Source organism: Mesoplodon bidens (genome assembly GCF_964165515.1).
Source record: "Mesoplodon bidens genome assembly, chromosome: 1".
Taxonomy (NCBI): domain Eukaryota; kingdom Metazoa; phylum Chordata; class Mammalia; order Artiodactyla; family Ziphiidae; genus Mesoplodon; species Mesoplodon bidens.
The window spans coordinates 95,233,072-95,377,250 of NC_138176.1; positions in this window are offsets into that span (position 1 = coordinate 95,233,072).

Consider the following 144,179-nt stretch of genomic DNA (forward strand, 5'->3'; position numbering starts at 1 on the left):
TCACTCTTAGCAACCATACCATACTGCTACAAAAGCAGAAGCTTCATGAAATTGTTTGGGCCACTGACATATATGAAGTTAATATATCACGAAAGTATATTTCTTGGACCTTTGTGTCCAGTCCAACTCACATCCTGTTATAGCTATTAATTTTGTAACCCATTCAAAGAAAGTGGCTAAAGCAATTTAAATTTTTCTTAAATGTCAGATAAATGCCAATGAAGACTTAATTTTGAGAGGAAATGAAAACTGAGTAATACAGCTGAACAGTTGGATTTAATTAATATTCACATAATACCCATTTAAAACTGAGGGACCAAATGGAGTATAATTTCTCAATATAATTAACATTTTTAAATATTTTTTATTTATATATGAATAATTGCAAGATTTTAAAATGTATTCCTTATAGTAAAATCTGTTTTTAAAATGCAGCTATTTACATTACATTATTAGATAAGTGATATTTTGGAGAGGATCAAAGAAAATAAATAAAGATTAAAGGTTAAACAAGAATAAATACAAAAATGATCAGGCAGATGATTTAGAAATATATGTGCATATATGTATTTCAGAAGCCATAAAAATTTGTTTTTAACATCTTTATTGGAGTGTAATTGCTTTACAGTGGTGTGTGGGTTTCTGCTGTATAACAAAGTGAATCAGCTATACATATACATACATCCTCATATCTCCTCCCTCTTGCGTCTCCCGCCCACCCTACCTATCCCACCCCACTAGATTGACACAAAGCACCAAGCTGATCTCCCTGTGCTATGCGGCTGCTTCCCACTAGCTATCTATTTTACATTTGGTAGTGTTTACATGTCCATGACACTCTTTCACTTCGTCCCAGCTTACCCTTGCCCCTCCTGTATCCTCAAGTCCATTCTCTACGTCTGCATCTTTATTCCTGTCTTGCCCCTAGGTTCTTCAGAAACACTTTTCTTTTTTGATTCCTTGTATATGTGTTAGCATACAGTATTTGTTTTTCCCTTTCCAACTTACTTCACTCTGTATGACAGTCTCTAGGACCATCCAGGTCACTACAAGTAACTCAATTTCATTTCTTTTTATGGCTCAGTAATATTCCATTGTATATATGTGCCACATCTTCTTTATCCATTCATCTGTTGATGGACACTTAGGTTGCTTCCATGTCCTGTCTATTGTAAATAGTGCTGCAATGAACATTGTGGTACATGACTCTTTTTGAATTATGGTTTTCTCAGAGTATATGCCCAGTAGTGGGATTGCTGGGTGGTAATGTAGTTCTAGTTTTAGTTTTTTAAGGAAGCTCCATACTGTTCTCCATAGTGGCTGTATCAATTTACATTCCCACCAACAGTTCAAGAGGGTTCCCTATTCTCCACACCCTTTCCAGCATTTAAGTTTACAGATTTTTTGATCATGGCCATTCTGACCGGTGTGAGGTGATACCTCACAGTAGTTTGTTGTTGTTGTTGTTGTTGCGGTATGCGGGCCTCTCACTGTTGTGGCCTCTCTCGTTGCGGAGCACAGGCTCCGGACGTGCAGGCTCAGCAGGCATGGCTCACGGGCCTAGCCGCTCCGAGGCATGTGGGATCTTCCCAGACCGGGGCACGAACTCGTGTGCCCTGCATCGGCAGGCAGACTCTCAACCACTGTGCCACCAGGGAAGCCCTCATTGTAGTTTTGATTTGCATTTCTCTAATGATTAGTGATGTTGAGCATCCTTTCATGTGTTTGTTGCCAACCTGTATATCTTCTTTAGAGAAGTGTCTATTTAGGTCCTCTGCCCATTTTTAGATTGGGTTGTTTGTTTTTTGGATATTGAGCTGCATGAGCTGCTTGTATATTTTGGAGATTAATCCTTTGTCAGTTGCTTCGTTTGCAAATATTTTCTCCCATTCTGAGGGTTGTCTTTTCATCTTGTTTACGGTTTCCTTTGCTATGCAAAAGCTTTTAAGTTTCATTAGATCCCATTTGTTTGTTTTTGTTTTTATTTCCATTTCTCTAGGCGGTGGATCAAAAAGGATCTTGCTGTAATTTATGTCATAGAGTGTTCTGCCTATGTTTTCCTCTAAGAGTTTTATAGTATCTGGCCTTACATTTAGGTCCTTAATCCATTTTGAGTTTATTTTTGTGTATGGTGTTAGGGAGTGTTCTAATTTCACAGTTTTACATGTAGCTGTCCACTTTTCCCAGCATGACTTATGGAAGAGGCTATTTTTCTCCATTGTATATTCTTGCCTCCTTTATCAAAGATAAGGTGACCATATCTGCGTGCATTTATCTCTGGGCTTTCTATCCTATTCCATTGATCTATACTTCTGTTTTTGTGCCAGTACCATACTGTCTTGATTACTGTAACTTTGTGGTATAGTCTGAAGTCAGGGAGCCTGATTCCTCCAGCTCCGTTTTTCTTTCTCAAGACTGCTTTGGCTATTCAGGGTCTTTTGTGTTTCCATGCAAATTTTTTGTTCTAGTTCTGTGAAAAATGCCATTGGTAATTTGATAGGGATTGCACTGATTCTGTAGATTGCTTTGAGTAGTATAGTCATTTTCACAATGTTGATTCTTCCAAACCAAGAACATGGTATATCTCTCCATCTGTTTGTGTCATCTTTAATTTCTTTCATCAGTGTCTTATAGTTATCTGCATACAGGTCTTTTGTCTCCTTAGGTAGGTTTATTCCTAGGTATTTTATTCTTTTTGTTGCAACGGTTAATGGGAGTGTGTCCTCAATTACTCTTACAGATTATTCATCATTAGTGTAGAGAAATGCAAGAGGATTCAGTGCATTAATTTTGTATCCTGCTACTTTACCAAATTCATTGATTAGCTCTAGTAGTTTTCTGGTAGCATCCTTAGGGTTCTCTATTTATAGTATCATGTCATCGGCAAACAGTGACGGTTTTACTTTTTCTCTTCCGATTTGGATTGCTTTAATTTCTTTTTGTCTCTGAATACTGTGGCTAAAACTTCCAAAACTATGTTGAATAACAGTGGTGAGAGTGGGCAACCTTGTCTTGTTCCTGATCTTAGTGGAAATGGTTTCAGTTTTTCACCACTGAGAACGATGTTGGCTGTGGGTTTGCCATATATGGCCTTTATTATGCTGAGGTAAGTTCCCCCTATGCCTACTTTCTGGAGAGTTTTTACATTAATGGGTGTTGAATTTTGTCGAAAGCTTTTTCTCCATCTATTGAGATGATCCTATGGTTATTCTCCTTCAATTTGTTAATATGGTTTACCACATTGATTAATTTGCATATATTGAAGAATCCTTGCATTCCTGGGATAAACCCCACTTGATCATGGTGTATGATCCTTTTAATGTGCTGTTGGATTCTGTTTGCTAGTATTTTGTTGAAGATTTCTGCATCTAACTTTGTCAGTGATATTGGCCTGTAGTTTTCTTTTCTTGTGACATCTTTGTCTGGTTTTGGTATCAGGGTGATGGTGGCCTTGTAGAATGAGTTTAGGAGTGTTCCTTATTCTGCAGTTTTTTGGAAAAGTTTGAGAAGGATGGGTGTTAGCTCTTATCTAAATGTTTGATAGAATTCGCCTGTGAAGCCATCTGGTCCTGGGCTTTTGTTTGTTGGAAGATTTTTAATCACAGTCTCAATTTCAGTGCTTGTGATTGGTCTTTTCATATATTCTATTTCTTCCTGATTCAGTCTTGGCAGGTTGTGCATTTCTAAGAATTTGTCCATTTCTTCCAGGTTGTCCAATTTATTGGCATAGAGTTGCTTGTAGTAATCTCTCATGATCTTTTGTATTTCTGCAGTATCAGCTGTTACTTCCCCTTTTTCATTTCTAAATCTATTGATTTGAGTCTTCTCCCTTTTTTTCTTGATGAGTCTGGCTAATGGTTTATCAATTTTGTTTATCTTCTCAAAGAACGAGCTTTTAGTTTTCTTGATCTTTGCTATCATTTCCTTCATTTCTTTTTCATTTATTTCTGATCTGATCTTTATGATTTCTTTCCTTCTGCTAACATTGGGGTTTTTTTGTTCTTCTTTCTCTAATTGCTTTAGGTGCAAGGTCAGGTTGTTTATTTGAGATGTTTCCTGTTTCTTAAGGTAGGATTGTATTGCTATAAACTTCCCTCTTAGAACTGCTTTTGCTGCATCCCATAGGTTTTGGGTCATCGTGTCTCCATTGTCATTTGTTTCTAGGTATTTTTTTATTTCCTCTTTCATTTCTTCAGTGATCACTTCATTATTAAGTAGTATATTGTTTAGCCTCCATGTATTTGTATTTTTTACAGATTTTTTCCTGTAGTTGATATCTAGTCTCATAGTGTTGTGGTTGGAAAAGATACGTGATACATTTTCAATTTTCTTAAATTTACCAAGGCTTGATTTGTGACCCAAGATATGGTCTATCCTGGAGAATGTTCCATGAGCACTTGAGAAAAATGTGTATTCTGTTGTTTTTGGATGGAATGTCCTATAAATATCAATTAAGTCCATCTTGTTTAATGTATCATTTAAAGCCTGTGTTTCCTTATTTATTTTCATTTTGGATGATCTGTTCATTGGTGAAAGTGGGGTGTTAAAGTCCCCTACTATGAATGTGTTACTGTCAATTTCCCCTTTTATGGCTGTTAGTATTTGCCTTATGTATTGAGGTGCTCCTATGCTGGGTGCATAAATATTTACAATTGTTATATTTTCTTCTTGGATCGATCCCTTGATCATTATGTAGTGTCCTTCTTTGTCTCTTCTAATAGTCATTTTTTAAAGTCTATTTTGTCTGATATGAGAATTGCTACTCCAGCTTTCTTTTAATTTCCATTTGCATGGAATATCTTTTTCCATCCCCTCACTTTCAGTCTGTATGTGTCTCTAGATCTGAAATGGGTCTCTTGTAGACAGCATATATATGGGTCTTGTTTTTGTATCCATTCAGCCAGTCTGTGTCTTTTGGTGGGAGCATTTAATCCATTTACATTTAAGGTAATTATCGATATGTGTGTTCCTATTCCCATTTTCTTAATTGTTTTGGGTTTGTTATTGTAGGCCTTTTCCTTCTGTTGTGTTTCTTGCCTAGAGAAGATCCTTTAGCATTTGTTGTAAAGCTGGTTTGGTGGTGCTGAACCCTCTCAGCTTTTGCTTCTCTGTAATGGTTTTAATTCCTCCATCAAATCTGAATCAGATCCTTGCTGGGTAGAGTAATCTTGGTTGTAGGTTTTTCTCCTACATCACTTTAAATATGTCCTGCCACTCCCTTCTGGCTTGCAGAGTTTCTGCTGAAAGATCAGCTGTTAACCTTATGGGGATTCCCTTGTGTGTTATTTGTTGTTTTTCCCTTGCTGCTTTTAATATGTTTTCTTTGTATTTAATTTTTGACAGTTTGATGAATATATGTCATGGCGTGTTTCTCCTTGGATGTATCCTGTATGGGACTCTCTGTGCTTCCTGGATTTGATTGATTGTTTCCTTTCCCATATTAGGGAAGTTTTCAACTATAATCTCTTCAAATATTTTCTCAGTCCCTTTCTTTTTCTCTTCTTCTTCTGGAACCCCTATAATTCGAATGTTGGTGCTTTTTATGTTGTCCCAGAGGTCTCTGAGACTGTCCTCAGTTCGTTTCATTCTTTTTTCTTTATTCGGCTCTGCAGTAGTTATTTCCACTACTTTATCTTCCAGGTCACTTATCCATTCTTCTGGCTCCATTATTCTGCTATTGATCCCTTCTAGAGTATGTTTAATTTCATTTATTGTGTTGCTCATCGTTGCTTGTTTCCTCTTTAGTTCTTCTAGATCCTTGTTAAATGTTCCTTGCATTTTCTCTATTCTATTTCCAAGATTTTGGATCATCTCTACTATCATTTCTCTGAATCCTTTTGCCCGTAGACTGCCTTTTCTTCTTAATTTGTTTGGTCTGGTGTGTTTTTATCTTGCTCCTTCACCTGCTGAGTGTTTTTCTGTCTTCTCATTTTCCTTATCTTACTGTGTTTGGGGTCTCCTTTTTGCAGTCTGCAGGTTCGTAGTTCCCATTGTTTTGGTGTCTGTTCCCAGTGGCTAAGGGTGGTATAGTGGGTTGTGTAGGTTTCCTGGTGGAGGGGACTAGTTCCTGTGTTCTGGTGGATGAGGCTGGATCTTGTCTTTCTGGTGGGCAGGTCCACATCTGGTGGTGTCTTTTGGTGTGTCTGTGGACTTATGATTTTAGGCAGCCTCTCTGCTAATGGGTGGGGTTGTGTTCCTGTCTTGCTAGTTGTTTGGCATAGGGTGTCCAGCACTGTAGCTTGCTGGTCGTTGAGTGAAGCTGGGTGCTGGTGTTGAGATGGAGATCTCTGGGAGATTTTCACCGTTTGATATTATGTGGAGCTGGGAGGTCTCTTGTGGACCAGTGTCGTGAAGTTGTCTCTCCCACCTCAGAGGCACAGCACTGACTCCTGGCTGCAGCACCAAGAGCCTTTTATCCACACGGCTCAGAGTAAAAGGGAGAAAAAGTAGAAAGGAAGAAAGAAAGAAAGAGGATAAAAGAAAAGAAAATAAAGTAAGGTAAAATAAAATAAAGTTATTAAAATAAAAAAATACTTATTAAGAGAAAAAAAATTTTAAGTAAAAAAAAAAAAAAAAAGGACGGATAGAACCCTAAGACAGATGTTGAAAGCAAAGCTATACAGACAAAATCTCACACAGAAGCATACACATACACACTCACAAAAAGAGGAAAAGGGGAAAAAATAATATATCTTGCTCTCAAAGTCCACCTCCTCAATTTGGGATGATTCGTTGTCTATTCAGGTATTCCACAGATGCAGGGTACATCAAGTTGATTGTGGAGATTTAATCCGCTGCTCCTGAGGCTGCTGGGAGAGATTTCCCTTTCTCTTCTTTGTTCGCACAGTTCCTGGGGTTCAGCTTTGGATTTGGCCCCGCCTCTGCGTGTAGGTCGCCGGAGGGCATCTGGTCTTCGCTCAGACAGGACGGGGTTAAAGGAGCCACTGATTTGGTGGCTCTGGCTCACTCAGGCCGGGGGTAGGGCGGGGTGCGGAGGGAAGGGCGAGCCTGCTGCGGCAGAAGCCGGTGTGACGTTGCACCAGCCTGAGGCACGCTGTGCATTCTCCCGAGTAAGTTGTCCCTAGATCCCAGGACCCTGGCAGTGGTGGGCTGCACAGGCTCCCCGGAAGGGAGGTATGGATAGTGACCTGCGCTCGCATACAGGCTTCTTGGTGGCAGCAGCAGCAGCCTTAGCGTCCCATGCCCGTCTCTGGGGTCAGTGATGATAGCCGTGGCTCGCGCCTGTCTCTGGAGCTCCTTTAAACAGCACTCGTAATCCCGTCTCCTTGCGCACCAGGAAACAAAGAGGGAAGAAAAAGTCTCTTGCCTCTTCGGCAGGTCCAGACTTTTCCCTGGACTCCCTCCCGGCCAGCCATGCTGCACTAACCCCTTCAGGCTGTGTTCACTCCGCCAACCGCAGTCCTCTTCCTTGGATCCGACTGAAGCCCAAGCCTCAGCTCCCAGCCCCCGCCCGCCCCGGCGGCCAAGCAGACAAGCCTCTCGGGCTGGAGAGTGCTGGTCAGCACCGATCCTCTGTGCGGGAATCTCTCCGCTTTGCCCTCCACACCCTGTGGCTGCGCTCTCCTCCGCGGCCCTGAAGCTTTCCCCCTCCGCCACCCGCAGTCTCTGCCCGAGAAGGGGCTTCTAGTGTGTGGAAACCTTTCCTCCTTCACGGCTCCCTCCCACTGGTGCAGGTCCCGTCCCTATCCTTTTGTGTCTGTTTTTTCTTTTTTCTCTTGCCCTACCCAGGTACGTGGGGAGTTTCTTGCCTTTTGGGAGGTCTGAGGTCTTCTGCCAGCGTTCAGTAGGTGTTCTATAGGAGTTGTTCCACATGTAGATGTATATTTCTGATGTATCTGTGGGGAGGAAGGTGATCTCCACGTCTTACTCCTCTGCCATCTTGATGGTCCCCTCAGAAGCCATAAAATTCTAATGTCATTGTTTATTTTCATTACCTATTAAATGACTCATAGTATGTTACTATTTATAATAAGTTATTTTACTATTTCTCATATAAGTATAAATAATACTGTTTTACAATTAACTTTCCATTCATAGTTATACACAATATAATAAATTAAATACCATAATTAAAATGAAGCTAATACATGTATTTCTGAAGTATGTCATATTTAGATTCTTACAAATGTAATTACATTTTTCAGAAAATGATACTGTTTATAGCTGTATAAAGTAATCATCTGAAGGTATTTTAACATTTATAATATTATTGTTAAAGATACAGTATTATAAATTTATACTGCTTCCCTGCAGTATATCTGCTCTGTTTGTTTTGCTTTATATTTATTTTTAGCCCCTTTTATTTTTCATCAGAAAGAGATTTGTGATGAAGCATTATTTATTTCCTTTTGTCTAGCAGCTCAGTTTACAGGTAGAACACTTAGATTGGCACATTTCTTTTTCCTTCCCTTGTTCTCATTAGCAGGGAGTCTTAACCTCTTTCCTTTGCCTCTCTGAATAATCACACTATATCACTATCCTAGTGGGATCTAAACAAAGATTGAGTAGAAAATTAGGATCACAACCAAGTAGGTTTAAGAATAAGGTCATAATAATGAAAAATCAATAGAACATACAAAGAGGCATTTTAAAATCATTTTGATGTTTGTGTGGTGTTTATGTTACAATTTCTGTGATTCTACTACTTTTCAATTAAATCTATGACAGTATAGTTCCTTTTCCCTCCCTAGAAAACATATTATACTGAGCTCTATAGTCCCCCCAAAACTGATTTCCGTTCTCATGGACCCAGTCAGTACTGTGCTGCATGATGACAGGAGTCCTACTATGCTTATAAATGAATCTGTGTACAAGGAACTGTAGTGACCTATTCTGAGTTATGAAATTGCTTTTCATTCTTCTTGTCTTTACTTATATAGACATCGGTAAAATTATAATGTATAGAAGAGGAGTTTTCTTCATCATAGTTAGGCTGACATTAAAGGCCTTGGAGATTCCAGTGCAGCTATGTGGAGAGACAGTGAAATACCTGAGCATCAGCCTCTTGACCTGATGTCAGAGTAGGGATTGCTCCTGTACAGGAGGGGCCCATCTGGGTGTGAGAGCAGGTGCAGACAAGAGCAGAGAGAGTGAGTAATGCAGCATTGTGCAAGCGTTTCACAGATAGTCAAAGCCCAGGAAGGCAAGAGGGTTTTATAACACAAGCTGGATAATGTGAAGCTTTCCTTGAAAATCAAAAACGAAGTTTTAGTTGATAAAGTGACCATTTACCTAGCATTTATGGCTCTAAAGACTGAGAACATTGTAAGAACCTCAATATGGGGACAATAGAAACCAAACAGCCCAGACACTAAGGAAGAAGAACACTGTGGGCTTGCAGAAGAGGCATTACAGAATTTCAAGCAAGAAAACTGCAATTTTGATTATGATCAGGTGTGGCAGCACTGATTATCAGTTGTTTTCATTCTTCCAGATGGATAGTAAAGTATTAACAGATTAAACCGTTACTAAACATTTGTTCATGCCTGAATGACTATTGGCAGTATGGTAAGCAGTGAACTAAGTATTTTACTTGCATTATATCACATTATGTTATTTGATTCTCAAAACAATCGTGTGATAGAATACAGAATCTCTAGTAAAATGAAAAAGGGAAACGTACTCAAAGAAACAAACAAAAAACAAGTGGCTGAGTTATGAGCCTGTTCTCAAAGTCAGAAGATCGTATTGCCTAAAAGTATAGGAGAAGCAAATCAAATCCCTCTCAACTTACTGTATGTGACTTGAGTAGCAAATAATGTATAGTCCTGATTGGAGAGTAAGGATACAGTTGTTCCTTAACAATTGTTCTTAAGAAATTTTTTGTCATGATGATAAAATTCTAAGTTTCAAAAACTCTCAGATGTTGTTTTATATCTATATATCTCTTAATACATACAACATGGCTAGGTTTACTCTACCTGAACCAAAATTCTGTGGCCCAGAGTGGGAAGACCTGACAAATAGGGCTATGCTCTGATATTTCCATTCATTCACTCATTTATTTATGAAACAGGCTGATGATATACGAAATTGTGAACCATAAAAACATGCTTCCTCTTGTCATGGATAGTACAGAATTTTGATTTAATTACACCTGGGTGTCCAGTAGATCTTACTAGCACATTACCATTTTCAGATTGATTGAAAAAAGAATTCCTTCAAAACAAAGGCCTACTCTGTATTTAGCAGATCTATTAATTGCAAGTAAGGGGACCAAATATGCAGAGATTGTAGGGCTCAGACAGAAGCTATCAATATTACTGAAAGGAGAACCCAAAGCTGTAACTTACTACCAGTAAAATACACTGCAGCCTCTGGAGACTACATTACTGCACAGTATTAACTTGAGATGCTGAAAGACAGTGGATTGAAGGCTTGAGTACTTTCCACTGTGGCCCTCTGATGTCTTTATCCTCTGCAGCTATTCTTTTCTACCCACATTTGCTCTTGACACTTGGTCCCTAACTATCACTTGCCATTCCTCTGGTTAAAATCCAGATTGTCCTAACAATAAATGCCACTTACAAGATAATACCTCTATTCTCCAAACTAGCTGAATTTTGGCTGAACTTTAAACCTCCTTCTAAAGCCCTATTCAGTATTCTGCCTTTAGGTCAGAAGTTAGAACATTCCTTCAGAGCCTTCTTATCCCAACATTTTTTAATGCTCTACTTGGTTTCCTTCAATTATACTCATTATGGAGACTTGTACGTTGCCTGAAAGACAAAAAGAAAAACAAATCTAAAATATTCATCGCCGACTATTGTTTATAGATAAGACATAGAGTCAGTCTCTTGTTATGGCAAGTGTTTGTCTCCCCCTCTTTTCTTATCTTTCCCCAGAGCACTTAGGGAAGTCATTCTCAGCCAAGTGGGACTTTCCTCTCTAGGAGACATTTGGCAATGTTGAGAGACATATTTCTTGTCACATGTGAGACGGGGCAGTGCTACTGGCATCTGGGGATAGAGACTAGGGCTGCTGCTAAACAATGCACAGTCCCACATAACAAAGAATTATCCAGTTCGAAATGTCAAAGGTACTGTTGATTTAGAGGAAGGAGTTCAGTTACTATATAAGAAATACAATTATTAGCAAATACTTAAAATGACAAGATTTAAAAATTCTATTTTAGATATAACATTTGTGTAAAGGTGGTTGGATGTTCAAACTTCCTTTCCCCCCCACCCCATAGTAAAACATAGTTGATCTTTATTTATTTTCACCTGTGTTAGGAACAGAATCTTTAGTACGAATCACTGGGAATGACAATGCAGTGAATTTTTTTCATTAGTGATTTTAATTTACAAAATTCCAAGGTTTTTAATGTTTTGGGGTTACATGGGCATGAGCCACTTTAACCGAGCATTTTCCTACCTTTTCAATTCTGGGATCACGTGGCCTTGGAGGAGTTCATCACGGCAGTATGTGTTGGGACTGGTGCCACTGAAGAGTTCCAGACGTTAACGACCGTGTCACTGAGATGCAGGGAGAGACATCTGGTTCCGGCTCTCAGCAGTAGAGAGAGATGCCAAGGCTTCCCAACCAGAGCATGGTAGAAGTGATGAGATTCACAACCTTGAAGCCAACATTGTTAATCACAGAAGATAGGAGTTGCTGATCCTGACACTGGACGGTCCGTAGGAGCTGATGTCCCAGGAGGACAGTGCTAGAAGTCTGCTAGAGAAGAGGCTCACCTATCCTTAGGACTGACTTCAAAAGCCATCGCCAGTGAGCTGTTTAGCGACTTCCCAACATGTTTGAAGGAAACGTCACAGGGAGCTAGGGAGGGCTTGGCTGGGAAAGAGTCGGCTCGGCAAGTCTCAATGTCCACACAGCGTGTGTGCAGACCTCTCTTTCCCAGGTGAGATGGGAACAGAGTTCACACTGAGCAACCCAAACCCACAGAACCCAGTCTCCAAGGACTGCCAAGCCCAGAGCTTACAGACGACTCCATTGAAAAATGAACGCTCAGCTTGAGAGAATCTGGGGTAGAGCATCCCTTTGAAAGGCTTTCTGCATCAAAGCAGTGAAGCCTCTGCCTTCACAAAACAGCTTTGACAGGAGCGATGTGGCATTTTCGGCGTTTTATCTCCTCCATCAGCTGTCCTTTGTCCCTGGCAGCTGGCTGGCGGAGCCTCTTCTGCTCCTAGGGCTTCGCTGCAAAGGACTCATTGTCCAGAAACCTCACTTTATACCTGTATCTCCACGCTTTTACTCTTCTTGGTCATGAATTATGTGCAATTACCTGATGAACTGATAGAAATAGATAAATCTGTAGAGGCAGCCATGGTCCAATGGAAGGACATTTGAAGTTGGTCAATTCTAGCTCCTATCGTACTCTGTACTTTCGGGGGTGTGATTTATTTTAGTTCTTCACTGACTAAAATGCCTATGATATATATAATCAACTCCAAGGAGGAAACGAATGACTAAGAGTCTCCAAGGGTGAAGACAAAAGATACATATATGAAATGATGGTCGTTTCATGCAAAATGAGAGATTATATCATTTGAATGTTTTATACATGTCTCTGCGTGCTTAACTGGTTTGTGATTTGTTGGTATTTGTCGACTACCTTCTTTTTTTTAATTGAGGTATGGTTGATGTACAATATTATATAAGTTACAGGTGTACGATATAGTGCTTCACAATTTTTAAAGGTTATACTCCATTTATAGTTATTATAAAATATTGTCTATATCCCCTGTGTTGTATAAGATATCCTGGCAGCTTATTTTATACACAGTATTTGATCTATCAAACATAGTTGATCTTTAAAAACAGATTTTAAGATAGGTTTCTAGCACTTAAAGAAATTTTAACACCCTCAAAACTCTTAGATATTTCTATTCCACTTAGCACCTTTCCATAATTAGCTCCATTTTTTTGCAAATATATAATGAGATTGACACTAATAGTATGACTTACTTGTGCTGATTAAATTGTCTCCTAATTATAAAAAAGCTAAAAATAGGACTAAAAATTCATTTTGCATAAAGTTTTTTTAACTAACAAAACTGATTTTCTTGTTCAATATAAAAATGATTGCTTTTTCTTCTGATTGCACATGTACATTTAAACTTTTAAAATTGTTTGTATTAATATGTATTAGCATTAGAGCCTTACGAAAATAGTCTTTCATTTCACATATGTAAAATATTAGTCCTACTTTTGGCATCAATATTCATGTTCCTGACTAAAAACATAGTTGACCATTACATATTTTTTAATTGTCAACTTGGGAATGTTTAAAAACTATAATTAGGCACCGTTTAAAAATGTAGGAGTGACGCAGATCTAAAAGTTGTATTAACAAAAAAAGGGAAATTATATTTTGAACTAAAATTTTATATTCAAATTTGAGAAAATTAGCACTAGCTTAAGAACAATATGTATTATACAGAAAATTTTGTCAGTCAAAGTCAAAAATGACAAGGCAAGATGTCTCAAAAATAAGAACTCTTCTGCAGAATATAATCCTTATTCTAGATTTTAATAAAAATGAAATTGTCAGTCATCCCTTTATCTCTATAGTTTTAATGTTTGTCACTAACTGGACCAATCCCACAAACAAATATTTATATAAGAAGCTTCTAGATCAGAATGAATTGAAATCTCTCTAACATCTCAGAACAGTTCCTTAAAAGACTGTGTGTGTGTATGTGTGTGTGTGTGTGTGTATTTTGCCCTCAAATTAGAACAGGCATGTGTATGTGTGTGTATGTATATGCAAGTGTCCTCTTAATGTCCATCATGGTCATATTGTACACTGAACCTATGTCAACCTGAAAAAGGGTGAGATGGAGAAGCAGAGAAGGAACTATTAGGGAAAAGTAGAGTATGAGAAATTAAATAGTCTCAATATCCACATTTAAAATTTGTAGCTCTTCAACTGAATCCCTTTGGTGTGAATAGATGAGTGACATGGATTCTGGCTTTTGACTAACTTCACATGGTTAAGAGTTCTGTAAAAATGTCATTTTATATATAAGTCACTACCTCAGGGACAGTTTTTATCAAGGGCAAGACAGTGATAGTGGCCTACCTATGCTGCAGGCAGTAAATTACCTATTATTTGTGGAAAATGTGGAAGTTTTAAAACAGTAATAAAGCCAACTAAAAGTGTGGTCTACTTTTTATTATCACCATGCACTGACAGTTCTGCATAATGTCTTGATAAATGTTTCTCCCCTGTGGACAGGCTGTTCCCACAGTTAGCCATCCTTCTTGGTAAGCCATTGCTCATGGACGACTTCTTCCATCACCCAGATTAGATGAGATACTCTAATCATCCATTTCCTTACAATGCTAAGCTTTATCTTAGTGCTTCCCACAACTAAAATAATTAATTACATATTTGATTAATCATGTGACACCTTTCACCCTCTACATTATGAGCTTTAAGAAAGCAAAGCCTTTTTCAGGTTTTCCAGTGTAGCCAATGTACTTCATATCCTGAGACTTACATATGTAGTATCCTCAGTGAATACTTAAGAAATGACTGCATGAATGATAAATTGGTGAAGAATGAATAAATGAATGAATGAATAAAACATTCATTAAACATTCCTGAACATTTTCAAGAATTGTGTCTAGATTTTAAAACTCTGAATCATAACTATCATTTATCTAGGCATCTCTAATGGATTAGGTAATTCATTCTCAATCTTTATTTAGCTGAGACACTGTCAAATGAACTTGACTAATGTCAGGGAGGAAGAAGTTTTCCCCTACCCATATCAGTCTTCTGGCTGGTCTAAGAATTAAATTGACATGGGACAGATTAACAGGAGAAAATCTAACAAAAGTTTAATGACATGTATACGTGGGAGAGACCCAGGAGAACTGAGTAACTCGCCAAAATGGCTGAACACCTCACCTTAAATAAATCTTTAGCTAAAGACAAAGGAGGATGTTGTGGGTAGTGGTTTGGGACTTCAGAAAGGAAGAAGGCAATTCACAGGGAGATGGAAAAGCAAATGTTTGGTAAATAAATGTTTACTGGGCCTTACAGAGAGAATGAGATACAGAGTGGACTCTGATCTATAGGCCCTGCCCAGTTTCCCATACCACACCCAGCTTGTATTCTTTGCAGATATTTCTGGTGATAGGTCTATTCCAGGAACAGACCCTCTATCTAAATTAGGCAGCTAAGGAGGAGGTAAAAAGAAAGACTTCCTGAGTCTTCCTTTTTTTAAAAAATAATCAACCTAAGTTAATCCTCATGCCAAAGAGACACATTTTGGAGGGGCAAATTTTACTCACCTACACTAAGCAATGTTAAAATCTGTAGCATTTTTGTGAAACTGAAGGTGAGATAATCTGACCACTGTCGTTTTTTTAAAAAAAATTCTTCTAATGAAGATGTCAAGGTGAAATTACTTTATTAATATTACTTGATAAACACATTGTATATTTTTAAGAATTTCTTTTCCTTATTCTTATTTTATTAACTTTTAAATGATTCATTACTTACACAGTGCTGTTGCATCTGCAACCCTTCCTGTGTAATAAGGGTGGAGCCCACGTGCAGCCCTTAGTGTGAGACCCTTAGCACCGCAGTTAGAGGTCCAGCTCTGCCAACAGTCAACATGGCAGTGGTCTCTATGGCAGAGAGTGCAGGGAGAGGCGGATCGCAGCCTTCTCCCCTGGACCCTCCAGACCCTCTAGCCTCAGGGCCAGCAGGTGAGCTGGGGGGCCCAGGGACAGGCTGAGGGCTGTGTCCTGCAGAGCTCCAGAGCTCTTGCCATGGCCTCCCAGTTGCCGGGCCCAGGCCTTGAAGCAGCAGTGAACCTCTCTCCCATCCTTACCTCTGCCACCTAATGGTGGCGCCAGTCTCTGTGGGTCTCAGTCCATGGAGGCCTCAGCAACTGGAGTCTATGGACACTGCCATTAAGGTAAGAGCTTCAACCAGCTTCAGTCTCTCGGTTCATATTTCAAAACTTGGTGCAACTTAGATCAGTTGTCTACCCCTAGGAGGTGGTTAGAGGTCAGGATTAAGTTGCAAGGGCACTGCACATCATTATTTCAGGTCCACCTCTGTGGTTGGGACTATTCTCAAAGAAGGGCAGTTGTTGTGAGCTGGAAATTCACCTGGTTGGTATTTGCTACAACATGTATTCCTGTTGATTCTATACAGATGATTCTCTTCAGTTTAAATGAAAAACTTGGGAGCCTGCTGAGTCCTGGGTGCCTGGCTCCCTCAGTGATGACAGTCTGGGGACCTGGCCTTGAGGGTGCCACCAGCTGAGATCTGCCTCTTCAGCCGGGCCTGGGCTCTGGCAGGAAGACCCAGACTGGGCGCTGGAAGAACGCTCCAGGGCAGGATAACCGGCCCTCGTAGGGACCCCCTCTGCTTAGCCAGGGCTTGGACCTTGTGGGGCAAAAGTTGAGCCTTGGGACCTTGCCCTTTCTTGTCAAAACAAAGAATAACATTTGTTTTGGTGGAGGTTTACAAGAACATTGTGACCTGACTGTGACCTGACCTCAGGTGTAAAGGATCTGACACCAAGAAGTCTGCAACAACTAATCTAGGCCCTCCCTCACCTTTACTATAAAAGGGCTTTGCTGAAAGCCTTCAGGGAGTTGAGGGTTTTTAAGGCATAAGCCACCTGTCTCCTTGCATGGCCCTGCAATAAACCTTTCTCTGCTCCAAACTCCAATGGTTTGGTGGTGTTTGGACTCACTGTGTTGGGCATATGGACTTGGTGTTCGATAACACTTGTTGAATAACAATCAGCTATATTCTCAGCTTATCAGGTATTATGTCTTCAACCAGAAGTCAAAGATACCAGATATTTAATACATAGTTTTCAAGTAAGTGGAAGTCTTGAGGTATGGGAGGTAGCAAGATTGTTGATATTGTATATAGCATCCAGGTTCTTTTCATTTCTGAGATCAGGCATCTTTTTGGCTTTGCCCCTAGGCTGGCTCTCTGCAGGGTTACAAAATGGCTGTAGCACTTCCCAACACCAGTGCACAGCAGTCTTCACAAGAAAGTCCCCAAGCCTGAAACCAATTTCCCTTTGAGTATTGGCCAGAACTAAGTACACATGTCCATCCCTAAGCCAATCACTAACAAAGAGGAATGCAGTCATTGTGACTGACCTAAGCTCATCAGAGTCTCCTTAGAGTTGGAATTTGAAGTCACCACCCCTAAGTTATGTGTCAAATAAATAAGTTCTTGGGAAAAAAAAAGTTTCTTTTAACAAGATGGGAAGGTTGAGGGCTCTCATAAATAGGCAAAGTTTCTGCCAAACTAAGAATCTTGCAAACCTTTCTTACTAACCAAATTATGTAAAGGGCTTAGGAATCATTATTTGTATGTTATAAATCACTGACATAAATATTTTCAGATTTTGAAATAATGTTCTTATTCCCCCTGTTTAGTTGATATTGTGAGGTTAATATCATCCAGGTTTATCACCAAATATTTTGAAAATATAGAATGTGATTGAAGGACAGAAATAACTTTAAAAGTTTTACATATAAAAAGGAAAGCTATTTGTCATTTAAAAAACGACCGTTGAACAATTTCTTCCCAATTTAATGGACTTTAATCTCTTTTCTGGGAAGTATTTTTAAATGCTTTCAATGCTATTTTATTAATACAATTAAGCTTTGGAAAGATAATGCTTATTTTTTTAGAAATGAATTTTTGGAATAAGGTCACTCTGATAGCCTGATTCACTTTCTGGGCTTTGTTCAGCTGCATAATTCAGTCCCTTCGTGGTAATGTTTCTTAATACTGAATGGTAGTCTTCACATTTCACTAGTGGAGAATTTATTATGCTTTTCTTAAAAGGCCCCGCTTCTGATATTTAAAAGTCATTTCACTTAAAAAATTAAACAAGTATATTTTGTATTTACCAGTTATTAAAATGTTGGATGATGTATAAAATATCTGTTAATTTATAACAATGTAATTCATATCTCTTCAGTGATACTTCTCAGAGCAGAGAAATAGTATCCAATATGAAGCCATTAAACAGGAGGTTTATTGCAAAACATAAAGTGCTATAGAAAATGTACTTCTTTTAGAATATCAAAAGTACCCCAGAAGCCTAAAATATCCCAGGGTTAAAAACAGAACATTATAGTTTGTAAGGGATAGTAGTATAATTATCTTCCTTCTTTCCTATGGGTTCTAACCAATGGAGATAGAGAGGATTTTCAGTGGGTGAGAGGATAATCTGTATTAATAGCTGTAGATAAATGTCCACTAATTCTCCAAATTTGTGGATAACACCTAATGATTTGTTTTACTACCACAACACACTCACTCCACTTGAATAAAGCCAAGGATCCAGTCAGGGACCATGTACTTGACTTACAACCAAACGAACTGGAAAAAGAAGACCTGTTTATAAGGAGAGCCCTCTCCCCCCCACCCCCCCACCCCCCATGCTTATTATAAGAGAAGTCATTGCCAAAATGAATGACCTATAGGAAACCAGGCCCTGACTTAAACAGGGAGATGAGATAAGGGATTGTGTCATGAGTAAAAGGTGATCTTTAAACTGTTCCTTTATTTTAGTAGCTTAATCACTACCAATTTCAAGAGGAAGAAGTAGGAATTGTGAAGAGAGAAGAAGAGCTCTCTCCTAAGTAGTGTTTCCAAATTTTGGCAAATTTTCCTTTTCTGCTCTGTCAGGAACATGAGGAGAGGAGACACAATTCCACATGCCTAGATCATTAGTAAAGAGCATTGTACAGGTTCAAGGTACAGAGAAATGAGAAATAAATTAGATTTAAACACTTAAAACTAGCATTAATTTTTTTGAAGGAATTATGATGTCTTCCTATACAGTGATTTGGAAACAGGGAAATACAGATACTCTTCTGACCTCATAATTTTATTTAGAAAAGCTTAAGCATTGTCCTAGGTAAACGTGCAATAGGATCAAATGTGATTTTGTTTTGTCAGTGGTTTCCTTTGTTGTGAGAAAGCTTTCAAGTTTAATTACTTCCCTTTTGTTTAGTTTCACTTTTGTTTCCTTTGCCTTAAGAGACAGATCCAAAAAAGTATTGCAACTATTTATGTTAAAGAATGTTCTACTTATTTATGTCAAAGAATGTTCTGCCTCCTCTTCTAGGATTTTTATTTTTTCAGGTCTTACATTTACGTCTTTAATCCATTTTGAGGTTTTTTGTATATGGTGTGAGGAAATGTTCTAATCTCATTCTTTTACATGTAGCTCTCCAGTTCCCAGCCCCACTTATTGAAGAGAATGTCTTTTCTTCATTGTATATTCTTGCCTCCCTTGTCATAGATTAATTGAGCATAGGTGCATGGGTTTATTTCTGGGCTCTCTATTCTGTTCCACTGATTTGTCTGTCTGTTTTTGTATCAGTACCATACTGTTTTGATTACTGTAGCTTTGTAGTATGGTCCAAAGTCAGGAAGAATGATAGCTCCAGCTTTGTTCTTTTATCTCAAGCTTGCTTTGGCTATTTGGGGTATTTTGTGGTCCCATACAAATTTTAGGATTATTTGTTCTAGTGCTGTGAAAAATGTCATGGGTATTTTGATTGGGATTACATTAAATCTATAGATTGCTTTGGGTAGTATGGACGTTGTAACAATATTAATGCTTCCAATCCATGAGCATGGGATATCTTTCCATTTATTTGTGTCATCTGCAATTTTCTTCAACAGTGTTACAGTTTTCAGAGTATAAGTCTGTTGCCTCCTTGATTAAATGTATTCTTAGGCATTTTATTCTTTTTGATGCAATTGCTTATTTGAAAGATGCTCAACATCACCAATCATCAGAGAAATGCAAATCCAAACCACAATGAGATAACCACACGGCTGTTAGAATGGCCATCATCTAAAAGTCTATGAATAACAAGTTTTGATGAGGATGTGGAGAAAAGGGAACCGTTGTGCACTGTTGGTGGGAATGTAAATTGGTGCACCCACTGTGGAAAACGATATGGAGTTTCCTCAAAAAACTAAAAATAAAGCTACTATACAATCCAGCATTTCCACCTCTAGATATATATCTGAAGAATACAAAAACAGTAATTCAAAAAGAAATGTGCATCCTAGTGTTCATAGAAGCATTATTTACAGTAACCAAAATATGGAAGCAACTCAAGTGTCCATCAATAGATGAATGAATAAAAGATGTGTGGCATATATATATATGAAATATTACTCAGACATAAAAAAGAAAAAAAAATTGCCATTTTCAACAACATGGACGGAACTGGAAGGTATTATGCTTAGTGAAATAAGTCAAACAGAGAACGACAAATACTGTATGATACTTATATGTGGAATCTCAAAAATAAAACAAACAAATGAATATAACAAAACAGAAACAGGCTTACAGATATAGAGAACAAACAAGTGGTTACCAGTGGGGAGACAGAAGAGGAAAGGAGCAAAGTGGGTAGGGGATTAAGAGGTACAAACTACTATGTATAAAATAAATAAGCTACAAGGATATATTATACAGCACAAGAAATATAGCCAATAGTTTATAATAACATTAAATGAATTATAAGCTATAAATATATTGAATCACACTATGTTATATGCCTGAAATTAATAGAATATTGTAAATCAACTGTACTTCATTTTTTAAAAAAATGATTCAATGTGAATTTTATGACAAAATAAATTTTTTAATTTAGAAATTAAACTTTGTTAACCAGCAACTTTTAAACCCCAACAGAGTTTGAGACATTCTTAATCTGAAATAGTATAATAGATCAATAGAAACTTGAGTCTAGAAGAGATTAGAAATGAGCACAGTTGATTCTCATATACAAAAAGGGGATTGCTTATTCTTAGGAAGTTTAAATGCCTGCCTAATGTCAGGACAGTGGAACAAATGATAACCAAACACTCTGCTCTGGCGTGGTGCCTTTTCCACTACGTTTTCCTGTTTAGCTTAAATTTTTCACTTAAAAAAAAACTGTAGTTGGAAACAATGACTGTTTTAAGAGGGAAATCCTACTAAACACTTTTCTGTTAAGACTTGACATATAGAGATTGGTTCAAGATGGCGGAGTAGAAGGACGAGTGCTCACTCCCTCTTGAGAGAGCACCGGAATCACAACTGACTGCTGAACAATCATCAACAGGAAGACACTGGTACTCACCAGAAATGATACCCCCATCCAAAGACAAAGGAGAAGCCACAATGAGACAGTAGGAGGGGCACAATCACAATAAAATCAAATCCCATAACCACTGGGTGGGTGACTCACAAACTGGAGAACAATTATACCACAGAAGTCCACCAACTGGCATGAAGGTTCTGAGCCCCACATCAGGCTTCCCAACCTGGGGGTCCGGCAATGGGAGGAGGAATTCCCAGAGAATCAGACTTTGAAGGCTAACTGGATTTGACTGTAGGACTTCGACAGGACTGGGGGAAACAGAGATTCCACTCTTGGAGGGCACACACAAAGTAGTGTGCACATCAGGACCCCAGGGAAGGTACAGTGACCCCATAGGAGACTGAACCAGACCTACCTGCTAGTGTTGGAGCGTCTCCTGCACAAGCAGGTGTTGGCTGTGGCTCACTGTGGGGACAAGGACACTGGCAGCAGAAGTTCTGAGAAGAGCTCCTTGGTATGAGCCCTCCCAGAGTTCGCCATTGGCCCCACCAAGGAGCGGGTAGCTTCCAGTGCTAGGTCGCCTCAGGCCAAACAACCAACAGGGAGGGAACCCAGCTCCACCCATCAGCAGACAAGTGGAATAAAGTTTTACTGAGCTCTGTCCACCAGAGCAACACCCAGCTCTACCCACTACCCACCTCCCATCAGGAAGCTTGTACAAGCCTCTTAGATAGCCTCATCCAACAGAGGGCAGACAGCAGAAGCAAGGAGAACTACAGTTCTGCAGCCTGTGGAATGAAAACCACATTCACAGAAAGATAGACAAAACGAAAAGGCAGAGCACTGTGTACCAGATGAAGGAACAAGATAAAACCCCAGAAAAACAACTAAATGAAGTGGAGATAGGCAACCTTCCAGAAAATGAATTCAGAATAATGATAGTGAAGATGATCCAGGAACTTGGAAAAAGAATGGAGGCAAAGATTGAGAAGCTGCAAGAAATATTTAACAAAGACCTAGAAGAACTAAAGGACAAACAAACAGATGAACAATATAATAACTGAAATGGAAAATACACTAGAAGGAATAAATAGCAGAATAACTGCAGCAGAAGAATGGATAAGTGACCTGGAAGACAGAATGGTGGAATTCACTGTCACAGAAAAGAATAAAGAATGAAAAGAAATGAAGACAGCTGAAGAGACCTCTGCAACAACGTTAAATGCACCAACAATCGCATTATAGATGTCCCAGAAGGAGAAGAGAGAGAGAAAGCATCTGAGAAAACATTTGAAGAGATTATAGTTGACAAATTCCCTCCACAGAGGAAAGGAAATAGCCACTCAAATCCAGGAGGAACGGGGAGCCCCAGGCAGGAGAAACCCAAGGAGAAACACACCTAGGCACATAGTAATCAAATTGACAAAAATTAAAGACAAAGAAGTTATTGAAAGCCACAAGGGAAAAAATGACAAATAACATACAAGGGAACTCCCATAAGGTAAACAGCTGCTGATTTCTCAGCAGAAACTCTGCAAGCCAGAAGGGATTGGCACGATATATTTAAAGTGATGAAAGGGAAGAACCTACAACCAAGATTGCTCTACCCAGCAAGGATCTCATTCAGGTTCAACAGAGAAATCAAAGCTTTACAGACAAGCAAAAGCTAAGAGAATTCAGCACCACCAAACCAGCGCTGCAACAAATGCTAAGGGAACTTCTCTAGGTGTGAAACACAAGGGAAGAAATGGGCCTATAAAAACAAACCCAAAACAATTAAGAAAATGGGAACACACATATTCATAATTACCTTAAATGTAAATGGATTAAATGTTCCAACCAAAAGACACAGGCTCACTGAATGGATACAAAAACAAGACCCATATATATGCTGTCTACAAGACACCCACTTCAGACCTAGGGACACATAGAGACTGAAAGTGAGGGGATGGAAAGATACATTCCATGCAAAAGGAAATCAAAAGAAAGCTGGAGTAGCAATACTCATATCAGATAAAATAGACTTTAAAATAAAGAATGTTACAAGAGACAAGGAAGGACACTACATAGTGATCAAGGGATAAATCCAAGAAGAAGATATAACAATTATAAATACATATGCATCGAACACAGGAGCACCTCAATATATAGACATATGCTAACAGCTATAAAAGAGGAAATCGACAGTAACACAGTAATAGTGGGGGACTTTAACACCTCACTTACACCAATGGACAGATCATCCAGACAGAAAATTAATAAGGAAACACAAGCTTTAAATGGCAAAATAGACCAGATAGATTTAATTGATATTCATAGGACATTCGATCAAAAACCAGCAGATTACACTTTCTTCTCAAGTGCACAATGAACATTCTCCAGGATAGATCATTTCTTGGGTCACAGATCAAGCCTTGGTAAATTTAAGAAAATTGAAATCATATCAGGCAAGTTTTCCAACCACAATACTATGAGATTAGAAGTGAATTACAGGGAACAAAACATAAAAAACACAAACACATGGAGGCTAAATAATACGTTACTAAATAACCACGAGATCACTGAAGAAACCAAAGAGGAAATCAAAAAAATACTTAGAAACAAATGACAATGAAAACACTATGACTCAAAACCTATGGGATACAGCAAAAGCAGTTCTAAGAGGGAAGTTTATAGCAATGCAATCCTACCACAAGAAACAAGAAAATACTCAAACAATTTAACCTTACACCTGAAGGAACTAGAGAAAGAAGAACAAACAAAACCCAAAGTTAGCAGAAGGAAAGAAATCATAAAGATCAGGTCAGAAATAAATGAAATAGAAACAAAGAAAGTAATAGTAAAGATAATAAAACTAAAAGCTGGTTTCTTGAGAAGATAAACAAAATTGATAAACCTTTAGCCAGACTCATGAAGAAAAAGAGGGAGAGGACTCCAAACAATAAAATTAGAAATGAAAAAGGAGAAGTTACAATAGACACTGCAGAAATACAAAGCATCCTAAGAGACTACAACAAGCAACTCTATGCCAATAAAATGGACAACCTGGAAGAAATGGACAAATTCTTAGAAATGCACAACCTGCCAAGACTGAATCAGGAAGAAATAGAAAATATGAACCGACCTATCACAAGTAATGAACTTGAAACTGTGATTAAGAATCTTACAACAAACTAAAGTCCAGGACCAGATGGCTTCACAGGTGAATTCTGTCAAACATTTAGAGGAGAGCTAACACCCATCCTTCTCAATCTCTTCCAAAAAATTGCAGAGGAAGGAACACTCCCAAACTCATTCTATGAGGCCACCATCACCCTGATATCAAAACCAGACAGAGATACTACAAAAAAGGAAAATTACAGACCAATATCACTGATGAATATAGATGCAAAAATCCTCAACAAGATATTAGCAAGCAGAATCCTACAACACAGTAAATGGATCATACACCATGATCAAGTGGGATTTATTCCAGGGATGCAAGGATTCTGCAATATATGTAAATCAATGTGATACACCATATTAACAAATTGATGAATAAAAACCATATGATCATCTCAATTGATACAGAAAAAGCTTTTGACAAAATTCAACACCCATTTATGATAAAAACTCTCCAGAAAGTGGACATAGAGGGAACCTACCTCAACATAATAAAGGCCATATATGACAAACCCACAGCCAACATCATTCTCAATGGTGAAAAACTAAAAGGATTTCCTCCAAGATCAGGAACAAGACAAGGATGTCCACTCTCGCCACTATTACTCAACATAGATTTAGAAGTCCTAGTCATGGCAATCAGAGAAGAAAAACAAATAAAAGGAATACAAATTGGAAAAGAAGAAGTAAAGCTGTCACTATTTGCAGATGACATGATACTATACATAGAGAATCTTAAGGATGCCACCAGAAAACTACTAGAACTAATCAGTGAATTTGGTAAAATTGCAGGATACAAAATTAATGCACAGAAATCTATTGCATTCCTATACACTAACAGTGAAAGGTCAGAAGGAAAAATTAAGGAAACAGGCCAAAGAATAAAATACCTAGGAATAAACCTACCTAAGGAGGTAAAAGACCTGTACTCAGAAAACTATAAGACACCAATGAAAGAAACCCAAGATGATACAAACAGATGGAGAGATATACCATGTTCTTGGATTGGAAGAATCAATATTGTGATAATGACTATATTACCCAAAGCAATCTACAGATTCAATGCAATCCTTATCAAATTACCAATGGCATTTTTTACAGAACGAGAACAAAAAATCTTAAAATTTGTATGGAGACACAAAAGACCCCAAATAGCCAAAGCAATCTTGAGAAAGAAAAATGGAGCTGGAAGAATCAGACTCCCTGACTTCTGACTGTACTACAAAGGTAATTGAGACAATATGGTACTGGCACAAAGACAGAGTATAGATTAATGGAACAGGATAGAAAGCCCAAAGATAAACCACCCATTTATGGTCAACTAATCTATGACAAAGGAGGCAAGGAAATACAATGGAGAAAAGACAGCCTCTTCAATAACTGGTGCTGGGAAAACTGGACAGCTACAAGTAAAAGAGTGAAATTAAAACACCATACACAAAAATAAACTCAAAATGGATTAAAGATCTAAATATAAGCCCGAACACTACAAAACTCTTAGAAGAAAACATAGGGCTTCCCTGATGGTGCAGTGGTTGAGAGTCCGCCTGCCGATGCAGGGGACGCGGGTTTGTGCCCCGGTCTGGGAGGATCCCACGTGCCGCGGAGTGGCTGGGTCCGTGAGCCATGGCCGCTGAGCCTGCGCTTCGCAACGGGAGAGGAGACAACATTGAGAGGCCCGCGTACTGCAAAAAAAAAAAAAAAAAGAAAGAAAACATAAGAAGAACTCTCTTTGACATAAATCACAGCAAGATCCTTTTTAACCTACCTCCTAGAGTAATGGAAATAAAAACAAAAATAAACAAATGGGACCTAATGAAACTTAAAATCTTTTGCACAGCAAAGGAAACTATAAACAAGATGAAAAGACAACCCTCAAAATGGGAGAAAATATTTGCAAACAAATCAACGGACAAAGGATTAATCTCCAAAATATATAAACAGCTCATGCAGCTCAATATTAAAACAAAAACAGGGCTTCCCTGGTGGCGCAGTGGTTGCAAAAAATGGGCCAAAGATCTAAATAGACATTTCTCTAAAGAAGATATACAGATGGCCAACAAACACATGAAAAGTTGCTCAACATCACTAATTATTAGATAAATGCAAATCAAAACTACAATGCAGTCTCACCTCACACCAGTTAGAATGGACATCATCAGAAAATCCGCAAACAACAGATGCTGGAGAGAGTGTGGAGAAAAGGGAACCCTCTTGCACTGTTGGTGGGAATATACATTGATACAGCCAATATGGAGAACAGTATGGAAGTTCCTTAAAAAACTAAAAATAGAATTACCATATGATCCAGCAATCCCACTACTGGTCATATACCCAGAATAAAACATAATTCGAAAAGACACATGTACCCCAGTGTTCAGTGCAGCACTATTTACAATAGCCAGGTCATGGAAGCAACCTAAATGCCCATTGACAGATGAATGGATAAAGAAGATGTGGTGCATATATACAAAGGAATATTACTCAGCCATAAAAAGGAATGAAATTCGGTCATTTGTAGAGATGTGGATGGACCTAGAGACTGTCCTACAGAGTGAAGTAAGTCAGAAAGAGAAAAATAATTATTGTGTATTAACCCATATGTGTGGAATCTAGAAAAATGGTACAGATGAACTGGTTTGCAAGGCAGATATAGAGACACAGATGTAGAGAACAAACGTATGGACACCAAGGGGGGAAAATGGGGGTGGTGGTGGTGGTGGGATGAATTGGGAGATTGGGATTGACATGTATACACTAATATGTATAAAATGGATAGCTAATAAGAACCTGCTGTATAAATAAATAAATAAAATGTAAACAAAAAATGGCATATAATGTCTTACAATAGTATAATTTTTCAGGTTTTTTTGTGGCATTCATGCTTTATGATTATTGGCATACTGTTCTTGAACAATGATTTCTAGAGTACTCTGTAACTAGTGTGATTCAGTCTCTGCATTAGATTATATGATGTTTTTAAAATTTTCTAACAATTTTTTCCATGGTATATAATTTTCTCAGTCAGAAATTGCTTATATTATATTCTTTACCAGAATATAACCTCTGACTTTCATCTGGTGTCAGATGAGCTTCTCTTTTTGATGTTTTTTGCATCAAGTGATGTAACAGTAATGACAAAGATCTGGAAATAGCAATAGCAATCTCTTAATAAATCTGTAGGATTTTAAATTGTAGGATAAAGCTGAATTAATGTGTTTTAAGAAAATTTATTTAGAGTTATTCATTCCATGTCAAGTAAAGTTAGTTGCAGGAATGCTAAGTGTTAGGGATGATGTATTGGGTCCCAGAAAGATCCTGTAATTTTGAAAGGCTAAAATCTAAGATGCACTAATCACATTATAATGTCCTCTGGTCAGACTTTATAGGGAGGTCACCATTAGACTGAATTATGTATTTCACATTTTGTAAACATTTTTATTGGAGTATAGTTGATTTATAGTGTTGTATTAGTTTCAGGTGTACAGCAAAGTGAATTAGTTATACATATACATGTATCCATTCTTTTTTAGATTCTATTTCCATTTTATGAAAGACATCAATAAAGGAAATGTGTGTAAAGGAGGAAATGACATCAAATGAGGAATAGTTATGTTGAGAAGAAGATAAATGTGAGCTGCATAGTTGCCTTCAAGTACTTGAAGGGTGAATTTGTGCAGGAGAGATTAGGCTTAGGCTGTGTAGTGCTACAGATCAGAGCTAAGGAAAAGAATGGATGTAGAATATGGCTGATTTTGGTCCTGTTTTAGAAAGTATTTTACAGCAGGTAGAGCTGTCAAAGAAAAAAATTCAGTTCACTTTGCAGGTGACAAACCCATGGTCCTTGCTGGTTTTCCTGAGCTGGAAGACTATGTCAGGTAGAAACGTTGATTCCACAGTCTTCAGCACTTCTCCCAATACGTTTCCATGATGCTATCTTTAGTGGCAGCTTTGGGATGATAAAGAAATGAGAACGTGACAGTATATATTTCATGAAAGATGGAGGGGACATGAAAGCTTACTTTTGTATTTTATTCCTTTGCTCATAATCAACTACATTATACATTCCTGAGGCTTAAAATGATATAATAAAATCAAGCTAAATGTTTATCCCCCTATAGTCTCTAATCATAAACTATGTAATTCTCAATGTAAAATGAAAGAACAAGTTAAGAGCAACAGAGCTTTGAATGCCCTTTGAGCTTGTAATTTCAGAAAGGCAAGATGGGCATTAGAATAACCAAACACACACATGCACACACACACACACAAACCTGAAATGCCACTCTTCAATTTCCACTTCCCATTTTTTCTCCATGCTCTCTTTCCATATTCAACTTAAAACCATGTGACCAGCATCCTTTTAGATAGAAACTATGTGCAATTGTATAGATGCACTCTGAGTAGCGAAGCCAAGAGTAAAAAGAAGAGGTTTTTTTTTTTTTTAATGTTGGACTCAATACACTTATGGAAGCAAACAGAGCTTGCTTCTCTGGCTTTGTAATCAACAAAGAGAGGATGTGGCTTGGCGAGAATAAGGACAATTGCAATTGTATGAGCTGAGTGCTTCTCTTTCAAGGAGCAACTTATTATTTATCCTAAAGCTATATTGGAGAAACAGGCAATGCTGGTGAATTGAACTCTTAGGCCACTAAATCTCCAAAATACTGTTTCCCAAATATTGTAATCTGGAGCTTGTCCTATTTTTTTTTCTTATCTAAGCCATAATTTCTTAACATTAAAAGAAGGTAAACATTATCTTTTGGATAGTGTTGTTGTGAGGACTGAATATGATACTATATATAAAATGTTTAACAAAGAACTTTCCACATAGTTAGCACAAAATAAGTTTTATTTTTATTATGGCTCACTAAAAATATTTTGTTGTCCTCATGAACTAAAATGTTTAAACCCAAATGTATAACTTTACTTTTCTTCCAAATAAATTATACATTTTTGGAGATTATCCCTGCCTGATGGAGGGTATGTAGATCTAGCATACTAGCTATATTATTCAGAACTGCTCTATTGTCCCTATTTGATGGTCCTGCCATGTATATTTTCATCTAAATAACATACAGAAATATTCAAAAGTACATCTACAAAAATGTTCTATGTTATTCTGCTAATGTTTTTCTCCAGGTTGCTATTTTTTTATTGCTCAACACTTTAGGTATGGTTATAAAACTGGCTATGAATTATATCCACATTATAATTCAGCTAATTCACATGTTTTTTTCATCTTTTCCAAAGGGAATAGTGAGATATTTTAGAAAATGCTTTGTTCACTTGTATATTGAGTCTTTATATAGTTTGCCATAGACTTTTTTTTTTGATGAAACTGGGAAAATTTGTTAATTTCTGCTTGTTTCTTGTTACAGATAGTCACAGCAGGTATTTAAAAATTGATCATTTGATCCTATGGCCAGAGAACAAGGACTCTAGTTTCTATAAAATTATATTTATGTATTTTTCAAAACAATTTCTTAGGGGAAAAAAACCTTGTGGAATGTTATTATTAAGTGATTTAACTTTTTTGCCTGGTCTCTTCAAACCTGCTTAGTGGGCTTGTACTTCTCTAGAGAAAATGTAGGCCAATTCCTCCTCATTCTCAAGTGCTAAATATTCCTCTTCAGTGGTAGATAAGGCATGACTTTGCCTGGAACTGCTGATGAGGGAAAGGCTTGCTTGGATTCCTTTTCTTTTCATTTTGGTGGTTTTCCTTTTCCTACCTAAGCTTGTTTAACAAGTTTTTGATCTTTTCTGGAAAAGGGCAGGGAATAGGAAGAAGACGACAAAAGAGGTTGGTGGTTCCTACTTGACTCGTACAGTCTAACTACTGATATATTCTCTGGTCCTGACAGATGATTAAAGCTGCCTTTCTTTCCTCTTTTGCTTTTGAGAGATCTTTAATCAGTATCCTCTGCAGGGTGATCAAATGTCCCAGTTTGCCCAGGACTGAAGGATGTTCCTGGGTCATAAAATTTCATTACTGATACTGGAACACTCCCAGGCACACCAGGGAGATTGTTCACACTAGCCCTCAGAATCCTCTCCACTCAATATGTAAATGGAGAAAGACAAGCAGAGCCGTGCAAGGGAGGTTTTCATAAGCCAATCTGAAAGTGACACATATCACTTCTGTTAACATTTTATTATGCACCTTTTTGTAAGTAAAGCTGAAAAATATAATCTATCAGTGCCTTGTAAGAATAAGGAAATAAGAATATTAGAGAATAGAAGTAGTGTCTGAAAAATCCACTCTTCTGTTCACCAAAATGGATTTCACATATTTCCACACATAGAACACCTCATGAGAGAGATTCAAAGCCCCAACTAATAATGTATCCAGCCCCAAAAATCCAAGATTTGTGGATGATGAGCATCAGGTCCCAATATGGTCCCTTGGCAGCCTGTGAACTAAAAAGACAAGTTATCTGCTTCACTATTAAAAAAAAAATCAAGCAGTGATAGGATAACAGTAATAGAAATTTGCTTTTCATAAAAATAAGGACGGGGCATATAACAATTATTTGTCCATAACAATTTGGTAATTTCTTTGGGTCGGAATCATGTATGTTCCCCACACATGGAACTAAGTGGAGATTCTTGATGATATTTGGATTTATGGTGAACTGAGAGTGTGTTGATTTTTGCTTGCTTTGTTTTGTGTGTGTGCATGTATGTTTAAGGCATCATATTAGTTTGCTAGGGCTGCTATAATAAAATACCACACAAACTGGTTGGTTTAAACAATAGAAATTTATTGTCTCATAGTTCTGGAGGCCAGAGGTCTGAGATAAGGGTGCTGGCAGAGTTGATTCCTTCTGAGAGTGGTAAGGGAGCATCTGTTCCATGCCTTTCCTCTAGCTTTTTCTGGTTTGTTGGCAGTCTTTGGTGTTCATTGGTTGTAGATACCTACCTTCATCTTGACATGGCATTCTCCCTGTTATGTGTGTCTCTGTGTCCACATTTTCCCTAGGACACCAGTTTTATTGGAATAGGCACCCAGTATGACCTCATCTTAACTCCTTGCCTCTGCAATGACCTTAAATGACCTGATTTCTAAATAAGGCCACATTTTGAGGTACTAGGGATTAGGACATATGAATGTTAGGAGGACACAATTCAACCCGTAATAGGCATGAATAGACAATAGACAAAAACTTTGTTTTAAGCATATAGTATCTTTAGAAATAAATTCCTTTGAAAAGTAGTACAGTCCTAATCTTTTTTAACTTCCAGTTAGCTCTGTGTCCCAGTAACCATACCCAAAGTGTCTTCTACACATAATTCTCAAGGCTGATTTATGTCTCTGCTTTTTCACCTCTAGAAATCTCTTTTAACTTAATGAAGCCTACTGTGATATCTTCCAGCTTAGGTGGAGAGGCCACTCTCCATCTGATCTTTGCTGCATCACTTAGTTTTAATAAACCCTGTTGCTCAAAGGCTTTTTTAAACTCTTATTTCATGCTTTTTGGGTATAGAAACTGTCAGCTTTTCAAAACCTTCAGGGCTCCCACTTTCTCAATTCTATTTTATTTCATTTTTGTTTGCAAACCAGCCAGTCCTCTTCCTTGGTTTCTTTCTGATGATACATCACTAAAGTCAGCTAGTCATAAACAACACACACTATAATTATTATGATTCTTTCCAAACATTCCCCCTTGAGCTGGTAGACATGTACTCTGCCTTTCAAATTATCATCAGCTATAGTTTTTTTCAAATATTTGGCTAACAAGTCTCTCCAATGCATCAGTTTCTTTTAACCTGTCATTTCTGTCACCATATGTTTTTGTTTGGTAGTACTGGACTATAAGTCAAAATATCTATACTGGTCAGCGTTGGCTAGATGCTGTAACAATAACCTACTTGGCATTAGGTCTTGCTTTGACCAATAGAATGTTGTGGAGATAACCTTGTGTGAGTGCAAATCCAGACTTTATGAGGCCCTGAGTTTCCTTTCTCACCCTCCTGGGACTCTGAGATAACCCTGCTGTGAAGAAACCCTCTCAAGCCTACTGGGAGATGAGAGGCTGCACTGAGGGAAACTGAGGCACCCTGGCAAAAAGCAAGCACAAAGGCTTCAGACATGTAAGTGGAACCTTGTGAAACTTCTGCCATTGCCCATGTACCAGGTGAGGGAAGCTGAATTAATTAGCCCCAGTGTGACAAGCAGAACCAACCAGTAAATCCACAGAATTTAAGAAATATCACTGCTGTGTTAAACCACTAAGTTTGAGACAGTTTTTTATGCAGTGATAGATAAGTAGAATATATTCAAACCTAATAAATTGAGATTTAGTATTGTACTGTCTAGGCAACCACTAAAGAAGTGATATATCCTTAATATAAAATGTTTAATTTACTACTGTGTGGATTATTTCCAAATTCCAGAATAAGTCACTATCAGAACACTTGGGAAATGATGGAGTTTACACGATTACCCACTAGCCTTAATTTTTCAGGGGACAAATTTTTTGTGATGAGTAACCTATGGACCTTACTGTTTTTTGACAACATCTATTTTGTATAAGTTGTAACTAATAGAAGATCATAAAAATGAGATGATAAAACTTGAAATCTCAGGAAATATAAGGAAGATATGAGTTGGAATTTCAAATTATATGCCATACCTAAGTGCTAATGAATGATGAGATAAAACAGAGAAGTTTAAAGATACTTTCTTAGACATTTTTGTAGAAAAAAGCAAAAAAGACAACTTCATTTAAACTGATTATTGATTATGAAGAAAGTAGAAAATAACAACAACAAAAGAAACTTTAAAGTTGATCACCACTCGTCCTACTTCCCATTTACATTGTGTTGCCTAAAATATTATATCAACTTGTTTAAGGGAGGAGTTGGAAATGTGACAATATTATGTGTAGTTAGCTTTTCTCTACTGGCACCTTCTTGGTGATAGAATATTCTGTCTTGGTGATAGAATATTTTCCCCCCATTAGCTTTTGTCTTTGTTTTTGACAACCTTTGAGAGGTAATAAGTCTTTAGAGCTCTGAATTTGATAAGTTTTGTGTGATTTTTAAAAAAAAAAAGTAATTACAGAAGAATATTTGAAGTTGATGATTAAAGAAATAATATTGAAGAACTCTGACTTTATTTATTGAAAATAAAAGAATTTCAACTTTGACTACTAATCAGAATTTTTTTGTTATAGAGAAAGTAAAGATGAAGTTCTTGGTTTCAAAGTATGGACACATGGTAAAGTGAACTGGAAAATGTGTGCAACTACATATATTAAAATGCCATGCAAATGACTTGGACAAATAATTTTCTTTATTTGCTTTCTGTGTTTAGATGTAATAAAATATTGACAGTATCGATACATTAAAAATGGAAACATATTTACTTTAGTACACTTCCAAAACAGTTGAAATAACTGCTAAAGGAGTCAACTCATTCGAATTTGAGGAAACAATAGAATCTTAGGTTTGGGGATGTATTTTAAATCATGTCCTAAAATTCTTATATTTTAAGTGTAGAATCTGAGGACCAGTTGAAGAGATTATGTCACCTATCCTAGCTAGATCACAGAGTGTTTCTTTAGTGTCCACCAAATATGTAGTTTCATTTTCAGGAATAGCTGGAGGCAGAAGAAGCAATGTACTAGAAGTTCATAAAACAACACATAGATCAAGCTTCCATGTGACAGATTTCCTAACAGCTGTGATATTTGTTAAGGAAATTCTGCTGGGAGCAGATGCTGAATTCAAAATAAGTAACACATCCCATTCAAAAAACAATCTAAATATGAATAATTTGCTCAGGAGAATAAGACCTAGAAGAGAAATTCACTCTTGCCTGCAATTCTCAACAATACATTGATGCATATTCCATTCATGAGGGAAATTTGATTTACTGACTTATGTACCTTGATATTATGTTATTCTTTTAGCAGATAACACTTATGCCCAAGATAATTCTAAAATAAAAATCATTAAGAACCTATTAATTAATTACCCTTGAAATTAAAGAGCTTCATTATCCTTAATTTATGTTCATTTAATCTAGGTTCTGATTTTTTATAGATATGCTGAAAATTAAAACTTAGAGAAGTACGTTTTTCAACGCTTGATTATGTTAAACTCAAAGCTCACTCAATTTGTGATATTTTGTTTAAATGGCGAATCTTGACTTGATTTGAATAAATAACCTCATTCCTTATTAGAGCCTATTTTGGTTTCTTCTACCTTTTATTTTATCAGTTTGGTATGTCCTTCTTTTTATTGTCTATTTTGAGAATCTATAGGAATTGTTCAATCTGGCATTTAGAAGTAATCCGTAAACATTGTATCTCTCAAAGATCCCCATCCAAATATGTGTGTCTTACCTTTCAGGCATGCTGCTTGTATTTTCCCTTTGAAGCCATCTCTTATTTTTATTTTTTTAATAGCAGAGAAAATATATTTTTCATTTCTGTCTCTTGCTGTTATCTGAAATATATTCATTTTTTATCAAGTGTTTACTGGGCAATCAGTATCTTGGCATAGGTGTACATATGAACCATGTATTAATTCATATGGTTGCTTATTTATTTGGGTTGAGATTAAAAAGAATTAATTCATTCTTTTTAATTAAATTAAAAGAATTAATTTCATTCTTCCACATGAAAGAATGAATGTGGAAGAATGAAATAAAGGAATACAGATATATGTTATAATACCTAATGTGATCTGGCCTTTGGTTGGTTCTCAGGAACCATTTTCTACCACTCTTTCTTGCTTATATGAGACACACTGACCTTGTTCCTTGATTTCTCCAAGCATCAAATTCATCTGCTCAGAGAGGCCTCCTATGAGGACTTTAGAACAGCATTCACCTCCATCCTTCTCTATTTCCTTATCCTTTTCTTCAGAGTATGTATCACTGACTTGATTATACATTTATGTATTTATTTCTCCATTTTTGCTAAAATGTAAGTTTCACAAAAGAGAAAATTTCCCTGTTGTGTTTATTTCTGTATAATCAAAAACTTGAATAATGACTGTCATAGAAAACAAAAACATTTGATAAATCATTGTGGAATGAATGAAAGAAAGAAGGGAGTTTCCTATCCTAGTCAGTGGGTCAGGCAACACCTCACACTCATGCTAAGGTAAGGAAAATAAGGAGTTAGCCCAATGATGAGGCAAACGAAGAAGAGAAGGTGTAAAGTGTAGAGGCAGCAAAACTATTAGCTTTTGCTCAAAAAATTGATCTTAACTTAATATTTCTATTTTGTCAATCCTAGAAATGTATGTAAATTAAAGTCAGAGATGAGAAAAGAGTATGTCTTTCCATAATAGTATTTGAATTAAGAATTTTAATAATATAATAATTTAAATATACAATTTAATAATATATATAATAATTTAAATATATATTACCTATTCCTATATGAATTCTCTCAAGAGAAAATTATCATAACACTTTAATGAAATACATATAGCCATATTAAACATTTTTAGGCTTATCAGTAGCATGGAGCTATCATGCAAAGTATGATTTGAAAATTCATGAGGTGACGTAGGTCCACTATTGCTTATCCTCAACTGCAAAATTCAAAAAGGTATGTACGTCTAGAGTTTATTGTTTTTGCTTGTTTATTTGTTTAGGTGACACCAAAACTCATTTGGAGGACCTGACGTGTACAGATAATGTGTGAGTTCATGTGTGAGTAATCATGCTTTTTACTTTAGAAATGCTGTGTTCAATTATCTGGTGCTCTGGGAGGAGGGGTGCTGCACGGGGCATGGTTAAAAGTAGATATTAAGAGGAATGGCTAGTAAATGTATAAAATATTTAATTGCACTAATAAACTAAAATAAGATACTATATTTTACTATTAATATATCAAATTAATATAGATTATTTTAAATATAGGCAGTAGGGAACCTCAAATTTGTACTGAAGACGTGAATAGTGTAGTATTTTTGGAAAACGTTTTGGGAATATATATATATATATATGTATATATATATATATATATATATATATATATATATATATATATCAAAAGCCTTAAAAATGTTCATCCATTTTTATTTGAAGCAGTAACACACTTCCAAAATGAACTAAAATAGTCATCAACAACTCAGGTGAAGACTTACGTACAAAGAAAGATTCTTCAATATTATATATAACAAAAAAATGCATAAGATAAAGGGTGTGTTAAATGTGCCATAGTGTAATCATGTGATCAATCATAAGGCATGTTTAAAATGATTACAAATAATTTTAATAACATTGACATTTTATACTAATTAAAAAATGCAAGCTATAGAACATTATATAGAGAAATAATTTTAAAATATTTGGTTGAAACATAAAACTACCATTTTTATATGTTGAAAATCATTTTATATTGGCAACTTTATATAGTTCACTTTATAGATAAGAAAAGATTGCAAGGAAATATACCCCAAATGCTATTAGTGGTTATCTCCATAGGTAGAATCAGAGTATTTTCATTTATTCATTGTATTTTCAGTAGTTTTAGGTTTATGAAATGAGTATACTATTACTATTTCAAGCCAAATACTATATTAAAAAATTTTTTTTAAAGTGTGATTGTCATATTTAGCTATACTTAATAAGCAAGGTTAGCTGTTAGCAAGTAGCTTATTTCCTCTAAAATACTTTCCAAATAATTAAAATAAATAATCAGTAGACAAAAGGGTGTTTTTTGTTTTATAACTTCATGAGTTTCTTGAAGACAATAGTGAGACAGATTTAATTAAATTTCATTTTATTCATCTTTCATACCAAAGAGTCAGTATTTTATATATAAAACATATATATATATAATATATATAATGTATGTATATATACATACATACATGATGATTTTAAGAAAAAATACACAAAAATTGACTTATTAGTTACTATTTAGATTAATACCTAAGAGTTTTTAGTTATTGTTATATAATCATATAATTTTTAACTGAAAGGGAACTTAGACATAATGTCTAACAGCCTTTTAATATACCTACAATAAATTATTTATATGTAGTGATTAATTATTAATAATAATTTATATGTATATAATAATTCCTTCCATACATCATTATCCAGTGCCTACTCTGTGTCAGGGATTGTCTAAGAACTAAAGATTCAAAGGTTAGCAGGACAGGTTCTTACATTCCTTGAACTGAAATACAGAGGAGGAGACCAATAGAAACCATCAAATAGACAATAAGAAAATTATGAGTATATAGTGAGAGTTATAAAGAAAACAAAGAAGGAATTGAGATAGAAAACAATAGTTGTCACCTTAGCTAGGGTGTGAACAAAGCACTTCTCTTGAGGAGATGACATTTAAGAGAGTTAATTTGAGACACAGAATCAAGAAACAATATTTCAATGTGGACTGTTACTTAGCAGCAAAATCAGGTTTGCAATCCCATTTTCTTGATTTAAATTAATTTATCTTTTAAAATAAATATATGTATTTTTATTCTGTGTTACTGAAACTCAGAATGGATAGTAGCAGAGTGTAATATCTGATGTTCTCTAAGCCTGTTATAAGTTTAGCTGAAGTCAATACAAAAGTATAAAGATTCAGGGAAAGAAAATTTGACTACTTCTAGTTAACCTCTCTTGTGAGTGAATGGAGAACTTAAATCTGTAGAGTGCTATTTGCAGTGCAGTTGCTAAGGTGTTTCAGACTCATGGCTAAAAGAGTTTGATAACTTATTTGATGAAATGAAAATTCCTTTGGTAATTTTATTCTGTCTTTCAGTCTTTCAATTTAGGCTACTTACTTTTTTTTTGATTTCAAATAATATTACCAGGCCCTTAATTTCAGAAATTCTCTTGACATAAAGTTCAAAAAGTTAAACATTTTGTTCCATAATCTTGCAACTAGAAATGTATGACTTTCACTTGGATTTCTATGGACATTTTCTTTTTCCTTTTTTTTTTTAACTATAGAGCAACAAAGAAATTGTGAAAGGAAAGATTATGAAAGGAATATTTCTATTGTCATGCATTTCCCTTTATTGCTCTTCTTTAACAATACCTCTTCCTGCACTCCTTTTGCCTTTTCTTTCTTTATACCAATTATGTTAGAGGCAATTCAGTAGGATGACTTTACACTAGGCAGGTTAGGTGAAAAACTTCTTATTCTCCTGCTAAAGTAGCTGTGCACCCTGTATGGTTTATATTTTTACCATAAATTCTCAAGGATGATATTCCATAATGCCCATCACAACCATTAACACACTAGGTGTAGAATAATTGAGAGAGAAAAATCAGAAAGTTAACAAAAGATTGGATGAAGTACAAAAGTTTCATTTCCTCATATCAGAAAGAAATAGTACCCTCAGGAAATTTAAAGCCATACACCAAGGCAGAGATGTCTACATTTGTTGCATAACTTCTTGTTTTCTGAGAGGGCAGATCAGTTATTTTAATTTTTTCAAAGGAGAAGAGAAATGCAGACTGGAGAATAAGTTTTGGAATATGAATAACAGTACCAAAATAAAGTCATACATATTTAAGATGACATATTAAAAATGCTTGCAATATATTATACATTGTATATAACATTAATTCAAGACAGATTTTTTTTTTCTGCATGAGTCCTACTCTCCCAGAGTGGGATTATTGCTTCATTAAATTTTTTGAAGTTTGTCAAATCCCACATAGAATGACATCATAACCCAAAGTAGTATCTCAGTGCTGGGGAGAAGTGAAGGGTAACATTACTATGATTCATTCGTAGAAGTAGGTTATGCACTGAGATGTATCATGCATAAATCTATTAGAGAGGTAGAATTGCTCCACAGAGAATAAAGAACCTTTTGAAGAGGAGTGTAATGTCGTGCATACTGATCTTTATAGCTTGGTGTCTAGAGTTAAAACTTGGCTGACGTTTCCATTATCAGCTTTGTTTTCCTGGAACTTATAAGTCAGCTCTAACCAATAAACTCAGCAGAAAAATCTGTATCTAGGAGACTTTCGAAATGTTAACAATTTAAATACATTCAGATAAATTGGATTTAAAGACAGGTGCCCAAATGGAAATGAATCCATATTTTTAATTGTTTGCTCATGAGAGTAGGTCAAACCAAAAATGGCAGTTTTGGTTTTAAAACTGAACAGACTGAAGACTCCAACTCCCTTATAATGGCTTTCTAGTTAGTTTACTGGCAGACCAAGAAACAGAGTAAAGGATGTAGCCAAGCATAGGTTGACACAGCTTCCAGAAATCTCTTTATGGCAGTACAGTGAAGTTTGGTGGTCACTGCAAAGTAAGCAGGGTGAAACACCTTCCAGGTCAGAGGATTTCGGGGCCCAATAGGCAGGAGGAGAAAGGAAGCTGGGATTGAACCTTCCATCTTCTAATGCAGCACTGCCCAATACTGTGGGCTCCAGCCAAGAGCCAGGTGTGGCTACTTAAATTCAAATAACTTAAAATGAAGTAAAACTAAGATTCAGTTCCTCAGCTTTACTAACTGCATTTCAAGTGCTCACTCTCTACAGTTGGTTAGTGAATCGTTTGGACAGTATACATAGGACACTTCCATCACCACAGGGAGTTCTTTTGGACAATACTGGTCTAACATGTAAGGCAGTCTTGCTTGGCCACAGTAAGGTATTCCTATGATTTGTTTCTTATTGGGCCATTAGGTCTTCAGTAGGTCTGGCATTGCCTACCATAGACAGTTGTGAAGATATAATGCCAATGAATATATTAAATCTATGCATATTGTTTAAATTTTTTATGGGCAGCACATGCCTTTCTTTTCTTTGTGAAGTAAAGGACAATGCCATTCTACTAATACTCGAGAATAATAAAAAATAGTAAAAGACTTAGGAAAATGGTAAAGGTTAGGAAGAGTCAGCATGGGAAGTGAGAGGGAGGTGACTCAAAAACTTTTAGAAAAAAATTCTGAGTATCACAGAATTTCAAACAGATAGGGGTTTTTTGTTTTTGTTTTTGTTTTTAATTTATTTTTGCAGTACACGGGCCTCTCACTGTTGTGGCCTCTCCCGTTGTGGAGCACAGGCTCTGGATGCGCAGGCTCAGCGGCCATGGCTCACGGGCCCAGCCGCTCTGCGGCATGTGGGATCTTCCCGGACCGGGGCACGAACCCGCATCCCCTGCATCGGCAGGCGGACTCTCAACCACTGCGCCACCAGGGAAGCCCTAGATTGTGTATTTAACATGATTTGGCTCAATTTCTGATATAAAAGGCCATACTTTAGGAGTATTACACTTTCTTTGGCATCAGCCTTCCCACTCTAGGGTTTTTGCAAAAACAAATTCTGCTTATTATCCTGAACCTTACATTTGCAAGAACATGAATTATGTTTATAAATAAGGTTTAGCATTGTAGGACATTAAATATTCAGACTGTAATAGAAAAAATAATAGCCCCTCCAAAAATGTTCACCCTCTAATCCCTGGATCCTGTGAATATGTTATAATACATGACAAAAGGAACTTTACATATGTAATTAATGTTACAGGCCTAAAAATAAGGATTTATCGTGGATTATACGAGTGGGTTCATTCTAATCAGATAAGCCCATAAAAGCAGATAAAAATCTATGGTTGGAGTCAGGAGAGATACAAGAGAAAACTTAAGCAGGAGAGAAGAGACAGAGGTGAGATCAGAGACATTAGAAGTATGAGAAGGACTTGAACCCACGTTGGCTTTGAAGATGGAGAAAGGCAGCCAAGAGCCAAGAATGGAGGGTGGCATCTAAAAGCTGAGGACAACTCCTGGCCAATGTGCAGCAAGGAAATAGACACTTGGGTCCTACAAGCATATGGAATTGAACTCTGTCAACAACTTAAATAGGCTTGGAAGTGGATTCTCCTAGAGAGCCTCCAGATAAGAGCCCAAGCAGGTCAGTATGTTGATTTTAGGTCCATGGGACCATATGCATTATACCTAGAGATGCCTGCTGGACTTCCAGCCTACAGAACTGTGAGGTAATAGGTGCATTTTTTTTTTTTTTTTTTTTTTTTGCGGTACACGGGCCTCTCACTGTTGTGGCCTCTCCCGTTGCAGAGCACAGGCTCCGGACACGCAGGCTCAGTGGCCATGACTCATGGTCCCAGCTGCTCTGCAGCATGTGGGATCCTCCTGGACTGGGGCACGAACCCGTGTCCCCTGCATCGGCAGGCAGACTCTCAACCACTGCGCCACCAGGGAAGCCCTGGTGCATATAGTTTAAGCTGACAAATTTAACTTCTTATGGCAACAAAAGAAAATTAGTACAGATTTATATATGAGAGCATGGAGTCCACCAGTGTTGTTTCTCATGAGTCCCCTCAAGTGTGGCAACATTCTCAGTGCATTAAAGAAGAAGGAGGAAGAAGAGTGTGGAATCCTCCTGTTTTTAGTTGTTCACCTTCTTACTTGTAATTCCTTCATCTTCTATAACCACTTTATATTCTCATCAAACTTGAAGGATTCAATTCTTCAATTTCACCTCTTATCCAAAAACAACCTTCTTCATAGCCATTAGTGAGCAAGTAGAGTTTTCCTAGCATTTTGCAGGGGGGGTGTACTACTACGCGCATCTGAGTAATCAGTTTCTCTCTACACGTGCTGCTTGCCTCCAGCCATACTGCCAACCCCTACTCTCCTTCTTTGAGCTTCAGCATACATCACTCATCCTCTCTGCTTCCAGGACTTCCTGCTCCTATACATTTGCACACATCTCTCCACCTCTTCTTCTTTCTAACTTAGATCTATTCATCTGTTTCACTGTTTATTTTTATTTTTTATTATTTTTTTAAAGTATCATTTTCAGTAATTTTTTAAAAAATAAATTTATTTATTTATTTATTTATTTTTGGCTGCATTGGGTCTTCGTTGCTGCGTGCAGGCTCTCTCTAGTTGCGGTGAGCAGGGGCTACTCTTCATTGCAGTGCGCGGGCCTCTCATTGCGGTGGCTTCTCCTGCTGCGGAGCACGGGCTCTAGGCGCACAGGCTTCAACAGCTGTGGCATGTGGGCCCAGTAGTTGTGGCTCGCGGGCTCCAGAGCGCAGGCTCAGTAGTTGTGGCTCACAGGATTAGCCGCTCTGTGGCATGTGGGATCTTCCCGGACCAGGGCTCGAACCCATGTCCCTTGCATTGGCGGCGGATTCTTAACCACTGTGCCACCAGGGAAGTCCCCACTGTTTATTTTTAGAATAGCATATTGTGAGGGATACTGAAGGACTAGACCCTGAGGAACTGAGAATTTTCTTTTGTGGCCCTCATTTGTCCTTGCCTCCTCAGCTCATTTTCCCCACCCTCTCTTAAACATGACTTTAACACCTAACTATTCCTCTCCACCTTGATAAAACTGAGATTGTCCCCCACTTGGCTGTTAATTCACAAACACATTTCCTTTACTCCCAAATCTTGCTTCACCCTCTGCTGGTAAAACCCTGTAAACCTTCTGTCCTCCTTCCCCACGTTAGAAGTACTGGTTCGGAGAGTTACCATGGCTGGCGTTCATTTCCTCAGTGTACTTTTTCTTCGTATGTGGGTACAAAGCAGGTCCCACAGATCTCTCATGCCTTAATGCCTTAGGTAAGTTGTGGACTGGAAGTGAAATGTATAAGGAACAGGCCTGAGGCAAGGCATTGTGTGGTAGTGTCTGTGTGAAGTTCTTCAGTACCCATACAGATTGCACTGCCTGTGGTGGTGGATATAGAATGTGGCCATGGACCTTGAAGACAGGGAGGCCAAGGGAAGTGGACATGCTGTTTTTATGTTGGCCACAGGTTCATACTGAGGGTAATATCTTAGTGAAGTTTGGTCTCTGTGTATGTTCCAGAGAGCAGGGTTTCTATGCTGTAACTACTTTCTTTATCTGGCCATTTCCTTTATACTTCCAATTATTTTTTAGCTTCTTAAAAGAAACCTATGGGAGGGGCTTCCCTGGTGGTGCAGTGGTTGAGAGTCTGCCTGCCAATGCAGGGGACATGGGTTCGAGCCCTGGTCTGGGAGGATCCCACATGCTGCGGAGCAGCTAGCCCCGTGAGCCACAATTACTGAGCCTGCGCGTCTGGAGCCTGTGCTCTGCAACGGGAGAGGCCGCGATAGTGAGAGGCCCGCGCACTGCGATGAGGAGTGGCCCCCACTTGCCGTAACTAGAGAAAGCCCTCGCACAGAAACGAAGACCCAACACAGCCATAAATAAATAAATAAAATTAAAAAAAAAAAAAAGAAACCTATGGGAAATAACAAGCTTTCTACTTAACAAATTGACTTTGAATACAGCTTAGGTCAGATCTATATAACATTTCAGCACAGCCATCAGAACAATTTTAATGATGTGGGATGCTTGTTGCATAATCGAATTAATTATGACAATTAATATTGAGAATCCATGGACCAAATTGAGATGGTGTGTAATAGTCTCTTCTGATTTAGTGGCCAGATAAAGATCTGACATTTATCATAATAATTTCCTTATTGTGTCCTCTACCTCTCGACTCTGTCCTACTGCATATGACTTGATAATTCCATTGCCTATTTCAAGTTATGTATGTATAAACATAGAACTTATCATTCAAACTGGGAATTTTTTTGAGAATAAAAAGAGGTATTCATTATAATTAGGCTGAGCCATAAATCAGGATGATACCAGGCACACCACAGTGTATGGATACCTGACTGCTTATACATCCATTTAAGAATCATGATCAGAACTCTCTTTTGATTACTGTAATAGGCAGAAACTCCAAGATGGATTTTAACAACTGAAAATGCAATGTCACTAATTTACATTAAAATAGATTGCTTGCTAACATAGGATAAGTGACAAAGACAAATGAATATGTGGGTATGATGTCAAAGGCTCACCTTGCAGTCAAAATATTATTGAAGGCTAGAGTAACATGTTGTTAGTGGTAGTTCAAGCAAGAAACTGGGGTTGAGTGACAGTCTTTACCGGGCAATGCTGTTTCCCTTAAGTTAATGAAACATAAAACGTGTGCTGTAAGTACAGCAATAAACAGGTCTGGCAAACATTGTATATTTCCAAAAGAGGAAGACATATATGGATGACAGTTGAGCATATTATGACCATCACAAACATCAAAGCAATTGAGCGTATCTGATCATCACAAATGTCACATAAGCAACATTTTAAATAATGTGAGAAAAATACAGTCTTGACATTAATAATAGACTAAAGATAAAGGCAGGTGGCACCCACACTATTGTTTGCTCATCGAATCATAGCTGGGACATTTTTTCATAAAAATACTAACACAGACATGATAGAGGACCTCGACTTTCCCGCTTGCCTTCTACCTTTGCCCTCCTTTATTACTATACAAAAATCAGTTGCATTTCTATACACTACCAATGAACTATTGGAAAAAGAAATTAAGAAAACTGCCCCATTTAAAATATCATCACAAAGACTAAAATGCTTAGGAATAAATTTTACCAAGGAAGTATAAGATCTGTACACTGATACTATATATATGTATATAAGTATATATGTACACACACACATATATAATGAAATGCTATTCAGCCTTGAAAAAGAAAGAAACCCTACAATTTGCAAAGTCATGGATTAAGCTGGAGGGCATTATGCTAAGTGAAATAAGCCAGACAGAGAATGACAAACACTGCATGGTATCACTTACAAGTGGAATCTAAAAATAAACACCAAATAGAATGGTGGTTACCAGGGGTTGAGGGGTATGGGAAATAGGAAATAGTTTAAAAAAAGTTACTAACTTTTAGCTATAAAATTAATAAAGTCTCAGGATTTAGTATATAATGTGTTGACTGTAGCTGATATTATTGTATTGCATAATTTGAATTTGCTAAGAGATGAAAATTTAAGTGTTCTTACCAAAAAAAAAAAAAAAAGAGATAAATTCATAAGGTGATGAATGTGTTAATTAATTAACTCAATGGTGGAAATCCTTTTACAATTTATACTTATATCAAATCATCACTTTGTACACATTAAACATAATTTTATTTGTCAATTATAGCTTAATAAAGATGAACAAATATTGAAATGTTGTTAGGTTAGAAATAATCTCTTAATAGCCATTTATAGCAAAATTTCTCCCATTATGATCTTGTCATATGATGAACTCAGGTCATATTTTCAATAACAACTTCTAATGTTTATTTCCTTTGAGAATTTTAACAAAAAATTTTTGTGTATGTATCAAACATTTACATGTCTATAATCTGGAGGAGGATGTTTCTGTTCAGGAAGTTGTTCTCATTTTCTATGTGCATTTCAAAATGAGACTCATACTCCCAGTTATATTCATTCTCAGGAAATGATTTATGAATAAACATTGCTTAAGAGGCAGACAAAGATAGGTGACAGTACAAGACCGGATTCTGTAAAGTTCTTTTATGTCTTCTCTTGTTTACAAGAGATTGGAGCTCTATAATGTTAAAAATTATGCAGTGTATTTTTCTCAGGGGACAAATGGATTAGAGTTCATTTACTCTGATTTTCAATTCTGGGATAAATGTTGCCTCTTATTTTCAGGCTAGCTGAGTGACATGGTGGTTCATTTTTCATGGACATTTTACTTAGTAGAATTAAATACAGTAGATGAAACACATTTACCAAGAATACAGGATTATTCCACTGTAGATTCCATGCACATGGCTTCAATTAGTCCTCACCTCAGTACAAAACATCTTTGGAAACTTAATTTGACTGTGTCCACTATTCCTATTATATGCAGTTAAGGGCTTAAAAATATGAATATTTGAAATTCTGTTTTGTCTTCTAGTATGTACCAATTTAACTCTGAAACTGAAATTTCTACCCCTTTGTGCATACTGGTTATCTCACCCAGAATGCCTGTTTCCCCCATCCCCCCCTTTTTTTTTTACTCCCTAAAGCCTTTGTAAGCCATGTCCATGGCTTAAAAATCATATAATTTAATATCTTTTTTGCCTGTTTAATGGCATTTCTTATGCTTCTAAGTTAACTCCAGGATTTAGTGTTCTCCTTATATTTATATTGATATTTCTACTTAATTTCAAGTCTGTTTTTGTTTGTTTGTTTGCTAGTGCCTATAACTTTTATTTCAGTTTATTCTCCCATAATGATATCTGGCTTGTGCATGCGAACCCTCAGTAAATATTTGTTGATTAATTGATTTTCATCACTTTTTTGATTAAAAAAAAGATAGGGATTTGAATATAAGAAATTCATCAAGTTCAGAATGTGTAAAAAAGGTCGGTTGATTGGGGAATTTACCACAGTCCAGGCTCAAGACTTCAGCTTGCCTGGGTAGAAACTCAATCTTGTCTAGGTCTGAGATTTAACTAGAATCCAGTTGATGGATTCACTTTGACTAAACTGAGAAGAGGCAGGGATATATGAACTAGAATTCAAATTACTAATTTGTATTGAGAAATAAATGTGTTAGATGGATCAGACATCTGACTCTATTTCTTGTGGTGTCTTCTCCTTTAGAGAGTGTTCAGTGCACAATGCTATAGTGTCCTTTTTATGTGCTACAGTTGCTGAATGAACCTCCATATTACTGACACTGTCTATGGCTAAGCCGATATTTTATTTCCTTAGTTCTAAGCTACTTGGATTATAAGAGACACCAAAGCTTTAGTAGTATCTTCATGGGGAAAATAAATAAAGAAAAAAGGAAAAGGAAGAGAGACATGAAATATATGTTCTAATTTAAAAACACATCTAGAGGGCTTCCCTGGTGGCGCAGTGGTTGAGAGTCCGCCTGCTGATGCAAGGGACACGGGTTCGTGCCCCTGTCCGGGAAGATACCACATGCCACGGAGCGGCTGGGCCCGTGAGCCATGGCCGCTGAGCCTGTGCGTCCGGAGCCTGTGCTCCGCAACGGGTGAGGCCACAAGAGTGAGAGGCCCACGTACTGCAAAAAAACAAAAACAAAAAACATATCTAGATTGTAATAAAATTAAAACTTTGGAGAAAAATGTTCTGTTTCAGTCTAAGGCAAACATTGATCATTAATCATGTTTCTCTAAATTCTTGTTGCTCTGGTAATAATACTTTTTTTTTTTAATAACAGAAGCTGCAGGTGTCCCATGGTTAAACTCACATAAGAAAATAGTATTTTCTTTAAACTTTTTGGGGCATGTGATTGTTGAGCCCCATTTTTTTACCTAATATTAGCTGATAATGGCCATAAATATAAGTGTACCTAGTTTTAAATGATAAATTATTATTATCCATTGTTTCCTGTAGTCCTTCTGTGATAGTGAAGTTTCATAATTTTTGAATAAAACATTTTATATTCTCCATATCATGAAAGAGGTTTCATATTGACAGTATGCATTTTTGGATTTGCACAGCAGCCCTTCACATTTAGCCAGTATGTTGTTAAGATTCTGTAAGTCTCCCTTCACTTAACAAGAGAAGGGTATTACTTTACATCAGAATCTAGTTTACCATATTTACCTTAATAAGTATTTTAAAAAATACTTCCTTAAAATTCAATAGAGATTTTTTACTTATAACTACTACATTCTAGGTCAAAGAGAGCACTGAGTTTAGAATTAATTTATTTCAATCTAAATACTATCTCTCCAATAACAATACTGTTATATATAAAGCCTAAGGAAATGACCATCTGGCCCTGATTGCCGAATATAAGAAAAAAATACTCCACTTTGAATTATATTGTAAAAAACTATGTTAAATAACATTAAAAACATTAATTTTTATGCTTTATATAATAATATCAGAAAATAATATACTAGTTTTCAATAAAATTTAAAGAAGTGGATTAATTGCAGAGTTTGACTCTATCATTCTATATGTTCCTCTTGACAACTGTCATTTGCCATTAGATAATTTATTTACTTTTCCACTTCCTTGCACTTTCAGCATTCATGCTTTTGCAGAAGAAAAGGAATTTCTAGAGTCATTTTTTTTTTAGTAGATTTTTGAAATTATAAAAAAGCAAAACAAAAACAAAAACAAAAAATCTTGCTCTCTCAATGTTAAGGAACAGGAGCACACTGATCTGTTATTTATCCAGTCAGGGAGTTTTTAGTCTTCCCATTCCAAATTATGTTATCTACTCTCTATGCTTTTTTCTGTAGTTAAGAAGGATAGGCTGTATATACTTAGTAAGAAGGTTTGATATATATATTGCAAATTTACTAACACTTCTACTTTTGTGTGATTTTTTTGCTTTCTTTTAAATATCATAAAATGATGTGAAAATACTGAAAATCTCAAAAAATTTTCAACTGTTAAATAATAAAACTATGTTTCTCCATCTATATTTCATACTGGTTAAGTAAGTAAAATAGATTTTTTTTCCAAAGAAAAAAACGTGGATGTAGATGCTGTTTCTGGGTCTTTCTAGCTGTTTAAATACAGTAAAATCATGTAACCTTCTTGAGAATGTATAAATTTGGAATAATAATTTACACTCACATTCATAGACAATTGTTGGAATAATTTGTGAAATCTAAAGGTATACACATATTCAAGGTAAAATTTTTGGTTGTAGTTTTATCTTTTCAATAGAGTTGATGTCATTTCTTGTTCTATTAGGAACATTTTCCATCTATATATTTATTTCTCATATGTAAGATTTTTGCAATGACATGTTACTAAAGCTTGTTTCCTGAGAGTGCAAAGAAAGTCTGGTTTTTGATCTTTACCACGTGTGCTCTGAGGATCAATCTAGATTTAAGGCCGTGCTGCAAGAGATAAACAAATGTCCTTTTATCAATGGCTTTATTAACAAAACTGTCCTACAGGTTTGTCTCTAAAACATTTGAATCCCTCTTTAATCAGCAAAACAAAATATCAATAGTTTCGTCATCCGTCATAGGATTCAGTGTTGGATTGACTTTGAATCATCACTTGCCAAGGGCTTAACAGGGTCACCTGATATTTTGCTCCACCACAGATGTTAACTACACATTTATTTAGGCTCTATATTGACTGCAAACAGTGAGTAATGTGAAGGAACCATTTTATTTCAGTTCTATGAGAAGTGCTTTCCTCATCACTACTGTGTAATACATATGCAAGTCAGATTAAAACCTAAGTCACTCCTGAGAAGAAAGTAGGAAAGAGAGGTAATCTGCGCTCTGCAATTGTCTGATGGACTTCCAAAATGTTCCTTTGAGTTAGGTGTTGGTATGCCCATTTTATAAATGAGATATTAAAAAACTTACACACAGTATATGGGCTCTCATGGGCAGAATGGCCCCAAAGAGGTCCATGCCCTCATCCTTGGAACCTGAATATGTTATATTACATGGTAAAAGGGACTTTGCAGATGTAATTAAGGTCACAGACCTTAAAATATGGGGATTATCCTGAATTATCCCGGTGGGCACAATCTAATCATATAAATCCTTAAAAGCAAAAAAAAAAATGTTCTTTAGCTGAAGGCAGGAGAGATGAAACAGAAAGAGAAGTCAGATTTGAAGAATGTATCACTATGTCATGGCACTCATTCTAGTCTTATTAATGGCATTTAGCGTATTCTTTACTGAAATTATTAGTTTCCATAATTTTATCTTTATGTTGAAAATGAAAATGATTTAATGGAAAAGGGAACACCTTATTCAAAACTTCATGATCTACAGCATTAGCTAAATTTTCAGATTCAATACATGCAAATATTTGTTTAAACAATGTTCTACACGCACTTTTGCAAAGAGTCTGCAAAACAAATGTCCATTTGAATATCCTAACCATATTTTGCAATACCTTATTTTAAAATATCACTATCAGTTATATATGTGTGTGTATATATATATATATTATATATATATATAGAGAGAGAGCGAGCATGCTCACATGGGCATAAGTGTGAAGCTTCTGGATCAGAGAAAACAGTTTATTACTCATACAGTAGCATTTTGTGTCAGTTCCCCATATTCCAAATCCTCACAAGGTGACTGACTTAGGATCATATTTCATCTGCATATGTAGTTGGTTTACATTACAGGAGAGCAACCCCCAAACTATGAGACTATGAGCTTATATAGGTGATGCTGGCGCACCTGCCCCTTCCTTCCCCCACCTCTCCAGAGAAGGACTTAATTCCTCTTTAATGTAAACAAACTCTCCAAGGATGGGAGGGGAAAGTTTTTGTCTTTATTTATAGAAGCAAATATCTCTGGGTGGACATCTTTAAACCTCTATCTTCCCAGGCCTTTGCTATTCAAACATTTCCCTTGATTAGAAGTCTTGGACCATGCAAATCATGAAATATTCATAGAAAAATTCTCTTTCAACACACAGTCATCCTGAAAATTAATAAACATTCCCAATTATTGCTTGCAAAACTAATCAGATCACCTTATCTGTTTTACATGTCCCCAAATTGTTTTTCTAGTTCAAATATTCTTCCAAATCTCCATGCTTAAGTTTAATATCTGCTCTAGATTTTTAGCATACTAATTTTATACACTACAACCCCACTCTAATGTGATAACTTATATACAAAAATTAATCACATGAAATATGGCTTTGCATTACTGTTAGGTTTAGGAAAAGATTTCAAACCTCAGTTGCTGGGAATTCTGAGGGCCCTCTTGCATTTTTCAAAACCACCTTAGGTCCACCTACACTTTGGCCCTTTCTGGAAATGGAATCTACTCCAAGTTAAATATTGGCATGGATGATTATGGGTCCTCTGACTGGTCAGAAAGTCTAGGAAGTGATTCCAGGAATCTCCCAGGTGGTGCATACTGTTTTATTGTCACTATCTGACTCTATAGGGCTAAGACTAAACTGGGTTAATGACAAGTAGAATTATCTCCATAATTTCTGAGATAATAAATTTTTTGTCCCTGAAAAAAAATCTCCCTCCCATTCCAAGAACTCTCAAATTTAAAAGAAAGTAAGAACTTCAACCTCCCTGTATCAATCAGGGTAGCCAGAGAAATATAAATTATATTTACAATAACTATACTATTTATTTGGTCAAAACTTTATACTTTTTTAAACATGATTTTTCTTTCATTAAGAAATAATATAAAGATGGAAAGGTCAGACTTTTTAGAGTCACTCAAAAGGTTTGAACATGAAAACCTCCTATCAGAGATGACACAATATTTTTCTAGCATCAATTATTTCATATGATTTACATATTTGAAATACAAGAGAGATCCATTTTATTAGCACATACTCCACTTTTACTTAATATTCTATGTGTACTTGTTCCACAACAGGGTTGATAATGCTTAAATTAATGCTCTATTTAATGTATACTTGTAACCTTCCTTTCTCTTTGCAATGTTACTTTTTTTTTTTTTTTTTTTTTTTTTTTGTGGTGCACGGGCCTCTCCCATTGCAGAGCACAAGCTCCAGACACGCAGGCTCAGCGGCCATGGCTCACGGGCCCAGCCGCTCCGCAGCATGTGGGATCTTCTTGGACCAGGGCACGAACCCGTGTCCCCTGCATCAGCAGGCGGACTCTCAACCACTGCACCACCAGGGAAGCCCAACACTGCTACTTTTAATAATTCAAATATACTCTTCCCATTTATCACAGTCTTTTACTCCCTCAATATTATTAACTGTTAGAAGTAGTCATCTTGCCAAAGATTTAGTAAATTTTTTTATTTTATAATTTTATATAAAGCTTATTAATGATACATTTAAACATATATCACCTCCCAAAAATAGTCCATAGCATGGTTAGAATGTATATATTTAAATAGTGATGCCTTATCACTGTATGAAGGTTGCAGTTTATAATAATGACACAGAAGCCAATAATGTATAAAAACCAATGTTATTTTCATGTATTATATTAGATGAACAAACTTTAACATAAATTTTGAATAAAAAAATAATAATTTTTTTTCTTGTAGAAAAAGTACACCTAGGGATAATACAGGTGAATGAGAATTTAAATATCAATTACCTTTTGATATAGTGCTTCATGGTGAAAAGCTTTACAGCACTGTCTTCTGCCACCCTCCAAATGAGGTTATATTAAAAATGCTGATACAATATGTTTTTTCAAAAACGTTGGTGGACTCCTGTCATAATGCAAGAGATTCCCCGGTGGTGTTTAACTCAGTAAAATAACTGAAACCTCCCCGACCGACTGCAATGATGATATTTCCTCAGTAGGTGCCCCTTCACCCTTCTCTGAGTTCTGAGAATCCTTCTGTCAAGCAACAAATGGCAGGAACGTATACTTGGCTGTTGTGTGTTATGTGAGTGACAGCAAATATCTGAACGCCTGTTTTCTTGATTGCTTTTTCTGTTGTAGATTACAGTACCTGGGAATGCAATAGAAAGAATGTCTGTCCTATAATTAGAATGTATTTTAAATTTCTAGAATTATTAATCTATTGGATTCAAATTATTTTTAGATGGCAAGCATATGGGAATGTTAGCCATTATCTTTGTCACATTAGGGAATAGAGGATTTCAGGTGCACATTGTGACTCATCTTATTCATTGGAAGATGATCAGACCAGAATTCTGTGTCTTTTCCATCTTGTTGAGCACAGTCAGTGATTCCAGAGCTCAGAAAAGAGAGGACACCTAATTTCCCTAGTTTCTGCTTCTGTGCTGCACCGCTCCGACACTCCTTTAGCACCATTTGCTTGGGTTCTTTGGTTTTGTGACTAAGACAAACTTTGGTGATGATTTTCAACTCTGTTTACCTTTCCCCCACCCTGCCCCAACTTCTTTTACAATATTGCATTCTCTTATTTTTTATCAGAAAGTTTAATGCTGAATCCAATGTTTATCATTTTTTACAAACACCAGGTATTATTTTTTCTACCGGTTTTCAGCTAAATTCAGAACTACAAATTAAATTGCACATAACTTGGATCAAAAGACAGATTTCTTCTTGTTAATTCTGCTTTGATTCCTGTTTCACCAAGAAAGGTAGCCCACTAAATTTGCTTTTGATGAGCTTTGGAAACAACTTTACGACCACTCCAGTTGTATCAAAACAAAGAAAGCATTCTGCATACAGTGTGCTCTTTTAAATGAATTTGATCACAGAAAATAAACCTGACAGGAAAACTTCCCAGCTGTTACCTCCAGGCCATCAATTACTATTAGACACCTTAACTGTACAGCAAGTTCCTTTGGCTCCACTAGAAGTGGCTGTTTATGCATAGACTGTTGTTAATAGGTTACTTCTTTTTTAGATTATGGCTTTTCTTCTTACTATTAAAAATCTGTAAACAATAAAAATATATCACTCAAAATATTAATATGATTTCAAATAATTTAAAAATAGCAATGGGCATCACGAATTGAAGTTTACATAACAATATCTTACCTCCTGAACTTTTTATACTTTGAATGTTACATATTTTTGACAGTGAGAGAACTGGGAAAATGTTCTTTATTTCTGTAGAGCCTTCACATTTATCTGCCTATTTTTATGTGGCTTAAAATGGGTAACTCTTGTTGAGAAACCATTGTATTTTTTTCTAGAATGATTTGGGCTATCAAACAAATAACTGGATTTATTTGAAAATATTATATTGTTTCCATAAAACCTGCTTTTAGATATGATAAAAGATAAATTTTTTATTGACTTAAGAAAATCATGTTTTGTAACCAAGAGCTTTGGAGAAATCTTCATAATAACATCCATTGAGGCCGATTTAAAATGTATGACATTTAACTTGTCTTAGGTTCTCACTTAATGGAACAAAGAGGTTTTGCTTATTTAAAAATGTCAATACATTCAAGCAATTTTGAACATAAGATAGATATATAATTTTAATAACCATTCTTATAGTATATAAAAACATTCACATCAGAGTTACTGGAATAATCTTCTAAACCTATACTTTTCCTATTTCTCTAACTAGGGAATAAATGAACAGAAATATAATCCCTAAACATAAATTTTACATCATAAATATTAAAACAAACAGAAATGTAGGACTCAAAAGGACACATTGTAAAAGAAAAATTTTTAAGATATTTGATAAATTAAAATGTTACCGTTAGACAAAAATTATTAAATCATCTAGTCCATGTTGCTTAAAAAAAGTGTAGTAAGTGAAAAAGAGCAAAGAAGTGCCCAGATCCCAGGTTTGAGCTTGTGAAACCGGCAGCCCTCAAAACATTTCTAACCTACACATAAATCAGATTATTCATATTTTCTGGCAAACTAGGCTTAATGCCACCTTTATCTACCATTCCAAAATCATGTTAGAATATAAAGTGATAGTAGTGCCCTCTTAAGGATCACCACAAGTCCATATCAAAAAAATAAACACAAAAAAAACATTATATCTTTTCGGAAACTTACGCTTTCTTATTAGAAATAAATTACTGGTATATGTTACGTGTCATATTGCAAGCTCCATGAAGGCAGGATTTTTTTTGGGGGGAGGGGCGGGTATGTATATTTTGTTGATCGCTGCCTCTCCAGCACCTAGAACAGTACCTAACCAGGAGTGGAGGCGGAGTTGGCAGCTAGATCTTTATATGATCTTCAGGGTTCCTCTCCTGTGTTATGACCCACATACGTTCAAGATTGTCCATCTGGCTCTCATTACATCACCCCAGACCTAGGAAATTTAGGGCAAAGGGAAATGATGTAGTTTTAGCTCTAAGTAATTATTAATCTTTCCCTGTCCCAGAAATCTCAGGTATGCTTTAAGGATAATACAAATAATTATAAATATTAAAAACTTATCAGCTACTGCATTAGCACTGACAGTATAGCTGTGTTTGACATACACATGCAAAAAATCTTTAGGACATTTTAATAGATATCTTCACGATGTAATTCGGCTGATGGATAGTTGGGTAGAGGAAGCCTGACCCCCAGGCTTCCTGCTGATCCATCCCTCCCACCCTCCTGTTTTCCCTCCCTCACACATATTTCACAAGAGTGACCAGGCAAGCAAGTGGAAGGGAATCATTGACACCCGCTACTTATAAATGGAGGGCAAGGGGCAAACCCCACATTTGCATCCTCTCCCTCCTCAGTCTGGATGTATTTTGGTTATCCGTAGAAAGCTCCAGGGTTTGCAACTTGCTAAAGCGTTCCCTTAAACACAGGTACGGACTGGGTAGACATAGTGCTTCCTTTGGTAATTTATTCATTCATTCAGCAAAAAATTGTATCCCTCATGTTTTTATTTTCATAAAAACATATTATGATGTTTGGGCATTGTAACATACTTTAAGAAAGTTTTTTAACTCTCTGGCTGGAGAGAGACAACCCTTCCCAGGGCTAACTGCTTCTAAGAGATGGCAAAGGGCCCAGGCAGGAGGATGTGGATATGCAAACTAACCAGTCCAGAGCTTCTCTCCTCCATCTGGCCATATACCTCAGGAGGCAATATTCCTCTGCCTTAATCATGCCAGTGCCAGATACCAAACAACTAGGGACCATCCCTGTAGCCCAAAGCCCACTTAAATGATTCAAACTAGTCAGTCTTAAACTGTTCACCTTGCTCTGCCTTGTCTTTCCCAAGGAAAACCCAATAAATGTTGCTGGACAGGCTCTCCCCTCGCTGCTGCTTCTGCTTCCTGAATAAAACCCAGTGTTCCTCTTATGGCCCTGCATGGCTAGTCATGCCTCTTGTTTCTAGGGGAGCTGTGAATAACAAACTTCTCCTTCAATGGCATTGACCTCTAAGTGTCATCACTCAGTCACCTTTATAAATTAAGGAAAAGCAGAAATATTTCTATGCTATGGCTTTTATAACTGAAACTACCTGTCCTGTTTTTTTCAGGACATAGGATATTCCTCTGGATATGTAACTGTCTTTTTCTCTCCCATCTGTGGTTTTACTATGGGACCTATTTTCCTCCTTCCTGCCTTCCTCCTTTCCTTCACTTTCTTCCTTCCCCTTACTTTCTTTCTAAATATTGCTTTGGGTTTACTGAGCCATTTGAATCTGAGTATTGGGGTCGCTCTTAAATTACGGAAATTTCTGGTGCCAGACAATATAGTCTCTCCTTTAAGCAATGAAATTTCTCAGACTCTGGAGATGACTAACTTTATAATATTTTTATGGACCAATTTTTTCAGTGGTCTTTTCTAGTTTTGGAAAAGAAACTTCTATTTCATAGTTTTGAATCTTTCTTTGCCATGTATTGTGCAATAGTAACCTAGTATCTAGAAGATCCATTTTGAGTTTTTAAAACAAGGCAAAAGTTCAGAAGCTCAAGCATACTCTTTGCCAAACTTCTTTCAATTCTAAACAAGACTCTAATTGCAAGAATGAAGGTCCACAGATAGTTGGGGAAAAATTCATTTCCAGAATATAATTTTCCTGAAATAGTTTTTGTAAGAGTTCTTCAGTTTAATGAACTCACATAATGTAATGCCTAAATTCCTATCTGAGTCATCTATTCCCATATTATACTTTCCCTTATCTATTGCAATTTTGATCTAATCAATATCTACTATGTCCCTTTGACTTTAAGATGGTATTATTCAAACTCTGATGAATAATGCTCCTAAATTCTTAGTGATTAAAAAAAAATCTGGCTAGGTAACCTTATTACACATGGTTGGATATTTTCCCTGGAATTGCTACCATGGTCATGTGTTTGCTCATTCCTGGAGTGGCTACTTGGCACATACACAGGTTCACTGGGGACAGTGAAAAAAGGGTCCCACATTATTCATATCAGTGGAGTTCTATGAAGAGACACAGGTAGATCTTTGGAGTTAATTATTGGTATGTATCAAAGGGTTTGGAGAAAATTAGTTCATGAAGGAAGCATTTTCCTGATTGATGGAAAAAATAATTCAATTATGCTCATCTACTGTACTAGAAAGTTATGCAGTATATTGTGTAGTTCTTGATAAAAATAAAATGAAAGTAGAATGAAAATAAATCTAGAAGTTTTTCACAAACTTTGAGGAAAATGTTTAAAACCAATACTTCTCTCATCTCAAGTACTCAAGAAATAACTTCTTCAACCTATCTTTGAGTTATCTGCTCAATGATTCATTCATATTATTAAAAAATATCTATGATCTGTACAAGGTAGTATAAGATAGTAATTCAAAACAAATATAAGAACAAGCACAAATTCAAAACAAACATAGGAACAAGCACAAATAGATTCCAAAGCCTGATTTCAGGCTTTCAGACTGCCTGATATTTCCATCTTGGTGCTGGTACTTGGTGACCATATGTCCCTGAATGACTTTTTTTCTTTTCTTTTTTAAATTATAGTTGCCTTAGAGTACTATGTTAGTTTCAGGTGCACAACATAGTAATTCACTATTTTTGTAGGTTATACTCCATATAAAGTTATTATAAGATGTTTATGATATTCCCTGTGCTGTATATAACACCCTTGTAACATTTATTTTATACCTAGTAGTTTGTACCTCTCAATCCCCTTCACCTCTTTTGCCCCTCCCCTCACCCTCCTTCCCTCTGGTAACCACTAGTTTGTTCTATCTGTGAATTACTTTCTGTTTTGTTGTTTGTTTGCCTTTTTAGATTCTGAATGTTTTCTTTAAGCTGTTTGTTCCTCAGTTTCCTGACCTGTAAAATGAGGATGGTGATAATATTTACCTTGTAGGATTGTTAAAAGATTGTGTGTTAATATATGTAGTACTTTTCCTGGCATATTATAAGTCAAAGAATCTGCTTAGTATAATTTAGACAAAATAATTGTCTAATTTTCTAATTGTCTAATTGTGTTGATTTTTGTTAAACTTTTATTTTCTTGATTAACAAAGATTTATTTTAATGAATAGTATATACCACCAGCTAATTATTGCTAATAAAACAATAATCAGGGCTTCCCTGGTGGCACAGTGGTTAAGAATCCACCTGCAATGCAGGGGACACAGGTTCGAGCCCTGGTCTGGGAAGATCCCACATGCCATGGAGCAACTAAGCCTGTGTGCCACAACTACTGAGCCCACATGCCACAACTACTGAAGCCTGCACACCTAGAGCCTGTACTCTGCAACAAGAGAAGCTGCCGCAATGAGAAGCCCACACACCACAAAGAAGAGTAGCCCCAGTGCGCAGCAACAAAGACCCAACGCAGCCAAAAACAAATAAATAAATAAATAAAATATATTTTTTTAAAAAAGCAATAATAATAAAACACCTGTAATTCTAGATGTTTCTACTTTTCTTTTTCCAGAGTGTTTCTACATTTAATAACTAGACTGGATGTTTCCACTGGTACTATTCCGTTTGCTTCCTTAGATTATTTTGCTTCTACATGCATGTTCCTATCTAAACACAACTTTTTATTCAAAATTTCCCAATTTTCATAAATTAGTTAGGCTTTGCTATAAATTTAATTATTCAGAAACAATAAAGAGTGAGATTCTTTATGAACCAGAAATACACACACTCCTTATTAAGTAAAGATAAGTGTGCAGCTTGTGAGAAAATTTGTCTTTACAATGACAGGTAAGGGGAAAAGTTTATCTTAACAGAATTAGGTGAGACTAAGAATATTTACCAGAATGAATCTATGTTTCTCTCAGGTTGATGTCTATACTTTATATTTTCACCACCATTAGATGCATTAAACTTATTTTTACTAAATACCCACCTCAAAATATATATTACTTAAAAGTGGATGAGGAACACATCTAAATTTAAATTTTCAGTTTGAATAAATTAATGACTTCATGTAACAGGGGTAAGCAAACTACCACCTACAGGCCAAATCTGGCCTGCTGCCTGGTTTTTTTTTTGTTTGTTTTTTTGGTTTTTTTTTTAAATGGGATCCTCCTGGACCAGGGAATGAACCCATGTCCTCCTCATCGGCAGGTGGACCCCCAACCACTGTGCCACCAGGGAAGTCCCTGCTGCCTGTTTTTGAAATAAAGTTTTACTGACACATAGAGAAGTTTATGCATTTGAATACTGGCTATGGCTGATTTTGCACTGTAATATCAACAGTGACCATATGGCATGCACAGTGGAAAAAAATTACTGTGTGGCCTTTTGCTGAAAACGTTTGCTAAACCAGGTTATAGAATAGCATATTTATTTTAAAGGAAGAGATTTAGGAATGTATTTTTAACACATTTTCAAATGTCTAAAATGCTATTTTATGTAATAAATACAATTGCCCTTTGAACAGCTTGGGGGTTTGGGGAGCCAACCCCCATGCAGTGGAAAATCGGAGCATAACTTTACAGTCAGCCTCCCTTACCTGAGGTTCCAAATCCTCAGATTCAAGCAGCCATGGACCCTGCAGTATGTATTCATTGAAAAAACTCTGTGTATAAGTGGACCCAGCAGATCAAACTCATGTTGTTCAGGAGTCAACTGTAGTTGGTTTCTATTGTAAAAAAAAAATTATTTTATTTGGTAATACTTCTAGAATGACTGTTGTCATAAGTTCAAAAGAGGCATTAATGGAAATTTTTACTTTATATAAGCATATAAAATGTTATAAACAGTGTACAAAAACATACATTTCAAATGTTAAGAAAAGAATTTGGGGGGGTTCATTCTAATTAATATCAGTGTCAAGCTTTTTAAGTAAACTCTAAGGTTTCAGATATGCATATATGTCTATGATTTTTAAGCAAACATAAATATACATTGTGGTCTTCATGTTGCTTTTGTGTGTATCTCTGTACACACACACACACAAACATACACAGCATGGTTATGTAATGTGTGAAAAGTACCCATGCTGTCCTTTGTGCCATTATGTTAATATGAATCCGGTATCTGTGACTATAATTTCGTTATGAACCCTTGCTCATATTTTTAAATCATGTAATAGCATTTTAAGAAAAATAATTAGGAGCCTTAAGCCATTTTGGGATAGGTTGTATGTAATAGTCTGGTTGTCTTCCCAGCATTCCTTTCAGTGTGTTCATCAGCCATACTATTTGTATGACTCAAACAGAAGCTCATTTTCACCCCCCAGTGGGAGAAACCCAGCTCCTTCTATTTTTTTTTTTTTTTCGGTACGCGGGCCTCTCACTGTTGTGGCCTCTCCTGTTGCGGAGCACAGGCGCCGGACACGCAGGCTCAGAGGCCATGGCTCACGGGCCCAGCCGCTCCGTGGCATGTGGGATCTTCCCGGACCAGGGCACGAACCCGTGTCCCCTGCATCAGCAGGCGGACTCTCAACCACCGCGCCACCAGGGAAGCCCCCCAGCTCCTTCTTGCTGCTGTGATCAGCTCAGATTACCCATGCCTATTCCAGTCAGCACAGGGCATTTTCCAGGATAAAATGATATTATCACAATGTGCATTTGAGTCCGTTTGAATCAACAAAATATGAGGGGAGGCTTTCTAAGTAGATTTCTACTTCATTAAAATAAGTAGAGGGCTTCCCTGGTGGTGCAGTGGTTGAGAATCTGCCTGCTAATTCAGGGGACACTGGTTCGAGCCCTGGTCTGAGAAGATCCCACATGCCGCGGAGCAACTAGGCCCGTGAGCCACAGCTACTGAGCCTGCGCGTCTGGAGCCTGTGCTCCGCAACAAGAGAGGCTGCGATAGTGAGAGGCCCGCTCACCGCGATGAAGAGTGGCCCCCGCTTGCCACAACTAGAGAAAGCCCTAGCACAGAAACGAAGACCCAACACAGCAAAAAATAAATAAATTTTAAAAAAAAGTAGAACCCTTCATTACTCAAAAATTGAAAACTTTTCTGCCTCTTTATCTGAAAGATAAGAGAACCAGCAAATATACGTTTATGTTTGACAGTTTGAGTTTGGTTTCCTGTTACTTCTAAATCAAAGACTCTTAACAGATACAGATGTATTTCTATTCTCCAGCATAATTCAGGACTCATTAGCTTATTCATTCATTTATTTAAAGAGATCTTCACAAACTATATATCATAGACATAAACAAAAATTATTAGAGTTTTAGACATGATTTTCATAACTTCTGTTTTATATTATAACAAAGCAATACCCACATGATGCCCAATGCTGCCATATTATGATGAATAAGAAATATTTGCCAACCACTGTGCTGTAGTTTCCGTTCATAAACTCCCAGAATTTTGATAATAAGATAAATTTAGTCGTCTGTAGGTGTTTTGGCCAAAAATGTAATGTTATGAAATAGAAACTATGCACGTACAAATACTTAAAGAAGCATTTAGTATTTCTTGATTCTTTATTTTAAGCAAATCAGTGCATCACTGAAGGGAGTTCTTCAGAAATAAAATAGGATCCTATTCATCTATGGACTCTGACTAGAACAATTGATCTGTAGCCTGTTTGGGGAGTAGGCATGTCACTTGTAGCTCACACAGGAAGGGGGTTCAATCTTACAGGTTTCATTTTGCTCCCTCCAAAACCTGAGGGGAAAAACTCCACTCTCATGTACTAAAGAAAACATAGGTTAAGTAGAACTGATTAAATACATCAAGAATATAACATATTTAGGCTGTAGAGAGGCAGTATTGACAATTCCAGGCAGCTGCCCCGGCGTCCCCAGCACACTCCCCCGCTTCTCCGGCCCTGACATCAGTGACTACTTACTCCCAGTTAGGGGTCATCATGCCCTTCTACTTCCTAAAGTGTTAAGTAAAGGGCTTTCCAATCCTAGAGTATTTGTATTTTAATAAGGAGCTACTGAAGATTGAAAAACCTTTAGGACTTAAAACAATTCCAATATTTCAAGGTGAGGCACTTGCAATTTAATTCACAGTAAAACAAAATTCACGATGTGGTTAGGTGCATAATTTAACCTTGTGCAATGCCAATCCCATTTGAGCAAAAAGAAAAATGAGGGACTTGATAATACTTCAAGGTTGCTTTTATTTCAGTCTCTGTAAATGGCCTACATCATGTATCAGGAAAAACAAATGTTCTTTCCCAAACCATTTTACTGAAATTTTACTCCAGCTAAGTTTTCTGTACTAAATTATATATTTGTAAGCACAGGGACTAACAATCATGTATCCACACAGAGTATAGCATGCTCTCATTTTCTCTTCTATGTCTGAGAGCGTAGACTGTTTGGTACCCTGTCAGTAATCTGTCCAAACACGACAATAAGTAAACCGGCAATACGCACCTTGGTGCAGACTTGTCTTTCAAATAGAGATTACTAATTGTCTGGAAGGAGCAATACCTGCTATTATCTTCCTTGAAAAAAGATTTCAAGCGCTAAATAATAATTTCAAGCGCCATAAATGTCTTGCTTATGCTTGATCTAGTCTTTAAAAAATGACATGCTCTTATAAGTTCCATTGAGGTTTAGGGGGATGAAACAGATGACAAGTAATGAGGAGAAACTAAAAGCACCATAGAAGGAGAAAGTGAATTCCAAGTGAGTATTGTAAATTAAAGAGAAAGGAATGAAGAAGAATAGCAATAATAAAAATGGTTATATAAGTAGAAAAGACAAACTATATAATGTTTTATAAAGATTACATATAAACTAAAGAGAAAAATAGTGAGGCATAGAATAAAGCACTTCTATTTATGTAAGATACAATTTTATTAATATTTCATTGCTTAAACAATGAAAAATGATACTAGATGTGCTCTGAGGATGATCTAATTGTTGTTTAGACGATGGATCTCATGAAGATAATTTTATACAATATCCAGATCTGATAGCAATGCTGTTAGAAAAACTACTTGATATTTATATGCTCTAAATTCAGGGTTGCTGAAGATTAAGAACAGTTAAGGGTGATGTTGTTTAGAGATATTTAAATAAAAGAATCATCTGGATGTAAAGAAAGGTGAAGTCTTCATTAGTAACTAACCAGGTCCCACCAGGAAACCATGGTAGAGCAGTTATGCTAGGATTGGCCTTATTCAAGTATGAGATGGCTTCAGGTAACTATAAGATACTTTCAGTTCCCTTCCAATGAACTAGGATGAGAGTTTTTTCATGGAAAACTATAAAAATAACTTTGGAGTGACTTTTCATTTTTCTACCTAAAATGATGAGACATCAGAAAATATCTGTATATAATTTTTGGCTCTGATGTACAGCCAAGTTTGTAAAACTGAAAGAGAGATTTCTGGTTGTTTTCCAAACTTAACCCATTTTACATGTATGGCTACTAAAATTGAAGAAACTTATTTTTCTTGCCAAATTGTATGATTTGTGGTCACCAGTTAAGTCAGATGTTTTAAATATAGTTCAGTATTTCTAAGCAATTGCAAACAGTGAAAATAAGTTATTTCAATTAATGTTTATATATGAAACGCTTTTTACTTTTGAAAATATTTTTGATTATGCGAATGAGTTTATAGTTTGATTTTTATTATTTTAAAATTCTAAGGAAAATGACAATGAAAAACAAGTAGCCACCATTTTTGTGCTGGGCATTTATAAACAAACTTTATCATTTCAACCTTTAGAATGCTTTTCTTAGAAAAGCAAGCTAATAGCATTTTCATTTATATATCCCTTCTAGGTATTTCTTATAGCCAATAATAACATCTGCCAACTTTACTAGAAGAACAGTATTGTGTATTACAGGGCATCTATTACTTTACTTAAGTGAAATGTGATAAAAATGAATTCCTCACAGGACATTTGAATTAAAATCCTGCGTCCAATCATATTACTGACCTGATGACAGTGTCCTGAGCCAATCCCATTATTTAATTAATGGTCCATGCTGGCCAGATCCTCTATCAGTGTCTGCAGTGCCCTCAGGTTCTTGAAAATCAGCCAGGTTGAGAACGAGAACTTTGTATTAGTTTTACTATGGCACTTATCTGACTGGATTTTAATTGTTTAGTTGTTTTTCTGAGTTCCTTATAAAACTTGTTCATTGGGCAAGAAATGATTTCATCTTGTTTTCCATTAAACCTGTTCTACTTGCTGTTGAAACTGACACATAATAGGTGTCCAATAAATCTGTTAAATAAATGGAAGTGTTTTTCCCCAACATAATAAAAGATAAAGGAGAAAGGTAATCTATTTGTGAAAACACAAAGGAGTTTTCAACTACATGCATGGGGGCACATCAGGAGCAACAGAGAACCACAGAAATGCTAAGTAAACAGGTAACAAATCTGTAGGGAAAAAGATACATTTTCAGAGTTAAATTTTAAACTTAGATAGGATTGGGCAGGTACACACAGGCAGTTTCAACGTTGTTGATACTGTTTAATTCTTAATTTGGGCAGTGAGTTTATGGTTGTTTAATTTGCTGTTATTTTGTATAATTTACATAAATGCAGCTTAAATTATTTTGTATGTGTGTAATAGTAAAAATATTTTTAAGAAAAATAAAGTATCATAATCTTTTCTGCTTGAGAGCATTAATTATACCAAAAGCCTGTAAGCAGTGTATAGCCAATTTAGACCAGAAAATTTTCTGATCAGGGAGAAAATCACTGTCAGAAGGTGGCAGTGTAGCACTTTCTTTCCTAAATGAAATGAACTAGCTTTAAAAATACCAAAATGTAGCCCTTTCCAGATGCAAGCCTCAGGGCCACATTCAGCCCTGCAACTTACTTCTCATTGTTGGGTATGTCTTATTAGGAGATTAGCTGCTTAAAATGCAATGCTAATGTGAAAGTTTTAATTGGGAAATTTTGTGCATCTTATATTCATCTTAAGTACCTTTATCTAAAATTCCTGTTTCCTTTTTATGATGTCTGGCATTTCCAAATGTTGCACACTATTTCTATCTATAGAAAATAAATTGTATATGGGATAATATTGTGCTTATTATTTTAGATATGTCAAAATGCTGTTCAAATTTCTTATGTAATTATTTAATGCACAGCTTTAACAAAAACAAAATCTACATCCTTAGACATTTATTATGAAGTAAAAACCTTTGGCAAACATTAAAGTATAATTGAGTAAGAAAAATAAATCTACACAGTAGAAACCAAGAATTCAAATCTGGTGCCCTATAAGGTAAGGAATTAGAGGTATCTGGTTGTAATATATATCAGAAAGAAAAATGTATCACACCTTTTTCTAGGACTCAACATTTTATATTAATAGAAAACAATCAGGAAAAAGTAAGACTATAATGGAGTAATATGTCATTTATTAAAACGCTTTGTTCAAAACATATATGAGCACATAGACATGAATATGGATTTCAGTTTTTAACATTTAGTTAAGTCACCTTTTTAATGTAGTTATTTATCATGTATAAACATTTGAAAAACTGATCACTCTTCAACCAGTAGGCACATTTACTTTTAAAACTGTAAAAGCAATTTTCTTTTAAGATGGCTCTAGCCTTTCTGGTCTCAATGATATATATTTTATAATTGTATAATTTTATTGGTGTTAAGAATATACATTTCATTTAAAAACAATAATCATACTCATAGTTATGTTTGTTGAAATTTGTAGTCATAGAAGATTTTCACTTAACTTGCTCTTAATATAAGTCATGAACATTATTTTTAACAGTGTAAACTGCATAGAGCATAAAACTGGACTTATGAAATGTTCATACTGGTCAAATTTTACATATCTTTGTATAACAGAAGAAATTATTTTTGCATTTTGTATTTTGTGTTTTGTGGAGGAATATTCTTTTCATTTAGCTTTGTTTAACTTTATTTCTCATGGTAGTTTTATTAATAGGCCATTTTTATGGATGTGGTCAAAGGTAACACATAGTCCATGCCCTCTAAGAGTAATGTTTATGAGGTAATTAACAGATAGAACAAACAATGAGTAATTGTGCACTGGTCTTAGGTCTACTGACATGAGAGGACAGAAACAAGAAGAACAACAGAAAAATTTATTGGGAGAAGCGTATATGTAAATTATGAATCTTCAATTTCAACGTTAGTAAGGTCTCTCTTATTAATACAAAATAAGCTTCTTATTTAAATTCCTAGAAGTGTATAATCTACTAAGAATGAATCAGAAGAAATAGATAACATGAACAGACCTGTTACAAGTAATGAAGTTGAATCAGTAATTTAAAAAACAAAAAACCAAAGAAACTCCCAACAAACAAAAGTCCAGCACCAGACATTTTCACAGGTGAATTCTACCGAGCATTTAGAAAAGGGCTAACACCTATCCTTCTCAAACTATTACAAAAAACTTCAGAGGAAGGAATGCTTCTGAACTCATTCTATGAACCCAGTATCATCCTGGTACCAAAACCAGACATAAATATCACAGGAAAAGAAAATTATAGGCCAGTATCACTGAGGAACATGGATTCAAGTATCCTCAACAAAATATTAGCAAAATGAGTTCAACAATACATTAAAAAGATCATACACCATGATCGAGTAGGATTTACGCCAGGGATCCATGAATCAATCAAGGTGATAAACCACATTAATGCATTGAAGAATAAAAATCATATGATGATCTCAGTAGAGGCAAAAAATGTTTTTGACGCAATTCAACCTTCATTTATGATAAAAAACTCTCAACAAAGTGGATGTAGAGGCACCATACCTTAAGGTAAAAAAGGACATATATGACAAGGCCGCAGCTAACATCATACTCAAAGGTGAAAAGCTGAAAGCATTTCCTCTAAGTCAGGACCAAGACAAGGATGCCCACTCTCACCACTTATGTTCGACATAGTATTGGAAGTCCTAGTCACAGCAATCAGACAAGAAAAAGAAATTAAAGGAATCCAAATAGGAAAGCAAGATGTAAAACTGTCATTATTTGTAAATGACACTATACTATATGTAGAAAGTCCTAAAGGCACCATGAAAAAATTGCTAGAACTCATAAATGAATTTGGTAAAGTTGCAGCATCCAAATTTTTATATGGAAATCTCATGGGTTTCTGTATACTAACAAACTATCAAAAAGAGAAATTAAAAAACAATTCCATTCACAATTGTGTCAAAACAAATAAAATACCTGGGAATAAATCTAACTTAGTAGGCAAAAGACCTGTACTCATAAAACTATAACACATTGATGAAAGAAATTGAAGATAACACAAACAGATGGAAAGATATAACATGCTCATGCATTAGAAGAATTAATATTGTTAAAATGGCCATACTACCCAAGGCAATTTACAGATTCAGTGCAATCTCTATCAAAATACCAGGGGAATTTTTTACAAAACTGGAACAAATAATTCTAAAATTTGTATAGAAACACAAAAGACCCTGGATAGCCAAAACAATCTTAAGAAAGAAGAACAAAACAGGAGGGATCATGCTCCCTGACTTCTGACTATACTACAAAGCTACAGTCATCAAAATAATATGGTACTGGCACAAAACCAGTCACATAGATGAGTAGAACAGAATAGAAATAAACCTTATCGTCAATTAATCTATGACAAAGGAGGCAAGAATATGCAATGGAGAAAAGACAGCCTCTTCAATAAGTGGTGCTCAGAAAACTGGACAGCTACATGTAAAAGAATGGAATTAGAACACTCCCTAACATCATACACAAAAATAAACTCAAATTGGATTAAAGACCTAAATGTAAGGTCAGACACTATAAAACTCTTTGACATAAATCACAACAAGATCTTTTTTGACCCATCTCCTAGAGTAATGAAAATAAAAACAAAAATAAAAATAAACAAATGGGACCTAATTAAACTTAAAATCTGTTGCAAAACAAAGGAAACCATAAACAAGATGAAAAGACAACCCTCAGAATGGGATTAAATATTTGCAAGTGAAGCAATTTACAAAGGATTAATCTCCAAAATATACAGTTCATGCAGCTCAATATCAAAAAAACTAACAACCCAATCCAAAAATGGGCAGAAGAGCTAAACAGACATTTCTCCACAGAAGATATACAGATTGCCAACAAACACTGAAAGGATGCTCAACATACTAATCATTAGAGAAATGCAAATCAAAACTACAATGAGGTATCACCTCACACCTGTCAGAATGGCCATCATCAAAAAATCTAGAAACAATAAATGCTGGAGAGGGTGTGGAGAAAAGGGAACCCTCTTGCACTGTTGGTGGGAATGTGAATTGGTACAGCCACTATGGAGAACAGTATGGAGGTTCCTTAAGAAACTAAAAATAGAGCTACCATATGATCCAGCAATTCCACTCCTGGGTGTATATCTGGAGAAAACCATAATTTGAAAAGATACATGCACCCCAATGTTCATTGCAGCACTATTTACAATAGCCAGAACATGGAAGAAATCTAAATGCCTATCGACAAATGAATGGATAAAGAAGATGTGGTACATATATACAATGGAATATTAGCCTAAAAGAGAGTGAAATAATGCCATTTGCAGCAACACGGATGGATCTAGAGATTGTCATACTGAGTGAAGTAAGTCAGACAGAGAAAGACAAATATCATATGATATTGCTTATATGTGTAATCTAAAAAAAAATGGTACAAATGAAGTTATTTACAAAACAGAAACAGAGTCACACATGTAGAAAAAAAACTTATGGTTACCAATGGGGACAAGTGGGGGGGAGGGATAAATTAGGAGTTTGGGATTGACATATACACACTACTATATGTAAAATAGATAACTGATTAGGACCTACTGTATAGCACAGGGAACTTTACTCAGTATCCTGTAATGGCCTATATCAGAAAAGACTCTAAAAAAGAGTGGATATATGTATATGTATAACTGATTCACTTCGCTGTACAGCAGAAACTAACACAACATTGTAAATCAACTATACTTCAATAAAAATTAATTAAAAAAAAGAATGAGTATCATCAAAAAGAACACAAACAACAAGTGTTGGCAAAGATGTGGAGAAAAGGGAATTCTCATGCAATTCTGGTGGAAATGTGAAGTGGTGCAGCCACTAGGAATAGGGGGATTCCTCAAAAAATTCAAAATAGAAATATCATACAATCCAGCAATTCCAATTCTGGTATTCATTCAAAGAAAATGAAAACACTAATTTGAAAAGATATATTCAGTCCAGTGGTCATTGTAGCATTTTTTTTTCAATAGCCAAGATATGGAAGCACCCTCAGTGCCCATCAATAGGTGAATAGATAAAGCAGCTGTGGTATATATACATATATACAATGGAATATTAGCCATAAAAAAAGAATGAAATATTGCCATCTGTGGCAATATGGATGTGTTTTGTTTTTGTTTTGATTTTTGTTTCATTTTCCTAACATTTTACTATTTCTAATACAGACATATAAAATGATGTTAGGAATATCACACTGTAAGAATAAACCAGTTTGGATATTACTTCTTGTTTTTCTGACTATTGCTAGTCAGAACTTTCATAGTTATAAATGCTAAACATTATTATGGGAACTATACCCTCCATTATTTTATTTTTTCTTTTCCATTATGGTTTATTGCAAGATATTGAACATAGTTCTCTGTGCTATACAGTAGGACCTTGTTGTTTATTTTATGTATACTAGTTTGTCTCTGCTAATCCCAAACTCCTAATTTATTCCTCTCCCAGCCCCTTTCCCCTGTGGTAGTTATAAGTTTCTTTTCTATGTTAGCCTCAGTTATTTTAACAATTCACCCTTAGGGCCCTGCTGTCTTTGTAAGAATGCCCCTCAACCCCCATAACAACAGAAGCAACCAAAATCTAAAATATACAAGTAAAAAGACAAATCTGCTTGTCACCTCTGGTGGTGTATTCAAACTCTGGAATTTAACTCATGCTATGAGGATGACTTCTAAATCTATAGATATTCCCAGAATGCTTGACCTACTGTTCTATATTCTCAATTGACTTTGATAATACTACTATCATTGTTATTATTTATTGAAATCAGGAATTTAAAAAAAACATATACACAATTTATTAATTCACCTGAAAATTCTACCTTTGCCTTCCAAACACTCTGTTTTAATTTTAATTTTAACTTTCAGTTTTTCTTTATGGTATCTTATATTTTCATATTTATCTTCACAGTACACTCAAACCTATCTAGTCTCTAGATGTGCAACATACATTATTCTTTTGCCTTTAGCAACATACTTTTAATATCTTCTCTCTTGCTTGATTTGTACCCTAGATAATTTTATAAAGTCCCATGTCTTTACATAAATTCTGTATGCTGATAACACCCATATTTTATATCAAGACCCTAGTGTTCTGGTGAACACATGCATCCAACTACCTACTTCTCATGTAGATTTTTACTAAATGTATCAATTAATAAGATAAAGCAGAACATTTGATTTTCCTCTCAGACCTGCTTCTCTCTCACTCTTCACCATCTTGGTAAATGTCACCACTATTCCCTGATTCCTCAGTACAAAGACCTAATATTTATTATTGATTCATCCTCTTCATCACAGGCTACATCCTACATATTAGCAGGTCCTCTTGGGTTAACCTAATAACCTAGTTACTTGTCGTCACCTCCCCACTGTCCCCCTAGTTCATGCCACTACAGTCTCTGACCTAGACTATAATAATAACCTCCCCTCTGGGATCCCGTTTTCCACACTACTCCCACCCAATGATTTGTCAACACAGCAGTGCATATGATATTTTACAAATTTAAATCATGGCATATCACACCTTTGTTTACAACTCTGAAATGAATTCTGATCCCTCAAAATCAAAGGCAAGTGTCTAGCATAGCCCATTGGGCCTATAGCATCTAGCTCCCCTGTACTCCAACATTTCCCGCCTCACTCTCTTTCTTTTAGCTCTGCTCATCCTCCTCCTATTCCTCATTTCCTCTTCTAAGCATTTGTTATGACTGATTCTTCTACTAGCAACCCTCTTCCTAATAATATTTACATGACGTTTCTCACTCCCCAGTTTCGTTTCTTGATTAATGGACTTCTCCTCAGAGAAACCTTCTCTTACTACTCAATCTAAAATATCTACTCTACTTTTACTTAACTTGCAGTGAATTTATATATAATCTGGCTTTCCTGTAAGAATGTAAACACTGTAAGGGCAGGGATATTACAGTTTTACTTCCTCATTTCAGCACCAGGGACAATGCCTAGAACCTGGAAGACACACAGTAATTATTTGATAAAAGATAAGAAAAATGTATATTTAATTTAAGTAACTGAGTAATTAGGTTATAAATTTGTGTAATATTCCTTAATATGTAAATCTAGTTTAATTTTATTCTGAGTTTCTTTCTGACTCGCAAGTATGTCTCTTGAGTAGAATTTTACAGCAGAAGGGAGTACTATGAGCATAACTACTCATTTACCATACTGGAAATATATCCCATTTTGAATAAATGCATGTTTTAAGAATGATGTGAGAGTGTATTTGTTCATAGCTGAACTGTTGAAATTGTGGGTCTGGAATTGCAAAGTTGATGAGTAGACCTAATTCACTACTAAGGGTCAGGTCAAGCCTGAGTAACCAATTATCTTCCAAACACTAGGGGCTTGAATTTAAAAATAGAAATTAAGTGAAGATAGTTCTTACAGTGTAGTTGCACAAATAACAAATGTAATATATTTCAATATTCATATATATAGTTATAAGCTTGACTGTCTTTGATTAAATTTAAGTCACAAGATAAAAGTGTGATCACAGAAAAGTATTTACTTATATTCATCAATATAAAAAAAATCTGGCAGCTATGTCTCTAATATGAAAAAAATTACTTTAGAGAAAACAGTCAAATTAGAGGATTGTATTAGAACTCGCATTTTTAAAATAATTTTTCAACAGCTCTAATTCAATCCAACTTCAAATTCTTAGCTATTTTATATTGATACTTTGTCATTTAATTAAAATAACAAGTGCAGAAAATTGCATTTAGTCTCAAATCAGTGAATGTTAAATTCTCCCAAACTACAAATATTCATAAGTTTAAAGCCTATATTTATGAATAACAAATCAACTTTATACAAAGAAGTTGGACATTAAATTTTTCATGATCATTGGCATACTTTGTGTGCATATCTAATAGTGAACTACTATTAATTAATTAGCTGCCTTACTATGCTTATTAGAACGCTCTAAGGTTAATTCGGACAAGCATGTTTTAACATAAATTATTGATAGGCTATTAGGTCAACTTTCCATTTTATTTTATCCTTTTTCATTAGAAGTATTCTGAAGTTCAGTTCAGAATAGATATTCATTTGATTGTCATGACTTGTTCTCATACAACTCATACTTATGTTCCCTCATTCAAGTACATTCTCTTCCTGGCTTACTTGAAAATATCCAGTTTTAGAGTCATTTAACAACTTAGATAAGCAAAACTTTTGTGTAGCAAGGTGAATTTACTGAGCATCAGAGTGGGGCACTTGGAGAAATATAAAGAGACAAAACAAAATAATCTGCAGTAAAGATGGAGAAAGGAATCTGAGAATTTCCAAAATAAGTCAGATGTAGGACATAATTGGTTAACAAGACATTCTTTCAAATAAAACCAGCATCTATGTCTCTTGCTGCACTGTGTGAAAGGCAGTACAGTCCTCCCTTGGTATCTGCCAGGGTTTGATTCCAGGACCTCACCCCACTTCGGATACCAAATTCCAAGAATGCTCAAGTCCCTTATATAAAATGGCATAGTATTCGCATATAACGAATGTACATCCTCTGGTATTCTTTAACTCATTTCTAGATTACTTATAATACCTAACACAATATAAATGCTGTGGAAATAGTTGCCAGCATGCCAAATTCAAGCTTTTCTTTTTGGAACTTTCTGAAATTTTTTTCTGAACATTTTTGATTTCTGGTTGGCTGGATCTGCAGGTTCGGCATATGTAGAAAGGAGGGCCTATTGTATATTATATTGTTTAAGAGACCAAAGTGTAAAGCCAGTACACCAAAGGTTTAATCCTGACTCTACCAAATAATATCTTGGGCTGATTGATATCCTGTGCTTCAGTTTCCTCATATATAAAATAGGGTTAATGACTGTACCTACCTCACGAAGTTATTATTATTTAATTATATAAGTTAGTATGAAAATATCTAAGAAAAGTGCCTGGTATGTAGTATGTTCCTAATAATTATCTGTAAACAATACATATTGTTTCTGGCATATGTTTAAATATTTTTATTTAAAAAATGTTTATAAAGTTTACCATGACCATGCTTTTTCTTGGCCATCTATATTTTCTGTTTTTTATATTCCTAAGAATTATCCTGAAACTATAGTTGCATAAGGAGTCCCAGATTGGATTCCCAAGGCTAGTACTCACTTGTATACTGTTTTCACTGAAATCTTCTCCTTTTTTGTAGGATCTTGGTTGCTTTCATAAGGGAGAGGACACAGTATTTACTAAACATTGAATGGCCATGTGACAGTGTCAACACTTACATATAGCCCTCTCCAACGTTACCCATGCCCAAGCCTAAGCATATGAAATCCAAGGACCTTCATGTAGACCAAATGCATTGGATCAAGGAAGATATAGGAAAAAAAGACCCTAATTCAAAAAATTATTTCTTCCAGCAATATGAAGCAAAGTATAACCTAGGACTGGATTAAATTCAGCTAAGTGTATAATATATACTCTAAATCAAGTTATTACCTACTTTAATCCTCTTTGGAAATATTATATTTTAAGTACCAGTTAGTTTCATTAATAGTTCCTTCCCAGGTTTCAGATCAACTCTTTCTAGTTAGTTTTCGATTATTCATTTTTTTCTCATTATTTATTAAATGCATGTTCTCTGAGACATAACTGTGTGTTCTGGATTGTTCTAGACTTTGGCCTAGATCTCAAAGAGAAAATCCAGATGTTCTTTTACATTTTTCTCCTTATATCTCTCATTACATTAATGTATACGATCCTCCAGTAGTTTTACATGACTCAGCATTCCTGCATTGATATTTTGTATTGAGTCAAATTAATCACACATGAACAACTTTTAAAAACTATTCCTCAAGAGGTGTCAAGCTATTAAATATTTTTCTATTATAAGGACTGAGAATTGTTCACTTCAGAGAATAAAGCACCACTTTTGCATATATTATACAAACATTTTATGCTTCATGAAACCACAATAAATTTTCTTTCTGATTACTCGTGTAATCTAAGGATCTCCTGCTGTTTTATAGAGTCTTATTAATTTCATTCAAGTAGTAAAATTAGCACCTGTAGAGAAATCTTTGCGATTTCTTAACTTTTATCATATTAGTAATAGCCTACTTTGTTTATCCTAGAACTGTTGCTTTTCTCTGTTTTTCTGTCTGTTTAGCTTCGGAGTTCTTTGCGTTTAAATTTTTTAAAAAGAAAACAGCTTTGGAAACAGAATAGTATAGCAAGAAACCTTAGCCTTCACTCAATCGGATTTAAATAAATCAGGCTCTGAAGTTAGCTAAACATTCCAGATTGAAAAAGAAGAAAATTGACCTTTCCTTTGAAGGGTAGCAGACTTGGATACCACTTAACACAATTATGGAATGATTTACTGAATAGTACAATGCTGGCCTTAGTGAGTTAATAAACTTTCTTTTTGTCATCATGTGAAAGAAACTGAGGCACCACAAAACATTTATTCAGTGTTTCTCTTAAAAGTACTTCATAGTCAATGCATTTATATTTGTTAGGCTGCATGAGTATTTGAAATGAGCCAAACTGTTCTCTGAGACTTCTTTGTTCCTTATTAGATGCTGCATTCTAGCATAGGGAGAGCTGAAGCAAAGGCGTGAGGATGTTTTCTGTGGTGCAGCTTAAGTCATTGGGAAATATTGAAGGAAGTTTCAGAAATAAACTGATTTGGTTGGAGAATAGTTTGAATGATAGAGAAAAAAAAATACCTCTTACTAAATTCCTGTTGCTAGACCATATGCTGGGTGACTTCTATAAAGTTTCTCATTCATCCTGAATATCATGGAGTCTAAGGAGCATGACTTAGTTGGTTCCACTTGTCTTCTTCAAAGGCAGGATTCTAACACAAGGTAGCCTGAAGCCTAAGCTTGCTTAAGCTTTTTCTGATACAAAAGCATGTTGTTTCTGGAGAGGTAAGAAATCCTCTCAGGGAAAACTAATAGGGAGTTACATTTTTTTGTAACCTCCTAAACAAAGAGTTGGATTGATTTCTTGTCTTTCTTTCCTCCTCTTTTCTTCCCATTCTCTCTACCCTCTGTCTTCTTTCTTCACTCGTAGGTTTTATTTGATTTCAGTCAAACTCTCTCATTTCTTTATGCTGAAGTGGAGAAGTGATGTGCACCTAGACTACGCCCAAAATTTTAAGACTGAGAAATGTACAATAAAGCATGGAATCTGGAGTCAGAATGCCTGAGTCTAAATTCCAGCCTTAATGTTTATTACCTTCATGAATTTGGTCAAAGTATAACACCTTGATAAAACAAAACTTTTTTTTTTTTTTTTCAGTACGCAGGCCTCTCACTGTTGTGGCCTCTCCCGTTGTGGAGCACAGGCTCCGGATGCGCAGGCTCAGTGGCCATGGCTCACAGGCCCAGCCGCTTCGCGGCATGTGGGATCTTCCCGGACCAGGACACGAACCCGTGTCCCCTGCATTGGCAGGCAGACTCTCAACCATTGCGCCACCAGGGAAGCCCACAAAACAATTTTTAAGACAGGATAAGAAAAAAAAAATTAAAGTAAAATTTTCTCGGCTGTTTGAGCCACTACTCCCTCCCCTGTAGTGTGCATTGTGCATCTGCATTACACATTAACTAGACCTCCTTAGAAAAAACAGGAATGCCCACTCACCACCACCAACAACAAAAAATTTCCTTCTCGAGCCAGCAAGGTAACACTTTAGGAGGTAACAGTCCTTTCTCAATCCTGTAAGGGGTCACGATGACCCACTACTTGTTTTGTTGGAGTATGTAAACTATCAATATGTTACTTTGTTGTATAACTCTTTGTCTCAAAAACTTATACAACTGGCCTAAAACAGGAGGAAAGACATCTCTTTCACTTCAACTAGAGAAATGGAGTATTAGTTGAATGTACATTATTGTGGTTTCTTGACTTCTATCTACTCTGAGAAGTAGAAGAGAGTTGAAAAGGGAGTAGTTGAAGAGTGGAGAGGGTTTGAAATTCTGATTGAGAAAGTGAGATAATGATTACAGTAACAAGGGAACTAATAGAACTGACTAAACTTCAGTCCAGATTAATAGTTGTGATAAAGGATCATTGATGGTTCTCATCTTTTTGCACATGAATATTTTCTAGTAGTAATCTTCTGTCCAGTCACTGACCAAGAGAAGGTGGAGAGTTTCCTTCATTTAGGGATGAATGGTGCTAGGTTTATGTGATTAAGGTTAATTTGGGAAAAGAAAATTTGGGCATAATTAAATGAAAGCCAATTTAAAATTTTGAATCTTACCTTTTCCTCTTCTAATTATTTGCCTCAAAATAATATTGTTTCCCATATTTTAAATTTATATTTTATTTAAACTATAAGTTACACTGGTAATTTTTGAAGAATAGTTTTTTAGCTACTATTGCTGTGTAATAAAATATCCTAACAACTTAGTGACATAAAATAACTCTTTTATAATGTACATGAACTCTGTAGGTTAAGAATTCAACCAGGGAACTATAAAAGAAAAATTGCACTCAACACTTGTTAAAAGTGGCAAGAAAGACCTCATGCAAGAAGTGCAACAAGAGTTAAGATTATTGCAATAGGGGAGAGAGATTAATCTCAACTCCACTGAAACAAAAGGCAGGAGAATTTTTAAATGCTGGGCTGAGCCAATGGAAAAATATGAGAGAGCATTGGAGGAAGGTTGGTCAGTGTGATTAACCTATCTGTGTTTGCTGATTGTAACTTGCTGGTTAGGCTCCTACCCTCCCGCAAAGAATCAGAGATAGGGGTGATATCTCCTTCAATAATTGCATTTCAAAGGGATAGCTCCCAGGTCTTTGACGAAGACATTTTTTTTTTTTTTTTTTTTTTTTTTTGCGGTACACAGGCCTCTCACTGCTGTGGCCTCTCCCATCGTGGAGCACAGGCTCCGGACGCACAGGCCCAGTGGCCATGGCTCACGGGCCCAGCCGCTCCACGGCACATGGGATCCTCCCAGACCGGGGCACGAACCCGCGTCCCCTGCATCGGCAGGTGGACTCTCAACCACTGCGCCACCAGGGAAGCCCACGAAGACATTTTTAAATTATTGATGATTTGCTTCTGAAGGAGGCAGAGAAAGAATTTCTAATTGACAGTTTTCTAAAGTAAATACTCTAAGAAAAGGGAGGTCAGGGACCTATAGTCAGAAGCCTGTCTAAAGTTTAGTCAAACTGAGGGCATCTTTAATTGCCTTCTTGGTCCACAAGGAGGTGAGCTTAATTATTTGATTTGCAAAAATAATGTGAATTTAAGTATTCAGACATAAGCATGCATTGATAACTGCTTTGGGGAAAGCAGAAAACTAGGTGGTAAACACATATGAGTAGTAGTCAGTAGGCAAAAATCTCAAGTTTCTTTGAGATATGTATAATCCATGGCATAATAGAGATGTCTGCTAAAAACCTATATAATAATAAAGTAACATATAGTAATTCTTTTTCAGTTGTGCAGGTTTTATATATTATGCATTATACCATAGAAGAATCCAGCTCTTGGATCCTAACAAATCTTACTTTTTTAGAAGACATATGAGAAAGTAACATGTGGTGTCCACCCCACAATTATAACAATTCAAATTTTATGTATTTTGATAAAACTTTTCACATATTTGTAAAATGTTCTAAATTTTTAAAAATGACAGTGTTAGGTTTTCAGAAATGTCAGGGAAAGCAACCTTAAGAATATATATATATATATATATATATATATATATATATATATATATACACACACACACATATATAGGAGTTTAAATTTATGCTATTTAGAATTAGATTTATGGTCAGGTTTTGTGTCAGGTTAGATTTAAACACACATTTTCCAATCTCCTATGCAATTATAATGTAAAGAGTGAATTATTGCACAGCATGAATGAGCTGAGAACTTGAACATATTCCCTAGGTTCTGTGGTGTCATGGTGCAAAGGATGCTTGTAATTGCTTCTGATGAAAGTCAGTAATTTGGCAATGGTCAAACCAGAAGTTATGATAGAAAGAATTACTAATAGAAGCTTAAAAATTTTGTAGGTAATTAATATCCTTTTTGTTGTTCAATTTGTTGCATTTTCAGTTTTCCTTTGGTCTGGATAACCTAATGAGCTGCATTTTTTGCTACTGTTGGCAAAAACAGAGTTCAGATGTTGTACTTTAAAAGCTCAAAATAAGAAAAAATAAGAACTTTACATCTGATTAAAATATACTTGAGTAGAAGCTTTCTCCAGACAAATATCAAGGATGTGAGATGCCATGAAATTGTCACCATGGGGGAGAAAATAAATCTTGGTAATTTATCAAGGATACACATTATCTTTCTAGTTATTTTGCAAAGTGATCAGTTTTAATTCCAGATTAAGTCTGAACATCAGGTAGGCTGTCTTTATCATTCTGTAGAATGAAAAGCTGCATGGCACTCACACTATGTCTATATATGTGAAATAATCTTAGTGAATTGGCATCAGTTATTTGAGCATTATCACAAATGTCAGAATGATCTGATTTCCAAGTAAATAATAACAAAAATATCCAGATATCAATATAATTATAGATGTATATGTATGCATAATCTTTCTGCACACAATAAATATGAATATGTTATTTATTACTTCCTACAAAAATTGATATCATGTTATCTCTTTAGTGCCATACACTATAATTTTACAATTATTTGTGACAAATGAAGTCGGGGGAGATTATGAAACTCATTTAAAAATAATATAGCCAAACTGAGCTTTGGAAAGTAACATCGGAGATAAGTTAGCTTAATAATTGACTAGTTTTCCACTTCCACTGCATGCATAAACTATGAATCATTAAAGCAGAATCTATGTACACTAGGTAGAGTAAATATTCACTAGATTAAAAGCAAAACACAAACTAGAAAATCTTAGATATCAAACTAGCTCATTGAGACTTGAATCCAGAATAACCCTCTATACTAAACTAATTAGCTGTCTAATTCTCAATATTAACTTAATGCCATTTTGTATAGATGTAGTTTTAAATGAAGCAATAGTTAAGCGATGTCTTTGAAGTCATCTGGTATCCTTGTCTCTGTTCTTTCTCCTCCACCTGCCCCCCACTACCTTCCTTCATCTCCTTTTCTTCGCTTTCTTCTTCCTTGTCCCATGTCCTCTTTTTCCTCTTCTCATTCAAAAAGGGAACATGACATTAGGTATACACATTGATGAGAAAACCTAGTCACCACAGCAGTGGTGAAATCAAACACAACTGAAATGTTCAATTTTCCTTAAATTTGCCTGAGAAATGATGAACTTATTTCACTTTAATTACTTCAGCATTGCAAATATCAAGATGTAGGAGCATTAAAATAGTTTTTAAATAATTAACTTTAATTCAACCTAAAATAAAGCCTGACCAGTAATAACTCAAACTTTTTTCTATTGTAAAGTAGCAATATGCATACATTTTCAAATTTTAATCAACAGTAAAAAAATAAAACTCAATGTATTCCTAAATACTGTATTGGGTGCCATATCACAATGAGTCTGGCAAGAGTTTGAGCTGATGCCAACTTGTGAATCAACTAGGAGAACAAGAGGACAGAAAGCTCAGGGAGCTCAATATAAGGCATTGCTTATCAAGTATACGGAGTAGTAACTTAGTAGCTGCAAAGAATGCATGCATTTCTTTGCTCCCTGACCTCCCTTTTCTTAGAAATTACTATTGTATGATATAAGGGACCATATATATGTATACATATACATATACCTATATATATACACACACACACAGAAACACATGTGTGTGTGTATTTATTTATTTATATAAATCTGAATTGCATCAGATTTCCAGGAGACCACTGAAAATATATGACCATGTGATCATAAGAAAATAAGAACAAATCAACAGACCTGTTGGTATTAATGCCTTAATTCTAATCCTGTTAACAGTAATGTAAAGGAAGAAAGTTTCATTAACTTAGAATACATATTCTTTGGATCTCACCTTTCCCAGGGTGCCCTACTCCACAAGCACTAACTCTATTTTAAGTCATGATGAGAATGATTTCTTTAGATTTCTTAGCTCCGGTGCTATTGTTCTTATTCTTCTACATAAACTCTATGTTTAATTGAAAAGTGCTGGTAAGCCAGTCCTCCCCAAAGTGCCCCATGGTTCGCTTAGACTGCTAATTGAGAAGGTTCATTTTCTTTCTTGAAGAAAGGATGATCAAAAATAAGTTCGTAATTTACTGAGTTATTTGAGGATTTAAAATGTCACTTTTGTAAAAAGCCCCGGATAAGTTACAGAACTGATGCCAAAAACTCAGCCTCTGTGCTCTGGTGCTGAATCAAATCTCAGAGACAGAGTTTTGGGTGAAGAAGAACAGAATAGCTTTATTGCTTTGCCCGGCAGAGGGGGACACAACAGGCTCATGTCCTGAAAAATTGTCCCAACCCCGGGGGTATTTGGTGAGGAGTTTTATAGCAGTGGTTCAAGAGTGGGGTTGCTGATAAGGATCTGGGTGAGTGCAGGGTGTGTACTCCTTTAATCTGGTCTCAGGTGGTCTCCTGATGAGCTTCTTGAGGTTATCAAACTGTGATCTTCTCTGGAATGAAGAATGGTAACATCTTCAATTTGTTGGGAGGTTTAGTTCTATAAAGAGCTCAAAGATATTGTTATGTGTATCCCTTGAGGCAGAGCCAGGACCCTGCCCCCAGGCTGCACTGTTGTTTCTTGGCTACTTGTCCCTTGTCTCTGCATCCCCACCCTTCCCTGATTAGCAACAGTTTGAAAGGCTTCCATGCCCAGGTGCCCCACAGGGTCCTGCTCGGTTTCAGAATTAAGACAGTGTCTGAGTTCAATATCTCAGGCAATGTTAGAAATCAGAGGTGGGTTTTGATTTTTAACATCCTGTGACACAAGAATGCCCACATCTTCCCTGACAAATACACACTGCTTATAAGGACTCTTGAGGGGGATATAGGCATGAAAGAGAATACAAATGGGAAATGATATTGTTTTATTATCTTTGAGGTATCAACATTTTTGTGGGAAGAATTCTATGTAGGGCTTTTTTAAAGTGAGTTGGGTATGAGTCTTAGGCCAAAGGCTCAAACATGACTTTCAACCACAAAAGCCACAATCTAAACTTTTTTCTTCCAGTTCTATGGAGATGTAATTGACATACAACACTATGTAAATTTAAAGTATAAAGCATAATGGATTAACATCAGTATATATTGCAAAACAATTATAATAAGTTTAGTTAACATTCAACACCTCATAAAGTTACAAGTTTTTTTCTTTATGATGAGAAATTTTAGATCTCTTAGCAACTTTCAAATATAACATACAGCATTGTTAACTATAGTCATCTTGATGTACATTACCTTCCCAGTACTGATTTACCTTATAACTGGAAGTCTGTGTCTTTTGACCACCTTCATCCAATTCCACCACCCCTTAACCCTTGCCTCTGGCAATCAAAAATCTGATGTCTTATTCTGAGTTTTCTCTGAGATTCTGAGAAATTCTGAGATTCCACATATAAGTAAAATTACGCAGTATTCATTTTTCTGAATTATTTTACTTAGCATAATGCCTGAAGGTTCATTTGTGTTGTCACTAATGGCAGAATTTCCTTCCTTCTTATGCCTAAGTAGTATTCATTGTATATATATACCACATCTTCTTTTTCCAGTCATCTGCTGATGGATACTTAGGTTGTTTCCATGCCTTACCTATCGTAAATAATACTGCAGTGAATATGGAAGTACAGATATCTCTTCGACACAGTGATATCATTACCTTCATATATATATCCAGAAGTGGAATTGCTGGATCATATGGTAGTGCTATTTTTAATTTTTTGAGGAACCTCCATACTGTTTTCCATAGCAGCTCTATCAATTTACATTCCCACCAACAGTGCACAAGGGTTACCTTTTCTCCACATCCTTGCAGGCATTTGTTATGCTTTGTCTTTTTTTGTGATAGTCATTCTAACATGTGCGACATGATATCTCATTGTGGTTTTTTGTTTGTTTTTATTTTTTGCGGTACGCGGACCTCTCACTGTTGTGGCCTCTCTTGTTGTGGAGCACAGGCTCCGGATGCACAGACTTAGCGGCCATAGCTCATGGGCCCAGCCACTCCGCGGCATATGGGATCTTCCCGGACCGGGGCATGAACCCATGTCCCCTGAATCGGCAGGCGTACTCTCAACCACTGTGCCACCAGGGAAGCCCTCATTGTGGTTTTGATGTGCATTTCCCTGAGGGTTAGTGATGCTGAGGACGTTTTCCTGGACCTGTTGGCGATCTGAATATCTTTGGAAAAATGTCTGTCCAGATCCTTTGTCTGTTTTTTAATTGGATGTTTTGGTTTTGTGCTCTTGAGTTGTATGAGTTCTTTATACTTTGGATATTAATCCCTTATCAGGTATATGATGGGTAGTAATCCAAATTTAAAGTCAATGATAAAGACACCTTTTAAGCTTTTGTTTTATTGCCCAGCATTACTTTCTTCCTTTACTGATGTTTAAGATCAATTGTACATCAATTTGTAATGTTCCCAGTTTTCAGTAATGCCTCTATCCACGCCATTTGCATGGTGACTTTTCAGCTCCTTCCATCAAATAGGCAAAGTCTATTTCTCCATCCCTGAATCTGGGCTGCCCTGGAGAATAGAATGCAGTAGATCCGACAAGCCAATTTGACCCTCCATCTGAAGAGGCTTTTACACTTTGCACATTCCCCTTTAACCCCCTGCCTCTGCCATGAGAAGAAGTACAGACTCTTCTGGTGGAGAATGAGATACAACATGGGAGCAGAGCCAAGTCATAACACCCAAGACCATCTTTTATGGCCCAGCTCCACTTGACCCAAAAGATAACTGCAGACATAAGAAGAGGCACAGTTTAGACCAGCTGAATCCAGTTGAGATAGTAGAATCTCCCCGATGTCCATAGACTTCTAAGAAATAATAAATGTTTGTTGTTTTAAGCCACTAATTTTTTAAGAGTTTCATTACACAGAAATAACTAAATGACATAACTGGATGCTTAACTCCTCGTTCCTTTGTACTACCTATCCCAGATGATATGCTTGAGGATTCTCTGAATGACCTCTACTCAGATCATAAAATCTAGGCATGGTCAACCAGAGTAGTCCAAGCCCCAGTTTAAGTGTTTGCTTTGGGAATGGACCAAAGCTGGGCCAGCATTTTACCAGAAACTTTTCATCACAGTTTTTAGAAAAGTCTTTCTCTTTTTGATGGGCTGATAAACCAAATTGATAGCAGCAATCTAAGAGACAAAGAGAGAGTGTATCCAGGACAGCTTTCAGAACATCATTGGGACTTTGGATGTGCTGTATCTGAAACCAGTACTTTTTTATTAGATAAGCCAATATATATATATATATATATATATATATATATATATATATATATATATATTTAAGTTTTAACTGAAGCAAGAACTATTTGGGTTTCCAATGCAAAAAAAATGTCTGAGTAATACAGGATTTTATTACCATCTAACTAGTCACATGGGAGAAGGAATGTTAAGAGATTGCCAGAGAGGTACTTAGTCAGCCAGTCCCTCTGTAGCAAGTAGCAGAAAGTGAAAGAGAGAAAAAAGAGCATACAAATGTCTTTTAATACACAGTGCCTCGTTACCAAGCAAACATGTCTGAAGCCATTTCTTTGAATTTAAAGTATATTGTAAATCTCACTTTCCTTTGCAGCAGGAACTGAGAGCATAAGTAGGGGTATAAGAAGAAGTTCTGTTATGACAAAATTAAACAAAGACTGAAAATATTACCTACCCTGTCCACCCAAACTCCCACCCCTATTAATAGATGCTAAGGTTGAAATGATCAAATTTCATAAATCTTTCACTGGCAAAGTATATCTTGGGATTCTATTGTCAATTACAGTACATTCTAGAATGGAATGTCAGACTGATAATTTTCTAGATTGCTTAAAATTATAACTTTACTATTCTGTTTTCACAATTGTCTTTGTTTGGATGTGTATGAGTTCAGAGAGATAGCGTCTTACATTTAGAGCTGCTAGAAGAATCAGGCAACCTCGTCAGTTGTCAAAACGAAGTCTCACTATAAAAGACCCTTTTTATTTTACTGTTATTTGACTACACTTGCCTGTGTAAAGTATCTTTAAAACTCTGATGCTCAACTTTTATGGGCTCCCAAATAGCATATACTGTGCCTTATGTAAAATTTGGGGCAAAAAGATAAGTTAATAGTAATCAAGAAATATGAAACACAGGTAATGTTAATTTTCCAAATGTCTTTGGTTATACTAGCTATTATAAACTCAGGAATGTGACAGTTGAGTTTAGCATGAATGGTGCTATTTGGAAAATGTGATTTGATTACAATAAACCTTTAGTGATCAGAAAGGAAATGCACAGCTAGTAAAAATCAGCTGTGGAGAAATAGGATATGAAGTTGACTGACACTGGGAGGACTTGCTTTAATGTGAGTCTGGAATGCTAGTGATTCACCTAATAAAAACAAATGCTAGGGCTTCCCTGGTGGCTCAGTGGTTGGGAGTCCGCCTGCCGATGCAGGGGACATGGGTTTGTGCCCCAGTCCGGGAAGATGCCACATGCCATGGAGCGGCTGGGCCCCTAAGCCATGGCCACTGAGCCTGCGCGTCCGGAGCCTGTGCTCCGCAACGGGAGAGGCCACAACAGTGAGAGGCCCGTGTACCACAAAAAAAAAAAAAAAAAAAAAAAAAGAAAGAAAAAAGAAAAAAAAATGCTAGAAAGTTTGGCTATTTGTCGATATATAGTTCAATAAAACAAAAAAAAATACCTGCTACTTTTGAATTCAGCCATGCTGAATGTATTTTTTAAAGAACTCGTGATGAAGTTAGTTGATCTCTAAGCTGGTATTGCAGATATCGGTGTCTGAATCTGTCTTTATTTAGCTTTTATTGCCACTACATATCATGTATACAAGAAATTGGAAACCAAGCATAGAGTTGAATTAATTCATGACTGTTGTGAAGTAAACTCTAAGTAACACTAATTTGAAATAATCTCAAAGAGGGTTTATTTCATTTCCTTGCCTCCCTTTAACACCTTCGATATTTAGTGTCCGTCCATTTTTAGGAATGAGTGTAAGTGAATAAAATATGTGAAATCGGGTTAAATGAAGATCCACTATATACACAGTTTTTCATTTGATACTCCTCATTGTAAGCTTTGTTCCAATTTTTACTTTCATTTTCACATCTACTTAAAAACTTATCATTAAGAAGAGAAAGGAACATGCCTTAAAAGGCAAGGGAGGGGGCATTATTTTAAATGGAAATTCGAGTGGTATTGAACATATTTCCATTTTCATTTCAGCACTGATTATTCTCTGATACATAAAGTTGTTGGGTCTGAACAGCAGGGCATGCTGTAGTGTTGGAATTGTAATTGGCAGGAAAAAAATGAATGAAGGAACAAATTCAACAACAACAAAAATAATATAGAAGGAAGGAGGAAGGGAGGAGAGAAGAATAGTTGTGTTGATAATCCAGGCACTCTCCTTAGCCATGGAAATAAATAAAGGGATCATTATTTGCTGAATTAAAATTATTTTGAAGCAATATGTGTTCTTTTCCAATATCTGTGAGATGGTAACTTTTATGGCATGCTAAATTTGGAAATGTTTAATTATAAGAAGAAGATAATGTTGCATAAATTAATATATTTTAACATTTCCAAAATATATTTTCTGAGATTATTATATTTGTTTTATTATAACATGATGAAACATTAATTAGTAGTCATTTTTGGTAGATTTTACAGAAACCCAATGATGAGTCCAAGGAATCGTAACGACAGAGGAAGAACAAGCACCTTCTTATTCCCGTTATATCTCATCATCTTCTTAGCAGTTGTCCAGCTAAAATTCTCACAGAATGTGGTGAAATTTTAAGAAATATGGACCAATGAATGGTTAAAGCAATAAATTTTTTTAAATTAATTAATTAATTTATTTATGGCTGTGTTGGGTCTTCGTTTCTATGCAAGGGCTTTCTCTAGTTGTGGCAAGCGGGGACCACTCTTCATCGCGGTGTGGGCCTCTCACTATCGCGGCCTCTCTTGTTGTGGAGCACAGGCTCCAGAGGCGCAGGCTCAGTAGCTGTGGCTCACAGACCCAGTTGCTCCGCGGCATGTGGGATCCTCCCAGACCAGGGCTCGAACCCGTGTCCCCTGCATTAGTAGGCAGATTCTCAACCACTGTGCCACTAGGGAGCCCTATAAAAATATTTTTAAATAAAATTTTGAGTCAAAAGCAAGTGACTATAATGCCTTCTTCCCTAGTTATATAAGTTCTGTCCAAAATTGCTGTGGAATTTTGGATAATAAGTATACAGATTACCATAGATTATAGTTACCCCAGTCTTCATGAAGTTTCTATAAGCTTTTGTGATAAGGAATAGAATCCATCTATGGAAGTGGTGTTCATGTGCTGTGTGTAGTACAGCCTTTGTTTGTGCTTGCACTGACCTATGTATATGCGTCTGGGGACATATAGTAAATCACAGTTGTCCCTGTGAATGAGTGTAACTGTTGCTCAAAGTGTATTTGCCTTGTTCATACTTATAATATGAAGACATTGTTTACATAGCAATGGGTAGTTATTGGAATAAAAACTAAGATACAAAATGTCAAGCCAGAAAAATATTCTTCTTAATAATGATTTAAACATAATTTGTTACAAAGTTGTAGAAAGAGTTAGCACAGAGGTTTCAAATTTCAGTCATTATAACTCATTCCTGATATGAATCATTTTCTAAATTTAATTTATTAATTACAGCAGTTAAGTGTAATTATTCTACCTATTCATGATTTTTATTGTTACTTTTTAACAGCAAGATAAATTCAGTGGAGGATAATTACCATAACAATAATTCAACACACATTTTCTGACCTGCTTGGTATTACAGTATGTTCTCCAGAGTACTGGCTTCCACATTAATCAGTCATTCACGAACTTACCTCACTGTTCAGTCAGGCCTTCTAGAAGCAATTTAAAGGATAATATTTTTTTTTCCTTGAGGAATTGGCAGAGGAGATGTCCTTGTCCTGATTTCTATTTTGGTTTTAATAAAAAGCATTAAATAAATTAAGGAAAAAAATAAGAAAGCAGAAGAAAAAAAGGTTATCAAATAATCTCAGGTACCAAACATACACAAAAAATGAAAATCAAACATTTATATTAGAAAAGAAAAGACTCAGAAATCATGTGTCTTTCTGAACCAGAAGCCTCAATTCGAAGGCAGATACATTTATTACACACCTTTCCCCGCAAGAAATGCCAGTGCATCACTGAGAACATCACATCCAATTAACACTGCGCTGGGCACCCCGTTATCACATTCAGTGATCCATTAGGTGAGAACTAGAAAAGCACAACATAGTTATGCCTACCTTCTTGCCAGAGGCTTTATCTCTTCATAATTACATATCTGAGTTTCTAGAAAGTTTAGCACAACCCTTCAAAATCACTTTTATCTATTCCACCTCTGCCCCAATTGTATTTCAAATAAAAATGGATTGCACTACCTGTGTTTCAAAAGCAGTGCAAATTAATACATATTCATATTACATAAATGGAATTCTAGAGAGAGATTTTTAAACATTTTTGGGTTATAACTATCCTTGAGTCTGATGAAACAGTAGGCACAAGTCCCATGAAAGTGTCCAAATATTTTTTAAATGCATATTATTTTACAGGATCTTATATATGTACTATAAGTTAAGCCTACATTCTCTGTCATTTTTATAGATCATTTCTTTTTTCCCTATCATATTTTAAAGCAAGCATAATGGTTGTTAAAGACAAATAGAAAATGTTGACTTTTCTATTTTTCTAACAACTGACTTAAAGGTTAATATCTTTTATGACATTAATGATTTTGCTCTTCTATTTAATTCAAAGTCAACAGGAAGAGTACTGCATGCCTAGTTATGCACAACTCTTTTAATCCATCTCCCTGGCCACTGGATTGCAGTATATGAAATAGATGCATAGCATACACTAAATTTTCACAACTTCTGTTCAGACACGCTTGTCCCAAGCCATTCTTTATACTGCATTCTGATGACTTCCTCACACCCAGGATTTGCTCTTGCTGTGCATTGACTTGGATGAAATTTCACCTCTCATGTAAAGGAAATATAAAGACTGTCTCAATCTGAAGATGATACAGGGGATTTGGCATACATGATACTTTCTTGAAATAAATACTTGACTTTTATATAAGTGATGAATAAAAATAAATAATTCAGGATCTGAGTAACTGAGTATCAAAAACCCTTTTCTGATGGGTAGTGAATCCATTTCTGTATAAAACTAAGCCAAATAAATATATTAAATATTAAGAAATTAAAATTATAATTATATTAAAACAAATTGAGAGCTTAGTGAGAAGATGAATGGAGTTGTCAGCACTTAACATCTCTAAAATTTTCCAGCAAAGAGCTATACATAAATCCTGTCTAAAGTTGAAAAAAACCCCAAGAAATAGATATCTAAAGTGAATGTATACATTTACAAAGAAAAGTATCAGAATACCTAAGCATCAAAAGGGACAAAATGATCAATATTAAAATATGAAAGCACTCATAGAGATGATTGTAAAAGAAGTAATATGGAAATAATATGGTTATTAAATATCAAATTTGCATATTTGATATTATTAAATTGAATAAACAAAATCACACAATTAGTACTAAATAGGTCTGATGTAAGTATAAATGTGGTAATTGATCTATTGCAATAAAAGAAGTCTCAATTTGGAATTAAATATTAAATATAATAATATAGTGCAATCGTGAAGAACTGGAAATGGCCTAAATATTTATAAGTCGGAATTGTTCAATCAACTATGGTAAATCATACATTGAATTTGTTTGCATTTAGTAAATGAATTCTTGACCAAAATTATCAGCATCAACCACCAGCAATGTGTATGTTTGGGTATCTTCCTGGACGACTAGCTTAGTCTAGCTCTAAGAGGACAGCAGCTTCAGTTGCCTTTTGATTCCACCCCAAGGCAGAACTGCCTCAGTCAGCCCACAGCATCTTGAAAGGTAATAATAAATTGTTCTTTTAAGCCACTAAGTTTTGTGTTGGTTTGTTTCCTACCAAAAGATAATTGGAAAAAAAGAACATTTTAAAAATTTTCATATGAATTACTGGTATTTAATAAAAAGTGACTAGACATTAAAAACAGCACTCTGAGAAAGGGAGTCAATAGAAAAAGACTTGCAGAATACACAGTTTTTGGCGTTAACAGATAAGGACTTCAAAATAACTATAAGTAAATATATTCAAGACAATACACAGCAAGATGGAAAATTTCACCAATGAGTGCAAAAAAAGAGATCCAAATAGAAATCTTAGAACTTAATGATATAATAACTGAGAATTAAGAGTAGATTGGATACAGCAGAAGGGAGGACTAGTAAATTGAGCTAGATCAACTGATCCCAGCTAAATCATAAAGAGAAAAATGGATTATGAATATTTAACAGGAAATAAGGGGCATTTGACATCTGTCTGAAGGTTCTAACATACATTAACTTGGAATCTTAGGTTGGATGAAATGACAGAACAGTTTAAATACTGCAAGAGCAGTATTTGGACAGATATATCATAGCACTAATATGTTTAAGACTGATGAAATAAAGTAAGCCACATATTCAGGAATATGTGCAGGAACAGGTGTATATTTAGGAATACACACCATTAGCGGTATATATACAAAACGCATACACACAGTAACACACACGACCGCAAACATGTAGCTAAACACATATAGTTTCTTTAAAAACTGAGAAAAGAGTTACAGATAAAAATCTTAAAAAGAGATGAAAAAAACAGAGCCCTAAGCTTCAAACGAGAAATAAAAAATACTAACAGCCTACTTGTCCATAGAGCTAACCAACAATGGAATGAAACTGTTAAAGTGCTGAAATATTGGCATGCATAAAATTCTAAACTCAATAAATATCTTTAAAAGTAAATGCACAGTTATAACATTCTAGGGAAAAATGAGTAAAACAAATAATAAGAAAAAAATGTCTAATTCACAAGAGAAACAAAATATTTCAAATGTATTTCCCTAGCTCATTCCTATTTTGACAATATATCTAGATGGAACAAAATATAAGCACATAACTTGAAACTTTAAGTTTAAATACCAAGTATTATTTGAATGATTTAGAAATATTTCTGAGCAAAACACACAATCCAGAAATAATGTAACACCAAATCCAGAAACCATAGGACACAAAGACATATTTAGGTCAATATATCCTATACAGCAAAATCAATCATAACATATGCATTTAAAGAAGAAAGCTTAATATTCCTAAAGAAAATATTTCTTCACATCAATAAATTAGAAGAAGGAAGTCTTATAAAGTCATAAAAAGCTAAAATGATATTTTATTGATGAAGAATATAAACATATAACAAACCTACATGGGCTAATCAAACTCAGGTGAAAATAAAGACATGCAAATGTTAATACAGAGATGTAATTTTTAGACTTTTAGATTGGCAAAAAATATACTGATGAAAACCATTACTATATTTTATACTTATAAATACATTTATATGTTATTTAGTTTATTCAAATTAACAGCTTCTTTTTGGCATTTTAACAATATATACATATTCTATTATGATAAATGGAAATAAATAAAAAGAGGTAGCTACAAATATATTCATATCAAATTTTTTTCTTCATAATAGCAATTTTGGAAACTTTATATCCATTAAAGAGTATTAACCAAATATGTTATGACAAAATCATATAAAAATGTTTCTAACACAGTATTTGTCTTTATTTACAAGCATTTGACTGTGAATGTTTATGGTTGTGTGAGAGGGGGGCAGGTTTTCTAGCTTGAGGGGATTCATGCAGCTTCTTGAACGAGTGATTTGATATCTTTTGTCAGTTTTTTAATATTCTCAAGTAGTTTCTTCAAATTGCTTCTGTTTCATGGTCTTTCTCTTTTTCTTCTGACTCCAATTATACATTTTTTAAATGTTTCACTGTGTCCCAAATGTCTCTTACATTGTTTTATAATTTTCCACTTATTATCTTTATATTTTAGTCTGGGTATTTTCCTTTTCTCTATCCTTCAGTTTACTAATCACCTTTCCTACTGTGTCTAATGTTTAATCTGCTGTTTGTACTCTCTATTAAGTGTTTATAATTCTTTTATGTGTGTGTATGTGCATATATATACACACACATATATAAGTTATATGTATTTATTCCAAATTTTTATTTGACTCCCTATTTTTTTGACTTCTAATCTCTGATAAATTTCTTCATTTTCTCCCTTTTTTGATCATATTCTTATGGTTATTTTAAATTATATGTCTGATTACACTGATATGTGAGTCAACTTTAGTTGTGTTTCTGTTTAAACTTTGTTTTTGATTATTTAATCATGCATTTAAACATGCCTCAGAAGTTTTAATTGAATGCTAATATGAAAATTTGTGTTGATTGTGGATAATGTTATCATTCTCCACAGACAATTAAATACGTTTTTTTTGGTTTTTTTTTTCTGGCAGGCAGAAAGATTATAGGTGGATCAGTGTGACACTGTCTAAATTTAATTTAGACTTGCTTAGGGCTGATATACATCTTTTTCATCTTTAATAGTGTAGTATTTCCACACACAATGTGGAGCTTCTGGGGTTTCAAAGAAAATCCTGGGCTGTTCATAGGAGCCCTTCTTCTTTGGGAGGCCTAGACCTCAATCCACTGCCTCACTTGTATTGTATAGCAGCAAAAATATCTGCTCAGGTCTTTAGTCTACCAGCATCTGCTCTTTGCTGAGTTTCTTGAAGTTGCACTTTATATGAATAGCTGTGTATTTGACATAAATTTCAAAAATAAATTTGAGATGGATTTTGGGCTCAGTTCTCCATGGTTCCCCCCTTTTCAAGATTTTGCCTGTCAAGTCCCAAGTGTTTTGGCACACACCACAAACACCAACCTCTATTTCTAGCAACTAATGAGGTTCTCACTTAGTACTTTAACTCTATTCTGTTCTGAAGTGAACTGGAAAATGCACTCAGAGAAAAGACCAGGGTGAATGCTAGTTTCACATTGTTATGTGTCCCTTCTTTTAGATATCATAGCCCCTTAAGCCCTGTCTATGGTGCTTTCTCTCACATGATTATCAAATACTTTTATTTCCATAATCATTAAAAGAAGAAGTCTTCTGAAATTCACAAATTTTGGTTTATTTACAGTTTATTTCTTTTGATTTATCAGGCTTACTTCTTTTTTATGTTCTTGATTTTAAAACTTAGTTCATATATTTTACCTTTTGTGTATACTAATAAAATTGGTGAAAGAAATTTTTTTTCTGAACTTAAGTCACAACTAGATATTTACTTATTATTTCTAGTTATGCTTATTTGTTATTCTCTAGACCTTCTGAAATTGGAAATAATGATAAATGGAACAGCCACCTGGGCAAATCAGAGATGAAAGCTACATATGAGGAAAATATGAATTCTCTATCTTTTTAGATTGCTTACCTCTGGAATGTTACAAGAGAGGGAAATAGGCATACCTGGTAGAAGCTTGTGTATTTGAGGATCTCTTTGTTAAAGGAGGTTAACTTTAGCCCAAAGTCTTGCAAGTCTTGCTATATTATTTTATCTGTTCACATGCCTGTCTCCATTACCAGTATATTAGAGGGTCAAGGGCATAAAACTCATTTAATATTCATTCTCTTTTCATCTTCTAGTTAACATCTTACATAAAGAAGTTATATTATGGGGGGATTTACTTTGGCAGAACAATATATTCATATTATTTTGCAGAGATTTGATCAGTCTATTCTTACCTGCTTAGATATTAGTCTTTAGATATTGTTAATAGATAGATGGATAGACAGATTTGATATTTAGGACAAGGTAGATACTTTTAAGCTGGTTGAATTATTTTTGAAAAAGAAGGAAAGCAGAAAATATTATTAGCAGCAATAATACAAAATATTTATTTCTGTAAACTATTTTTTTCTGTAAAGTCGAAAGAGATAAAGCATTACAGATGTAACCGAGGGATCTGTTTTATTCAACAACATGGGTAAATATATAATTGACCTTGCTCAGAAGCTTACAGTATTGTGAAAAATAAACTGCTATATCATATAGAAATCAAGGATTTATTTATCAATCACAATTAGTAATTTCTAACCATTATTCAGATACATTTCTTCATTAGAATATGTATCAGTACATTTGTCAAGATTTTTATAGGTGAATCTGGGTATTTGCTAGTTTTTACATTGCCCTCCACATTGCAACAAAAGAATACGTCTCTGTAAAGTGCTACACAAAAGAAACAAAAATAGGATTAAATTATAGTATTTTACATTCTGAAAGTGTGCACTAACTTTATTTTCATGATACTCAACCCAAGGATATATGCTAATTATAATGCACTAGTCATTTTACCCAAGGAAATGAAGCTGTTGAAATATTCAAAATGACCCAAAATAAGTTTCAATTGCACTGAGTTTTACCTGGAGAAATTTGACAGAAGAACATGTTCTGGGCAATCAATCCTGGTTGTCTACAATGGTATTAATCACCCCGTGGGCCAGGTTGTTTGTCTTCTCATCATCTTTGAGGCTTAGATATTTTAAAATGTTCTGCCAAGATGCTCTTCATGTAAATGAACCATATGCTGGAAGTTTACAGTGTTGCCAAGGTGTTGTTAAGACTTGTTCAAGGTAGAAAGTTTGCTCATTATACTCATATTTATTACTGAAGAAAAACTTAGTCCTTTATAGGGCAGTCCAAACATTCAAAGTTTTGGAAAGTGAAAACAGCATGGATATTTTGCCACTGAAGCAACTTTCTTATGTATTATTTGTCAGAGCATAGATATGACAAATAATTATTTGATTGGGATTTTTCCCTAGTTCTCAGAGAGAACAATTATATATCAAATGCATGTTATCTGTAATGGGTTTTCCTTCTGAAGAAAACTGCTATCTATTCAGTATTTGTCATTAGATTCCTTGATATTTTTATGATTATCAAGTGAATGTTTTCATTCGCAAACTGTTTTTAAATGTTTTATTATTCATTTTTCATTTAAATATTGAAATAGTTTTATATGATTTCCAAAATAATATAGTGGATTCTTTTCTTAGAAAGTAGTTTGATACCACCACTCAGTCTGGTAACATGAACCTCAAAGAGCAGCCTGTGACTGAAAATCAGCAATTACTCATTTATTCAGTATGTTTACAAGTGAGAGACTGTATTAGGTGATATAAAGTTGATAACATAGAAGATGTGGTTCAGTTCATGATAAATAAAGTTAATACAATTGAGAGCTGGTTTCTGAATAAAATTATTGTGAGGCAAAATTAACCTATCAAATATAATTTCTAATAAAAGGAATATACATATAAAACTCCCTAAGTTTCCAACAAAAATTAAAATACTAACTTGAAAAGACGTGTGCACCCACATGTTCATTGCAACACTAGTTACGATAGCCAAGATATAGAAACAACCTAAGGGTCCATGGATGGATGAGTGGATAAAGAAATTGTGATATATATTTATACACACACACATAATAGCATATTATTCAGCCATAAAAAAGAATTAAATCTCATCATAGGCAACAACATAGATGGACCTTGAGGGCAGTATGTTAAGTGAAATAAATCAGACAGAGAAAGACAAATACTGTATGAACTCTCTTACATGTGGAATCTTAAAAAACAAACAAACAAACAAAAAGCTCATAGATACAGAGAGTGCATTTATGCTTACCACAGGTATCAGGTGGGGGGGCTGGTGAGAGAAATGCGTGAAGGGGATCAAAAGGTAAAAAAGTTAAAAAACAAAAAAATTAAAACTCCATTAAAGGTACTTGGTAGAAAAACAGAGTTTCATTTCAAGGGAATGGGGGAGTTAGATAGCGAAAGATAAGTTAAATTTATATTATCTATTTGTGTCTGTGTTCTAGAGGAATATTGGTCTGTAATTTTTTATTTTTATTTTTATTTTTATTTTGCTTGCAATGTCCTTGTCTGGTTTTAGAATCAAGTTTATACTGGCTTCACAGAATAAGTGAAGAATAAGTATTGGTTTTTTTTCTAAATTCTGAAAGAGTTTGTGTAGGATTGATGCAATTTTCTTCTTTAAATGTTTGATGGAGCTAACCAGTGAACACATGTGGGCCGGAATTTTCTTTGTGGGAAGATTTTTTAATTATAAGTATAATTTCTGTAATAATTAATGTAATTAAGATCTAATTTTTCAGTTAAGTTTTATATTTGCATCTACTAAGCAATTTATATTTGTCATCAAGTTTGCAGTATTTATTAGCACAGCATTGTCTGTATATTCCCATATTAGCTTTTTAACATATGTGGAATCAGCAGTTATATTTCTCTTGCATTTCTAATTTTGGTAACTTCTGTTGTCTCTCTTTTATCTTCATTAATCTCCCCATATGTTTAGCAATTTTAAATCTTTTTAAAGAACTAACTTTAGATTTCACTGATTTTCTCTACTATTAATCTATTTCATGTTCTATGGCTCTTTTTATCTTATTTGGTAGATCAAATTTTATCAAATTTGATGAGAGTTTTCTTATTACTTCTCCAAATATTTTCCTTTCTCCTCTGAAACTTATGACACTTAATGTTTGGAAGGTGGGTGATCAGAAGGAATTCAAAGAAAAACTAGTTTTCTGACCATCATAACTGGGAGGAGATGAGTCTGGCTGCTCTTAGAGTAATTTAGGGGGGAATGAATAGTTTTTGACCTAAGGGAATTTCAGTGGGATTAGAGAGCCGTGGAAATATGAAAAGTAATTTAGAAAGCAAACATAATGACACTTTACATTTTTGCTTGTGCAAGTGTCTAGCTTTTGGTATTTTTATTTGTGATTTATATTACTTTTGGAGAGAAACAGTGAATTTTGTGTCTTTGGGTTTTCCTAGTGAATGACCCAGGAAGTAAATCGTATATGCTTGAATGTTAATAATATTTAACACGATGATGAAGTGGATCAAACAAACGATTCCTGAACTGCAGTATGTCTGGCTGGTTGATGAAATTTGATCACAACGTTCCCCTTATATCTGGACTATTTGACTCACATTAATCTTTATTAATATTTGCTATGAATTAGTTTGAATGTCATCCTTATTATTATATGAAAATTTCTAAGAATGAGTGATATTTGGAGCATATGTTTGAATAGTGAAATTATAAGACATGCTTTATGAAAATATAAAATCTCTTCTATCACATAAATACAGTGAAGAAGAAAGAACAAATTGTAACCTAAAATAGATAAGCATGCACATTATAAATGTCACAGCTAAAATCTTTCAAAGAAGTTAATCTTGGAAGTGTAATCTATTTTCTCTCTCTTTTTCTTTGTTGGTTTTATTGTTTTACTGTCGTGTCATTGTCATACTCTATCTTTATTGCTGGCTCTTTCTCTTTCCCTTATATACTCAAACACACTTTATAGTGTGAATAGATTTGTGAAGAATTTGTTTGTTTCCAGTGAGTTTATTGCTTGGAAAAAAGTTGAGATTTTGAAAAGGAAATGTAAACTTTTTCAGCCCAGCTTGACAGGTCTTTTACATTTAGAAGAAATGATTCAGAAGTTTCCTCAGATTCTCAGAACTAGCCTACATGTTTAGCTTAAACTCACCTTCAGGCATCTATTTTTTAGTGGAATTTTTCTCAGTGCAAGTAATATAGATATTTCTGTATAGTGAAATTTTAAGTTATGAAAGCAATAGGCACAATTTACTACTATTATTACTGTTACTGCCACCTTATAATAAAATAATTAACATGTTTTTAGAGCTTATTACTACATAATAAGCAATGTTGTAACCACTTTCTATGTATTCATTTAGTTCTCATATAAGCAATATGAAGTAGATAACATTTTCCTACATATTTTACATATGAAGAAAAGTGAGGTGCCTGATTTGTAAGCAGTTTACCAAGAGTTACACAGTAAGTGACAGTGTTCAGGTTTGAACTCAGGCTGTTGGGCTCTAACATTCAGTCTTAAAAAAAATCATTATGGCCAGTTTTCTCCTCCAATAAGTGCCATTAAAGGCTTAGCGGCTATCTGAATTCTAGTTACTATATAACACATAAAATTTCAAGGCATATTCAGTAGAAGTATTCATTAATATCAGTGATAGTATTTAAAATTTCATTCTATATTTCTGATTAGTTGTCTAAATGAAGCACAATACTAAGCTTTACATAAATTATTTGAACCAGTGATATCTAAGATTTAGTTTGTTGATGACATATATTTTGTAAGGAAACATTGACCTGTTTTTTTGTGGCCAAATAACTGATATTCTGTGGTCATTAGTAAATAATTTGTTTTAAACACAATCCATTTGCTTTATCCACTAAGTGGTTGCAATAAGCAAGTTGGATATATAACTTTACATTATGTCTTCATTGTATTGAACTTTGATATCCAGTGTAAGGACTATGAAGCATTTGCCTTAATTTTATTTTTTTAATTTATTTTTTTAATACATTTATTTATTTTTATTTATTTTTGGCTGTGTTAGGTCTTCATTGCTGTGCACGGGCTTTCTCTAGTTGTGGCGAGCGGGAACTACTCTTCGTTGTGGTGTGCGAGCTTCTCCTTACAGTGGCTTCTCTTGTTGTGGAGTGTGGGCTCTAGGTATGTGGGCTTCAGTAGTTGTGGCTCGTGGGCTCTAGAGTGCGGGCTCAGCAGTTGTGGTGCACAGACTCAGCTGCTCCACAGCATGTGGGATCTTCCTGGACCAGGGCTTGAGCCCATGTCTCCTGCATTGGCAGGCAGATTCTTAACCACTGCGCCACCAGGGAAGCCCCTGACTTAATTTTAAAATCAATGGTTCACCTTGTTTAAAAAGAGTTATTTAGGTACATCCTTACAAATTAGATATATTTAGAAGAAATTATTTTAAGAAATGCAGTATTTTATATTAAGATATTAATTGTTCCAATATGAACAGAACTAAATAAATTATGATTTCCTCTAGGAAATCATAAAAATTATATTAAAGAAATGCACAAAAACTTGTATCCTACAACATCAATTGTTAGTGAGGCTGGAAGATAGGTGTTATCTCAAGACACCAAAATAAATGTGTGTTCATTTCCCAGTTGACATTCAACACCATGTTTGAAAACTCTTATGTGCTCTCCTATCACAAGGGTCAGGCGCCTGTGAACTTTACTGGTGAGAATTCTCTGTTTCAATGTAAACTCCTCCAATGAGAGGCATACACATATGATATGGAAGACAGAGCTGAATTGTTCAGTAGACTGAGAAAGGCAGATCTGTGTGCAAACTTCAGTACATTTTGTGGCTTTGCAATGGCTTCTGAGAACTTCCTGAGGAATTTCGTACCTCAGTGCTAAAGGCAGCTGTGACCATTGTCCAAAAGTTCCCTGAAATGTTGGAAGTAGTAAAAATGAAGTTCAAGATTCTTGACCTTCTCTCTTTTGACATTTCAACTGTTTTGTAAGCACGTAATTCCCTGTATTTAATATTTTTCAGATTGAAATATTGGACTTGTTTCTGATTACTAGATATAATTCTGATAAAGTTATGATAGAAGTTGTTCTAGGAACCATATCTGAAAAAATAGAAATCTGGTATGTGTTATTGTCTTGGTTAATTTTGAAGACAGTGATGAGCATGTCACCAGAGTAAAACTGATTATTAGTTCATATAATTCAGTAAAAACCAGACATGTGAATTATAATGTGTATTTCCCTAGAATGGGTTATTTATTTACTTAATTTATTTTATTCAAGTATAGTTGATTTACAATGTGTTAATTTATACTGTACAGCAAAGTGATTCACTTATACATGTATACACATTCTTTTTCATATTCTTTTCCATTATGGTTTATCACAGGATATTGAATATAGTTCCCTGTGCTATGCAGTAGGACCTTGTTGTTTATCCATTCTATATGTAATAGTTTGCATCTGTTATTCCCAAACTCCCACTCCTTCCCTCCCCCATCCCACCCCCCACCTTGGCAACCACAAGTCTGTTCTCTGTGTCTGTGAGTCTCTTTTGTAGACAAGTTCATTTGTGCCATATTTTAGATTCCACATATAAGTGATATCATATGGCATTTGTCTTTCTCTGTCTGACTTACACCACTTAGTATGATAATCTCTAGGTCCTTTCATGTTGTTGCAAATGGCATTATTTCATTCTTATTTATGGCTGAGTAGTATTCCATTGTATATGTGTATCACATATTTTTTATCCATTTATCTGTCAATGGACATTAAGGTTGCTTCCATGTCTTGGCTATTGTGAATACTGCTTCTATGAACGTAGGGGTGCATGTATCTTTTTGAATTATAGTTTTGTCTAGATAAATACCCAGGAGTGGTATTTATTGCTGGATCATATGGCAACTCTTTTTTTTTTTTTTTTTTTGGTACACGGGCCTCTCACTGCTGTGGCCTCTCCCGCCGCGGAACACAGGCTCCGGACGCGCAGGCCCAACGGCCACAGCCCACGGGCCCAACTGCTTGGTGGCACGTGGGATCCTCCCAGACTGGGACATGAACCCATGTCCCCTGCATCGGCAGGTGGACTCTCAACCACTGCGCCACCAGGGAAGCCCGACAACTCTATTTTTAATTTTTTGAGGAACTTCTATGTTGTTTTCCATAGTGGCTGCACCAATTTACATTTCCACCAACAGTGAGTTCTAGAATGGGATATTTATTTAAAGCAAGTGTATGAGTGATCAAATGGCTGCTGAAATGGAGTATTACATGAGATATTAAGATTCTTAGGATTAAGAGGAGGACTTTCTTTTTTGTACTGCACATAAGAAGGCTTACATCGAATATAGCATGTTTGGGCTTTATATACAGAGCTCAAAGCATGTCCAGAAAAGACAAAGATTTTAGGTTTGCCTTAAAAATAATAGTTTTATCATTTTCAACCTAGGGACTGATTTACCCTACTAAGACACATTTGACCTTTCAGACTGTCAAATTACAACTTAAGTTGGGTTTATAGGCTCACCGAGTCTCTTATTTAGATATTATTGTATTGGTAGAGAAAGAATGGCACCTGGAAAATTGAAAAAGGGTAATTTTCAGGGATTCAGATAAAATCAAGTTCCTAAAAGTTCCAAATTCTGTGAAATGTATCTTCTCAGCATAAATAAGCATCACTGTCTGAGGAAACTAGAATCCCTTGGGGTAAAGATCCTCTAATAATCTTAATTCATACACTGACCTTTATTTGGATGTTGATTCTAATCAAGTCTAACCACACTACCATTTATGAATCCAGACCTAAAACTAGAGTAGATCCTGTCATATTTCAGGATAATGAGTACAACATCTGAATAGGAAGGAAGTAGTTGATACATATAGAAACCTGGGGAAATGAATGGAGATGGCTTCTAAGACCCTATAGGGGGGAATGTCAAGCTGAATGTATCAACATGAGTGTACTTATCAAAGATGGTAAGTTTATGTTTTAACTTACAAATCTGATATTGTCTTTAAGAGTTTTCCTAGCTGGTTGGCTGATTTATGACTCAATAGTAGCCCAAATTAAATAAAGTCTGAATGCCAGAACTGTCTTGGTATAATATAGAAACAGAAATCTAAAAGGTTAGGAAGATAAAAATTTTGGAAGAAATTTTTCTTCTCTGATTTTTTCACTCTCCTCTTTATTATGAATCCTTGTCCCCAAGAAGTGGTGAGGTGAACCACCATCATCAAGGAATGGAAAAATCCATTGATAAGATGGATGCCAGCATTCTTAGAGCACTGTATAGTAGATGTCTTCTACAGCCTGGAAGATGTCACCATAAAATAAATCTCCCGGACTTCCCTGGTGATGCAGTGGTTAAGAATCTGCTGCCAATGCAGGGGACATGGGTTCGATCCCTGGTCCGGGAAGATCCTACATGCCACAGAGCAACTAAGCCCATGCACTACAACTACTGAAGCCCACGCACCTGGAGCCCATGCTCCGCAACAAAGAGAAGCCACAGCAATGAGGAGCCCACGCACTGCAGCTGAAGAGTAGCCCCCGCTCGCCACAACTAGAGAAAGCCCGCACACAGCAATGAAGACCCAAAGCAGCCAAATAAATAAATTAATTAAATAAAATAAATTTTAAAAAAAGAAAATACTCAAAAATATTTTTTAAAAAAAGAATCCCCCTAATTTTTATGATGATGATGAGATCCAGAGTAGCAGTAGTCAAATGCCTGTTCTTAAAACCTGACCCAGGTGAACATGGTACTCAAAAGGTCTACAGAGCCTAAATGAAAATGAGAATGGCTCAACTGGTCAGGATCTTCATGATGACCAAGTATTGAAATACATTGACAGCTTACTAAGGTCTTAATAGATTTTATAATTTAAAAAGAACAAACAGAATAGAAATGAACAAAACACTCTACATCTGGTGAACATTTTATCTTTCCCCACAATAAAATGATACTGCTTCTCTGATTTCCCAGACCTAAGATAACAACCAGACTCAGAGGCTCTGGAACTATAAACCATAGGTAACAAATATGTACCTTAGGTATAAATTTCCTTTCCAAAAAGGATGTCCAGTTCATATTCATAATGAATAAATGCTATGGAAAGGAAAATACACAGAGTTTTCAGGAATTACTGAATACTATCTCTGAAGTGACACTAATTATTTGGGTCCTCATTACCACTGGGTTTTGAAACAAAAAGACTAGGATGAACAAGTGTATGCTTGAAGACACTTTAGTGCCTCCACCTCAGATTTTGACTTTTATCGGAATACTAATTTGCATCAAGATCTACCTATACCAGTCTTCATGCTGAGAAGGGCAGTGTGGCTGAATCTTTGGGGAGGAAAAAAAAAAAACCCATAAAATAGTTTATCCAGTCCATTTAAAAAAAGAATATATTGAGATAAAAGGTGAAAAGATAAGAGGGAAATAGAGGAGTTTATTTAAAAATTAAAATATTAAATATATAATTCGGCTCAATCAATGTAAATAAATTTGAAAACCTTGGGCAAATTGGAAAATTTTCTGGGAAAGAATTATTTAACAAAACAGACCATTGAAGAAATGGCCTAAGATTTATCACAAAAAAAGTAACAGAAAACTTTGTGTAAGAGATGCCTTAAAAAAATAATAAAATGCATAAAGCATAAATTATTTCATAGAATACATCTCCTTAAGAAAAGCTCATTTAAATGCTACTTTAACTGTTCAAAGCAGTGAAAGAAAAAATATACTTGAATTTTCTAAATGCAAGTATATTTTTGAAACCAAAACCTGACAAATATTATCCAAATAAATACAGTTACAATCTTGATTATGAATATTGTAGTGACTTTTAAAACGCTGTTTCTACCCAGAAACTGTGAATGTGACCTTATTTTTTTAAAAAAAGGACCTTTACAAATGTAATTCAGTTAAGGATCTAGATATGAAATCACCTTTGATTATCTGAGTGACCCCTAAATCCTTATAAGGCAAAGCAAGAGGGATTTTTGAGAAACAGAGGTGCAGATCATGTGAAGACAAAGGCAGAGATTAAAGTTATGCTGCCACAAGCCCAGGAACATCTGGAGCCACCTGAAGCTGGAAGAGGCAAGGAATGACGTGTCCCCTGGAGTCTCTGGAAGGTGTGTGGCCAGGTCAACACCTTGATTTCAGAATTCTGGCCCCCAGAACTGTGAAAGAATACATTTGTTATTTGAAGCCACCCTGTTTTTAAGAATTTGTTATAACAGCTTTAAGTAACTAATATAGATATTGATGCAAATATTCTAAGTAAAATATTAACAGCAGAATTCATTACTTGATTAAAAAGGTAATTCATAATAACCAAGTAGTATTTGTTACATAAATGCAAGGATGGTTAACTATTAAAATATATTTATATAGTCATTATTTTTGTATTTGTAAGAAGAACATATAATAATAAACAGAAACATGTACACAGTACTTACCATGTACTTGGCCCTATTTGAGCATTTTCCAGTTAATCATCGTGACAATCCTATAAGGTAGGTCCATATAAGTCTTATTTTATAAAAGAAAACTGAAAGAAACTAAAGTAAAGCAAGGGTAGGTAGCTTTACAAAGATTGTGTAGCCAGTAGATGGTGAAGTTGGATTTTGAATCCCAAGTGACTGGCTCCACAGCCCCTCCACTGTAACATGACAGCACGGTCATCTCCATGGATGCTGAAATGGAATGTGGCCAAATTAAATAATCAATCTTGCTTAAAACACCTAATTTATCAAGATTAGATACATAGTTATTTAACATTAAAAATGTATCAGTTTCAACCCCCAAATCAGGATAATCCTGATGGAAATACTAAGGTCCTTCCTATTACTCTCAGGAGTAAAACAAGGACATGCACTATTCCTAATATTAACATATTATCATTATACTGGATGCGCTAAAAACACAAGGCAAGATAAAGATAGAGAAATGTGAGATATAAACATTTTCTGATATATATATATATATACATATATATATGTGTATATATATATATATATATATATATATATATATATATATATATATATATGAAAAGAGGAGGAGATGTTTCTAATCCCTGTTTCAGTCTAGCCCTCAACAGGTAAAATCAGTACAAGAAGAACACTGCACAAGTGCGGAGAGTTTGCACTGTTGTAATTACAAGAGTGAGATGAGCCATGAACACAGTTTTAGAGTTTAAGTATGACTAAATGGATTACATAATATAAATGAGATTACACTGGCCAGACCCTTCTCCTGGTTGCCATGGAAATGAGACACACTCTTCATGTCAATAAAATTATGGTTAAAATAGTCACATAACAGTGAGTAAGAAACAATAAGGGATCAAAAAATAGATGATTTAATTCCACTTAGGGAAGAAGAACTGGGGAGGCATTTGGAGGTATTTATGTAATGGAATAAAAGATTAAATCAGAGGAAAATGTTGGGATTTGAATAAATGAGTTAAATAAAGAAGAAAAATAAATTGTCTAGTCTCCACAGTAAATAAAATGGAAATGCATTGAACTAGGATGCTCTGGAGTTTTGTGGGTTCTGCAAACCTATCATGGAGCCATGGACTTTAGTTGTGGTATAGGCATAAACAAGTGTGTGTGTGCACATTGCCTCACCTTCTCTGACTGACACAATTACCTGATGGAAGTAAACCCTAAAGCAAACAAGCAGGTGAGAAAAATCTGTTACCTATTCACAACCTGAGTCCTCCACATACGTGCAGAACTCTCCACAGTAATTGCTTATCCACTGATAGTGAGAAGTGAAGGGAGATGTCAGCTATTCTCAGAGTTAGTCCTGACCTTAATTTAGACCCTACTGGAAAGAAGATGTGGTCCCTTGCAGTAGTTTATCTCTAGCTATTATTTTTGCCAGGTTGTTGGGTTATGTTTTGTCCAGTTTATCATAATTGAGAGAAGGTAATTATCACTAGATTTGTGCATTCTAACTTTTAAAAATATTTATTTATTTGGTTGCACCGGGTCTTAGTTGCAGCATGTGGGTTCTAGTTCCCTGACCAGGGATCGAACCCAGGCTGCCTGCATTGGGAGTGCAGAGTATTAACCACTGGACCACCAGGGAAGTCCCTAGATTTGTTCATTCTAAGATAAAGACATAATATTAAAAAAAAGGCCCAGATTATTTCATTTTCTTCATATCCAAATGCAGTGATAAAAATAAACTAATTGGAAGATTGACCAAAATGGGGTTATTTTAAAAATTAAATAACTTTTAATTAGTAAGCAAAATATTTGTATCTTTTCATGTGATGTTGTTTCTTAGGAGGTTATTTCCTCAGACATCAGTCTGTGTGCCATAGATATTCTCCTAGGTGGGTAAAGAATTGTTGTGTCTGTAATAGAGGGTTTTTTTTTCTTTTTTTTGTTAGAAACACAAAAATAGTTTGTTCAATTTCAGCATGAAAGCAGTTCCAGGAGTTTTCCATTGAGACAATTCAATTTCAGTTGAATTTTTTCCTGATTATATTTCCAGAGAAGCCAATGGCATTCTGTAAGTATCCAACTTAACAGGGAGAACTGCATAACTGAAAATATACAATATTTATTGTAGCCTAAGTTACAATAGCAGACACTGTTGATTCTTTACTCTTCTGAATATTTAGGCAATAAAATCAAATACGTTGTTGTGGCCGCCTATGATATCGTAAGTGGATTCTGAATGATTTATCCTCATTGTACAACCTGATTATCATAGCATTGCCCCACATCGTGGGGGGTCTTCTCACAAATTTGTAGTGTCTTCTCACAAATTCCCATTAGGCAGAAAAAGAAGCATGTAATTGATGATTTGTATTATGTGAATGATGTAGAATTGTGTTAAACAATATGCAATATGCAAGATAGAATTCTTTTAAATAATGTGCAATTATTGGAAGACATTTTTAGCATTTTTCATAGCATATTTTAAAAGATCGAGCCTTTTATTGTGTTATTTATTAATTCAGGAGACTTGAAAGAAATCCTGGAATTTATATACAGCATTTCTTTAATGGTATAGTTGGTCATTTAATTATAATAACTCACACTTTCATAGTGTATTAAAACAACTTTGATATCCTTAAGCCTCTGGGGGTGTAAAATATCTATTTATATATTTATTTTGTGCATATATTACAGTATTAATATTGTGTTTATTTTGTTATTGCAATATGGATGAAGGTATCTTAAATTGTGTAGCGGCCACTCAAATTAGTAGAAGCTGCTGTTCGTGTATAAGGGAAGAAAGTTTAGATGAAAGCAGTAAGTGACAACTATCACTGCCACAGTCTTACTTTGGAAAATTAAAATTTAGGCTATATAGCATTACAGATGTATAAATAAATGAGGGACTGAATTGATTTTATTAATCATCTGCTTTATGAAAGGCAGTGCATTAGAGCTACTGGATTGCTTTATTAATTCATTCAAAAATATGTATTTGTGTCTTCTTTGGGCTCAGACTGAGGTAGGTGCTGGGGATACAGTGATATATAAACATGTGTCCTTATAGAGAAAACGCAAAACTGAAAAAGCAAATATAATCAATTCAGTAAGTACAAAGATAAGATACATTCAGGGTGCCATGGGGGGCACCTAGCATTGGAGGAAGATGGTTTCCAATGAGTATGGAGAGAGAAGTTGAGGCATAAGTTCTTAAATTATGGAAAAAAAGCTGGAACTTCTCATAACAGTGTGAAATCTTTTAAATGTTTTAAACAGATGCCTAAGAATATATTTTCATTCCAAAAAATCATTGTGTATGAATTGTTCACAGTGGATTGAAGAAGGAAGAGACTGAGGGCAGAGAAACCATGTAGGGGACTCTGCAGTAATTCATTCAGCATATACATTTTTTGTGCCTTCTTTGTATTTGATACTGTACTTAGCACTGGCATAGAGTTGAAAGCAGTTAGAGTACATTCCCTCGGAAGCTAAGTCAGAGCAACAAACTTTAAGCAAAAATGAAAACAGAAATATATATGCCTGGGTTATATTACTAAGTAGTAACCAACTAATATCCCTGATGTTCCCTTACCTCTCACACTTGTAATACGATGATATTTTCCTTCCGTGCCTCTACACTGGAGGATGGAAAACAAGGTCAGAACTAACTACAAAGTTTCAGACAAAGAAACTGGCTTTTGTTTGTTTGTTTTTGGTTGGAAAGACTAGATAAATCAAGGCCTAGAGGATGAGAAGGAAGAAGAGATGCAAAAACCAAAAAAAACCCGAAAGCAAAGGGAGAGTAGGTAGGTGCTAAAGGTAAAACCATCTCCCACAGAGAAATAAGAGGTGTAGTGAAAAAGACCAGTAGGACAAACTGTCCTCCAGTGCGTTTCCAATTCTCCCCCCACCTCCTCACGAATGATGTAACCTATCACCTATGAACAACCTACATGGAAATGTGTAAATCTCTATGAACAGAGGGTAGCAACTTAAAAACTGTATGTGAAGTTGCTGGACAATAATATCCTCAGACAGAAATGTTCCAAGCATGAACCTGTAGGGGATTTTCTGATTAGCAGAACCCTGGTATATTAAATACATAGTTTTTTTAAAAAGGAAAAGGCACTCTTAAGGGAAAGAACAAAATACTTGGAAAGTTAATATGGCAGATTAATCATGTATATTGGAGAGTCAAGAAATGGTAGGTGAATAAAACAAAAATAGTCAGGTGAAGTTTAGAATGAAGAGATTGTGAGACAGAAGGCACACAGTGATGAACTTCACTGATATTAAAAAACATTTAGTAGGTTCAAGAAGCTAAAGTAAGATTGATGGGGCTGGTGGTGAGTCAGAGGAAGAAACAAATGAAGATTTGAGAATACACAGTCTAAGCGTCAAATTCAAGAACTGGAATTTTACTCTAACTGCAAATGGTCAAGAATTGTGAAGGGGCTGAGATCACCTCCTTCTCTTGAGCTAACATGTGAGCCCACGGCAGTTGCGTGGAAGCTGGCAGAACATCTGAAGCTCCTGGATCTGAGACAGAAAACTGACTTTTAGCACAGCAGACAGCGTTTGCTTCATATTTTCGTGCCTCCCAAGTCCCATGGGGCCATGAGAGAGCAGGCCCAGGTGGATGCTGCCCACACAGTGGGTTTGTGTCACAGCTAAGGATCCCCAAGTTTAGGAAACCCCACCTTTCAAAAGGAGGCTGCTGACAAGCCTGACTCACCTTTGTAGCAGACATTATCTTTTCCATTCTGTGGAGAAAATAAATCTCCCCTGTCCTTTAGAGGAAGACCCTATCGCTGTCTGCCCAGGCTGTTTGCTCTACACACATCCTTGAAAAGATAATCAGGAACAAAAGAAAGTAGAAGACCTGCAGACACATCATGGAGAACGGTCTCTTATCACATTGTGAACTCTTTTAATTAGGTGAGTTTTGAGACAACATACATATATTTTTTTAAGTGAACACTAATATACATACATATTTTTTGAAGTGAACACTTTGTGTCCTGTGTGAAAGGATTAGCTTGTTAGTGATTAAAGTGGTGGTGAAGAGATCAGTTTGGAGGCTGTTGAACCCCATGCGAATAATGATTGTGACTGTTGCATGTAGCCTGGAAAATGATGGTGGTTTATCAAGGTAAGTAGCAGTGAATATTTAGCATTAATAAGACCACTGGTAGTAAAATTGACTAGGAAAGGCATTACAGGAACGAAGGTGTATTTGAAACAGGGTGCGTAGGGGGAATTGACTCATGGATTCAGCTTTAATAGTAAAATAATCAAAAAGTTTTACATGCATATGCTTTCTCTAAATGTCACTGAGCATATGAAAAAAACACAGTCATCTTGTTTTCAAATAGACCATTTTTTTCACTTAAAAATCATCCTCTTTGACTAAGAATTACAATCTGATTAAAACTTCCAAATAATCAATTCTCTTTTCAAAGTTTCCTTTTTATGTGTTTACTTATAACAGATAATCTTTAAAACTATGTAGATGATTTAAAATTTTAAATGGAGAAATAAAACTATGTTGAAATAACTCAAAGAGTAATTAGTATTTGCAGAAGAATATTTGTAGAGATAATGGAAGTTATAATTTCCAAAAATCTGAGTCTTTATCCTATTAGGATTAGTAGGGCTTCCCTGGTGGTGCAGTGGTTGAGAGTCTGCCTGCCTATACAGGGGACACGGGTTCGTGCCCCAGTCTGGGAAGATCCCAAATGCCACGGAGCAGCTGGGCCCGTGAGCCATAGCCACTGAGCCTGCACCTCCGGAGCCTGTGATCTGCAACGGGAGAGGCCACAACAGTGAGAGGCCCGTGTACCGAAAAAAAAAATTAGTAAAAATTAAGGTAGATGTTGATTTTTTTTTTAAGTCAAAGGTATGCCATAAGATATGCTTTAGTGTTTACCTAGAGAGGGAAAATTTTGTCCATAATTCTAATTACCCACTTAAACACTTTGAGCCCACTAAAGTTCCAATACTAGAAGTGTGGAATTAAACAATGTCAAAAGCTTTAAGAGAATTTTTAGCATAGAATGGTGAGCTTGTCACATCCTATTCATAATGTAGCAAGATTAAATTGTATAAAATCATCTAATGGGGAAAAAAAGGAAAAAAAAGAAGAAAGTTTAAAATAGAATAGTCTCTCGTTATTCTTGTATTTCCTTGACACTTGTTCCTCTAGGACATCTGAAGATATTTAGTTTCATTGTTCTCTGAGTAGCTCATGAATATTTCAGTTCCAAATGGTTGAATGTTCTTTTTACTAGTCCATTTAAATTGCAGCACAAATATTTTTTTTATGTGTGTTGCTTGGAGACTTGGTGATTTAGGGAGTTTTTTTTTTTTTTAAGCAATGAAACAAGTCTGTATAGGGACTATAACAGTCATGTTTATTTAAGATTGCAGTAGAATGGAAATATCACATGTTTTTTTAATGTTTATTAATGAAATAGCTCTTTTATTTTAACAATCTTATGGAATAATAGTTTTCAAACATTCAAAGCATTAGTGCACATAAAAGAAGTTTGAATTAGATCATTCTTTACTTCCTTGTATAAGAGATTTCCTTTGTGTCTCTTCACACAAGTCTTTTCAAAGGTTGAAAGGCATATGAAGTGTTCCCTCATTATTGCACTCACATGGACTTTCGTGTGAAATAGATCACAAATAGAGATAGCCTCAAACCTCTGACTCTATGAATATGAACAAATTTGATCTGACTGAAAATAATTTAATCAGTAGTTATAGCACGTTTTTGTATACAAAATCCTGATTCTCATGTCTCTATATAATTAAGATAATCCTGGTGAATAAAAGAAAGCAGTTACTATGTGGTCATGTTAATATGTCTAGCACATTATGGAATTAATAAAAATCCTCTAAGGATTTTTAAAATCCAATCATATTGATGTACATTTTAAGCCCAGTTCCAAAATGCATAGCCAAACCCATCTTACTTTCAAACATGTCTTATTTTTAAATATAAAGAAAAATTAAACACTGAAAAAAATTACATCCAAATTTGGAGTTATTAAATAAATGAAACTAGTGAAACATCACAAGAAACAGAATAGGAAGAATACATTAAAATATCTGGAAATGAGAAAAAATTATAAATGATGAAGTTGGCTGTGATGCTATCAGATTGTCCTCTGAGCATAGTATTTTTTATAATTTATTCACAGGATCATCCACATGGCATTAACATGACATACCCATCAGTTACTTAGGGATCAGAGAAAGAGTGTCATCTTTTGCTATGTAAAGAGAACATGTGAAACGTTTAGCCTCAGGCTATAGGATTAAAAGGAAATAACTTTACAGCAGTTACAAAAGTAATTCAGAGTTTAAAAGTATCATTTCTTTTAAGAATTCAAAGAATATAAATTGCTGATCTACTTTTATGTAATTTATTATATTAGTCAGTTTGCAAGAGAACAGTGGTTCCAAAAGAAAAATCATTTGGGGGAACAAAAAGGAAAACAAGCTTGTTGGCTATATGAGATGCCTCTTGGTACAATGTTCCTAATTTAGGACTTTGGTCAGAGAACACAGAAGTCATATTGGTAGAGACTCATTATCTGCTGATACAATATATACATGAGGCTTATTATTATAGGTATGCCTGTAATATAAACATCTTTTCTCATGTCCTGCGGGTATGTATCTCAAATAAATCAGTTTGTTTGAGTAACAATACTTCAGAACTATTAAAAGGACCAATTTTTAAATCTTGCATAATGTTTAAGCATTCGATAGTTTGTCCTTCCAGGACCTTTCATGTATAAATTTAAAATTTTCATAAATGCTAGATAAAATACAGTATTGCATATTTTAATACCTAATTAATTGTCTACCATTTTTTATAAAGCTCAAAACAGTACAGAAGATGAAAAATAAAAGATATGTGGTGAGTTGATAAAAACACAAGGAACAAGATCACATCTAAGGAGATTGTGGAAGTGTACATCTGACAATATTTACGTAAAATCAATAAATCAGAAGTCCAATATTTAAATATATTAATGTGAAATAAGGTGTTAAAGTTGTAAGGCTGACATGAAAGAATGGCAATAAAGGATATTTAAATGAAAGGTGTAGACCATTTTAGAATCTACTAAAAGAAGTCAAAAGTAAAGATGATGATCTGGCTATGTGAGAGAAATATGAGGATCCACTTAAACCTGCATATTATAATTACAGAAGGATGATGTAGTAGTTTTCAATAGCAAACACTTGTTATCTGATTCTTTTTTATGATTCATGATTCAGAAAAACAACCTGTTGTTTTTCCCCAACTTGGTAACTTTGGTATAATTCAAGTAAGTCTTATGTTACTGAGACCAGTTTCGCAGCCATGATTTCCCAGGTGATGATTTTGTAAGTCCCAGTGACTAGAAAGCCATCTTGATATTGATGCCACATATATAAGTGCTCTTAATTAAAGAGCACTGTTATCTCACCCCACAAAAAACAGTTGGCCTAAAAATTGTGCAATGATTTACATCATCTCTGTTGAGCAGAATAAAGGAACATGCAGTTTTAATAGATGCATCAATAAGCTCATTCTTGCAGGGAGGATAAAAAAATATTAAGGCTTAAACTGTAGCGGTGTAGAGGAGTATCAGTGTAAGATTGTTACTGGCAATCACATCAGATGTCTCTTAAGAGTGTTCCAGGCATGTGAGAAGAAAATAATATTATTCTTTCCTCATTTCCTTTGCTAACATCAACAGCAGGCTGCTGATTTTCAGATAATTATGGATTGCATAATGAAGGACACAGGCATATTCTTTACTATAAAGTAAGATGAAGGTACCAACAAAGTCTGCAAGACTGTAATGTGATGTGACTGCTGTCGGTAGCACAGCTAGCTGAAATTCAATATACTGGCTACCGACAAAACTGGCAAAGTTAAAGAAGCATACATGGAGAGCATAGGAGGGCTTTCTAAAGTGTATGGTTTTGTATATGAATACATGGCTCCAAGGATGTGCTGCCTGTTAACCTGTGTGTTCCTAGCAAGTAATATGTATCTTGTCAGAAGAAGACACCCAATACTCTATGTTTTACAAGTGATTCCAAAGGATACAAATATTTAATATTTATAATAACACCATGCAATAGCCATTATTATTATTATTATTCCCCAGAAGAAGCAGGGATACAGAGTTGAAATGATAATAAGGTGACTTAATGTGAAAGATCCAGGGCCAAATCCAGGTCTTATTCTATCTGAACACTTTAGTGCTTCTTCCAGCTCAATTTTGAATATAAAGTACAGTAATTTTATTTATTAGCGTTTAGAAATATTTACAAAAAAAGTAAATTGTTTTTCAAAATCCCTAGAGTTTATGTAAAAACAGAATTATGGAAGCTAGTATTTTAATAAGGAAGGCAATAGTAAAATTGTATTAAATATAAATAGTTAATAGTAAATTTTGAAGAGAAGAATATAATTTAAGTGAATTGATATTTAAATAATTCTCAGAAAAGTAAACATGTTAAAGGACAAGTTTAAAGAAGTCTGTGTGGTGAGTATAGAGGAACTGCTCAAGTTTGGTTATGGGAGCAATGCTTTTATTAAAAGTTATTATAGCAATCTAGCCTCAAGGTTATAAAAATTGAAGCACTATGGAAAAGTACCAACTGTAAAGTATGCAAAATTATAAATAATATTCCTTAGAGATAACCACTTCAAGCCTTGTTTCTATTTAGCTATTCTATTCTGGTTTTTATAACTCTAAAAAATGCACTTATACTGAAGGGTAATATTCAATATTCTCAACAACCAGCACAGCAAAAGCACATCCGCATCTCAGTGAATGCTCACTAGTCCTGAAGTTATGCCAATATATTTGTCTCCTGAGTACCAATGCTGTTTATATATCTATTGCTTAATTTATCATATGAAAGCATTTTCTAGGAAATCCATGAATAAACATAAGTAATTTAGCTCATTAATGACCTTTTCCCCTTCACCTGTTCCCCCTTCCATTTTATTTACAGTCTTTCTTCAGTTAACTTTGAGATTTTATTGAGTTTTTCTGCATATACTAATATCTTGGAAAATATCTTAAGGGTGCCAGTAAATAAGTATATTCTCTGAATTCTTTCTCTCTCCCTCTCTCTATATAGATACATACATATATATATATATATATATATATATATATATATATATATATATATATAATATAAATATATACATGACTACCTAGAGATTCACTTCCACATCACTGCAGTAAAGCAAATACCTCAAAAAGCAAGTCACATGAATTTTTTGATACCCAGTGCATATAAAATTTGTGTTTACACTATAATGTAGTCCATTAAGTGTGCAATAACATTATGTCTAATAAGACAATGTACATACCTTACTTAAAAAATACAAAACAAAAAGCAATTAAATAGTAACACCAAAGATCACTGATCACGGATTACTGTAACAAATATAATAATAATGAAAAAAATTGAAATATTGTGAGCATTACCAAAATGTGACACACAAACCAAAATTAGCAAATGCTGTTGGAAAAATGGTGCCAGTAGACTTTCTTGACTCAGGGTTGCCGCATATCTTCAATTTGTAAAATAATGAAGTATTTGCAAAGCACAATAAAGCAACATATGTCTCTGCATATATATATTATATATATAATAGTTTCCTTATTAATTACCTTATTTAGGTTTCTTAAGTCATCTTTTTCATTCACCTATCTGTCATGGACTAAATCACCTACCATGTATTTCTAATCTCTTGCCTTTTCTGAGGATTTTATTTCATGAGTGTAGATGCTCTGTTATTTGTTATTTATTTTGCAATCTATATTTCACTCAACATTTGTTTGAACTTTTCTGGATCCTTTGTTTAAAATGCATCTTTAATAATAAGAAATGGGGGCTTCCCTGGTGGCGCAGTGGTTGAGAGTCCGCCTGCCGATGCAGGGGACATGGGTTCGTGCCCCGGTCTGGGAGGATCCCACATGCCGCGGAGCGGCTAGGCCTGTGAGCCATGGCCACTGAGCCTGCGCGTCCGGAGCCTGTGCTCCGCAACGGGAGAGGCCACAGCAGTGAGAGGCCCACATACCAAAAAAAAAAAAAAAAAAAAATAAGAAATGTATTTACCATGCTTCTACTCTCAGAAGACAGAATAGATATACTATTCCCATTCCTCCCACTAAGTATAACTAAAAACCCTTTAAATTATATATAAAATAAACATAAGAACACTGTGAAAGCTGGAGAGAAGGCTGGATAAGGACCCTCGGATGTAAACCCAAGGAACTAGTTGGTGGTGAATTACCTGGTTTTCTTATTGATTCATGTATTGCACACTTGGCACTGAAGAAGCCAGCTAACTGGAAATTTCTAAGGGAACAGACAAAGGAAAAAGCCCCTCCACCCTCAGCCAATAAAATCCAATATTTTCCTGGAGCTACAGTTGTTGCAATATTGTATGTTCTAACTTTATTTTTAGAAATAGGAAACAAATTCTCAGTAAAACAGGCATTTTACAGTTTTAGGTTATTGTGGTTTTTAAATTCATAATGGAGACTTCCCTGGTGGCACAGTGGTTAAGAATCCGCCTGCCAGTGCAAGGGACGCGATTTCGAGCCCTGGTCCAGGAAGATCCAACAGGCCGTGGAACAAATTAAGCCCATGCTCCACAACTACTGAGCCTATGCTCTAGAGCCTGCGAGCCACAACTACTGAGCCCACATGCCACAACTACTGAAGCCCGCGTGCCTAGACCCCATGCACTGCAACAAGAAAAGCCACCGCAATGAGAAGCCTGTGCACCGCAAGGAATAGTAGCCCCCACTTGCCACAACTAGAGAAAACCCACGCACAGTAGCGAAGACCCAATGCAGCCAAAAATAAATAAATAAATAAAATTTTAATAAAGGAAAGAAAGAAATATAAAATAAGTTCATAATGGAAGAAAATCTTAGAGATAGGTTGATTTTCTTCTTAGAAAATGTAAATCCTTTCCAAAGGGTATAGATCAGGAATTCTATTATGAATCAGCATCATGAAAGGAGTGGATTATTTGTTTTTCTAAATAAACATGTGACCCTCATTGTGCATAAATATATTTTTTTCTTTATTCGTTCAGCCTGGTTAAGGTAAAGCAAAAGTTGATTGTTGATAAATTATGACAGTGCTGTTATCAGAAATGCAAACCGTTAAATGTCAGTTATCACCGAAGCACATTCACATTTTGCCTTCTAATGACCATAATCATATATAATATATTTTGACCATCTACTCTATGCAGAACAGAATCCTAGATTTGGTAGGGTAATCAGAAGAAAAATAAGAATAATTTTCATATTATACCAATAGATGTTAAAATAATGGAGAAATATATTTTAAAAGTACAGTTTTATCACTATTTTCCAATTTTTTGTGTAACCTTATAAAACTACTTAGCATGCATATGTATATATATATATATTTATAAGGTCTGTATGTGTACAATTGTATTAACACATATGGGTTTCATAAAATACATAGAAATTAGAAATTGAAGATATAAAAATACAATAACTTAATGGTAAAAAATGTATATTTAGGTTGTTAATGTACTTTATGAAGTAGATCTTAATTGCATATAATCCTCCTGATTATTTTGAATTTGGAGGCCATATTTCAACTAGGCTTGATAATTTTCTGTCAGTCTTCTTATCAGATCTCATTTTTTAATCTTTAAATATGATTAAAGTACAACAAGTATATGTTCTAGTGGCTGTTTTTGTATTTCTTATTGGTGTGATCTTCAACATTATGTACTTACACTACATATTAACTGTAATAGGTTTCAAAACACTGAAAGAAAATAAGCTTTGGAGGAAGCTGCATTCAACCCCTCCATATGGTAGAGCTCCCATTCCTTTCTTGCAATTTTCCATGTACCATATTAGATGCACAGAAACTGAGCATCTGACATGTGGAATCCTTGTATGTATAAGCAAATGTAGAATTTTATTTATTTTACCTTTAATAAGAAACATACATGTAAGTTAAACCTCTAATAGTTCTTTTCTGTATCTAATAAGTTACTTTTGCAACCGATTTTTAGTCACCATTTTGGAAACCAGTGACATACATTACAGATAAAATAGGAGCATATAGAAAGGAGAGAGAAATTCTGACGTAACTGGGAAAATCTTTGCAAAGGAAAGGATAATAGAACTGGAAATAAATGGATTTTTTTAACTTAAAGAACATTTAGCAATAAACACTGCAGATATATACTGAAGGCATGGAACAGAATGGCCTGAGTAGAGAAGAGGTTCTTGTTATGAGAATGTATCACTTAGAATCACAATTGGCTCAGTGGCTTTCTTTGTTTGCTCATTATTTTTTGCTAAGACTTTTTTTCTTTTTTTACAGCACTTTTAGGTTCACAGCAAAATTGAGGAAAAGATGCAGAGATTTCCCATCTATCCCCTACTGCCACACATGCATAGCCTCCTCCATTATCAGCATCCCCCACCAGAGTGGTACATTTGTTACAATTCATGAACCTACATTGACACATCATAATCACCCAAAGGTCATAGATTACATTATGGTTCACTCTTGGTGTTATACATAGGTGTTATGAACCTACACTGACACATCATAATTACCCAAAGGTCATAGATTACATTATGGTTCACTCTTGGTATTATATGTTTGAACACACGAATAATCACATATATTCATCATTATGGTAACATATTTTTCAAGCTCTGAAAGTTTCTGTACTCTGCTTATTCATCCCTTCCCATTTCTTCCAAATCCCTGGCAACCCGTGATCTTTATATTGCCTTCATAATTTTGCCTTTTGCATATGTGATATTGTTGGAATAATTTGCTATGTAGCCTTTTTAAATTGGCTTCTTTCATTTAGTAATATGCATTTAAGTTTCCTCCATGTCTTTTTATGGCTTGATAGCTTTTTTTTAGTTTTAATTTAAAAAATTTTTTTAGTGCTGAATAATATTCCATTGTCTGGATGTACCACAGGTTGTTTATCCATTCACCTACTGAAGAACATCTTTATTATTTCTAAGTTTTGGCAATTATGAGTAAAGTTGCTTCTGAAGATCCGTGCACACATTTTTGTGTGGACATATTTTCAATCCTTTGGGTAAATACCAAAAGAGTGTGATTGATTGTGATTGATGGATCACGTGGTAAGATGTGTTTAGTTTTATAAGAAACTGCCAAACTGTTTTCCAAAATTCTGTATCATTTTGCATTTCTACCAGCAATGATTGAGAACTCCTTTGCTCTACATCCTTATCAGTGTTTGGTGTTGTCAGTGTTCTGAATTTTAACCATTTTGGTGGTATCTCATTTTTTCTTAATTTGCATTTCCCTGATAATATATAATGTAGAGCATCTTTTTATATGCTTATTAACTCTGTGTATATCTTCTTTCATGGGGTGTCTGTTTAAAGTCTTTGGCCCAGTTTTTAATAGGATCTCTTATTTTCTTATCATTGAGTTTTCAGAGTTCTTTGTATATTTTGGATAAAAGTTCTCTATCAGAGGTGTCTTTGCAAATATTTTCTCTTGTGACTTGTCTTCTTATTCTCATGACATTGTCTTTCACAGATCAGAAGTTTAAAATTTTAATGAAATCCAGTTTATCAATTATTTCTTTCATGAACTGTGCCTTTTTTCTTGTAGGTAAAAAAGCAATTGCCATATGCAAGGTCATATAGGATTTTTCCTATGTTATCTTCTAGTAGTTTTAGTTTTATGTTTTACATTTAGGACTGTGATCCATTTTGAGTCAATTTTTGCAAAGGGTGTAAGGCCTGTGTCTAGGTTCATTTTATTTCCTGTGAATATCCAATTTTTCCAGCACTATTTGTTAAAAAGACTATATTTGTGCCATTGTATTGCCTTTGCTCTTTGCCAAACAAATGTTAGTTGACTATATGTATGTAGGCCCATTTCTGGGCTCTCTATTCCACTTCATTGATCTATTTGTCTATTATTTCACCAATACCACATTTTCTTGATTACTGCAGCTTTATAATAAGTCTAGAATTTGGGTAGTGTCACTTTTCCAACTTTGTTCTTTTCCTTCAGTATTGTTTTGGGCTATTGTGTATCTTTTGCCTCTCCTCATAAACTTTAGAATCAGTTGGTCAATATCCATAAAATAACTTTTGAGATTTTGATCAGGACTGGATTGAATCTGTAGATCAAGTTGGGAAGAACTAATATTTTTGCAGTAGTGTCTTCTTATCTGTGAACATGGAGTATCATTCCAGTTAGTTCTTCTTTGATTCCATTTGAGTTTTGTAGTTTTCCTCATATAGATGTTGTATATATTTTCTTTTTTTTTTTTTTTTTCTTGCGGTACGCGGGCCTCTCACTGCTGTGGCCCCTCCCGCCGCGGAGCACAGGCTCTGGACGCGCAGGCCCAGCGGCCATGACTCACGGGCCCAGCCGCTCCGCGGCATGCGGGACCCCCCCAGACCGGGGCAGGAACCCGCGTCCCCCGCATCGGCAGGCGGACTCCCAACCACCGCGCCACCAGGGAAGCCCGATGTTGTATATATTTTGTTAGATTTATACCTATTTCATATCTTGAGTACTAATGTAAGTGGTATTGTGTTTTTAATTTCAAATTCCACTGTTTATCATTGGTATGTAGGAAAGGAATTGGCTTTTGAATATTAATTTTGTATCCTTCAACCTTGCTATCATCACATATTAATTCCAGTGTGTTGGGTCCATTATTTTGGATTTTCTGCAGAAATGATTATATCATCTTTGAACAAAGATAGTTTTATTTCCTCCTTCTCTATCTGTATGCCTTTTATTTCTTTTTTTGGTCTTATTTCATTAGCTAGAACTTCCAGTACAATCTTGAAAAGGAGTGGTGGGAAGGGATATTCTTGCCTCTGCCTGATCTTAGTGGGAAGCTTCAAGTTTCTCACCATTAAGTATGATATTAGCTGTAGGTTTTGTGTAGATATTCTTTTTCAAGTTGAGGAAGTGCCCCCTCTGTTCCTAATTTACTAAGAGATTCTGTCATGAATGGGTGTTGCTCAGTGGCTTTTCAAAACAAAACTTATTTCTCACTCACATAAAACCCATTCCAGGTTCAGGTGTCTCTCCAATGTATCTGTCCTAAGAATTTAGTTTTATTTTTGTACAACCTCAAAATCAACAAATATTATGATAATACCCCCTTGAGGCAAAGGAGTGTGAGGAACTGAATGCTTCTTCTTAAATATATATTTCTGAAAATTATGTTTAAATTAAAGAAAGTTACTTGGTCATACTTATCTTCAAGAGCACAAAGGAGTATAAGAATTCATATTTCCAAATAATGAGAAAATCCAGATATGTTGGTGAATAATAGTAATGTCTGAAGTAAAACTTTAATTAAAATATGGTAGATTCAGTTTGAGAACTTCATAAAAATAGATAAGGATGAATAAAAATATGGCAACAAAAAACAACTGATAATAATGGAGCAGAGATGCATAATTCTCCCCACCGAGGTAGGGAAACACTGCAGTTGACGTTGCAGTTGAGAAGGATATAGGGATCTTTTACAGGAATGGAAAAAGATAACTATATTCACCATTTGAAACTATTAGCTTTCATAATTTCAAAGATTATTCTATACTTTTTGAAGAGTAGTCTTTAGTTAGAATTTAGTTATGGGGAAGGTACTGAGCAAGTTTAGATTCTGGAGAAAAAAAATTGAAAACATTGAACATAAGCAATCTAATACTTATACTTAGGGCAGTCATTTTAACTGGAGAATGTTTGCAATTTTTTAGAATTAACTAATACAGTTCTTACATTCATTATTCATTTAAAAATTGTTATGTTTTGATGAAACAATAACCACAGTAAATCTTATGCAGAATAATCCCTACATATTTATAGTAGTGCTCTAATTTGCAAAGAGAAAGGGACCATCCTGAGGCCATTATGTTAGTATTATTTGCAGATGTTTGACCTGAAGATGAACACTGAAGATAAATCTTTATGAATTAGAAATGAATCAAATAAGGTTTTTAAAAGATTTTTAATAACTGTCAGTTAAAATGACATATGATTTTAAAAAATTCAATCCCACAAAAATGACATCAGCTGACAGCTGAGAACGTAACACTACAAGGAAGTAAAAAGGTTCAACACCTACAGATACATTTAACAGAAGGTATTTCAACCTGGAGCATTTTTTAGTGTGTACTGTGCAACTAGACAGGACTGTTATTTGCTGTGAGAAGTATGATGCTTCAAATAAATTTGAGCTCATAAGCATCATCTGAATATATTACTTAGGAACTACACCTGTTATTTAATATCAGTACTAAAAGCTGTGAAAATCTGACATGCTTATTCCTATTTTCACATTAGAAACCAGCTCAACAGAACTTATATCCTTTTTGGAACTTTATAGCCTTCAACTGTCTGTTCCAAAATCAACAAACACTGGTGAAACATTTTCAAAATGCATATATACATTATGTAATTCAGCAACCATTATCATATTTAAACAGGATTCATCTCTCAAATTATTAAAAGTCACAGGGACATCTATCTATCTATTAAAATAAATATTTATTAATTAGAGATTTATCATCCCATATTTTTTCAACAATTTAAATTAAAAACTGTTATACTTTCTCATTGGAATGACAAATAACAAAATAAATATGATGCCAAAGAAATCCTTGTATATAATTGATGTATAAGTCCAAATAGTAGTATTCAAGACAGCCACCTAGGTCAGTTTGGTTTGAATTTGAAGCATTTCTATGTAAAGTGTTAACACTGGTGGTTAATTAATTAGTCTGACCCACAGAGTAATTTCTGACCTAGGCATATTTATTTCTATGTTCCTTTTTGGCTCTTGGTGGGTGGATCTTCTTCTATTTGATTTTTTTTAAATGTTATGTAAGTTTATTGAACATATTTTGGGAAATTTGAAGAAAGACAGAACTAAAAGCAATCAACAGTTCCACTACCCAAAAAAGAAGACCACAAATAACATTTTGGAGTATACTTTTCCAGTTTTCAATCAATCGCATAGTTAACTTTGCCTTTTTTTCTTTTTGTATTGCCAGTCATTCTGAGTATAACATTTAAGCCCTACTTTTTACTGAATTATAACATATTAGTTTCAGGTATACAACATAATGATTCTATATTTGCATATATCGGGAAATGATCACCGCAATAAATCTAGTTAACATTTATCACCATACAGATTTACAATTTTTTATTTTTCCTGTCACAAGGACATATAAGATATACTGGAAAATCCTTTAAAACTTTCATGGAAACCAAAAAGAAAGTCAATTTGACAGAAATTGAACCTTGAAGGTCTTCCTTGATTTTCAAACACAAATTCTGGTCTAGATTATGTTTTCGAGAGGTCTGTCTCTTGGTTCTCAGGATTTTTTATACTTCTAGCTATCTCTCTGCCTGGGGACTTTAATAGTTGAATCTACTTATTTATCATTTTTATTTGTCTCAAGTACAATATCTGAATTATTTGAATTATTTTATTTTCCTTCACTCAGACCTGTATAATAAGAGGCATAACAGATTACGTGTGTGTATGCATATATACATAAATATATGTGTGTATATATATATTAAACAGGAAACAAACAAAAATGATATTTGAGAAGGATAAAGAAAAGAATGAGTACATTGAGAAAATACATTCTAGTAAAGAACAAAATATAGAATAGTTTTTACTGCCATGGCAAAATACATACATGTGAAAAATAAGCCAATAAATCATACAACTGGAGGAGAGCTTTAGGTTTATCTATTTCACAAATTCATTTTACAGATGATGAGAGTGAGACTTAGGTATTTTTTCCTGAGCTATTCATGCAACCATCTGGTGGTGGACTTGGGACTCTAGTGCTAGGCTTTTAGCTTGAATGTTTGTTGTTGTTGTTGTTTTCTTCTCAGATATCAAGTAGAATCAAGTTGTTTACAGAAGCAATATGATTGAAACATAATTTTTAAAACATTTTCCTGAGGTCATACTTTTAAGTTCTTACTTGGTACATCATGATGTAAAAAAATTTTATCCTTGACATTGGCAGTTTTAGACAATAATAATGTGATAATATAGAGGAAACAGCACTTTCTGCCCCATTTGATAGACCAAGGTAGATTTTATAATTAAATGTCTCAAAAATTAGGTCAGTCATTTCAGAACTAAACCACATTTTTAAGAAAGAATGTGAGATTTTCTGAATTCACTAGGTCCTAATCAGGCTGGAACAGCAAATAAGAGGACATGACGTATTCTTTACAAATTCTATTAGCATATAATAATACCAGAAAGCATGAAAGAAAAAAAAAATCATCAGCAAATTGTGGTGTACATATACATTTTGAAGTTCCATTTTGAAGTTCTACAAAATGAGAACCATAGGCAATGATATGATCAATTTTTCATTTCAGGAAAGCATTCTGATAGATTAAAAGTGTGCAAACTAAAGGCTAGATGACTGGTCAGTATATCTCTGAAATAACGTGGGCAAGAAATGGAATAAACCTGAGCTAAGGCATGAAGACAGTAGGGTAACTATTATAGCAACGTAAGATTGAGTAGTGATGTAGAAATTGGATATTTAGTGTTCAAGAAAGCTTCTTAACTAAAAGGTGCAGGATTGTGAGTGATACACATGGAGAGAGGAGTGCATGGGAATGGGTGAAATTTCCTAGAGGTAAGCAAAAGAATAGATAATATTAAACAAAAATGAACAGTACCATAAGAGGGAAAAATTAAATAGGAAAAGAGAGAGGAGAATCAGAAGGAAGATGCCACCAGAGTAAAAAGGTGGTTTATATGTATACATACACCTGATTCACTTTGTTGTATAGCAGAAACTAACACACCATTGTAAAGCAATTATACTCCAATAAAGATGTTTTAAAAAAAGAGGTGGTTTAGCTTATAACTTTAATGAAGCTACAAGTCTCATCTTAACTCCTTTGTTTCAAAACCTCCAATGTCAGACTTCCCTGGTGGCACAGTGGTTAAGAATCAGTCTGACGATGCAGGGGACACGGGTTCAAGCCCTGGTCCGGGAAGATCCCACAAGCCGCGGAGCAACTAAGCCCATGCACCACAACTACTGAGTCTGCGCTCTAGAGCCTGTGGGCCACAACTACTGAGCCCCTTGCTGCAACTACTGAAGCCCGCACGCCTAGAGCCTGTGCTCTGCAACAAGAGAAGCCACCGCCATGAGAAGCCTGCACACCACAACGAAGAGTAGCCCCCGCTCGCTGCAACTAGAGAAAGCCCGCACACAGCAATAAAGACCCAACGCAGCCAAAATAAATGAAGAAATAGAAAAATAATTTTAAAAAAACTTCTAATGTCTTTAAGAGCTCCTTTAGGCTTGAAATGCCCTACACTGTGTTTTGATTATTTTGGGAAAAGCTTCATAGCACTCTCTTTTATGTCTCCTCTGGACAAAACTTCTGAGTCATGACTGGCTTTACATCTGGGTGTGATAACAGTGGTGTGCCTCACACTACGTGACGGCCCTGCCTAAGTTGCTGGGGACTGCCTGTAGGACAGTAGCATCTGGTCTTCTTAGCTGGCCTCTCCCTGTATCTATGGATACACATAAATCATTTGTCCCAGAAATCCTACTTTGGAGAACATGTTGTGGAAAAAATTAGGATAAATGCCTGACTGCAAAACTACTAGACCAAATTATTCTTGCATTTTATAATTGACTAAATATTATAAATTGCTTTCTATAAATGTTAAATCTATTTATATATCCCAAAAATGAATAAGATGTGACAATTTTCTCACACTCATCAACTCTGATTAATATGAAACTATAAAATATTTACAGTATGATGGATGAAAAATGGCATATCTTGTTTTGAAAAAATTAAATTTAATTATGGTGAGGGTGAGCATCTTAAAAAATGTTTGTTTTCCTTTAGTGTCTTCCTCCTAGAAACTGGTTTTTACAGCACTGGCCTATAAAAGTGCTAGAAGGTAAAATCAAAGATATTTCCCAGAACTTAAGACAAAACTAAATTGAAACTAATCGTCTCTCTCTCTGTGTCTGTCTGTCTCTCTCCAGATGACCCTTGAACAACACAAGTTTGAACTGCCCAGTTCCCCTCACAAGTGGATATTTCTCAAAAGATATACAGTTGGTCCTCTGTATTCATTGGTTTCCCATCCAAGGATTCAACCAACCAACCGAGGATTGAAATTTCCATCTGCGATTGATTGAATCCCTGGATGCCAACTCCGGGATACAGAGGACCGACTGTGGGACTTGAGCATCCATGGATTTTGGTATACTGCATGGGCTCCTGGAACCAATATTCCCCACAGATACTGGACTTGTGTGTGTGTGTGTGTGTGTGTATACATATATATATAACTTTACATATACAACTTTATTTTTTATATTAGACTTTGTTTTGGGGAAGCCCTTTTAGGTTTAGAGAAGCATTTAATGGCAAGTGCAGAGAATTCTCCTATCCATCTACCACCCACACAACACACACAGTTATCACTATTAAAATCTTGCACTGCACGATACATTTATTGCAACTGATGAGCCAGTTCTGATACATTATTATTAAATAAAGTCCATAGTTAACACTTTTTCTTAATTAATTTTTATTGGAGTATAGTTGCTTTACAATGTTGTGGTCTCTTCTACTGCACAGCAAAATGAATCAGCCATAGATATACATATATCCCCTCCCTTTTGGATTTCCCTCTCATTTAGGACACCACAGTGCTTTAAGTAGAGTTCCCTGTGCTATACAGTATGTTCCCATCAGTTGTCTATTTTTTAAATAGTATCAATAGTGCATATGTATATCAATCCTAATCTCCCAGTTCCTCCCATGCCCCCCTCTCCCCCTGGGTATCCATACATTTGTTCTCTACATCTGTGTCTCTATTTCTGTTTTGCAAATAAGGTCATCTATACCATTTTTCTAGATTCCACGTATATGTGTTAATATATGATATTTGTTTTTCTCTTTCTGATTTACTTCACTCTGTATGCAGGTCAAAATCAAAAAACGAACAACCCTATCAAAAAATGGGTGGAAGACCTAAATAGACTTTTCTCCAAAGAAGACATACACAACAAATACATGAAAAGATGCCCAACATCACTAATTATTAGAGAAATGCAAATAAAAACTACAGTGAGGTATCACCTCACGCTGGTCAGAATGGCCATCATCAAAAAATCTACAAACAATAAATGCTGGAGAGGGTGTGAAGAAAAGGGAACCCTCTTACACTGTTGGTGGGAATTTAAATTGATACAGGCACTATGGAGAACAATATGGAGGTTCCTTAAAAAACTAAAAATAGAACTACCATATGACCCAGCAATCCCACTACTGACATATACCCAGAGAAAATCATAATTCAAAAAGACACAAGCACCCAAATATTCATAGCAGCACTGTTTACAATAGCTAGGACATGGAAGCAACCTAAATGTCCATCAGCAGAGGAATGGATAAAGAAGATGTGGTACATATATACAATGGAATATTACTTAGCCATAAAAAGAAATGAAATTGGGCCATTTGTTGAGGTGTAGTTTATATTAAGACTAACTCTTTGTTTTATATATTCTATGAGTTTTGACAAATGTTTAATGATGTGTATCTACCATTACAGCATCATTCATGTCGTTTCACTGCTTTATAAATCCCCTGTGCTCAACCTCTTCATCCCTTCATCCTCCCCCAAACTCCTGGAAACCACTTATCATTTTATTGACACCATATTTTTACCTTTTCCAGCATGTCCTATAGTTGGAATCATATAATATGAAGCTTTTTCAGAATGACTTCTTTCACTTATTCATATGCATTTAATGCTTCTCCATTTCTTTTCATGGCTTCACAGCTCATTTCTTTTTTGTACTGAATAATATTCCATTGTCTGGATGTACCACTGTTTATTTATCCATTCACCTACTCAAAGACATTTTGGTTCCCCACGAATTTTTAGTAATTATGAATAAAGCTACTATAAATATTTGAGAGCAGATTTAGTATGGATATAACTTTTCAGCTTATTTGGTAAATACCAAGGAGTACATTACTAGATCTTTTGGTAAGTGTATGTTTAATTTTGTAAGAAACTACCAACTGATTGTCTTTCAAAGTGGCTGTAACATTTTGCATTTTTACCACCAACGAGTGAGAGAGTTCCAGTTGCTCTGCATCCTAATTGACATTTGGTGTTGTCAATGTTTCAGATTTTAGCCATTCTATTAGGTATGTAGTGGCATTTCACTGTGGCTTTAGTTTGTAATTACCTAATGATATGTGACGTGGAACATCTTTTCATATGCTTATCTGTCACTTGTATATCTTCCTTGATTAGGTGTCTGTTCAGATCTTTTGCCCATTTTCTAATTGGGTTATTTGTTTTCTCACTGCTGAGTTTTAAGAGCCTTTCCTATATTTTGGATACCAGTCTGTTATCAGGTACATGTTCTGTAAATATTTATTCCAAGTCAGTAGCTTGCCTTTCAAGTAGCAGAAGATTTTAATTTTAATGACATCCATTTTATCTTTTTTTTAAATTATTTGGATCCAGCCTTTTGTGTTGTGTCTTAGAAGTCATCACCAAGGTCACCTAGATATCCTTATATGTATGGTTTTTAAAGAATTCTCTATTTTCTTCTCATTGTTCCTCTTCCTGCTTTTAAGGATACAATATCTTTTAATATGTATCTGAGAATTCTAATTTCATAGTGTTTTTTAAGTTATCTTCTACTCCCATGTTGTCTCTGATACATCAGGGTTGGCTTCTCCTTCTTGGTCTTTGTCTTTTAAGTGGCTTGTGTTCCAAACCAATGTGATAAATCCTGGTTGTTAATTCATTTTCTGGAATGAATGACTAAACAGAATTTCACAGTACAGTCAAGGGGAATTTCCTGTGCTGCCATATACATATAACTGTTTTTCGAAAACTTCTTCCCCCTTGGTGGAACACATCATGAAAACAAAAGCAGGGTGTGAGAGCCCACCTCTTTTTTTTTTTTTTTTTTGAGGTACACGGGCCTCTCACTGTTGTGGCCTCTCCCACTGCAGAGCACAGGCTCTGGACGCCCAGGCTCAGAGGCCACGGCTCACGGACCCAGCCGCTCTGCGGCACGTGGGATCCTCCAGGACCGGGGCACGAACCCACGTCCCCTGCATCGGCAGGCGGACTCTCAACCACTGCACCACCAGGGAAGCCCACTCTTTTAACTAACAAATGCCCATCGTTGCAAAAAGTTGCTAATTCAGAATGAGAGGAATCTGGGTGAGAAGCAGCCTTGGTCTCTCTGTCTCTCTCTGTCTTTCTGTCTCTTTCACTTTCTTTCTCTACAAATACACACACACAGAGGCACACACACACATTCACACACATAATCTGGGTTCAAAATTTTACACCCTGTTTGCTGTTATCTTTTTCAAGTTGCTTAAGCTCTTTGAGATTGTCTGTAAGTAAGAAGAGCAATACCTACCATGAGACTTTTTGAGAGAACTGAATAACCCTATAAAAACAGTACAGGAAATATAGAGGTACCTATTATTTTTATTATTATTATTATTATTATCATCATCATCATCATCATCATCATCCTCGTTTAAGAAGTATTTATCAAGTGCTGGCAAAACGTCAGAGTCCTATCCAATATCCTGCAACAAACAGAAGGAGAAAACCATCTCCCTCATAAAACTTACATTGTAGTAGGGGAAGAAAGATGAACAAATCTACGAGTAAAATAAATAGTATGTCAGACAGTGAGAGTTTCTGTAGAAAAAAAATAAATAGGAAAGAAAAAGGGGGTGTATGTGTGTAGAGGAGTGCAATTCTAAATAAGGCAGCCCCACTGAAGAGACATTTGGGAAAAGATGACAAAAATGACATAGCAAGCCAACTGATATTTAGGGAGCAAGTGTTCCATGCAGAGGGGTTAGAATGTTATAAGCCCCTGAGGCTTAAGTTGACCCAGGATGTTCAAGGTACAAAGAGGAAGCCAGTGTGGCTAGAATAGATGTGAGAGAAATTGGTAGCAGATAAGTTAAGGAAGGTCATACAAATGATCTAGATGATCTTGGGCTTTATTCTTTTACTTTGAGTGGTATCTAAAGATATTGGAGATAAAGATTTGATTGTAGATTTGAGTGGACTAGGAAGATAGTGTTGATAAGAGGAATGACATACACTATGTCTTAAAATGATCATTCTGATTACCTGTTGCATGGACAGTAGATGTAGCTGGTGGAGGTATGTGTGACACAGGCAGAAAACAGGAAGCAACTGCAATAAACCAGGTGAGAACTGATAGGTGCTTGGGTCAGGGTGTCGACAAAGATTGTAGCAAGTATTCAGATTCTTTCATCACCTATGATGAAAACATATCTGAGAGAATTTGCTGATGTATGTGGCATGTGGGAGAAAGACGGATACAGGATTTTGGCCTAAGAAAGTAGAAGCCAGGAGTAGAGACTTACTGAGATGTGAAAGACTGAAAAGAGCAGGCTTTGGGCTAGAGGTAATCAAGAACTCAGTTTTAGAGAAGCAATGGTATATAGTGTTAGACAGCCCAAAGATGGTGTCAACTAAGCACTTAGATATTTAATACTTGAGTTCAAGAGGAGGTGTAGAGTGTAGAGAGAAAGATTTGAGTCAGGAGCATATAGATAATATTTAAAGTCATGAGTCTGTATGAGATCTCCAAGAGAGAAGAGGGAGAAACCGTAAGTGATGACAGCTCAGTTCTGGGGCAATGAAATGATGAGCAGTATTTTCCATTAGAAGGAACCAGCAAAGGAAACAAAGAAGACAAGGGCAGAGAAGGGAGCAGGGAAACTGGGAGTGTGTGCTGTCCCAGACGAATGGAGGTAGATAGGACAGAGTGATAAACTCTGTGTGGCAAATGTTGTTGCTAGTTGAAACAGCATAGGGACTATGCCATCACTGGATCGACCACTGGAAGGAATCCTTAAGCACCGGGTTTTGAAAGGTAAAGGTCATTGCTGACCTCAGCCTAGCCGTTTTGGTGGAGGGGTGGGTGTGAAAGTCAAATTGGAATGAGTTCAGGAGGGAAGACGAGAAGAGGAAGTGGAAAATCATCAGTGTTTACTGTAAAGAGGAGGGGAGCCATGGGGGTGTAACTTGAAGGGGTTGTGAAATTAAGAAGAATTTTAATTCTTTTAATAGAAGAAATAACAGCAGGGTTGTATGCTGAAGGAAAGATTCAGTAGAGAAGGAAACATTGATTATGTAGGAGCGAAGGGAGGGATAGCCTTAAAAGGGGGCATGCATAGGAAATATCTTAATATCTCAAGAGAAGAGGTTGACTCAGGCAAGAGCAAAGTTAGTGTCTCTATGGGAACAGGATAGCAGATACAGTGAATGTATAGATGCAGCTCCGTAGACAGATGCAGTGGTTGAGGCATGTGAGGTTTCTCTTCTTATTGTTCCTGTCTCCTCGTTGAAATGAAAAGCAAATTCATTAGCTGAGAGTGATGATGGGGAAAGAAATGTGGTAGAGGGAAAAAGATTTATAAAGAACTTCAGGAATGCCCAGTATATGGTAGGTTAACATCATTTTATTATTGTTGTTGTTGTTATTACTGATACTATTACTACATATTTTTGAATCAAGACCTCTTGAACACAATGGTTCAGCCCAAAACAATGTCTTTAATGAATGAAATTCTGGATAGTATGGAAAATATTAGTGGGGAAGTATTTGGGGGACAGTTAGTTTGTACTGAATCTCTGAAACTGTGCCACTCAGGACATTTCTGGTCCTTTCCTTTGTTAGCCAACCAACTACTGTTCTTTTCAGCTACCCACAACCTACTTTGACCACCTTAAAACATTTCTTCAAGAATAAGTCCTACTATATACATTCAAATTGCAGGTGATTTTCTCATAATAGAAAAAAATTCAAAATAAATCCAAATTGCTCTTTCTTGAAAAAGATGTATGCTATTCTGAAAAAAAGTGGAAAAGCAATTACTATAACATAAATTATATTTATGTTTTTTATTAATATCAGCTCTATTTACCAAGTGTTATATTCACTCTAAATAAAATCTTGGAAATGTGCACTTACACATGTAAATATAACCATATTTTTATATAATAGCTTAGAACAACTACACTTGACTTTCCTGTTCCTGTGTAGAATACCAGTCACACCTTTATTCCCTTTTTGCCCAGGAAAGATAGAAGACAATTTTCTTCAGCTTCAATAGTTCTTTCTGCAGCTAATTTGTATGTGTGTCTAGAGAGCAGAGACTTTATAGACAATTGTGTCAGTGAATAGAATTGAGTGAATTGGGTGTTTAAAATATCCCTGGTCCCTGGATTTTAATAGTTCTGTCACTTTCTCCTACATTTAGGTTGAGGTAGGCAGGGAGTTACATATATTTCTTTGTAACTCTTGTTTTATTGCATGTGTGATATACTGGAAATTACTGTGTAAAATATACCATTAGACAACTTACCTTTCAAGGTATTATGTTGAGACAGGGATAAATTGTTGACTAATGTTTAATAAAAATGACGTAGTTTTGTATTAGTATACAGCTTTATCTTCTAGTCCTCTTCACATTAATATTTGTAGATTTCAACACTCTCCAGTGGTATCTGAAGCCCATACAGGACATATGTGCTACTGCTCAGTTTGAAGGAGGTGATATGAGTGGTCTCACCCACTGGAAATGCTTCTACAAAGGTTTAACAAATTTTATGAGGTTTAACAAATGTTCATGCTTGGTATTCATTTGCAGTATTATCCATGGACCATATTCAAGCAACTGTCACTCTAAGTCCCAGTCTCACTAATGTGCATCTTCAGCGCAGGTAAAGCAGATAGCTTACTTCCATGGCTACAAAGGGTATGCTATAGCTACAGAAAAGATGGAAAACTGGCTAAATTTGTGGATTAAGATGTCATGAGTGAGGCAAAATAGCATAATTAATAACATTGTTGTGTCATTAAAAGCCAAAGAAATTTACAGAGGCATTACACAAGATCAGGAAAATTTCAAATTCTTTTTGTCTAGTGCTGGCTTGCACATTTCAAAAGGTGATACAGCATGGAAAATGTTAAATGTTCAGGAAAAGCAAGACAGGTTCTACAGATCAAGAAGCTGTAGAAAAAGAATTTCTTTAAATTCCTGCTAAGCGTTATATAGAGAAAGGGTTATTTGGAAAAGCTATTTTCCACACTGATGAGACTGGCTTGTTTTTCAACAGCACTGCAAATGAACATGTATAAAGCAAATAGCATTTTGTTTGATGAAACTGTTGAGACCAGAGGCTCATAGGAACCTAACCGTGTGTTTCTCCTGGGAGCAATGGTTCAGTATTCACTAATTCAGTGGTTGCAGCAACTTTATACAACGTTAACTCATGCAAACAACAATGATCAACTCTATATACAAGCCAGTAGCAGATGGAGGAGACGTGAGTGCCTCACTCTGCCTGAGGCAGTGTCAAGGATGCTTCTGAGAAGTTTTATTCCAGTACATCCAGTATTTGTGCATTTAGATTGATTGTTTTGTGATGTATCAGCTTGACTAGGCTGAAATACAAACCACAGAACTCCCTTTATAGTATGTTTCTGATTAGCCTGCACAACCAGTTGATTTTAGTTCTTCAAAAAGGAGAGTATCCTGGGTAGGCTGGCTTAATTAGGGGGAAGCCCTTTAGAGAAGGACTAAAATTAGAGACTGCATGCAACACAGGTGTGATATTATGATTTAAAAATTATAGATATAGATATATAGATATAGGTATAGATGATACAGGTATATTTGGTCTTTATTCCCACTTTCTGGCACAGAGCTCTAAAACCCTTGGAATTTTCTATGATGCAAGCTATGATGGTGTCTTTTGTTGCACTAATGAGGTGACTTTTGGACCCTACCTAGGGATGGGGGCTACTGTCAGAACTAGGAGAATGTTCAGTTCTACCTGCCTGACCCCTGGGAAGGGGAGAGGGGCTGTTGACCTCTGGGAAGGAGAGAGGAGCTGTTGACCTCTGGGAAGGGGAGAGGGGCTGTTGACCTCTGGGAAAGGGAGAGGGCTGTTGACCTCTGGGAAGGGGAGAGGGGCTGTTGACCTCTGGGAAGGAGAGAGGAGCTGTTGACCTCTGGGAAGGGGAGAGGGGCTGGAAATTGAAGCAGTCACCAATAGCTAATTATTTAATCAATCATGGCTATGGAATGAGGTCTCCATAAAAACTTAAAAAGAGGGGGTTCAGAGATCTTCCAGGTTGGTGAACACAAGGAAAGTGGTGTGCCTGGAGAGGGCCTGGAAGCTCTGTGACCTTTCCCCATACCTTGCCCTATATGTCTCCTCCATTCAGCTCTTACTGAGTTATATCCTCTTGTAATAAACTAATGATCTTGTAAGTAAAATGTTTCTCTGAATTCTGTGAGCTGCTCTAGCAAATTAATTGACCCCAGGGAGGGAGTCACTGGCACCTCTGATCTGGAGCCATTTGGTTAGAAGCGTAGGTGATAACCTGACTTTTAGATTGGCAGCAGAAGTGGGGTCGGGGAGCAGTCTTGTAAGATCTGATGCCATCTCCAGGGAGATCATGTCAGAACTGAGTTAAATTGTAGGACACCCCACTGGTGTGAGAGAATTGCTTGGAAGTGTGGAGAAAACTCCTCACGCATCTGAATTGATGATCAGAATCTTAGTTGGTGATCAGAATACTTAAGAGGGAAAAAAGATTGTAAAATATTTCTACATTCTGGTACTTCCACAGTCATTTCATTTTTGCAAATCTGCTGACTCACTTCATTGAGCTGCATAAAGCAGCAGCTGGGCCTGCAGTTGTTTTCCCTTCCCTTGAATCCTTCCTTCTCTACTTCTTGCCTGTGAACTTTGGGCTTGTTTAGCCAGCTATCAATACAATTGGATAAGCTAACGTCCTATAATAAATCTCTCTCTTGTCTATTGTACAATTGTATCTCTACTTAAGTCTGTTGTTTTTTATTGGTTCTACTTCCTCTAGTTGAACACCAACTTTAAATTATTTTCCAAATTATTCTTTCCCTATTTTCTCTATGCTCTTGACTAATTTTTTTAAATTTTATTTATTTATTTATTTATTTGGCTGCATCGGGTCTTAGTTGCAGCATGTGGGATCTTTAGTTTCGATATGCAGAATCTATTTATGATCTTGTTCCCTATCCAGCTTCACACAAAATCTAATATTTTCCTTCTGTTTTTTTTCCTTCCTTTCCTTCCTTCCTTCCTCCCTCCCTTCCTTCCTTCCTCCTTTGCCCCCTTCTTCCCTCCCTCCCTCCCTCCCAGTCCCCTTCCATATTTTCTTCCATCCTTCCTTTCTTCTTTTCTTTCTTCTGTTAAGTTTTAACACTGACTAATCTTTCTTGTCCTCAGCACAGCATACCATAAATAAACTTTCAGATGACAGCTCTTGAATCTGTAGTTGCAAGGTAGAGAATGGAAAATTAATCTTAAAAATATGTAAGATTTTTGTAGAAAAACAGAGGGGCTACAGGGAGTAGTTAAGATGGCATTTTAGACATTTTATAAGTCATAAAATCATGAAATATAGCACGATGCATCTAAAAGTACTCTTTTATAGCTGGAACAAAAAATGATAAAGAAAATGGAGGAATATGAAGCTGGAAAATAGAAAAAGGGTAGATCAAGAAAGATCTTAGGTACCAGACATGACAGAGAAAATGTTATTCATTGAAATATCTCATTTTATTTTACTCACGGTAGCTGCTTAAGAAGAATATACTTCCTAGTTTCTTCTTCTAGGAACCTGGGATTAGATTTATTCAAATAATTTTCTAGCAGTGATATAAAAGTACAAATGTTACATGTGACATGTCTCATATAAAGATAATATAAACCGTCACTTCTGGGTCTGAACAGTTAAAGACAAGTGGGCTTTTGTCATGTTCTTTCTTCCACTTCTATAGCGACCTTGGAGGATACCAAGAATCCGTGTTGTATAGTTACAGATGAAGGCATGTAGCTGACCCATGTTGGATTTGTGAGTGAAAAATGAACATTTATTTGGTGAATCCACTGAGATTTGGGGTTAATTTTTAATACAAGACAGCCTAGCCTATTTTGACTAATGATCCATAAAAAGATTTTTGCATTTTATCATATAACAAATTAGAGGCTATTAAATGATCGTTAAAGAGAAATATAGCATGAGTCACTACATAATCTTTGAGTCATTCTGATTTCCTATAGAGTAGTAACAGCTATTCTATCCCCTTAACTTCTACTGATTCAAGAGCATCATTACACCTTAGTCAAGAACAGCTGGTGTGGAGATTTTACAGAAGTATCAGATTGATTAAAAGTCTCTAGTTTATACAAGAATAGTCTACCAACAAGACAGTTTAACATGTTCAAAACTAAGGTCCCATTTTCACCTGTTAACAAAACCCCTTTAACAACCCTATTTCTGTTCATACACAAATGCAAATCATACACCATGATTTTCCAATATTGATTGTCCACCCCAAGGATGGTGGACTTTCAGGATGTGAGACGGTAGGGAGGCAGTAGGGCTGTTTTCTCTCTCCTGTCCGCTTCCATCAGACTGACACCTCTATGACTTGTTTTATGTATGGAGGGTCCATGTAGATGTTTTCTTCCTCTACTTCCTCTGTAAGTTATTTGAATCATTTTTCAGTTTAGAACATTTGCTTTAGGAGAAATTTGCTCTCTGCTGAAGAACTTTTTGCCTGGCAGTATTCACCAATCAGCCAGGGTCTCCGGACTGACCGCGACTGTGTTTGCTTTTATCTTTTCTTCCATGGCATTTCTTTGTTCTTTTTGAACAACTCAGAATAGAAAGGTTCTATTTTCCTATTTAACTCCACGGTCTCAGGACCAGAGGTTATCCTATGTTCCAACTTGTGAAGTTATACATCCCAAGGGACTCATCAGAACTTCACACAGAGAAGGACCATTAGAATCTCACCCTGACAAAAGGGAAATGGTAGGGTCCCTGGGATGAGTAGGCCAGCCAGGACCTCCATAGAGGTTAAAACGAACAAACACACATACAAAGAAACTGCTGTTTGGTTAAATGCTCTATTTGAAGCATCTAAAATAGCATGTGTCATGTAGTAAATTCTAAATAAATACTTCCTAAATCAACATTGATTAAGATCTTCTGTGTCAGGCATTGTGGTAGGTATGAAGATTCAAATGTGATACAAAGAACACATAGGCTCATCACCATTGTACAGGGTGAAATATAACAACTGTTATAAAGGAATGATAAATGCTACAGAAACTGTCTAGAGATCTCATATAAACCTTCCCAGATAAGTAGTTATTTGATCCAAAATGTGAAGGTTGAATAGGAGTTCACAAGATGGAATGGCACTGGAAGAAGGCAGTCTAAGCAGGTGGAACATGTGTGAGAATGTGTAGGGTGTTAAAAAGAAAATAAAAACCTCTGGAACCAAAGATTGAGCACTGTGTATAAATTTTATTGCCTCGAAGGAAAAACCTAATCCAACGTAATCTCTATGATAAAGCGCTAGAGAAAATAAAGTAGCTTCTTAAACTGTCTTTAAAGGTTTTAAAACTTCAAAAAATTTCTGTCCCGCATCAGGAAAGGCAAATCTCAATACCACTAATTGGCTGGCAGTATTGGGGCTAATTATTGGGCATTATGGAAGGTTTGGACTGCCCGGAAGTTGTCTTCATTGTGTCCATGAAGACTCCAGTTTTGGATCATGGTGTTTAGTTGCCATGGTTGCTATTTCAAGTGCCTTTCAGGGACTACAATATCCCTAGTTGTCACTTTAGCAGAAGTCTGGCCAGATGGCCATGTCAGGGTTTCTGAGGGTTGGGAAGAGTACAATGGGAAAACAGAATATTGTATTGTGACTGTACAAAAGAATGAATGGACTCTGATTAGTAGCATTTATAGTGACAGCAGAGGAGCATTTACAGTGATTTGGATGTTAAAGAGTATGCCAGTTTTTGTACCTAGAACTGCAGTTTTAGGGGAAATCTGCTCAGACCTGGTCAGCCTCAAAAGCACTTGGGAATTCTGATTAAGAATGACCAGTTTATAATTTAAATATTATATTTAATGAGACAACCATTTTAATCAAATATTTAACTACATTCTTTTCATTAAAAATTAAATAGGACTTTTGGGATATATAATATTTAACTAATGTCATTAATATTACAAGTTATCTCAATGGCTGTATGACAGATATGTTTCGATTTAGTATTCACAGTGTTATCAACTAGATATTGTACCCCATTTGGCATATATTAAAAAATAAACGATTGAGAAAGGTTACTTATCAGGAAATGGCAAAACCAGAAATACTACATTCTTTTAATTTTCAAGTAAAGAGTTTTAGTCATTCTTCCATAAAGCTTTTTATCAACTGGAGTGAAATTTGAAATGTTCTTCTCAATGAAGGTTTTAAGAAATTATTGAGAAAGAAATATTGTTTATGCTTTATTTGAGATTACTGATGCTAATTCCAATGTTCAATTATCATCATTTTCTCTAAATTATTTATTTCTATAATTGGTAAAAAGAGTTATAGAAAGTATCATTTTGGAGCCAGTATATACCGTATCCAAATATTCAGATTTAAATATCTAATGTTGATTGTTTGAGTGGCAATAGGTTCTTCTATTAGCAATTTGTAGACTCTGCATGGTATTTAATAGACTTACTGCTTGAAATAAAACAAAAGGACAGATATGACTTAAGGGAAAATAATTGAAATGGGAGATGTATATGGCATTGTTAGGAGTCAAGATAATGAAAAGTTAAAGTGTAATTGAAATAACATTTTCAGATAGTTAAAAAAACTTCAACCTGCTAATCAAATATCTCATGATAGTTAGTGATCCTGACAGAATAATTGTCTTCTTAGTCATGAAGAACATGCTTTAAAGTTTAGTCATAGGCCCAGAATTGAAGTAAACATTGTTATGAGCAAATCACTATTAATATCAAGCCTTTGAAAACTATGTGCTCTGCCTGGAAAGAGCTATTCATAGGTGCTCACATCATGGTTGAGTTCATGTACATCTCTTCTCTGCACACTTCCCCTCCTTCTACCCCAGCAGAGATGTAATTAGAATATGCCTTCAATTGAAGAAAAAATTTGAAGATCCATTAATTATTGTTAAAGTTTTCATTATGCTTAAAGCCACTGGAATGGCAAGATTGGAAGTGAAACTAATCCTAAGGTTGAAAGCCATGACTGTTTTATTATCTCTGTAAGTTCATGAGAATTTCAAGAAAAAGTTGATGCAGTTCTCTAGTGAGTATGCATATAGCCATAGAAACAGTGATTTCAACCTTTTTTTTTTCACCATTTAAAATGTTATGTTAACTTCTTCATTTGGTTATATTTAATTGTGATTTTTAAAATTTTTGGATATTTGTGAGAGTCAATTATTGTTATTCATTAAATTTCCCTTGTTATTTTTCTAAACCTGAGTGTTATAGGCAGAAATATTTTAATTTTATAAGAATTTGTTGATTTTAAGATAGTCAATGGCATATTAAGAAGATACACACCATTTGGATGTTTTAAATAGTAATAGAATATAAAACACATTTTCCTAATTCCTCATACTTTTGACAATGTTGAAATTTACCAAACCCTGTGCTCCTTGAAAACTATGATGATTTAGAAACTTCTACCACTCTGAATTCAAGGAAATGGTTTACTGCAAAGAAACATCCTTTCCAAGGTGAATTAGATAAGTCTTGAGGATAATGTCCTTGTTTACCTAGGATGAGGCCAGGCACAGACCCTCCAAATTCCCATTCTTTGTTTCATAAGTGTTTAGCTGAACTGTGTGTCCCCTGACCAATCTGGACAAAATGCCCAAAATTTAGTTAGGTTTCTCTCCTCCCCAGAGACCCCTGAATCTGCCCTTGCCCCTGAGATTAAACAAACATTGAAACAGAAAAACTCCTTTAGTGGCCACACTTCAGAATCATCTGACTTCAGAGAAAAACTTCCCTAATCAAAAGTCATGCCACCTTCTTATCCCCCTCCCCACACCTCGTTTTTCTAGCCTTGTGTACTCCTCCCTGTAAAAGAAAAGCCGGTTCTTTCTGACTGTGGAGACTTCTGCAGGTCTGACGGCCATTCTTTTACAGTAGATTTTGAAAAATAGTCTTTCCTCCAGATTTTCTTTATTTTGTTTGATAATTTTCTGATGTTGAGACTTGGATGGAGTACTGACTGCCTCTATGCCCCTCACTGTCTTCTCACAGGTCTTTATGCCAGCTTCTTGGACACTTTGTGCCCTTTCCTGCTTAGGAAAATCAGGATCCGTGGTGGTGAGTTACACTTCTAATCTGGTACTCTAGATGTCTTATCTGTAGAAAAGCAAAAGGAATTATGTGCTTTGATTCTTTTGGGCAAAGAAGTTGTTATTTATTTATTTATTTATGGCCTGTGAGGCCTTTTCTGTTTTTCCTTTGTTCCTTTTCTGAGAATTGAGCAAGAGTGTTCCCTCAGCTCCTGGATTAAGGATTGCACTCGGAGATGGAGGGTGAGCTGCTTTGGCTCCTGGGATGGGGATCCTACAAGGGAGTATTTGGATGGAGCTTTTCTCTAGCTCCTTTAAGACAGTATCTCAGACTTAATGATCTAATCCCATGGGTAACTTCCAGTCTGTTGGCACCCTTCATTTCTCACTGCATGCATCGCCATTATGGAACTGATTCAATTCAATATACTCAAAAATGGCAACATTTTATTAAAGGTCATTCAGAACTTCAACGACCTCTTGGGAACTTGGCATGTCCTCAAGCTGGCTCCTCTAAGAACTCTCTTACCATCATCTCTGCTCCCCCTTCCTCCTTTTCACAACCTTTGACCTTCCCTTGAATCCTTAATTCATTTCCTTCAACATCCCTACCTCTTTCTGCATCCATCTATCCACTCTGCCAGACTTTTCCTTTTCTCTGGGCCCACAGACTCCTATAAGTACTCAAGTGTCATGCCATCTTCCCATGCCAGGAGCTTTTGAGATGCCCAGGAACCCTAAACGCATTCACCTGAGGCATAAAAAGCTAAGTAGAAACATGCTGAATTTTTTATCTACTTAGATGGGCTTTGGAGATGCCCAAACTGCTGTTTGCTTTCTTTTCAGTCGATCACCCAAAACTGAGTCCACAGCCTTCATGAGATTACACATCAAGGCAAAAGAAATCTTAAAGATATTCTTCAGTATTGGTGTGGACACTTTAGCTCTCGTATTGGCTAGGTCACCTTAACTTATCCCATCTGCTTAAAAACACGATCTTGGTGAAAATGTACAGGTGGAGCAAAGAGTGGAGCCAGAGCCTTTATATAAGACAGTGAGATTAGTATTTCTGTGTTTATGCCTGACTCATGACTAAAATTAAAAACTGGAAATTATGGTCAAAAACTGAAACGCTTTCTGTTTGTTTATATCTGAATGTTTATAAATGTGCATGTGTATATTTATACACAAACGTATATCTGAACATTTTCTTAACCCTCAAATGGTATTATCAAACTATTGTATGTAAATTTTTTCTTCAAGGAAGGCTATTCTTAGTGGTTTAGTGATAAACACAAAAATGAGATCTTCCTGTGATTCCCAGATAGTAAGAAAATTCAACTTCTAATACTTTCCAAAGTGTTTTTATAGAAACTAACCCAAATGCAACAGGTATATATTTTTTGCCTCTTATTTTTATACTAAATATACCAGATATATATTCTGAGTCTGTTAATGAACATGCTAATTTTGGCCAAATTAAGAGGTTGTACTACATGTAAATAATGGCTATAAAAACTTGATGTGTATTTGTAAACTCTGCTTGTGTGCTACAAAATACTGTGTGTGATGGTTCATAATTATCCACCTGATAGTTTTCTCTGTGAAGTAGAAGTTACTGCAGTCATAAGTTGTAATCAATATATGTAAATAAGAATCTACAGGGAGAAAGGGACAGCTTTAGCATGCAAGGTATAGAGAATGTGTGTTTGTTAAGGAAAAAAAATTTGTCCCAAAGTAAAATGACTGCTTGTTCCAAGATATATATAAAAAGTTGTAGAAAGTTTGCAGAAAGGGGATTTTATTTTAGCTGGCTAAAGTTTTATTGGTGTATTTATATAAAATAATTTTAGTATCAAATATGATACTGATTCAAAACTGAAATTCGGTTTTCTGTTAAAATAAAAGTTTCTTGGATTATTGGTGTGCTCTTATTAAGAATTTTAAAAGTTTTGTCTTTACATTCTGAGTAACCTGCCTAGAAGGCAACAATTCTGTGTCTTATCAGAAAAAATTATTGTGCTTTACGTTGACTTTATCATGGCCTTGATTACTAAAGAGAGCCAAGTCTTTTTACCTTAAGAAGAACGAAGTTTCTTTACATCATATACCTCTTGTGTTTACTTTTAAAATCTTTATGGACCCTTTGATTAATAGATAGCCATGTATTTTCTCACTAATTTATGATCGTCTTTAATCAAGTGTTCAGATCTCCTTACAACTTTTGAGATCTTTGCTTTCCCCAAACAAAACCTAAATGATATATTTTGCACCAAAAACTGCATATGAGATTTCCCAGAGGTCCCTGGAGAATCACAAAAGAATTGTTTTTTCATCCTGTAGAAAAGGTACTACAAACAATTAAGGTATGTGATATGATGCGAGTTGAATGGGAAGTGTTCTCAAATCAGAAGAGTTGCTTAGCATTCCCTATGTTAAATTGTTGTTTGCATAAAAAGTCATTAATATTTCAGAAAGTGTGTGATCTCTATATAGAGATTATCAATGCATTGCTGCCTATGTTTCTATTTATCAGAGTCTTAGTGCTACTTTGCCTAATATTAGACAATAAAATTCATTTTTTCCATTTTTTTAATAACTCAATTTTACCCCTTTTATTTGAATCCAGTATGTTTTAGATCAGTGGTTTTCAACTGGGGATTCTCATCACTTATCTATGGCATTTTGTTAATATACAGATGTTTAGGATATATTACTGACTTAATCTCTATTCCTGATAATACTGACATATTTTTTATATAGTCTAGCCATATGATATGTTCATGGTATGTTAAATCTCAGAGTTAATATACATTATATCTGAAGTTTTTTTCTCTGTAAAGATTATATTCCTCCATATTCATAAATTAGATATAATATCCACTCTTCTTTGAAAATAGGGTTCTTTATATTTATAGATATTTTGTCTAAACCCTTTTTGGATTGCCTTTATTTTGTTTTGAATGCCTCAAAAATGTCCTTGTCAGTTATATTATTTTTGTAATGAACCCTCAACAGATATTCTACTTCTGAAAATTATCAATAATAAGTAAACCACAGAAATTTTTAGCTTTTTGTCATTTACAGAAGGATTTTTGTTTTACTCTGATGGTTACCTGAAAGTGCTTGCAAATCAGATACAGGCCAGAATGTTTCATCTTTAATAAAGGATGACTGTCTCAGAGTCCTATGGAAACAGACTATACCAGGGACTCTTGTGCATACGGTTCTGATGGCATTGCTTAAATAACTGTAAGATTATACCATTGGACTGAGTCAGGATTTCCAGAACTCTAGTGGAGAGCAGATAGATTCAGGAGATTGCTAACCTACTGTTGAATGGAATAAGAATTGATTACATGGTACAGAATTAACTGATCAAAAATGATAAGTTTTTTTTTTTTAGTATTGCTGATGCTTTAATGTTCTATTTTCTGAATACAAGAAACACCTTTCTCCCTTCTCTTAAGTTATGTATACTCGTGACAACTTTTAGACACTGCTTTTGTAAATAGAAGATTATCTATCCCTTTCAACTGTACAGAATTCAGAAACTCTTATTTAATATTCTTATTTTTATGCCAGTAGATATTCATGGGTTAAATGAGAATTTATCCTCCTTGATGACTGGAGATAACTAGAAACATAGGTTATACAGCCCAGGCTTTTACTGAAATGTCATTTGAGAATATTGCTCATTTAATCAGATGTGACCAGATAGTTTTAGGGAAATTATGTTGATTTTTTCTTTTTTTTTTAATGGAGCCAATGCTTACAAAGCCCTTTTGGGAAAACTGGCCAGGTATCTGGCTTACAGTATTCCCAGTCTTATAAGTAAAATAAGGAAGATCACTTCCTGGAAAACCTAGGAATCTTAGGATATTTTGGTGACCTAGGGAAAGGAAGAATTCACCCAAATTTATGAGTATTGCAGATGAAAACTAATGGCAAAGTCTCGGCTTAGCTTCCTAACCTTGAGACTTTTATTAAAAGTTCAATTTGATATTTCTTATGAAAACTTCTAGCAAAGAAAACTTTAAAAGATTTATACAGGTATATCTCATTTTATTGTGCTTCACTGATGTTGCACTGTTTTCTACAAGTTGAAGGTTTGTGGCAACCCTGCATTGAGCAAGCCTATCAGTGCCATTTTTCCAACAGCATTTGATCTCTTTGTGTCTCTCTGTCACATTTTGGTAATTCTTGTGATATTTTGAACTTTTTTCATTATTTTTATAATTGTTTTGGTCATCTGTGATCAGTGATCTTAGATGTTAATATTGCAAAAATATTCTGACTCAGCAAAGGCTTTTATAATGGTTAGCAATTTTTTACAAATAAAGTAGTTTTAATTATGGTATGTACATTGTTTTTTAGACAGAAGTCTATTGCACAGTTAATAGACTATAGTATAGTGTTACCATAACTTTTACATGTATTGGGAAATGAAAACACTCATGAGACTTGACTTTTGGAATATTAACTTTATTGTGGTGATCTGGAACAGAACCATCCATATCTCTGAGGTATGCATATATAGGAAATTACCATTCTTGCTGGACCTATGTAAATAGGCCAAATTTAATGAGACTGGCCTTATTTTGTGATCAAGAGTAATCTTTCCTTGAGATTATCTTTGATCCCAAAAAAAAAGGGTGTCTATAGAGAGAAATTTCAATAGAAAACTACAGTATAGCATGTCTTCCCGGGTTATCATATTCTGGTCCTGTTCATTGTCTTGGGCTACTTTTGCTATTTCTCATAAATTGAAGGTAACTGATGTATATACAAACTGTCTTTTCTTGTAGAAATTCAAATGAATATTTCTTTCACTTGGTAAAACCCGTTTTGTTACCTACCTGTAAATTGGAGTGGATCCTGTCACCTTGCACCATTGATAACACTTATCAAATTTTACTTCTTCCAGTTCCCTTCAATATCTGTCTACTATTCTCCAAGCTAATCTTTCCAGTATTTCTTCCTCCTTCCTGGATTTTTCATCACAGACAACTAAAATCTGACTTCCCATATCCTTAATGGTCCCTCCAGAGCATTCCCTGACAGCAACAAGAAACATTCTCATCAACTGTTCAGTCTTGACACCTGCTCATCTAACTCCCCACATCCATTTCTTTTTTGCCTCGTTCACTCCTTATTAAAGAACCCTTTCTGATTCAACAGGCTTTTGCACATCTTATGGTTAAACCATTCTCCCTGTTTGAGTAGTTGTTTTGAATTAAGTCTCTTCTTCCATAAGTTTGAATTTATTTTTTATTTGATACTCTTCCATTATATTTCTTTTTACCTGGAATCATCTTTTCTTCCAGTCTCCCCCAGTTGAAATTCTCCTCATATTTAAAACTGAAATCAAAAGACACATCATCCATGAAGCTTTCTCTGATCTCCCACTCATAATTAATTGCAAGTTACTGTATTGGAACTTGTATTTATCACTTGACCATTCTCTCTGTATAAGAATTATTTACCAGATTTTGTGCCAGATTAAATTCTTAATTCTTAAAAACCAGGGAAACTATATTAGTCACTTTATTTTTTATAGTCCCTCGAAAAGAATATGCTCAGTAAATGAGTTTTTTCCATGTATTGATATAATTTGGAGTTATAATCTTCTCCTATTACCCCACAGGTAGTGTGGTGGTTTTGACATGTTTTGAGCCACAATATACTAATT